General features: G+C 38.4%; 2 protein-coding genes and 1 pseudogene across 2 annotated transcripts; all 3 read right to left on the reverse strand.

The window, feature by feature from the left end:
• Positions 1–37,223: 37,223 nt before the first annotated feature.
• Positions 37,224–71,244, reverse strand: LOC109674300 (calcium-activated chloride channel regulator 4-like). Its single transcript, XM_020151294.2, has 14 exons — positions 71,086–71,244; positions 67,747–67,887; positions 67,465–67,612; positions 61,720–61,828; positions 60,005–60,182; positions 59,349–59,567; positions 57,053–57,280; positions 46,768–46,945; positions 44,628–44,734; positions 42,812–43,027; positions 42,003–42,270; positions 39,458–39,628; positions 38,248–38,478; positions 37,224–37,657 (listed from the first exon to the last, which is right to left on the reverse strand). Exons 1-14 carry the CDS (start codon positions 71,242–71,244, stop codon positions 37,224–37,226), a joined length of 2,787 nt encoding a protein of 928 aa, XP_020006883.2.
• A 17,786-nt stretch (positions 71,245–89,030) lies between these two features.
• LOC109674366 (calcium-activated chloride channel regulator 4-like) lies at positions 89,031–114,594 on the reverse strand. The gene is made up of 14 exons (XM_074079524.1): positions 114,421–114,594; positions 111,068–111,208; positions 110,786–110,933; positions 106,645–106,753; positions 104,946–105,123; positions 104,130–104,348; positions 101,812–102,039; positions 98,501–98,678; positions 96,359–96,465; positions 94,560–94,775; positions 93,749–94,016; positions 91,538–91,708; positions 90,380–90,610; positions 89,031–89,794 (listed from the first exon to the last, which is right to left on the reverse strand). Exons 1-14 carry the CDS (start codon positions 114,577–114,579, stop codon positions 89,361–89,363), a joined length of 2,787 nt encoding a protein of 928 aa, XP_073935625.1. The 5' UTR covers positions 114,580–114,594; the 3' UTR covers positions 89,031–89,360.
• A 3,973-nt stretch (positions 114,595–118,567) lies between these two features.
• Positions 118,568–118,716, reverse strand: LOC141425083 (U1 spliceosomal RNA; annotated as a pseudogene).
• Between the last annotated feature and the right edge of the window lie 3,180 nt (positions 118,717–121,896).

The following is a 121,896-nucleotide window of genomic DNA, read 5'->3' on the forward strand; positions in this document are numbered from 1 at the left end:
GTCTGGGATTCTCTCATCTGTCCATCACTCTGGATTTGTAGTCTGCGGTGGTGCTGTGTGACTACCCAAGCTCTGGCTGCCTGGTATACTCATCAGTGCTCATCAGAAGTGAATAGAGTAGGCATGAGTGGATGACAATCATCCCAGTTGGGCTGGTGGCTGTGCATGAGGTTGGTTAGGAGCTCTATCACAGCTTGTGGCTCCTCTGAGTATGCTGGGGTGTGCTGTCGCCAGTTCAGGAGGTCAATGGTGGTAAATGGCTGATACACATATTGTATGGGTCCAGCCATGTGTGACCCATCTGCCTGGGGTAGTGGGAGCCTGGGAGCCTGACAGAGGGCATAGGGCTGCTGTTGGGGCCCCTCCTTTCTTATTCATCAGCTTCCCAGAATTTGGTGACCTTCCCCAGTGGCTCTCTTCCTTTGGGGCCATTGGAGGCAAAGGGGGATATAATGAGGAAGCCGCTGGATGGCATGGTTGGGGGCCCAATGTTTCCTCTTTTCCATTGGGGTCCCCTGCATTAAACTCAGATCTTGGGGAGGCCAGAGCGGCTGAGTGCACTGGAAGGACATATGATAGTGGATATGATGACTCAGATTCTGAGGTGTAGTGGACCTCAAATTTCTTCTGTTTTACTTTGCCATTAACCAAAATGGCTGCATGCCTCTGGGGGGCATGACAATGGAGTCAGTCAGGTGGTCGGGCAGCCAGGATGTACCAGGCATCGATGTAAGGAAACTGGTCCAGATGGCCTGGGTCCCCTATGACTGTCTCTGATGCAGGCAATAATAGCCAAGTCTAGAGTGTCCTTTGCTGGCCATCCTGCATCATAGATGGGCCATTCCAATTCACAGAATCTCTGAAGCTTGGCTGGTTTCATTTTAACCCCATAGTCATCAGAAAAGCCTTCCCTAAAGTTAGCATGCCTAGTCTGGAGCACCATTGGGTGCTTTGACCCAGAGGAGACCATTTTATATGTGCCTGACAGTGGCTGATGTTGCAAGACAGACAAGGGAGGGGTGCCCCTCAGCAAGGGGCCACACAGATGCTTGCCTGGCCACAACTCCAGACAGTGGAGCCATGTGACTTAGCCAGAGTGGGTTCAGCCCAACAGGGTGACTTACAATTGGACACTAGTCCAATCCCACCATAGACCATATGCCAGTCACCATGAAATTGTAGGCAAGCCCATTAAGACTCCAAAGCCTTCAGGGGACCTCAAGGGTTCCCAGCCATGGAGCCATGGGTTTGAGCTTGAAATGCAAGCAAGTCAAGCCGCTCATTCACACACCATTCACTCAGAGTTTAAAACAATCAGTCCCTACTTATTTCCCCTAAAATCCTGGCTAGACTTAAGCCCAGTTGGGCAGAATCTTGTTGGCCTCTAAACCAGCTGGGCAGAATCACATTGGCCCCAGATGACCAGAATCACATCGGCCTCATAGGAAGAGGACGCATCACCCTGGAATCACATCAGGGCTCAGCTGGTCCCCTGGTGGGATCAGTCCTTGCCGGCTCATATACTGACTACCCTGGGGGTTCCTACCTGGTCCAGACCCCTGTTGCTGGTCTCTGTTTCACTCCACCAGTCTGAGGGGCTGGTCCTTTGCTCTGCAGCCTCCTTCAGTTGTATTAAAGGAGACCCCAGAATCACATCAGGGGTGTGCACTTCCTGGTTCCAGGAGCCTCCATAGGCTATAGGGCCAGGGAGTGGAGACCCACTGCCCAATGAGGCATGGTGGGCTAATCTCGCTGGGGCCTCCAAAATGTTGCAGAAAACGTTATAGAAAGTATGACTGACCAGCAAGAATAAGACTCAAACCCAGATGGTTGGAGGAAAGGAAGGTTTATTACACTCGCAGGCCAGCACCTGGATATCTTTAAAATGGCACAGGCCCCGAGCTCAGGGTGGTTGAGGTTTTTATACTGAGAAAAACAGCAGCAAGCAAGCAGGGAGTGGAGAAGCAGACTTGGCAATTAGCTGTTCAAGGTTACAATATATCATGTCAGCGCAGCTGTGGAGGCCATCTGCAGTTTCTAACGAGATAGCTGGATGCAGGGCCCCAGCTAAGGGGACAGGCTTTATTCATCTTTTGTTCTTTTCCCAGCTTTGATCTTTCTCTGGGTTTTCTTATCAGAATGAACTTGAATTTCCTTGTATAAATTTTGTTACATATATACATGAGTATTAAAATGATTTTATATTTTGATATGTTAATGATAATGTTGAATTACTGCAATGAGAATTATCAAAATACAACTCTATACAATAATACAGATGAATCTCACATATATATTTAATTGAAAGTAGCCAGTCACAAAAGACTGAGTACTAGATGATTCTGTTACCAGAGTTTAGGGTAAAATCCCCCAGCTCTGAGAATTCCAACAGACTGGGCTCCATCATCCACGCCATTATGCCAATTAAAGAGACCTAAATAGTGGTGAAGGGTAGAGAAAGGAGAGATATTCAGTGACCTTCATTGGGAAGAGCAGATATACAGGTTGATTGATCTCTTGTCTGTCTTCAAGGGGCTTACAGAAACTTTGAGGTTGTGTAGAAAAGCAGATAATCTTGGTCAAGTCTGATTAATCATTATCTCCATCTGGGTTTTGTAAGGAGTTCTAGAGAAGTTATTAATGTTGTTTGGGGGAGTTTCTGTCCCTTATCCCTTATCCTAAAGATGTTTATTGATTTCTGGAGTCCAAGGTGACTTGCAGGAGAGGGAGACTCAGGAAGAAAAAGCTAAGGAGGCAAAAGTAGTCAGAGAGAGACAGAATGGAGTTAATTAGGCCAGTCACTTGTGCTTTCCTTCATCATTCCATTTCTAGGGGGTGTGTAAGACCACAGGTTGTTTTCTTCAGTAATTACTTCCTGCTGAGAAGGAGCACTATAGGAATCTTGGAACAGAAGATTGACAGGGTCAGAAAAGTATTTCTTGTGTCTTTCTGGAGGATGAGATAGGTTAGGAATCACCATTTTTAGACACATTCCTTAAATGTAACATGCCTCTGTGCAGAGTCCAGCAGGAGTCTGACTCAAAGTTTTAAGACAAAGGGGACAAATGTAAAATGAAGGCAGGGATGCCAGGCTTTTATCCTGCTTGTAGTAGACTTGCTAGTCTAAGTGAGCAGTCAGTGCTTTTTAGCAAATGCAGTTTCTAAGTACCTGTTATAATTCCACTTAGATAAAGCCATAAACATAAAAACAATATAGGCTGTTAGGAAAGATGATGGCTGAAAGACAGTTAAGTTCAAGAAGCACTGACTAGAGTTTATTCAGCCATTTAGGAAGTCTCCTAAATGTTTCTGTTTTTTTTTTTCCCAGTACAAAGTCAGGAGTGAGATGATTGCCTTCTTCTTTTTCCCACAGGCTGTGAACTGCCTGCTGTATGGTCAGTGTGTGCCTGGGAGGGTGGGGGTGCAACTACAACATCAGCCTGAGAATGTTTTAAAAAGACTTAAAACTTCAGAAGTAGAAATGATAACATTTCTTCTGAGAAACTGAAACAATCCATTGACGTTAAACTTGCAAAATAATTTCAAGAGCCACCTTTTAACAAATTTTTAGTTCTCATTCTTTGTCCTCCTGTATTAAGGAATTTCTTCCAAGTTTTAGGAATTAATGTAGAATTTATTAAATCCCTTGTCAGGTATATAGCTGGCAAAGATTTTCTCCCTTTTTGTAGGCTGTCTCTTTAGTTTACTGACCATTGCCTTTTGCTATGCAGAAGATTTTTTAGTTTGATGTAGCCCTATTTGTCAATATCTCTCTTATTTTCTGAGTTATTGGAGTTCTAGTCAGGAAGTTATTGCCTATGCCTATCTATGTGTTTTAGTGTTTTCCCTATTCTTTCCTGTAGTAGTCTCAAAGTTGTAGGTCTTACATTAAGATCTTTGATTCACTTTGAATTGATACTAGTACAAAGTGAGAGGCAGGGATCTAGTTCAGTCTTCTATATGTGGAAGTCCAGTTTTCTCAGCACCATTTGTTGAAGAGGCAATTTTTCTCCAACATATATCTTGGGCTCCTTCATCAAAAATCAAATGATTCTAGCTGCATGTACTTATTACTGCCTTTCTATTCTGTTCCATTGGTCTTTATGTCTGTTTTTGTGCTGGTACCATGATGATTTTATAGCTGTAATATAGTTTGGAGGCAAGTATTGTGATACCTCCAGTGTCACTCTTTTTGTTCAGTATTGTTTGGTTATTCATAGTCTTTTGTAGTTTCATATGAACTTGAGGGTTGATTTTTCAATCTCTGTGAGGAATGTCAGTAGAATTTATATGAGGATTACATTGAACATATAGATTGCTTTTGGGTAGTATAGCCATTTTTCACTATATTAATACTGGCAATCCTTGAGCATGGGAGATATTTCCATCTTCTGATCTCTTCTTCAACTTTCTTTCTTCAGTAATTTTTATAGTTTTCATTGTAGAGGGCCTTCACTTTTTTTTTTCTTTTGGCCGTACTGGGGCTTAAACTCAAGGCCTCATGCGTGGTGGGCAGGCACTCTACCTCTGGAACCACTCTGCCAGCCCTTTTTACTTCCTTTGCTAAGTATATTCCTAGCTTGTTCTTTTTTTTAGCCTGTTGTAAATGGGATTGTTTTTGTAAATTCTTTCTGAGTATGTTCATTGTTAATATATAGAAAATATGTCAATTTTTGTTCATTGATTTTGGATCCTGCTTCTTTGCTGAAGTTTTTTGGTAGAGTTTTTAGGATCTTTTATTTGATGATTTGACTTTTTCCACTCCTATTCGAATTTCTTTTATTTCTCCTTCCTGTTTACTACTCTGGCTTGAAATCCACAAACTATATTGAACAAGAGTGGGTTGAATTGATACCCTTGTCTCATTCTTGACTTTAGAGGAAATGGTTTCAGTTTTTACCCATTTAGTATGATGTTGGCTATATGTTTGTCATATATAGCATTTATTATGTTGAAGTACATTCCCTCTCTATATATTATATAGAAAACCGCTTGATAGTAATATCAATAAATAGTGGGAGTTGGGGGATTAGCGTTTGTTAGGCTAGCTACAGAAATTTGGGGAATTGGTTAGGGTCTGCCTCTCCTTTCAATAGAGAGGCTGTTTTGGGTCCAAGTAGTGATGCCCCTCCCCTAGGGGGGCAGGTCTGAGTCTGTTTTGTAGAGGATTTCTCTCACTCTCTGCCCCTCCCTTGGGTAGCAACGCTGGGACAAATGGCAAATGGTGATACCCCTCCACCACCAGGTAGGTTCAAGGGCCTCTACTTAGACTGTTTAACCAAAGGCTCCTGTTCACTCCTTGCCCTTTCACTGTATACAGTCACACTGAGCTGAGCAGGGAGCAATCACACTTCTCCTCTGTTGGGAAAGTCCCAGAGCTTTAGCTTAGGCTGTTTGACCAAAGGCTCTTCTCTGGGCAGGGTTAGTCAGATTCTGCTCTCTATGAGACTTCTCAGAGGTGGTGAAATGAGTTTTTATTTCCCTCAGTCTGAGCTCAAGCTTGACTAGCCTGCTCCTAGCTGCTTTTTCATTGTTTAGAGGTGTGCCAGGCTGAGCCATAAACCATGTTACCCCTCACCTGCCAGGCAGGGCAGGAAATTTCACTTGTTTATTAATCTAAAAGCTCTCTGCTGGGGAACAGCAGTCAAATTTCCTCAAGCTGAGCTGGTCTGTTTGATAGCCCTCAGAACTTAAGGTTTCTAGCTTATCCGAATGGTTTGCAGGCTTGTCTCTCTGGTATCAGATCCCTAGGTTGGTGGTTCATGATTGTTCCCTTTCTGCTCAGTCCAAGACTCCCGGGCTCCTGAAATTATCTTAGTCCTGTTTGTTGATTTTTAGCACTTTGGGTGGTTCTGGTGGACTGGAGATTACTCTGGTCCAGATGTGGGAAGACAGAGGAAAAATAAAGCTGAACACCCACCAACAAAATTCATAGTTATGGTGTGGGATGGATTGGGTCCCTGGCAGTGCCCTCATGCCTGGGGCAGATTTGCACTTTGAAAGGTTTATGTAGAGGTTGGTCACTATAGATGTGGTCTGTGTATATATTGGCAACTTCTTATTCAGCAAACTAACCAGACCAACTACACTTGAAACCACTAACCTAAGATTATCTTTCAGGTTTGTGGGTGCTTAATGAAGTAGAAGTTGTCAGCAATCCTCCATCTTGACTACTCCCCCTTGTTTTTTAAGAGAGTCCCAAATGCTGCCTCATATTACTGAAGAAGTTAACAATTGATTTCAGTCACAGGATTACTCAGCAGGGCAGAATTCAGGACACTGAAGACTGAGTGGATTGACTGAGAGCTAGGAAAGTCACTTCAGAGAGCTCCAAAATTAGGTTGGAGGTCACTTAATTGGTGGCTTATTGCAAATGAAAGAATTCTCTGTTTTTTCCTGAGGATGTCTCCCTTTTCTCAAAATTTTGAGAACTTAATGTGTCAATAGGCTGTCACTGTCTTTCTGACATGATATTCTAGGTGTTATATAATAAATCATATTTCATGATTTGAACTGAGATGTGAATTTGAAAGGTAGAGTTGATATATATGGTTATATGGGTTATGTATTGTACAGATCCTGAAGATACCATTTACCTTCAAATCACCAAAGTGATATGTCTCAAGTCATGGAAGAATGTCACAGACCTTTTATCAGATGACTGGTTCTCTGCAGCATGCTTAAATGGCTAATAATGGTCCCCTCAGACTTTCCAAACAGAATTCTTATAATATTCCATCTTAAATGTCTTCTAAAAATTCCTAGTTGGATCAAAGAAGATTAACATACCAAAGTTACCGAAAGAGACATGAACAGAAGAAACAGAGAAATTTGAAATTAAGCATTTTGGATGGTAAATTGTGAGCCAATTCATAATAAATTTCAATATAATCAGTTAATATCTTAGGAATAAAGATAAAAAAATTGACTCACAAATTTTACACCAATGTATCTTTGACATTTAACTAGAGTCAGAATATAGACCCAATTTTTCTTGTTCTTCAAAATACATGTGCTTTACCATTCTAGGATCTCCTGATATTAGATACATTAGTCAGCTTTCTGTTACTAGAATACCCAAGACAATCAACCTGTAAAGAAAAGAGCTCTATTTTGGCTCACAGTTTTGGAAGTTTCAGTCTATGATCAGTTGACCCCCTTGCTTTTGGGCCTGTGCCAAGGCAACACATTTCTCATAGTGCTTGGCATGGAGCAAAACTGCTCATCTCATGATCAGGAAGACGGGGCCTGGGGTTCCACTATCCTTTTTAAGAGAATGCACACATTGGGCCCCCACTTCTCAATAGTACCACAAGCTGGGGACCAAGATATTAACACATGGGCCTTGGGAGGATGCTTATACAAAGTAAAAGCAAGCTCTAACTATATTGGACTGTTACCAACTCATTTAACCTCTCTAAGCCCAGATTTCTCAGGGACAGGAAAAATAATTTACACAATTGCAATAATAATCTCTATATTATATGCAACTTTATAGTTGGGCAAAACTTTAGAATATTAAGGTCCTTCATTTAAACTCAGAGTCCCGGACCCTTTCTCTTTCTCTGTTTGCATTTACCTACTGGACTCATGTCATCTGCACATTGATGACTCTCTAATTTTTATCTAAATGCAAATTTTCACCCTGACTTCAGATTCCTATCTCCTTTACTTCAATGTCTAAAAAGCACTTCAATTCAAAAATGCTCCAAAATAACTCTGTTTCCCAACTGCCAAATTTCTCCACTTAACAGTTTTACCTTCCCAACTGATGACAGTTCCATCCTTTCAAGCATTCAGGTAAAGTCTTGAAGTTTTCTTTGATGCTTAATATTTTCTTCCTAATTTTCCCTGCCCCTCCCACATCCAAACCATCAGAAAGTAATATCTTCGATACCCTCAAAATATGGTCAGGATCACACACTGTAATGATCTCTACCATGACCTCCCTGTCCTTGTCACCATCACTTCTCACTGGCCACAGCTTTCCACCTGGGTCTTTCTGCACCTTTAGGCTGCAGCAGCATTTATACAGGATGTGTGGCAAGTGCAAATCCTCCACCATTTCCTCCACACTGCAGTCAGAGAGCCCAGAACACACACAGGAGCAGTTCCTCCATTGCTCAGAACCCTTGCAGGGATTCTCAGTTTACTCAGAGTAAGAGCCAAAGTCCTTCCTTCCACTAGGCTGGATCCTGATAAATCTCTGGGTCCTTATAATTCTCCCAGCTTCCACTCACCCTACCCCTACTTTTACTCATTCTCTGGTGTTTCCTTGGTCACATCAAACTGCTCTCCCCACCATGCTGTTCCTGTATCTCAGGGTTTCAAAGAGCTTTTCCCTTACTCACATTGGTTCAGATGTTCCATCGTCAGTGAGATCTTCACTGACTATCCTACACAGAACAGTAACATTTCCATTTATTCCCATCACACTCCACACTCCATATCCCCCTTTCTTTCTGATTTATTGTACTCCACAGCAACCTTTTGATATGTGTTACATGTTTTTATTACTGTTAAATAAAATTTATAGAAAGTCATTGGTTAGGACTGAGCTCCCACACTTTGCTTAACAAGCCAAACAAAAATAGAATTACTGCTGCTGAAGCACCATGCCTCCAAGCTGAAACTAAATTGTTATCTCACCTTCTAAAAAATCGGGAGAATGAAAGAGATAAGAACCAACCCTCATACACATAAATTGTAGCTGGCATAATAAGGAAATCCCCTCCCCTCTACTTTCACTTTTTTAAGGAAAGTAATTTGGAAATGACCAACTGACTTTTTCTTGTTTCTGCTTTTCTCAGCCTCTTTTTGTTTATAAAGCTAACCTACTTGCTCAGCTCACTGCAACACTCACTTTATTTTATCACAAGTAAAAGCCAGGTGAGATTTTTAAAGTAAATTAGTTGTAATTTTGTCTTTTGGTGGTATCTTGTAACTGACAAAAGTTCCAGGACACGGTTAATAACTCCAGACACCTGGAGGAATACAGGCAAGTCCCCACTACTGACTCCTGGTTAGGCTCCCTTTCTTCCTTATTTCCTGACAGTTGTAAGTAAATTTATCTTGGGTTGGACTCCTCTCCTTTTTTTCCTTTGAGCCCTGCTTCCCCCACTCATCTTTTTGGCCTTCAAATCTATGGTTAGTTTTTGCTGTGCAAGAGTATATAACCTAGGGGTGCATCCCAAAGCTTAAGTTTGTGCTATGAAACAGAAAATGACCTTTTGGGGTTTACAATGACTGATGAGTTATGGCAAAAATGGAAATGAAGACAGAAACAGGATGGATTTTGTAGGGATGCCTCAGGTGTCTTAACTGGATTAGATGGAAACTGGCAGTAAATGGCATTACTATAAGGGACTGTAAACTCCAGCTTGAGGAAATTTACAGCGATTTGGCAAACTCTTTCTTGCTTATGTGTAGAAAGTCACTGGCTAAGTTGGTTAACAGAATACCAGAGTCAAAGCCACAATTTCACTGGTGGGTTCTGAGAGCTATTAGAATGCTCCCCAATAATAAATATGACTCCCATGAGAGGATAAACTGGTCATGGAAACAGGTTAGTTAAACTACTAGACTCAAGAACATGTCTGTGCAACAAGGTACACTATGAAGGCATTATGTGACAGAACTCTGTGGTGTTTTCCTCTTAGGCTTTTATTATAACAGTGTTCATAACAGTATTATTTTAGATTATCTCTACTTTGCAAATTACCCATTGTAAAGTTATACTTTGTTTTTCCCCTTTGCCCAGGTTTATAAGTTGTAAAGAAAACTGCCTTGAAATGAATGAGACAGTACCTGCTATAGTCAACTATTACATGAAAAGGAACTCGTTAAACAATGGCCCAAGCTTCTCTAATAATCTTTCTTTACCTTCTCACAGGCCAGAATATCTGATGGTCTTCAGATAACATCAAAGTGTAGGCCAATGATTTGTTAATCTTGTTCTTGAATTAAAGGTAGAATAATGTTTAACTTGTGGGGAAGTAATTACTACAGGAATTGGCCTAGGAGATGCAGGTTGGCTGTTATCTCAAGGATACTCTGGAGAAGAAGAAAGGAAACAAAGATTCAGGGTGAGGAAGACGTCACTCAACCTGTAGCCTTCCTGACCACTGTTCCCTGCACCTTCCATTGAAGCCCTTTCATGTACCTGAGTTTCCTAACATAGTCTTTGTTTAGGGGACAATAGCTCCCCTCAATCTTCTCAGGGTTCTGACCCCTTAAATAAGCTTAATGACTTTGGTAACATTATTTTGACTTCAAGAGGCCCAAAATTGGATACTTAATTTTTGAAGAACTGAATACTCCACCTTCCAGATATGTATAAATATTATACTCTAGAAGCTTCAAATACTTACAAAATGTGGCAAAATCTTACTAAAGATAATTTAGAATTATAAAGCCATTATGTAGACTGTTCCAGGTGTACAAAATTGCATTTTGAGAATTGTTTTTAAAGATGAGGGCTATCAAGTTATCACCCCTTTGAAAAGACTCTTTACAAAAGGCAAATAAAAACTTTAAGCAACTGACTGATAAGATTGAATCTACCAACCTTCATTACTATCACATTCCAAAGATAAAAAGAAAGCAAATGAAATGTTTTCAGTCCTCAGCTCAAGCAGGTTTTTTTCTTTAATTTCTATGCTGAGTCTAGATGTACAAATTGTCCTGTTCATGAATGAGCTTCATTTTGAATAGTAATCTAGCTAAGAAAAGACTGGTTACCAAACTAAATAGATCTCCAAAATACATCTTTCTAGCAGTTAGCTGGCTGTCTTGAAAGTCTTTTGTAAAATAAATTTATATCCGTAAAGGAGATCATCAGAAATTCTTACAATGGAAGAGAACATTGCTGCAAAGAAACCTCACCTTTCACTATTTTGTTTTAACTGGGCTTCCTACTTACTTTTTTCTTTGTCTAGATAAATAATGGTATTTGGACAAGACATCTAAGTTAAGTGACTTTATGTAAATTTTTTACTTTGTTTTATCTTGCATTACCTTTGGAAATGAAATTTTAATGTAGAACTTTTTATATGGATATTAAAAAGTGGAATGAATAGACAGTGATGGAATTAAAACAAAAGTAATTGTACTGAAGGTTGGATTAATCAGACTCCCTGAAGGTTCTTCAACATTATAGGGCCCCAAATCAGTCTACTTGCTGTACACTCCTGCTATCTCTTATTAGGTTTCCCAAATTCTTTGTGTCCCATATGGAAGCATCTAGGGAGGACATGTGGGTATAGAAAGGGAAGTAATGGAGTTTATTAAAGATTAAGGAAAGGAGTTACATAAGGCCATGATGGGGCCAGTTAGCAGGCAGAAGCAGAGTGCTGTCCTCTTTCCAGGTGCCTTTAAAACCTATGCTAACCTATGAGAAGGGAAGAACCTGGTGATTTCCAACCACCAATAATGATGAGTGGGGAGGGGCAGGTGGTCCCTGGGCAGAGCTGGAGGTGGTTTGAGTTGTCCCCCAGCCAGCATGTGAATAACTTACACATGTTTACAATTGAAAAGGAGGCTCAGAGAAAGAGAAGAATGTTCAACCTCAAATACAATATTAAGTCATGTATGTTCTAAGAGTCCAGAACTTTTCTTATCTTAGCCTGCCTCACATTCTATTTCATTTGGAGATGTTTAAAATGAGGAAAGGAAGAGATTACAATAATCTCATCTGTCAGTCAAGAAAAGGGTCCTTGACTTGTGTCCTGGAGTAGGTACAATGGTCAGGCACTGAGGAAGAGACATATATTTAGAATAAATGATTTTTAGGAATGATGAATGTGTTTTTAGATGAATAGATAACATTGTGTGACAAGATCTATCTGGTGTGCTGAAATCTCATTTCCTATGATCAAAGCTAATCTTTCTTGGTTGCTTAAAGTCCCTGGAGAGAGGATTGAGTTCTTTTCAAAAGATCTGTCTTTAGCCAGATGAGGATAATTCAGAAAGTATCACCCTTGGGCTGGTGGAAAGCTCAAGCGGTAAAGCTATAGTTTCAAAAATCTTTTCAGTAGAAAAATCTTAAAGTCATTTTATGTTAAAATGATATTCATGAAATGTCTGAATCATTTCTAAGTAAATAATAATTGCTGAGAATAGGTTAAAAGTGTACAATACCACACACACAATTATATTATATTATATTATTATATTGTATTATATTGTTTTATTATATTATTTGCTTATTATATTATAAGCATTTCCTTAGAAACTACTTTTGCAAAAATACCAACTCTCCACTTGGCCTTCAAATGTCCAAATGTTTAGTAAAAGTAGGATAAAAGCTCAGTATCTATGCCTCTATTTCACATCTGTCACCTTTGCCCTGAGCCATTCTCTTCTGAAGTGACCATGAATTCTGGGAAAATCAAGACCATTCATAAACATCTGTGACAAGAGTTGAACCTCATCCCAGGTTACAGTGATTTTCTTATTATGATGATGCTTTGCCTGACCAATCCTGATGAACCAGACCACACCTTCAGCTGGGGCTGCTTAATTATGCACACTCTCTCCCTCTGCCCCAGTTCTTCCTCTATTTAAACTGAAAGTGTTAACAGTACTGGTTCAGTCTATGATCAGAAGACTTCCAAGTTCTTTGTGTCCCATCAGGAAGAATTCATGGCAGGATATGTGGGTGTAAAGGGAGTTTATTCAAAGTTAGGGAAGAGAAATACAAAGGGGGAGCATGGTGAGGCCCAGGTGGAATCTTGAGGCCAAGAGAGCATGCTTCTTTTTTTTAGATACTTTTAAAACTTACACTGTTCTATGGGAAGGGAGGAACCAGGTGACTCACATCCAGTAATCAGTAAGTGGGGAGGGGCATGAGCAGTTCCCGTTCAGGTGAGGGTGGTCTAGGTCATCCCTGGGCAACCTACATATGAGTCCCCAACTTTCCCTACTTCTAGCCTGCCTCAAAAGCTCCTATCAGTACCCCTGAGATGGGCTGAATTGCTTACTTTCCCTCTTCCACAGTGCTGCCATACTAATAACTATTTCTCTGCTCTTTACCAATATTGGTTTCTTTAATTGGCATATTGGGGTGAGTGGTCAGACCTGAAATGTTGGAACCCCCAGAGTTGGACTCTGGCCTAGGATGTTTTTTACATACATATTTTGGATTTTTTTTTTTTTTTTGAGAAATAAAACTTTTTTAAGAGTTAGGGCCTCCATCTCATAATCCTCTTGCTTCAGCCTCACAAATGCTGGCATTACAGGTGTGTGTCACTATACCTGGCTGTTATCTTGTTTTTATATGGTATAGAGAATCTAACTATATTTAGGTCTGTTAAATAATCATGGAAAATTGTATTTAGGAAACATGTTTCTTAAAATTATGAAATGGTGCTCATCTACAATATGCTGATTATAAAAATAGTTCAAAATTTCTTACTTCCTATGTTTTTTTTCTAGAATTTAAGATTATTAAGAGTTACAAATTCCAAGTGACATGATAATTAAAACTAGAAATACTCTTGGGCACTGGTGTAATCCTAGCTACTCAGGAGACAGAGATTAGAAGGATAGAGGTTTGAAGCTAGTGGGGCAAATAGTTTGTGAGAAACTATCTTGAAAAATACCCAACCAAAAAGGAGCTGGTGGAGTTGCTCAAGTGGTAGAGTCCCTGCTTAGCAAGGACAAGGACCTGAGTTGAATACCCAATACTGCCAACTCTCCCTTCCTCCCAAAATCAGAAATACTAAGGTAAACAATTTTTTATACCTGAAAATTAAGATCTATTTTGGTAAGTGAAGCTTACAGGAAAGATGTATTTGCAAAATGAAAAAGAGAATAATTGTATCCTTAAGTAGAATAACTCGTCACATAAGGAGAATGAGGAAAAGTACAGGACGGTGAACTTAAGGGATACAATAATGTTACTGGATGGTGGGGATGATGGTCTTCAGTAGCTTGGTGTAGCAGGAGGATCAGAAGAAAACAGACTAGGCCAGAGTCCTAAGAAAGTATCGGGGAGGTCAGGATGGCATATCAGAAAGATAAAACCTGAGAAATATGAACATGAGGAAGGTCATGTAGCACTGGGGAAGGGAAAAAAGTCATGTAGCTAGGGAAAAGTAGCCTGTAAAATTAAATATAACCATATATGGATTAGACCTTGCTTTTTGGTTCTGTAACCTGCTTGCAATATATATAAGGTGAGACCCCTTTGTTCTCAGGGCTCAGCCTTTGGACACAAGTCTGCTAGCACGATAAAATGTTGCTTCCTACTAAACTGCCTCAGTGTCTCATATCTCAGCTAGCAACATTTCTTGAGGGATCATCCAGGATTGCAGAGACACAGTGAGTTATCAACTACCCTGTCACCAGGGTGCATCCCCCAGGACCACTGGGAGGAGATCTCACCAGGTGCCAATGGGCAGCTTGATTTGGAGGGGGATTTGTCCTCCTGGCAAGTTGGGGTGAGGGCCTCGGATGCACAATGGATCCTGGTGAGGCACAGGAACCAATGAGGGGAGGGGAACACCGTTCATCAGACTGGTAAGAACCTGGGTTTGAATTCAAGCCTGCCTCAGGAGGCAGAAGGGGAGACTGATCACCTCCCAGAGACCACTAGTAACCACTAGGAACCATGGTGAAACCATGTCTCTCAGGTTTAGGGAGCAGGGTGGAAGTACTGTGCTATGTGAGAGTGTATGAAAATGCAAGCCTGAGACTCAGCCCAGCTCCTAAGTGAATGAGGAATCCCAATCCGCAGTTCTGTGGTGAACTCATAAGGACAACGGTGAGCCCTAACAGGGCCTCCAGTCCAAGGTTTATACAGATTCACTAGGGCCAAAGAGATGCCTAAATCCCTGTGATGGGAGCAGCCAGGGATGGACAAAGCAAGTGCTTTTCCAAGACCCTTCCCCCTCTGTGTCTGTCTGGCAGTCTGGTAACAGGAGGAGATAGGTGGAAATCAGAGTAAGAACACTCTCTTGGACTATATGATTAATAACTTTAAAAAGGGATTTAATGGAGATTATGGAGTTAAGTTAACTCCTAACAAGCTAAAGGTCCTTTGTGAAGTAGATAGGCCTGCTTTTGGTGTAGGATGGCCCCTGGAAGGGTCACTAGATAAAACTGTGGTTAATGAAGTTTACAGAGTAATTGTAAAGAAAACCCCTAACACCCAGGAGAATGGGAAAAACCAAGAGGCTAAAATTGGTCTTCAAAACCCAGACTCTGTTGTTTATTTAAATTTAGGTAGCAATTTATTGGGTGGACTGAGGAGAAATCAAACTCTTTCAGTCTTGATGGGTAGCCTTGGTGCCCAGTTTGCACATCTCCACCCAAAAATGGGCATCCTGAAGGAGGACTGAGGCTCAGCACTAACTGAACTCTTACAAAAATTAACACATGAAGGATGGACTTGCACTGATATATAAAATCTGGTCTGACTAGAAAGAAAAGGAATGTTGCAGAACGGTTGTGAATGTAGAGAGGGAGAAGTGGAGGAATGGAAACAAAATTGGTATGAGGTCTTCATGGATGAAGTCTAGTAAATTGAAAGTATAAATGTCATGAAATGTTTAGAGACAGAAAAGGATGAAAGATTTAATACACTCCTTCAGTTGAGTTTTTATGTCTTAAAAATTATTATTAAAATATGCCAGAAATAATGTGGGTAAAGCACATTCATTTGGAAAATTAAACTTAACATTTAGATTAATCTAGATGAAACTGTTATTTTGTGTGTGTGTGTGTGTGTGTGTGTGTGTGTGTGTGTGTGTGGCAGTACTGGAGTTTGAACTGAGGGCTTTGCATTTGCTAGGCAGGTGCTGTACTACTTTAGTCACACCTGCAACCCTTTTGTTCTGGTCATTTTGGAGATAGGGTCTTGCTTTTTGCTCAGGCCTATCTGGACCACATGTTCCTGTTTTAAGCTTCCCAAGTAGCTGGGATGACAGATACATGACACCAAACCCTATGGCTATCCATTATCAAGTACATGGTTGGGATTTTAATTACCTGAAGTCTTTCCCTTGACTTAATTTCTATGCTCTATTAGGATTGGTTATTGCCTAATTTGTTGTATCATTTCAGTTCACTGACCTGGGGATATAATTTATCAGTAATAAATTAATAAATTCAATACCAAATCAGGTTTTATATATATATACATATATGTATAAAACCATTGGCAATATTATGTAGGAATGGAAGGGTATTGGAAAAGTAAAAGTTGTTTACATAGAAATTAAAACTTAGGTAGTAAAAACAGTAGGAGTGGGAGAGGAAGAAAGAAGATGAGGAGAGGGGAAGAAGAGGTATGACATGTGGAGGAGGCTGCAGGTTAATGAAACTGTAGTGTGTAGACAGGGAAAGTGATAAAAAAGAAGAACAAGAAAGAAAAGAGGAAAAGAAAAATAAAAGAGAGTTAATAATTGAAAAAGGAAAGGGAAAAAATTTGGGCCAGAAGAGGGACAGACAAAACTTTAACAAAAAGGAAAACAAAATTAAGGCCCAAATTTCTTCCTTGATGAGGAGAAAGATGCGTTTCTTCTGTGGTCAAGAAGTACACTAGATAATCCCCTCCAGTTTCTGGTCCTTAGGTTTTGTCAGCAGTTCACATTATCACTGGGTTGCTCAGGGATACCCTCCATGCCTTGCTTGTTTTGGGACAAACACTGAGGTCTAGGAGACTTTCTTGTTTACTGCCTGCCTCTACTTTCTTTCTTTCTTTTTTTTTTTTGTCATTTAAAATATTTTACTATCTGTCAGTTTTCATTTTGTAAGTGTGTGTTGTTTATAATTTTATTATTAATAATTTCATTTATTTAATTTCATTTTTTGCTACTGGAAACTTAAAATAAACATTGTTGGAAGTGAAAATGCTATTCTTTTTTTATTGTTTATTCATTTATTCTTATGTGTATACATAGTTTGAGCCATCTTTCCCTGCCAATGCCCCACACCTCTTGTTTCCAGGCAGAAGCTATTCTGCCCTCTTCTCCAATTTTGTTGAAGAGAAAGCATAAGAGATAATAAGAAAGACATAGCATATTTGCTAGCTTGAGATAAAGATAGCTATACAGAGAGATTCCTTTCATTGCTTCCATGCACATGTGTATTACAATCCAAATTGATTCATTTCTAGCAGACCTCTTCATTGCTTCCAGGTCCTCTTCCCATAGTGGCCTCTGTCAGTTTACGATTATTTTATTCACTCCTCTACAGTGTGCACATCAACCACATTCATGTTTTAGGTTTCCTCCCCTTTCCCTATTCCTCCAGTACATGTTCTCCCCTTAGCATGTGACCCATGTCCAATAATATTACTGCAATTATTTTAGGTCTATAATCCATATATGAGGGAGAACATACAATTTTTGGCCTTCTGAGCCTGGCTAACTTCACTTAAGATGATGTTCTCCTGTTCTACCCATTTACTTGCGAATGACAAAATTTCATTCTTCTTTGTGGTTGAGTAAAATTCCATTGTGTATAAATACCACATTTTCTTAATCCATTTGTTGGCAGTGGGGCATCTTGGCTGTTTCCATCACTTGGCTGTTGTGAATAGTGCTGCAATAAACATGGATGTACAAGTGCCTTTGGAATAACCCGAGTTGCATTCCTTTGGGTATATCCCTAGGAGTGGGATTGCTGGATCATATGGCAGATCTATGTTTAGGTTTTTTTTTTTTTTTTTTAAGAAGCCTCCATATTGTTTTCCAAAGTAGATCTACTGGCTTACATTCCTACCAGCAGTGTATGAGGATTCCTTTATCCCCGCATCCTGATCAGCATTTGTTAGTGGTGTTCTGATGATAGTTATTCTAACAGGAGTGAGGTGGAATCTTAGTGTGGTGTTGATTTGCATTTCCTTTATGGCCAGAGATAATTAGCATTTTTTCATGTGCTTTTGGCCATTTGGATTTCTTCCTTAGAAAAAGTTCTGTTGAGTTCAGTTGCCCACTTCTATATTGGTTCATTGACTTTGGGGGAGTTTAGTTTTTTGAGTTCCCTGTATATTCTGGTTATCAGTCCTTTGTCTGCTGAATAACCAGTGAATATTTTCTCCCACTCTGTGGGTGGTCTCTTAAGTTTAGAGACCATTTCTTTTGTCATGCAGAAGCTTTTTAACTTCATGTAATCCCATTTATCCATCCTTTCTTTTAGTTGCTGGGCAGCTGGAGTTCAACTGAGGAAGTCCTTGTCTATACCTATTGCTTCCAGAGTATTCCCTGCTCTTTCATGTAGTAAATTCAGAGTTTTGGGTCTGATATTAAGGTCCTTAATCCATTTTGGGTTGATACTAGTATAGGGTGATAGGCATGGATCTAGTTTCAGTATTCTGCAGGCAGATAACCACTTTTCCTTGCAACATTTGTTTAAGAAGCTGCCTATTTTCCATCGTATGTTTTTGGTGCCATTTAAAAAAATAAGGTGGGTATAGCTGTGTGGATTCATATCTGAGTGCTCTATTCTGTTCTACTGGTCTTCATATCTGTTTTTGTGACAGTACCATGCTGTTTTTATTGCTATGGCTCTATAATATAGTTTGAAGTCGGGTATTGTGATACCTCCAGCATTGCTCTTTTTGCTGAGTATTGTCTTGGCTATTCATGGTCTTTTGTGTTTCCAAATGAACTTTAGGGTAGATTTTTTTGATCTCTGTGATGAATGTCATTGGGATTTTGATGGGAATTGCATTAAACATATAGATTGCTTTTAGTACTGTAGCCATTTTTATTATGCTGATTCTACCAATCTGTGAGCATGGGAGATCTTTCCACCTTCTGTAGTCTTTCTCAATCTCTTTCTTCAGAGATTTGTAGCTCTCCTTGGAGAGGTTTCACATCCTTGGTTAAGCTTACTCAGAGGCATTTGATTTTTGTAGGTTAACTTTGTAACCTACTACATTGTTGAAGCTGTTCATGGTGTCTAGGAGTTTTGGGTAGAGTTTTTTGGGTCTTTGAGGTATAGGATCATGTTGTCTGCAAATAGGGATACTTTGAAAATTTCTTTATCTATTTGTATTCCTTTTATTGCTTGTTCTTGCCTTATTGTTCTGGCTAGGATTTCCAGGGCTATGTTGATTAGGGGTGGGGAGAGTGGCATCCTTGTCTCATTCCTGATTTTAGGGGAAATAGTTTCAGTTTTTCTCCATTAAGTATAATGTTGGCTATAGGTTTGTCATATACAGCCTTTATAATATTGAGGTACAATCCTAATATTCCTAGTTTTCTTAAAGCTTTTATCATGAAATGGTGTTGAATCTTATCAAAGGCTTTTTCTGCATCTATTGAGATAAGTGTTTTTTTCTTTTTTTCTATTAACGTGCTATATAATATTTATTGATTTGCATATGTTGAGCCACCCCTGCATTCTCTTTCTATTTCATGGAAAAGTTTAAGGAGAGTTGGTATTCATTCTTCTTTAAAGGTCTGGTAGGATTCAGGAGAGAATCAGTCAGGTCCTAGAATTTTCTATTTTGGGAGACTATTGCTGCTTCAATTTCATTTCATGTTATAGATCTTTTTAGGTCCTCTTGGTTCAGTTTTGGGTGGTCATAAGTGTCTAGATATTTGTCCATTTCTTCAAGTTTTTAAAATTTATTGTAATATAGGTTCTCAAAGTAGACTATGATGATTCCCTGATTTTCTTGGTGTTTGTTGTTCTCTCTCCTCTTACATTTCTGATTTTACTGATTTGAGTCTTTTCTCTCCTCATTTTAGTCAGATTTGCCAGGGGTCTGTCAATCTTGTTTTTTTTTTTTTTTTCAGAGAACAGCTTTTTGTTTTGTTGATTCTTCGTATGGTTGTTTTGGTCTCTATTTCATTAATTTTGGCCCTTATTTTTATTATTTCTCTCTTTCTGCTTGATTTGGGTTTTCCTTGTTGTTGTTTTTCTTGGAGTTTGAAATGTAGCATTAGGTCATTGATTTGAGATCTTTCTGACCTTTTAATATGGCTATAAACTTTCCTCTTAGGACTGCCTTTGCTGTGTTCCATAGGTTCTGGTAGGTCGTGTTTTCATTTTCATTAACTTCCAGGAACCTTATAATTTCCTCTTTTATTTCATCTATGATGCACTGATCATTGAGCAATATGTTTTCTAGCTTCCACTTATTTGCATATTTTCTGCTGTTGTGTTTGTTGTTTTGTTGTTGAGTTCTAGTTTTAATGCATTGTAATCAGATAGAATGCAGGGGATTATTTGTATGTTCTTATATTTGCTGAGACTTGCTTTGTGCCCTAAGATATGATCAATTTTGGAGAAAGTTCCATGGGCCACTGAGAAGAATGTATATTGTGCAGATTTTGTATGAAATATTCTTTAGACATCAATTAGGTCCATTTGATCTATAATGTGATTTAGTTCTATGATTTCTTTATTGATTTTTTGTTTGGATGACCTATCTATTGGTTTTGGGGTGTTATTAAAGTTTCCCACTACCACTGTGTTGGAGTCTATATGTGCTTTTAAATTGGGTGCACTGATATTGGGTGCATATAGTAACCTATATAATAAATAATTGTTATTTCCTTTTGGTGTATTTCCCCTTTTATTAGTATGAAGTGTCCTTCTTTATCTCATTTGATCAATGTAAGTTTGAAGTCTACTTTGCTTGAGATAAGCACTGCTACTCCTGCCTGTTTTGGGGGGCCATTGGCTTGGTAAATCTTCTAGCCTTTCACCCTAATCCATTGTTTGTTTCTGTTAGTGAGTTGGGTCTCCTATAAACAACAGATTGGTGAAACTTCCTTTTTAATCCAGTTTGCCAAATGGTGTGTTTTGATGGGAGAGTTAAGTCTGTTGACATTCATTGTTAATATTGATAGGTATATGGTGATTCGTGCCATTTAGTTGTTTTTGTTGTTTAAGGGTTTGATTGTGTGCAGCTGAATCATTGCTACTCTCTGAGTCCCTGTCTTTTTTCTTCTGTGGTTTGATACTTCCCATCCTTTCATGATTTTGTTTGCTTTCACTTTCTGTGTGCAGATTTCCAAGGAGAATCTCATGTAGTATGGCTGGGTGGTCATATATTGTTTTAGTTTCTGCTTATTGTGGAAGATTTTCATTGCTCCATCTGTTATGAATGATAGTTTTGCTGGGTAGAGAATCCCAGGGTTGAAATTATTTTCATTCAGTGCCTGAAATACCTCACTCCATGCCCTTCTTACTTTTAAGGTTTCCATTGAGAAATGTGCTTGGATTTTGATTGGTTTACCTTTGTATGTTATTTGTTCTTTCTCTGTTGCAGCCTTCAATATTCTTTCTCTATTCTCTGTGCTTATTGTTCTAATGATATTATGCCATGAGGAGGTTCTATTTTGGTCAAGTCTGTTTGAGTCCTGGAGGCTTCCTGTATCTGTATGGGCAAAACTTTCTTGAGATTTGGGACAATTTCTGTTACTATTTTATTGAATATATTATGAATCCCTTTTGCTTGGACCTCTTCTCCTTCTTTGATACCCATGATTCTCAGGTTTGGTCTTTTGATAGAGTTGGTGAATTCTTTTTTTTTTTCATTTTTCTTTTATTATTCATATGTGCATATAAGGATTGGTTCATTTCTCCCCACTGCCCCCACCCCCTCCCTTACCACCCACTCCGCCCCCTCCCTCTCCCCCCCCTCAATACCCAGCAGAAACTATTTTGCCCTTATTTCTAATTTTGTTGTAGAGAGAATATCAGCAATAATAGGAAGGAACAAGGGTTTTTGCTGGTTGAGATAAGGATTCTCAGGTTTGGTCTTTTGATAGAGTTGGTGAATTCTTGCATATTCCTTTCACAGCTCTTGAGTTGTTTGACTAACATTTCTTTAGTTTTTCCTTTAATTTCTATTTTATCTTTGAGTTCTATGATTCTGTCTTGCACTTGTTCGAGTCTGCTTGAGGGTTCTTCCACTGTGTTTTGTGTTTGTGTTTGATTCTTTTTTCTGAGGTTTTCCACATCTTTGTTCACCTTGTCTTTAATATTTTTTATTTTCTTCTTTAATTCATTTATATGTCTATTTATAGTGTTCTTTGTTTTACTTTGGTGTTTATTTAGGGTGCCTCTGAGTTCATTGTTTCTGTGTCTTCTCATATTCTTAATTTTTGGTGTCTTGAAATTTCTTGAGTGCATCTTGTACATTTTGGGTAACCATGTCTAGCATCTTGTCCATGAAATTCTCAGTGATTTCTTGCAAGATTTCTTCTTTGAGGGTTTTTTTGTGGGCATCACTGGGTTTTTAGTGTTGTTTATCATTGTTTTGTTGGGGTCAAGAACTGTGCATCCCTTCTCTTCATTTCCCTCTGAATACTGTACTTAATTATTTTTTTGTGGAGAGTGATTTCCATTCCTTCTTCTTCCCATTGTTCCACTTGGTGCTGTGCAACTATGTTCTTGGTAGGCTAGTTGGTGGTTTTAGTCACCTGTTTTCTTTCCCTTGATTTTATTTTTGTGTTGTGGCTGTCTTGGTTGTTAGCTAGATTGGTGTGCTATTTCTGTCCCTGGCCTGGATGAGTAATTTAGCAAAAACTAATTCACAGGTTCAATGCCCAACCAGTTGTTTATATATTATATAGGAGACCCCTTGGTGATATTATCTATAAACAGTGGGAGTTGGAGGGTTAACATTTGTTAGATTAGCTATAGAAATTTGGGAAATTGGTTAGGGTTGCTCTAAAAGGGGATGCAGGAAGTGGGGTGGGTGAGTGTGGGAAGCCCAACAACTTACCTGAATTTGGCCCTTATCCAACTGCCTGCCTCATCCCTTCAGGTGCACTGTCCCCATTTGGACAGTTGACTCTTGTTCAATTTCCTACCTCACCCTTTGAGATGCACTTTTGCTTTCCTAATAAATCACTTTTGCTATGTTTCTTCTTTTGCAGTACCTGGGCAACACGTTAATCTTAGACATTGTACCCAAGAACCAAGGATCATCTGGAATATCTCAAATCACCAGTGACAAGTGACACTTTTTTTCTCTTTTTTATTAGCATACATTAATTGTTCAAAGAGGTTTCATTGTGATATTTCCCACACATATACTGTACTTTGATCAAATTCATTCCCCATATTACTCTTATTGCCTTCTTCCCTTTAAGACAATTTTGATGGATTCAATATTCTATTTTTAAACATGGAACTTTGATCATATTCATTCTCCCCTTTGCTCTCTTCTTTCACTCTTTCCCATCCTGCTTGTTCCCCTCAAAATAGTCCCCCCCTTTTTACTAGTAACACTTTTCTGAATGCTTTTTGTAAGCAAACATAATCCTAAAGTGTATGTCTTCAAGGACATTCATGAAAAAGACTATGACGAATACAGGTTTGTGATAACCCTAAGGTCATATTATTGGGCTGAGTAAGAATTTCCAGAACTCCAGTGAAGAAACTGATGGGCTGTGAAACTGCTAACCAAGATCCAAAAATATGAGAATTAATTACATGTCTCTGAATGAATCAGTGAGGAATTAGTGTCTTAAAAAGCCTAATTAGGTTCTCAGAGTTAAAAAAATGGTTAAACCATCTATAGCTTACAGCTCTTTGGTAAGGTTTATTTTTGTAAATAAAATGGAAATATTTGCTTCTTCTTCCTACTCAAGCGCTCCAGAATTTGTAAATTATTATAAGTATTATTATTTGTATGGCAATATAGTTATTTGTGTTAATTCAACAAAAATTTCCTCTTTATAACAGGATACGATTAGAAATATTGATTATATAACCAAGGCTTTGACTGGGATGTCATACTTGGGAATATATACAAAGTGAATCTATAGGTATTGCAGGTGGTATCTGTAGCCTATGTGGGTTTGGCTTGCTAGTCTTAAAAAGTTTTTAAATGTCCAATTTGAGATACCTTATCAAAAATTCCAGCAAAGCAAACTTTAAAAGAGCTTATGTTGTCAACCATTATTCTTACTGCTGTTATGGTATAAATAACTGGTGCAGTTTGATGAGACTAAACTAATTTTGTAAATAAGTAGCCTCATTGTGATTATCTTTTGTAAAAGTAAGGGTGACTGTGGAGGAAAAAAACTTTGTTTCTTGAGAAATACTGTAGTACATCTGTTATTACATTGTTTTTTGTTCATTGTTTTTACCTTTTTATTATCTACCTTAGACTAGACTGGATTCTAAATTCTTCTAGTTTCCTCCAAAATCTAGCTTAGCCTCTTCAAGTCAGCTCATCAGAATATTCATTCTATTTTTATAGAATGGTGTTGTTTGGTTTTAGAATTATAAATTAAAGTCTTTAAGATAAATTTGCTATAATTTTGTATTTTGATATTATCAATATCATCTGAAAAGTATATATACTGCATGAAGGCAAAAACCTTAAAAAGTTCATTACTCTCTCCTCCAGTATGCCATAGCATTCAATAATTACTTATTTAACAAACTGCTAATTTATAAGCAAGGAAACTGAGGAGCAGGGAGGTCCAGTGCCATCTTTGGTCATGTGGTGGGATAGAATAGAACCCTCTCTAGAACCTCCATCTCCATTGACCTCCTCTAGCATTGTCCTTACTGTATCCCACTCCTTTTAAATTTTCTGGTGTATTCAGAATTTCCATAATAATTATTCACTATCAGCTTCCTATCCATAATTCGAGAAATCCCACATATCTTAGTTTTATTTATTCAATTATTTTTCATTTTGGTAGCATACCAGCATTGATAGCAATAACAATGTCTTCATAATCATTGTCATTCAGCCTAATGCAGGAGTGTTCAACCCCTATAGCAGGTATAGGGTAAGGCTAAGAGGAAAGCAAACCCTACCTAGGTGTTCTTCTCCTGAATGTTTGTTTGTCAAGAGGCTATTCTTTTTACCCTGTCTTTCCATATATGCATACATACATATATTGAAATATATATATATATACACACACATAAGTATTAGTAACAGCATGGGCTGATTATGGGATATTGACTATATGAAAGTCAGTGTTTTATATGTCAGAAAATACTTTATTTTACATTATTGTAAAACTGATCAAGAAGTATAATAGAAATCAGGTTTTTTTTTTATAAAATTCACTTTGGGGTATAGGTTTATTTTATATTTTTCTTTTTATAATCAGCATCAGTTTGTTAGATAAATCTAATAATGAAGTTTGTACTGTTATATCAAAAATACTATTTTGGAATGTAATGCTTTTAGAAATTCTATGTTTTATAGCAAATAACAGTATTTTAAAACAAGACTTAAATATAAAACGTATGAATAAGTTAGTAAATTCATAGCTGGAAGTTTAAACATACTTAACTAGTTGCACAGTGCTGCCAATGATAGCACACAGTCTTTCTGGTCTTTTTCTATGAGCATACCATCTTCTTTATGCTATATTGAAATAAAGTGATATACACCCAGGTTTGATCTTCTTTTCATGTTACAACTTTCTCGAGGGCTAGCACCATGGCTTTTTAAGGTGCTGGACACTGAATGTAGAGCCTTGCACATGCTCGGCAAGCTCTCTATCACTGAACTATATGGCCAGTCCTTGGTTTATTGAGACAAAGTCTCACTATATTGTCCAGGTTGGCCTCTATCTATGGAATGGTGGGATTACAAAGTGTGCCACTGACCTTGGGTACATTTTCTTAACCTTCATAAGCACCCTTTGAAGTAGGTATTTTCATTAACTTTCTCCAGATCATGAAGCAGATACCCAGAGATGCTGAGTATTGTTCAACTTCATAGAGCTGGAAGAGGGGAGAAATGGGATCTTCTATAGTCTTCAAGGTCTAGGTATTAGCATGTTGAGCATGTTGATCATATCGGTCATTTTCAGGTTAAGAGTAACTTAAATTTCTATGTAGAAGTTTTGTTACATGCATATATGGTCATGAATTGTATTTCAACATGTTAATGATAAAGTGTTATTTTACAAGCTTGTAACAGCCCAGAGGCAGGGGGTGGGGGTGGGGTAGGAGGTGGTGAGGGGAGTTGACTCAAATGATGTATACACATGTAAATGTAAAAAAAAATAAAATTTAAAAATTGTAGTAAGAACCAACAAAATAAAGCAACACATAACAATGTGGATGAGTCTCACATATGAATTTGAGTAAAAGACTGCAGTCGTGAAAATATATATCATTCTACCCATATGAAACACGGAAAAGCATAAAAATAAGCTGTGCTGTCAGGGTTGTGATAATGGTTACCTTGGGAGAGATAATGCCTGCAAGAGAACAACAGGTAGGTGTTTGAGATATTGATAATATTTTCTTCTTGGTATTGGTGCTAGTTATACAGATGTGTTTAAGAAAAACTCAAATGCTTAACTAATTCAGTATGGGACAGAGATGCTGGGGTTAGAGACTGCTGGGCCTTCCCCTTCCTCCAAGGATACTCTCCTCCCTCCTGCTCCCTCTCCTCTTGCCCATCTCTTCCTGTCCCTTCTACCCAGGTCATTGCTCCCTTTCAACTCCCATCTTCTAGCTGCAGGCACAGTGTTCTCTCACCTACTCTGCAGTAAGTGGAGTGAGCTCCAAGGAGGGGTGGCCCCACTCTAGCCATCAGTGAGGCTCTGTGGCTGCAGTGCCCCACCCTCCTTTCTTCAGCAGTGCCAGTTTCCTCTGTGATCCTAGCTGGGCAGCACCCTCAGGGATTTGGGGATTGAACAAGCTTCACTGCTAAAATGTTGTAAGAGTAGGGGGGTTGGCAGGCAAGATGGAGGAGTTGAAGCTTTCTCTATCCAACTTTGTGAATATGAAGAGTCAGTGTAACAAGGGAGAGACTGTATTTGGAAGAGAGAAAGGATCAGCATCCAGAATCATGAAAGAGGGACAGGACAGCTGAAAGATGACAGAATTAACTAGGAAACACTTTGCAGCACCAGCCCTAGTCCCCCAGGGGGAGGGAAAGCCAAAACCTCCACCACAAGGTAAGCTAGGAAACGGTAACAGACCTAGCAGACCTAACTATGAGTCAAGCCTCTTGTTGCACATGGACTGCCCCGGAGGCACAAACTGGAGCCTCTGCAACAAGTGGAAAATATATGGTTTATAGACTAAAAAGCTCCATGCAGTCAGAAGTAGCTTATGGTACACAAAGAAGGGATGATTCTAAGGTGAAAGTAACACAGAAGTGGACAACTGACCTTTCTTTTTTTAATTTTTATTTTTTTATTATTCATATGTGCATACAATGCTTGGGTCATTTCTCCCCCCTGCCCCCACCCCCTCCCTTACTACCCACTCTGCCCCCTCCCTGTCCTCCCAACCCCCTCGATACCTGGCAGAAACTATTTTGCCCTTATCTCTAATTTTGTTGAAGAGAGAGTATAAGCAATAATAGGAAGGAACAAGGGTTTTTGCTGGTTGAGATAAGGATAGCTATACAGGGAGTTGACTCACATTAATTTCCTGTGCATGTGTGTTACCTTCTAGGTTAATTTTTTTGATCTAACCTTTTCTCTAGTTCCTGGTCCCCTTCTCCTATTGGCCTCAGTTGCTTTTAAGGTATCTGCTTTAGTTTCTCTGCATTGAGGGTAACATATGCTAGCTAATTTTTTAGGTGTCTTACCTATCCTCATATCTCCCTTGTGTGCACTCGCTTTTATCTTGTGATCAAAGTTCAATCCCCTGGGACAACTGACCTTGATCAGTCCTGCCCTCAACCCACGGGTAACACCAACCTGTGTTCAAGGAACTACAAGAGACTCCAGCTAGTTTTCCTTTTTCTGAGTGGCACTAGGCCTTGTGCCTTGAGTGTGAGGATAAACGTTTGGCTACAGGGCTATCTGGCTGTCCAGTGGTGAGAAAATATACCACAACCCTGCCACTACACAGTACTGCCTGAGCACTGAGAACACTTCAATTGCAAGATTACAGGTGATTAAAACATCCAGCTAATGATTTTACATCAAATGTGCAAATTTCAATGCAAAAACAAAAGAAATATGAAAAAATCCCAATAAGGCAACAACATACCTTCAAAGGTCTACAACCCCATAGTAACAATCACTAATGATAGTGAAGAGGAGAAAAGCTCAAAGAACTCAAAAAGCATGATTATAGGAATGAGAGACTGTCTCTTTCACCCTGTACAAAAATCAATTCAAAATGGATCAAGACCATTTCCTTTGATTTGCATCTTTTTAACTTGATGCAATCCCATTTGGCAATTCTTACTCTTATTCCCTGAGAAAAGTGGAGTCCTATTCACCACTTGTAGTGTCCTACCTTCCAGACACTGTAGCTAAGTGTCCCACAACTTCCTCATCTGCAGTTATTTGTTGTTTTCTGGTCCCCAAGTTAGTTCAGTCTCAAACCATGATGACACAGGATCCCTGCAGTCAACCAGCAGCTCCTAGAATCTGCACATTCTACCCATGGCAGACTTGGTGTTCTGTTTCTGAAATGATCATTGGGCAATGAAAGTTGTTTTTGCTAGTTAGGTGGGATCATTGACCACTGTATCATTTGCATTCAGAGATCCAGGCGGCTTAAACTTTTTATCTTACCCTGGTCAAAACCTCTCTCTTTCCACAACCACACCTATGGCCATCTCTGCCCAAGACACTGGATGGGTGTCCCAAGACTCCTTGGGCTGTGATTGTTCCTTGTTTTCAAGACATCTGAATTGCTCAGTCTCAAACACTAGGCCCCCTCTCAAGATGGTACTGGATATTAACCAATCTCATTTTTTATTATTCTGTTTCCTTGATCCAACATTGCAAAAACCAAACATTCTCTTATGCTTGGTGGAATACTTATTTTATTTTATAATATGAGGTGTTGCCTGATTCTAGAATTAAAAAGCCAGTTAAAATCTTTTTTTAAAAAAGCCAATTAAATCTTTACATTTGCAGTAATTTTGTTATTTGACATCTTTCACCTCTATTTAGGTTAACTCAAATTTTAAGTGAATTTTCTTCTTCTTAATGTGTTTTCCATTCCCATTTTCTACATTTTGACCCTGTTTACCCTGTACCTTAGTCTTCAAACCAATTTCATTGCTATCAAGGCCAGAATCACTCAAAAGAAGGTAAAAATATATTTCATGCATAAGAAATGAAATCCCTAAGTACTGCTGCTTATTCTGTGTGCCTAAAGAATAGCACTATTCCATCCAGCTGCCTGAGTCAGTAAAACTCAATGCTCGAATGTCTATTGTTTATCTTCCCTTATTACAATAAAAGCACCTAAGAGAGCAATGTCCTGCTCTGCTCACTTTATCATCTGAAATTGGCCTGGCTCATAGTGAATTATGAATATACAGTGTTGAATGAACAATGAGACAAAAAAATGACCTGGCTATTTTATGGATGTTCACTTGAATGGTTGCATAGAACCAGACTTCCAAGCATTATTTAAATTATTTTATGTTAAATAAGATCTTGTTTATATTATCCTTCCTTACACTTTCTCTAAACACTGTTGCAATGGACACTTCATTTCTGTCAATTGCTGGATGAATTTTCTTAGTATAAATTATTTTTACAAAGAAATTTCACTGTGATATTTACATATATGTATGCAATGTCCTTTGAGCATATTCATCCTGTCTATATTAATCTTTCTTAACCCCTCACTCCCCCCTTAACAGTTTTTAGTGAATTTCATTATGATGTTTTCATGTATGTATAATGTACTCTGATCATATTCACCCATTATCCCTCTCCTTATCCCTTCCCACAAGATCCCCCACCCTAAAAACCTCTTTTATAGCCATATTATTATTTTTTAATCTCTAGATTCTGTATATGAATGAAAATTCACTTAAAATTTGAGTTAACCTAAATAGAGGTAAAAGATGTCAAATAACAAAATTACTGCAAATGTAAAGATTTAATTGGCTTTTTTAAAAAAAGATTTTAATTGGCTTCTTAATTCTAGAATCAGACAACACCTCATATTACAAAATAAAATAAGTATTCCATCAAGCATAAGAGAATGTTTGGCTTTTGCAATGTTGGATCAAGGAAACAGAACAATAAAAAATGAGATTAATTAATATCTAGTTACTACAGTTCATTTTTCTTGTAAGGGTTAAAGTGGAGAAGACCTTCCTGTAGATTGCATTCTTTCTGTTTAGTTTATTGTGAATCTTTGGTTTTAAGAAAAACTAGTCTGCTAAGGGACTTAGCATGAGTGACTCCATTTTGGTTTGATTTGGTCTGTTGGGGCCTCATGCAGAAAACTAGTGAAAACAATGGCCTCCCATAGCTTTGTTTAACAGAGGCTAATTAGAGATTAATGAAGAGGAGACATGAGATCTAAGTTTGTTATTGCAATAACAATGAGGATGGTTCAAGTTCTTGTCTTCAATTTAGATAGAGTGACTCAGAATTTCTGTCTTAAGGTTTAATATTTCCTCCCTGTAGCTCATGCTATGACTGTCAGGTTGTTACTGGTTCCTTTTTGTGATTCTTTAGTCGGATCTGGGGCTGATTAATTACAATTGCTATTTGGGAGAAGACAGAATATATGCTTTAAATGAACAAATATTTCCTGAGTATGGCAACAGGCTTTGGGGTGATAATGATGAATAAGAGATTTTCTACTGCCTGTAAGAATCTGAGCATCTGGAGGGAAATAAAGATAAGTAAATGGCAATTATGATACAGAATTATCATAATTCTTAGGCTAAGAAATCGATGCAGTTAAATGAATTTCACTCAGTGGGGGTGGGAGGTTGGAGGACATGCTTCACTGGAGAAGTGACACACATTCCAAGATCTTAGAAGGAGCACGACCTCACAGTGACTGTGGGATATGGAGATGGAGGGATATGTACATATGTTGAACCCCAGTTTGGTTTATCCCCTCCATTATTCTCCCTCTTTCCCTACTCCTTTTAAAATGACTAAGGCAGAGGTCAGTGTTCCATATTCATACATGTACAAAAAGTACCTTAACCATATTCACCCTCCTTCACCCTCTTCATTTACCCTCCCTCTCCTGCTAGTATTCTAGTATTCTCCTGTTAACATGACCTGTTTTACATTCCTGTCCTTCATTGTTTAAGTATTAAACATTAAGATCAGTGGAGTTTTACCTTGGTGTTTTACCTATAAATAAATAGTGGAGTTTTACCTTGGTATTTTACCTATAAATAAATATTGATTTTCTCCCCTTTTTTTGTTGTGATGTTCTTATGGTGATTTCAACAGGTTTAAAAATTCTGTATTCATTCTTGTATAGAAAGTACATCAACCATATTCATCTTCTTAGCTTCCTTCTTTTACCCTGCCTCTCCTGTTGGTGACCAACCCTTAGTATGACCTATTTTTCATAATATTGCTTGTATTCGTATTGGACCTATATTCCACATATGAGAGAAAACATGTAGCTTTGTTTTCTGATCTAGGCTAACTTCACTTAAGATGATGTTTTCTAGTTTCATCCATTTACCTGCAAACAACAGGTAAAAGCCCAACAATGATGAGTCTAGTGCTCATTTACTTGACAAATATTTGGGTGCTTACTATGGTTGGCATCTGACAAGTAGTGATCAACAAAAATACTGAGACATGTTGGGGCAGTGCTATTTTATCTAGAAGTTAACTTAGGAGCAATTGTGTAGTTTTCTTCAGATTATTTTGAAGCCAACGTGAGACATGGCTTAAGAGGATACCCTGAAGAGAGAAAGACCAGGTATGGACCATATTTTCCAGCAGGAGATGATGGAGACAGACTGAATCAGTGTCATTGAAAAGGAAGGGGAAAGTAATCCTTTTAACTTAAGGAGACATGACAGTCGGGGCTTGTTCCCTGACTGAATGTGAAGGGTGAGGAAATTGGATGGTTCTGGTTCCTGGTTTGAGTGACTGGGTAGTGAGATACTTTTCTTACACTAAGATGGAAGTTCAATGGTATGTAACAAGAGAATGAACTCAGTTTTTTAGAATTACACCATTTTGTCACCAAAATCAACAAACGTACAAGACCTCTACACCACTTTTCTAAATACATTTGTCTAGGTTTGGTCAAAGTCATGTGTGTGTGTGTGTGTGTGTGTGTGTGTGTGTGTGTGTGTATGATTTTCAAGGAGAATTTAGGAGTCGAACAGACACTAAATACTGGGCTTTCTTCAGATAGTGTTATTACCTCATAATAGATTCTCTGGAATCTGGTGGATCTTGTTTTGCTTCTGGGAAGGATGTTTGATCAAGAGTCTACATTTGAGAGGCTGTGCATGCACAGGTTTGGAAAAAATCACATTTTGATAGTTGTTCATTGTAAGTCCAGCCAGAGCTTCAAGTTATGGAGTAAGAGATGGCTCTACTTCCACGCCACCAAACCCCAACTTCTCAGTCTTTCTCGTAGACATACAAAGCCACTTCTTGTAAAGGACATTTCCTCATTTCCTGGACACTGGATCGTGGGATAGCAGGACTTACAGTGTGCTGCACATTGCTTACATCCATAATGGCATCTAAGGTACCAGGAACTAATAATGTGTTAATCATTACGTGGATTATTGAAGAAAATAGGGCATTGGGATCAAAGTTCAAACAATTAAGTTGCAACATATATTACTTGAATAGGTGTGTTCACTAAAATGCTACTGTAGGTATAATATGTATGACACCTAAATATTTTCTACAATCATATAAAGCAAAGTACATATGTGAGTTCTCCCAGGGTGGGATGGGAGGAGGGTGTCACCACATGAGGATGGTGCAGAGACTGTGAATTGTAAAACTCCAAGGATACCACTCATGTAAGGTATGATCTGAACCATTTGAAGTTATATGTTGTGGTGGTCCTAGACAAGAGTTAGGATCATGTAGAAAGAGAAGACACAAATGAAAGTAAATAGGCCCAATCCAAGGAGAGCAACCAGATCTGTTCACTTAAAAACTTCCATCTTTTATCTGAGCTGATGTTCTCCACGTTCTTTCCTGTAAGCCACACCAGACTTAAATCTCTCAGAGGCTTGAAATAGAGGACCAAGGAGAGAATGGCCTCCATCTAAATTAATTGTTTCTTCTTTTTTCTTTGTATATCTGTCTTGCATCTTGGGGAAGAGGGCAGAAAAGACTAATATCTTATGAGCCTGTCTAGCTGTGATGTGGTTTCAAACATTGCTCATAGTAGTAGCTGTCTCTAAACTGGAATTTGGAAGGCTCTTCTTTCTGCATGATTTCTTGTCATGGGATGCCCCAAGTTGATTAAGCCTAGCCACCTTCTATGGTTTTACCTCTATAATAACAAATTCTATGCTCCTTGGTGTATCAAGCATGTGAAATCCTTAGTATAGGAAGGTGATCCCACCTACAAACATGTCTTCTCCATCATCTCCCTCCTGTTCATTTCTTCAATCTCAGCAGCATCAAAAATTCTGCCTATCTAGTGGCAATGTTGATGTGAGAGGTTTACCATCTCCTGACTTATGGGCCTCCCGAGATTCACACTGTACTTGGGAGTTCTTTTCAAACACTGCACTGCCTGAAACTGTCAACCAATTTCTCTCTCCTAGTCTTCTTCTGTATCAAGAAGGGTAGTGGGAATGGTGGATAGCAGTGGTGAAGGTTTTGTTGACCCAGTGTTTCTCACTTAATAAGAAGAATTGACATTGGAAATTTTCTAAGCTTGGAATCTGACATATGCAATACCTTTGGTTCTCAGATTTGGGTTATCAAATTGGTTTCAGCAAAATGGGATTCAGATGATTACTAAATTACTTTCTGCTTCAATAGCAGAGGTCCTTTGTGAGTGAAAATCTGTGGGCTTTTGGATAATCTAAAAACGAATGGAAGGACATGGTGTGAGAAGGCTGTAATTTTAGTTGTGATGGACTTTGTGAATCTCATGGAGATGCAGTAACTGAATGAAACTCAAACCACTTCAAGAACTTCTAATTATTTATATCATGTGATTTGTGTAATATTTATCTCTCCTGCTAGGCTGTGGCCTAGCAGGAGAACTGAGAATGTCTTTTTCTTCACCATTCTTTCCATAGCACCTAGATACAGAGTGGTGACAAATTATGAAAAGATTAAGAAACTAATTGACCGATAGACAATGACCTCTGGATGATCCTTGAATTTCAAGAACAGAAGTACAAAACTTCTTAATAAGAAAGATGCCATGAATTGAGCACTGATCATATTCAGGAATGAGCCCAAGCACTTGCCATTGTCTAATGGGATCCATACATTTTTACAGCTGAGAAAACCAAGGCTAACCACTGTTTATATTTTCTATTTTATTTTATTTTTTCACTTTTGCAGTGCTTGGGAGTGAACCCAGGGCCTCATGCATGCTAGGCAAATACTCTATTATACCTCCAGCCGCAAAGTTCAAATGTATACCAAAGTCTGACTCAAAAATATGTTAATTTCTATTAATTTTACATAAGCATAGTTAAAAATATTAACTGTTTCTATAATAGGTTTAATAAACCATTTCTGTAATAGTTCTTTGTTCTACAAATTAAAGTTCTTTTAATCACGTCACTTCTAACTCCTAGGCATACTTCACTGTCAAGATTCTTCAAAAAGTTTATATGTACATATTTCTCTATTTACCCAACCTCCATTTTTTCTTTACCCAAGTATTTCTTATTTGCATCCTTAATATATTTGTGATGCTCTTTGGTGGTCATCTCTGTGCTTTTATATTTTGTCGTCAAGGTTGCCCCTTATTTCACAGGAGCTCATAACTTCCAGCTTGTTGCCTTTTTTTTTCGTTAGGCTAGGGGCACTTATGTGGTACTCACCACCACATAAGCAAATTCCTTGCTATGCCACAGTAAGTCACAGTTGCATATTTCTGTGATTGTAGAGGCTCTGCTAAGCCATCTTGGGTAACTTAGAACTACATCTCCCAGAAACCATAGGAGTTGGGGTTAAGAGTTGGTCAAAGATTAATTCTCTTGAAATTGAAAAGCAGAAGTAAAGGAGGAGGAATAAGTATGTGAAGATAAGTAACAGGAGGCAGTAAGAAACCGATGCAGATGGGCTGGCACCTTTGCTTTTCTCTACCCCCATGTCTGACTCTTTCTGAATGCTGACCTTGCTGACCTACAAGGCCCAGTACAAGACACTTGGCTACAAACCTGTAGAGGAGGTAGCTATGCAGAGGCAACGGTCTCCACAGACTTCTGCAGGAGCTGCCTTCATGTCCTACTGCTATTCTTTGACTGCCTAGATTCCAGTATCACACACTAACATTTGTAACTCAGGTAATCTTGCTAGTGATTTTTTTCTCCTCCAACTCCCTTCTTCATTTCTTTAGTTCCCTAATCTAATTCCTGTGATACATTTCCTGTTATGTTATCTTTATAGTTTTGTTTTCCTGATGGGGACTAATAGAGTTATTGGTTATTTTGCAAATCTAGTACCATGTACTGAGCCATCCCAAAACTTAGTGGCGTAAGACAACAATAATTTTTTTATCTTCATCATTCTGCTGTTTTACTGGGCTTAAATGGGAGTTTCATTTGCTGGTCATGCTTGGTGTTTGGCAACTGGAAATGGAAAAATCTAGAGGCTTGACTGGAAAGCAGGGATACTTTTGCAGGTAGTTTTGGAAACTCCAGTGTTCTCCATTTGCACAGCTGGATTTTGACAAGGCAGGTCTGCCACATTCTTTTAATTAAGGCATCTCATTCAGCCAGTCTACACCCGATGAGGGAAGGAAATACACAAGGCTATTAAGGATTTGTGCATCTTTGGAAACCATTTGATACTAGCCACTGATTTTTCTGTTTGACCACATTCGGCCTGTATCATTTTGTGTTATTTTGAGCTGTGCTCTTCATAGTCCTATTTTATGCTGGTGTGAATGTTCATTAGGCACTATGTTTTGGGACCCACCTTTTTCACAAGGTCTGGTGGGCACTCTGGACAAAGGCATCAGTAGAAGGATGGCAAGGTAGTTCCTTTAGTCCTGGCTGAGCAACTGAGACTGTGAATGTGTGCCTTTTTCTAAGTACTACAGCTTGCGCAGTCCTCTGGGAACAGTTGTTTAGTCTGTGACACTTTGCACTACCACTTCTAGGAGCTTCATCCTTTTGGATGACTGCTGGTAGAGGGTTTTTTTTGGTGTACTGGAGTTTTTGGACTCAGGCTTTGTGCTTACTAGTCAGGACTCCACCACTTGAGCTGCTCTTCTAGCCCTGGTAAAGGCCTTTTTTTAAGTCCAGGACTTCGTAGCCATTTGAGTCTGTGAGGTTGGTATAGGAACTGTGCTGTCCCACACAGGGCTGCCACACTTCCGTACTGAAATGTCTTAGATTTATTTTCTTTTTCTAGATTCACTGCCAGAGGCAATGGGCCTAAGCTTCCCTTTCCAAACCTGGTATTTTCACGATTACTAGAGCAGCTATTAGACAATGAATGGTACCATGTAGCTTTAATGAACAGTTCATGCCAATAATGCAATTGGTAGTTTTTGCTACAGTATGGTAGAGCTGGCTTTGCGGGCATGGGGTCTGTGCAGATGTTCAGAGCTCTGTGATTAGACAGGCTCTGAACTGGTTTAACTCTTTGCTGTTGCTGTCTTGAAATTCTGATTAATTTTTAAGCAGAGGCCTTTCATTTTCATTTTGTACCAGGCAGTATAAGTTGTATAGCTTGTCATCACTATAACTATGATTACCATTTAGTTTTCTTATTCTTCCTAGTTCATATCTTGCTACTTGATGCAGACTTGGGAACAGAACTAAATCCGGGCCTGACCTGGTAGGAAATAGCCTATCACTGGGACCCATCTGAGCACTGTAACATGAGGGAGGGAATAACCAGCTTGGTAGTCTTTGTCTTCAGAGGTATGGGGTAGATGGGTGGGAAGGGCACAGGGAAAGCATCTCTGTTGTCAGTGCAGAATTTCAGGCTTTCATTCTCCTCTTGGTAAAAGGCCAGGTGTCTAACACTTTAGCTATTATTGTGTACAACTGTAGATTTTAGGTAAATATAATACCATCAATTTATTCTAATAGCACCAAGACTCCATTCATTCCCTCCAAATATTCTTTATTTGCTTTTGTTTTGACTACTCAAAAGGATAATTTAAACTTCTTCATGATATTTGAAATATTTCAGAAAACATTTGCATTAGAAAAATAATATACAACTAGAGATCAATATGAAAAAACTTTATCCACTATGATATATAAAAAGAGCAAATAAAATTATTAAACTTTGATATTGGCAGTTTTTCACATATCCATGGATGTCTATATTTAATCAAAGTATCTTTTTAGACCTTTTAAGATTATATTTATGAATTCATGATAACAACTTGAATTAAAAAATTCAGAAATATCCTTTACTTCTGCTTTTTCTGTTTTTTTTTTAAAATGCTGTTCTAGGTCTCCTTGAAGAATTTCTTTTATTTAAGAAACAAATAGTGGCACTTACAATAATGGTAACAACTACCACAGCCCCTACCACTAACAACACCAAAGTTGTAATATTAACTCCAGAACTAGGATTGCTTCCAGGACTGGGGTAGTTTGGATCAGGACTCGGATCTCCTTGAGGGACAAACAGAGCCACTTGTGCAATGTTGGATGATTTTGATGTCAAATTGCTTTCGTCTACACTTTGAATGGCAATGAATATGTGGGTTGCATTTTCTTCTGAGATTTTTCCTGGTTTAAAAACAAAGGTTTCCTCAGAGTTGGCCTCCCTTGGTACCAGGTCAGAAGTGTTAACTTGAAGAGCATCATCAAAATTGTCCCTTAGGTCAATGATATTCCCACTTATTCTTATGATATACTCTTGAACTAAAAAAGAAAAGTTACACATGGTTTAGTAAGTAGCATTCGTGTTAAATTTCTTTCCATTTATTCTCAAAAATGTTATATAGTTATTCAAAGTATATGTTTATGTCAGAAGTCTAACTTTTCAATAAAAGCTGAATTTTACTACTATATTCTTTTCTTAAATTTATAATTGTTATTATTAATTTTTTTTTAAGAGATTCTTACTACGTATCTCAGACCAGTCTGGAACTCAAGGTCCTACTGCCTGAGCCTCCCAAGTGCTGGGATTATAGGGGTGTGCCATCATGCCACCTAAATTCTGACTTACAAGTTTTTTTTTTTACTGTTCTTAATGTGGTACTGGGGTTTGAATACAGAGCCTCATGCCTTCTTGAGCCACACTTCCAGCCCTGGATTCTGACTTTTAAACTTTGCGAATGCGCTGTTTTTGTATGAAAAATAGGGCCACATTAAAATTTATCATGTTTCATTATTCAAGAATATCAGATTACAAAACTCATACTTTGTAGAGCTGTTAATTAAAAACATACATCCTTGCTTTTGCACTGAACATTTTTCACTTAATTCAAGCTACGTGACACTGTTCTTACCTATTCCAACATCGAAATCATCTCCTGGTGCTGTCCATGTTAGATTGATGTTGTCCCCATCGAGTGTGGCATGAAGGTCTGTGATTTGACTTGGTGGGAACAGGTCAGGCAATGGACCACTGGGAACATCTGACATCACAAATGCATCTCCAGTTGCTGTTCTGCTGAAACTCTCCAGCACTGTCTGAGCATCATCAGTTTCAGGTCTTGGTGGGTTCCGCTTGATTTCCCCTGCATTAAAAATTCTCTACTTTAAAAGGGGAAAACTGTACTAGTATTTTTACAATTCAATGAATCACCTTCCCAATCCTTCATACCTGTAATTTTTTTGTTTTTTCATAAGCATAGCTATGTTTTACTAAGTCCTGTGGCACAATCATAAGTATTCAATTGGTGGGAGAATTTTCCTTTGGTATTATTGCCAGGAAGTTGTAGGAGAACATTGGATAACAAATTATTTTGGAATGAAAACTACACTAAATGAGAATAATGTCACATAATTCAACGTATGCATTGAAAACAAACATTTCTTTATTTTTGAAATTATCTCAAAGCTAAGGTTTACCTGGGGAAATCATTCCAAATTCCTTTCCAACCACTGGGCCAGGTCCTTCCCTCCCTCTTACAAGTGCACTTCTGATTGTATTCTAATTGCTAATGAAAAGCCCCGAAATGATGCAAGATAAGGGACCAGACAAAGAAAAGCTAGCATTAAAATGCATTCTTAATGATTATCATCATCTTAATCTATACTTTTTTTTTGACATAAGAACATTTCAAATAAATGTTTATTCTTACAGCACCTGTCATCTGAAGGATTAATCCTGCTACCGATTTACACTTAGGCTCACAATGTATTGAGTTATTATCTTTGTCCTGAGCTGAAAATTGGGCATATTACTGCTGATATCATTAATGTGTTCCATAGTTATGTGATACCAGCTGAAAAGCATTGAATTCTCATGAGGTATCTGGAGGCAATTATCTGAAACTTCATTTTTTTTTTTATGTGGAGCTGGGATTTGAACTCAGGGCTTCATGGTTGCTAGGCAGGTACTTTACCACTTGAGCTACTCTGCCAGCCCCAGAACATCATTCTAGAAATAGAAAAGGCTATACTTTGAGTTGTAAAATGTTTGGAGGCTTAGTCATATCAAATCACAAATGTTTTTCAAACTCTGAGTGGAGTTAGATACCATGAGCTACTCACCATTCACTATCCAGCCTGGTATGAAGGCGGCTCTATTTGCTGGATGCTGTAAGCTTTGCCTGGCAGAGTTTGTTCCTCCATGAGCCCTCACTTTTAAGCTATATCTGCCATTGTCTGAATAAGCTGTAAAATACCTGGAGTAGACTCCATCATTTTTGAAAGCGTCAGCACCTTGTTACAGAAATGAAGAAATAAGCTATGACTGTAAATGAAAAGACAAGTTCATGCATTTTCTAAGACAAGCACTGGCTTTCATAAGCATAACTCAGTATTTTGCACTTGGCCTTTGAAGAATATTTCTATTATGTCCTGCCAAAACAATACACTGTTGAGTTGATGCCTTGAGTAATTTTGATGTCTATATATATCCTCGTAACACATCTACACAGAAAGAAACTTGTCTATGTATAATGCATACTGAAATATCTCATCTTTCTGTAACTTATAAACAGATTACAGTACTTTTCTTACAATTTCTCTGCAAATGTGCTTGCTTTCAGCTAACTTTATCTAATCATATGATGTCATTTTTCAGTCAAAAGGGTCTCCACTAAGGAAAAGTATCCTTGTAAAGGATTTCATTCTCACTACAGTTAGCGAAAAATAGTTATTTGTCTTCAACAAGTCTTTTTTTTTTTTCATATTGCACTCTCCTGATCAATTAACTCTGGTCTGTCAGAGGAAACCCCCATCTACTATGGGAATAAACATTTGGAGGAGCTCAGAAAAACAGTATCATAAATGTACTTCTTGATTATGACCAGCATTGGAGTGAGTTGTTAAATTGCAAAACACATTTCCTAGGGAGTTTAATACTCTAAACAGAGGATGTTAAAGCCAGGTCCTTGCACCAGCAGTATCTGTACCACACTAAAAATCTGGAACTTTTAGACTTGTTGAGGGAAAGCCCTCAGCATTCTGTATGTTAACAATCCTCCAGAATATACTTTGCTTTGTAGAGTGGGAGAATGCCTGCTCTCAGCTCTTGGCCAGCACTAATACCTTCGTAGGTAAAGGCATCCCAAATTAGCTTGTTCTTCAATTAGCTAAACGCTCTCATGGCAGAATGTTAAGAAGTGAAATGAGATGCAGGTGAGCTTTATGCACTGTAGATGGGTTTGTGGAAAGGAAATGAAGAGAAGGGAATAGTGGTGCAAATATCGTTGTGCTTCAAGAAGACATTGAGTTGCACCAAAGAGCATTTTGCCAACTAGCTGAAGACAGAATTATAAAATGACTGAAGAAATTACATCACAAAAGATACTGATAGAAACTTGCAATAATTCAGAAGCGTATCAAATTGCACACCAATCTCAAACAGAGGATTCAGTTCCCAGAATAACCCAAACTCTGGATAAAGGCTTTTATGCACCACTCATCCATCCAGACCAGGGAGAAGAGACTGGCCAGCACTGTTTCCTGCTTTTGTCCAGTCAGACCTGGCATCTGATGTGCCAGTGATGAGTCCTCCTTCTGTGGGCCTCAGTTCTCAGAATTCTGTTTGTGCTTTCTTGCAGCTTTTGAGAAATACACTTGCTCCTCTTGCTTTCCCTGCTAGGGGCCTGGATTCTTTTTTTTTTTAATTTTTATTTTTTTATTATTCATATGTGCATACAATGCTTGGGTCATTTCTGCCCCCTGCCCCCACCCCCTCCTTTACCACCCACTCCACACCCCCCTCCCCGCCACCCCCTTGATACCCAGCAGAAACTATTTTGCCCTTATCTCTAATTTTGTTGAAGAGAGAGTATAAGCAATAATAGGAAGGAACAAGGGTTTTTGCTGGTTGAGATAAGGATAGCTATACAAGGATTTGACTCACATTGATTTCCTGTGCGTGGGTGTTACCTTCTAGGTTATTCTTTTTGATCTAACCTTTTAGGGGCCTGGATTCTACCACCTTATTCTACCTGGCTGATTTGCCTCACCCTCTAAGGACAGATTTCCATCCTTTGTTCCTTTGTTCCTTCATTCCTTCCCTCCTTCCTTCTGTCCCTCTCTCCCTCCCTCCTTTCTTTTTTCCTTCCTTCCTCCCTCCCTCCTTCCCTTCTTTCTTTCCTTCTTCCCTTCTTCCTTCCCTCATTCCCTCCCTTCCTCCTTGCTTCCTTCTTTACCTCCCTTTACCCCTTCTCTTTTTGTAGTACTGGGGTTTGAACTCAGGGCCTCATGCTTGCTAGGGCCTCATGGTGCTCTACCACTTGAATGGCTCCACCAGCTCCAGATGTTCTTGATGACACCTGCCCTAAAAAGAATTGCCCAGAATTCTTGATTCTGTCTCAACCTCCTGAATGAGACCTTGTTAACTGGGAATAGGTATTGACTGTCTAGATGGCAGACAAAAATGATGACAATAAATAATATTTATTGAAAACTTACCATGTGCAAGCCTGTTACTAAGCGCTTTGTAGGTTTTACCTGATAGTCCTGCTGTTCCTTCACCATCCTTCTCAACTCTTTTCATGCCTATCTTACTGTCCTACCTCAGGACCCATACCAATCCTGAGTTAAGAAAACATCCACTTATTCCTAAAAGCCTGTGAATTACCTGCTCCATTATCCAAAAGTTCCAAAACTTTTGATTTTCCACTGTTTGATTCAATGATAGCTGTCACACTGGCTCCAATGATAGGTATGTAGCCCTGTAGAACTTCTGCGTAAACAATCATTGGGTTGGGGAAGCTGTTGGAGTTTTTATTCATTTTAGCATTCACTGTGATCGGAGGCACAGAAGAACTTGCTGCCCGAGAAGTCACTGTCATAGTTAGTATTTCTGAGTCTGCTTTGGCCTGAAGATGGTAAGTCCAAATGCCCACCTGAAATTGTCGATGGAAATATACAGTAAGTATCCAGAGTCAAACTATCCTTGTTTCCATTAAGCAATTGTAAAATTGCAAAAGTGTGGTGAAAAAAACAGGCTTTGAGGGTTTTCAGGTTTTAAAAGTTGTAAACTGAGGCAATTAGGCAAATCACCAGAGAGTGCTATGCATAGCATCTATACTTTGTGATATCTTGGCTATAAAAATTGCCTGAGTTTTGGCCTTTTTGCTACCTTCACAGTCACAGATTCTATGACCCTGGTAGCATTAGGAAGGAAGGGCTCTGTAGCTGTCTCTACACCAACTTACACAAATCCTTCCTATACTTCATCCTTACGGTTCTTAGACTCCCTTGTCTTCCTTCTTTCATCCTTCCTCTTCTCTGCCATGTAATTTTTAGGATCACACAGGCCAGAAAAGTGCACAGTATTTTATCTTAATTTCCAAGATGACATAATCTTCGACATATTTATGACATGAAACAATTGATTTTCAACTAAAAATTTTTTCAGAGGCATTCAAACAACTGATTGCTTACCTGTGCAGTTCCTGGAATAGTAAGATAGGCCATTTTGGAAGCAGTGTCCACTATGAAATTTGTGACTGGTGTTCCACTGGGATTCCAGAGAGAAATTTTGGGAGGCTGTTTGCTCCATGTGACTTGAAAGAATGTGTCCTTTCCCACGGTGCTGTCAATGATTACAGTGTCATTCATCCAGGAATCACTGTTCAGTGTTGATCCCTTACTTTCCAGCTGTTTAAATATATTTAAAAATTAATGACTGCAGAAGAGAATAATCTTATTCTTTTTTCTTTTAAAGATAACTCTTAAATTTTGGTCTGAAACAAGCTTACATATGGCATAAAACCTTACACTGTAATATTTCTGAGAGTTTATTGGGCTGTGACTAGAGTATTTGAGTAGAGACAGAGTCAAGGCCTCAGAGCTAAAATAAAGACTAATAAGTAACTGAGACAAGCACTCATGGATATTTTCCTAATGTGGAATCCTGAAATAATTTTTCACACATGATAGAGGGAGAACCACCAGACAGAAAATACATTCAACAAGAGAACATACTGATATGTGAAGAATGAAATCTTGAGAAGAGAGAAAGTAAAAGATGAGACTTTTTGAGAGGAGCTTTAAAGAGGTTATTCAAGTCTTTGCTGATAGCTCTTAGTCTTGAAGAGTCAACTTTTTTTTTAGTCACAAAAATTGTATATATTTATATGTACAGCATGATGTTTTGAAATATACATACATTATGGGAGGGCTAAATCAAGCTAATTAGCATAATCTTACATACTTATCCTTTGTTTTTTGTGGTAAGATCAATTAAATCTACTACCTTGGCTATTTTTAAGACTACAATGCATGTTACTTAACTATAGTCAACAGGTTTGTGTAATAGATCTCTTGAACTTATTTCTCCTATGTGAAACTTTGTATCCTTTACCTAATATCTTTCCAAATTTTACACTCCACCAGCTACTTGTAATAATCATTTTCTTTTTTGCTTCTATTAGTTCAACTTTTTTGGATTCCCCCTGTGACATCATGCACACTTGTGTTTTTTTGCTTTGTTTATTTCACCTAACATGAAGTCCCAGGAGATCCAAATTTACCTCTCACCAGAAGATTCCTAGAGGGCACCACTTCAGGAACAATAGGAAATTCTATTTCTACTCCAACTCAGTGCTTAATCAAAAACTCAGTTATCAGAATCCACTGAATTCTGCTTTGAAACATCATTGTTATGACAAAAATCTTAGTCCCCTGTCAAGTACATGTCTTTGAGTGGACATGAGTTAAATTTGAATGTAAATGCCATTTTGACTCCTTATCAGGAAAGGCTAAGAAAATAAGATGGTTTTGGTAGTATTAGAGGAAAATAAATGTGGGATACAGGACAGTCACAATGAAACCTCCTGTACCTCTGTTATAAACCAATAAAAATGTTAAAAAATGGACAAAGTTATTTTTGGTGGAAAATTTGGTATTATTTAGTTTTCAGTTATCCCTTGACTACACTCTATGGAAATAAGAAAAAAAAAACTGATATTTTACCAGTTATTTTATTCTTATTTAACCACAAATTTGGTTGTAGCTAATGAATAATTTATATTTTAGATTAAATTTTAATTTTAATTAAAACTTCACTTTGAAGAAAATAGAGAACTCAAACTTAAAACTATCAATTTTTTGTGGGGAGGGGCTGGTACTGGGGTTTGAACTCAAGGTCTCCTGCCTGTGCTCTACCACTTGAAGCACTCCCTCAGCAAAAACTACCAAATCCTTTTTCTTACTTATGGTCAATGCAAGCAAAGCTCCTAGGTGTGGGAACTCTGACCTGAAGTGCTTTCTGGGTGGGATTGGCATTTTCTGATGTAAGGGACCCAAAAGCATCAATGAGGCCATTGTTTTCAGCTGTATCTGTAGCATACAAATGTTTTCCTCCTAAAATTAAGCACATTAGTTAGGTTGCTTTTTAATAAGTACTTATCACATGTTAATCATTAAAAAGTTAACAGTTTAAGCAAAATAAAAGTTTTAGCTTGTATTATCCAGCTAGACCAGTATTAGAGTGCTGTAAATATCAACTATATAATGCTAATTTAAAATATCATAAGTATAAGATATAAGCTACATTTATTACAGATACCTCACCTAGGTGAAATACATCAAATATTCACAGACCATAAAAGAAGACATTGCTGAACAGGAAATTACTTCAAAGCAGATTATGGGATACAAGAAATTACCAGTTAAGCCATAAAATGAGTCCAGGGCCAAGATAAAAGGACCCATGTGGAGATAGCCACCCATTTCCACCTTTCCTTTGTTTTCTTCTGCAAACAGATTTCTTGCTATGGATCCTCTAGTGCCCATTCCCACCTTTCTTTGTCTCCTTCTGTAAGCAGACTTTCAGAAACAGGCCCCTCTGCTGCTCCTACCTAAACAATCCCAGGTCCCTAACCCCAGTGTGAGACCACCTATTAGTAACCAGCATGTTCCCTCTAACCTGATCCCCTGCACTGCCCTTTAAGAATCCTGTGATTTCACTGCTGGGGGCCCAGAATTTTGAGTATGTGTTCATCTGGGACTACAGGCTTCAAAGAAAATAAAAATATGAGTTCTCCTGCTTCTCTGAGTGTCTCTTGGACACAATACCTGGATACAATTCCAGGTATTTAGACTCACAGATGTTACAGACCCTTTCCATTTTTATTTAACAAATAGTTCTAACAAAGTTGGCTTTCAGGTTTTTTCAGACAAAGTGGATCAGAAACACAAAATGAGAAAGACAAAAGGGGTGCTGTATCCCCAGGTGTCCTGACAGTAGCTGGCACTGAGAGGATAGAAGAATAGTAAAACAGGGGGACTAGCCCCAAAAGGTACATCTTAGGCAGAAATAAGTTTTATAATGGCCATGAAAGCACTTTGAAATGATAGGAGTTGAAGGGCGGACTGCAGGAGTTCCCAAAAGGTGATAATTAGTAAGGAAGACACTTCTTCTTCCCCAGAAACATCTGTTTGCACCAGAGAGACATCTCCACCTCAGGCAATTAAAAAAAAGGCTATAAAACCCATTTTCCAATCTGACCCATGGGATCACTGGTTTCCAGGCATCACTGCATGCCCCATGCAGCCTTTCTCTTCTCTTCTCTGCAAATAAAATCTTTCTGACTTCTGCTGCTTGAATACGCCTTTGCTTTCTATTTCAGAGTGGACCAAGAACCCCAACACCTGAAAATTCCTGCATATCAGAGTTTATACAACCAAGCATTAAAAAACAAGTATATATGTGGTACCATAAAAGCCAGTTGGATAAAATTCTTAATACCCATGATGTAAATTGTGTATTCTTTACTATGTGTAAGAAGGCATTAGAAATATGGAACCCATTTTCATCACTTCTGTGTGCCTCAAATAACAGCCACTATGGTTAGTGATGATCTAAACTTCACTGTTTCTTTTTAACCTGAGCTCATGTTCTCCCACCTCACAGCCCATGTGTGGTAGATAGCGCTGATCTCAGGGGACACCATTCCCTCATGTGTTTGTATTGTCACTGCCACATGCTTTTTCATTTATCATTTTTTTGATTATGTCTTGGTCATCTTTCCTCATCTTTTCTTCCTAGAAAACTCAGCACCCTTTTTTGAGAGACTAAGGCATTTAGTCTCTCACGCTTTCTTTCCCTTATGCTATACAACCCTGTGGGAATTGGTGGCTCCCTCTGCTCACATAGAACTTTATTTTTTATTATTCCAGTAATGCAGGAATGTCATCTGGTTCTATTTTATTTATTCCTCCAGACCACTGCACTTTGAACACCATGAGAAAAGAGATTGGGGCAGGTTTGACTCTGGTCTCCAAATCCTGGCAGAGTACCTGCAGAGCAGGAGCTCAAGAGAAGTTGTTGAGTTGTGAAGGTCTACATTTACATATTGTAATTAAAGGTGTAGAATATATAGGTCTTGCTTTACCTGTTATATCGCTCATCTGTATTACTGCTATAGCAGCATCTGGTCCCAAAGCAAGAAGATGAAGGATGACCCCACTTTGCTTCACAGTCTCAACACAACTACCTGCAGTGCTGTCCTCCCCATCAGTCAGCAGCACTATTTCAGACCCATCTAATTGGGAATTTTTCTTTTCAATTACCTGCAAACATAATTCAGAGCCCAATTACCATACTACTTAGAAATAATTATAGAGGAAATAGACAGAAGTATGTATGATAGAAGAGATAGTCTCTGTTTTAAAATCACAGAATGTGGCCCATACGGCTTGGGAAGACGCGGACCAGGTGAGCTTCGCGGTACCGCGGTTCCCCCACAGATAAGCCTGGGCCAGAGCAGCACAGCCCCCTGGACAGACTGACCTCCACCCAGGAAAAAAAGAGAAACTGAGTACTAAGCAATAAGAACAGTTAAGACACGCTGGAAAGAGGGTGGGGCGCTCTGCGCGCTGAAGATTGGGGGAAGGGAATCCTTCCCGGGACTGTAAATAAGCCAGGCCGGCCAGAGAGCCTCTGGCAGGAGCGGGGCGTGCACCCAGCAACCAGGAGCGGGGAAGGTTGTGAGAGGAGGGAAGACCCACTTCCCACGTGAACTGTAAACAACCAAGGCGGCTGTCAGGAGCAGCAGCACCGCCCAGTAAGCAGGAGCAGGAAAGCTTCTGAAAGTGGCAGTGGGAGGAAAACTGCAGAGAAGAGGGGGGAAGACCCACCTCCCACATGAACTGTAAATAAACACGCAGGACTGACAATGCAGGGCAGTGTCACCTTTCCCAGTGCTTGGAAAGGGAAAAGCCTGTAGCAGAGGCTCCCGCACAGGAGAACTCTGAGCAAACAAAGCCTGTGGGACCAGGTGAGTGCTAGCTCACCCCAGAGATCTGCATAAATAACGCCGCCAGCTACAGGCTGAGAGCAGCAGGCAGGCAAGCCACAGTTGCAGATACCACTCTCAGAACTGCCTCCAGACGCTTTTTTTTCTTTTTCTCCCTACCTTTGATAAGAGAACAACCGAATTACACCTGCAAGCTGAAAAACTTACTGAAACTGTATTGCATTTGAACTGGGGACACTTGGTGGGGCTTTTTTTTTTTTGTGTGTGTGTGTGTGTGTGAGTGTGTGTGTGAGTGTGTGTGTGAGTGTAGTTTTGTTCTACTTTATGCATACCCTTTGATGAGACAACTACATTACAATATCTGAGGCACCAACTCCAGGACTGGAGATTGAGACGGACACCCAAATTATTAAGACTGAAACTGCATTGCATATAAACTTGGAAGTTTTTTGGTTTTTTTTTTTTTAATTTTCTATTTTCCATTTTATTTCAATTCATTTTTATATATAGATATTACTTTCATTTACTTATTTTTTATTTTTTCTTTTATCTTTGATTTTCAATCCTCTCTCTCTCTAATGTCTGTTCAGCTTACTGTCAATTAGTACACTAACACTCCCTGTTTATACCTTTGAAACTCTCTTCTCTGACACCTTGTTCTGCTTTCTCCCTCTTGTCTGTATATTTGTTTTCCCCTTTTCTTTAACTTCTTGCTTTCCATCTCAGCTCACTCTTCCATTCTAAATATTACCATTGTTATTATTACAAGCTAGAAAATACTTAATTGCACACAGTACAGGGACAGTAACAACACCAAGGACAATGATGGGAAGACAGAAAAAACAGGGAAACCAGTTTCCCCACAGCAAAAAATTAGTACAGGAACCAGAGGGGAATGAAGAGAACAGAAACTCAGATCCAGACTCCAACAAAATGAAGATAAACTATGCCAAAGGACCCAATGAAGCCCACAAGAATAATTTAAAAGAAGACATACTACAAGTACTCAATGAGAATTTTATAGAGATGATACTGGATAGGGTCAACCAAAATGTACAGGAGACACTCAAGAAATTCCAAGACAATAAAAATAGAGAATTTGAAAAAGCAAAAGAAGAAATAAAGGAAATCATAGAAGCACTGTATAAACAGCAAAGTGAAAGAGAGAACACAATGAATAAACAGATAAATGAACTCAGGACAAAAATAGTCAACAATAAAGAAGAAAACTGCCAGGATATGGAAAACCTCAGAAAAAAGAATGAAACAGAACTGCAAAACAAAATGGAAGGCCAATCCAGCAGAATAGAACAAACAGAAGACAGAATCTCAGAACTTGAAGATGAAATGGTAATTAAAGGAAAAACCAAAGAACTATTAATTAAACAACTCAAGACCTGTGAAAAGAAAATGCAAGAACTCGCTGACTCCATCAAAAGACCAAACTTGAGAATCATGGGCATCGAAGAAGGAGAAGAGGTGCAAGCGAAGGGAATGCGTAATATATTCAACAAAATAATAACGGAAAATTTCCCAAATCTAGAGAAAGATATTCCCATACAGATGCAAGAGGCCTCCAGGACACCAAACAGACCAGATCAAAATAGAACTACTCCACGACATATCATCATTAAAACAACAAGTTCAGAAAGTAAGGAAAGAATATTGAAGGCTGTAAGAGAGAAAAAACAAGTAACATACAAAGGTAAACCCATCAAAATCACAGCAGACTTCTCAACAGAAACATTAAAAGCAAGAAGAGCGTGGGGTGAGATCTTCCAGGCACTGAATGAAAATAACTTCAACCCCAGGATACTCTACCCAGCAAAGCTATCATTCAAAATAGATGGAGCAATAAAAGTCTTCCATGATAAGCAGAAACTAAAACAATATGTGACCACAAAGCCACCATTACAAAAGATTCTGCAAGGGATCCTGCACACAGAAAGTGACACCCAACTTAACCATGAAAAGGCAGGCAGCACCAAACCACAGGATAAGAAAAAGCAAGACAGTAGAGAGTAACATCAAGTTAGGTACAAACAATCAAACGTTCAAACAACTAAGATAACTAAATGGCAGGAATCACCACATACCTATCAGTACTAATGCTTAATGTTAATGGACTTAATTCACCCATCAAAAGACACCGTTTGACAAAATGGATTAAAAAAGAAGATCCAACAATTTGTTGCTTACAGGAGACTCATCTCACCGACAGAAATAAGCATATGCTTAGGATGAAAGGCTGGAAGAAGATTTACCAAGCCAATGGCCCCCGAAAACAAGCAGGAGTAGCAATACTTATCTCTGACAAAGTAGACTTCAAACCTACATTGATCAAATGAGATAAAGAAGGACATTCCATACTAATAAAAGGGGAAATAGACCAAAAGGAAATAATAATCATCAATCTGTACGCACCCAATGTCAACGCACCCAATTTCATCAAACATACCCTGAAAGACCTAAAAGCATATATAAACGCCAACACAGTGGTTGTGGGAGACTTTAACACTCCATTATCATCAATAGATAGGTCATCCAAACAAAAACTCAATAAAGAAATCCAAGATCTAAAATATACAATAGATCAAGTGGACCTAGTTGATGTCTACAGAACATTTCATCCAACCTCTACACAATATACATTCTTCTCAGCAGCCCATGGAACCTTCTCCAAAATAGATCATATCCTAGGGCACAAAGCAAGCCTCAGCAAATATAAGAAAATAGAAATAATACCGTGCATACTATCTGACCACAATGCAGTAAAAGTAGAACTCAACAACAAAAGTAAAGACAAAAAACATGCAAACAGCTGGAAACTAAATAACTCATTACTTAATGAAGAATGGATCATCGATGCAATAAAAGAGGAAATTAAAAAGTTCCTGGAAGTCAATGAAAATGAAAACACAACCTACTGGAACCTATGGGACACAGCTAAGGCAGTCTTGAGAGGAAAGTTTATAGCTATGAGTGCATATATTAAAAAGATTGAAAGATCCCAAATCAATGACCTAATGATACATCTCATACTCCTAGAAAAACAAGAACAAGCAAATCCCAAAACAAATAGAAGGAGAGAAATAATAAAAATAAGAGCTGAAATCAACAAAATAGAAACCAAAAAAACCATACAAAGAATTAATGAAACAAAAAGTTGGTTCTTTGAAAAAATAAACAAGATCGATAGACCCCTGGCAAACCTGACTAAAATGAGGAGAGAAAAAAACCCAAATTAGTAGAATTAGGAATGCAAAAGGGGAGATAACAACAAACACCATGGAAGTCCAGGAAATCATCAGAGACTACTTTGAGAACCTATATTCAAATAAATTTGAAAATCTAAAAGAAATGGACAGATTTCCAGATACATATGATCATCCAAAACTGAACCAAGAGGAAATTAATCACCTGAAGAGAACTATAACACAAAATGAAATTGAAGCAGCAATCAAGAGTCTCCCCAAAAGAAAAGTCCAGGACCAGATGGATTCTCTGCTGAATTCTACCAGACCTTTAAAGAAGAACTGATACCAACCCTCCTTAAACTGTTCCAGGAAATAGAAAGGGAAGGAAAACTGCAAAACACATTTTATGAAGCCAGTATTACACTTATCCCAAAACCAGGCAAAGACACCTCCAAAAAGGAGAACTATAGGCCAATCTCCTTAATGAACATTGATGCAAAAATCCTCAACAAAATAATGGCAAACCGAATTCAGCAACACATCAAAAAGATTATTCACCATGACCAAGTAGGCTTCATCCCAGGGATGCAGGGGTGGTTCAACATACGAAAATCAATAAACGTAATAAACCACATTAACAGAAGCAAAGACAAAAACCACTTGATCATCTCAATAGATGCAGAAAAAGCCTTTGATAAGATCCAACACCATTTCATGATAAAAGCTCTAAGAAAACTAGGAATAGAAGGAAAGTTCCTCAACATTATAAAAGCTATATATGACAAACCTACAGCCAGCATTATACTTAACGGAGAAAAATTAAAACCATTCCCTCTAAAATCAGGAATCAGACAAGGATGCCCACTATCTCCACTCCTATTCAACATAGTACTGGACTTCCTAGCCAGAGCAATTAGGCAAGAAGAAGGAATAAAAGGAATACAAATAGGTAAACTGTCAAAATATCCCTATTTGCAGACGACATGATCCTATATCTTAAAGACCGAAAAAACTCTACTCAGAAGCTTCTAGACATCATCAATAACTATAGCAAGGTAGCAGAATATAAAATCAACATAGAAAAATCATTAGCATTTCTATACACTAAAAATGAGCAAATGGAAAAAGAATGTATGAAAACAATTCCATTTACAATAGCCTCAAAAAAAATCAAATACCTAGGTGTAAACCTAACAAAAGATGTAAAAGACCTCTACAAGGAAAACTATATACTTCTGAAGAAAGAGACTAAGGAAGACTATAGAAAGTGGAGAGATCTCCCATGCTCATGGATTGGTAGAATCAACATAGTAAAAATGTCGATACTCCCAAAAGTAATCTACATGTTTAATGCAATTCCCATCAAAATTCCAATGACATTCATTAAAGAGATTGAAAAATCTACTGTGAAATTTATATGGAAACACAAGAGGCCACGAATAGCCAAGGCAATACTCAGTCAAAAGAACAATGCAGGAGGTATCACAATACCTGACTTCAAACTATATTACAAAGCAATAACAATAAAAACAGCATGGTACTGGCACAAAAACAGACATGAAAACCAGTGGAACAGAATAGAGGATCCAGATATGAAGCCACACAACTACAAGCAACTTGTCTTTGACAAAGGAGCTAAAAATATACGATGGAGAAATAGCAGCCTCTTCAACAAAAACTGCTGGGAAAACTGGTTAGCAGTCTGCAAAACACTGAAACTAGATCCATGTATATCACCCTATACCAAGATTAACTCAAAATGGATCAAGGATCTTAATATCAGACCCCAAACTCTTAAGTTGATACAAGAAAGAGTAGGAAATACTCTGGAGTTAGTAGGTATAGGTAAGAACTTTCTCAATGAAACCCCAGCAGCACAGCAACTAAGAGATAGCATAGATAAATGGGGCCTCATAAAACTAAAAACTTCTGTTCATCAAAAGAAATGGTCTCTAAACTGAAGAGAACACCCACAGAGTGGGAGAAAATATTTGCCAACTATACATTAGACAAAGGACTGATAAACAGAATATACAGGGAACTTAAAAAACTGAATTCTCCCAAAACTAATGAACCAATAAAGAAATGGGCACGTGAACTAAACAGAACTTTCTCAAAAGAAGAAATTCAAATGGCCAGAAAACACATGAAACAATGCTCACCATCTCTAGCAATAAAGGAAATGCAAATTAAAACCACGCTAAGATTCCACCTCACCCCTGTTAGAATAGCCACCATCAGCAACACCACCAACAACAGGTGTTGGCGAGGATGCAGGGAAAAAGGAACCCTCTTACACTGTTGGTGGGAATGTAGACTAGTACAACCACTCTGGAAAAAAATTTGGAGGCTACTTAAAAAGCTGGACATCGATCTACCATTTGATCCAGCAATACCACTCTTGGGGATATACCCAAAAGACTGTTACTCCAGAGGCACCTGCACACCCATGTTTATTGCGGCACTATTCACAATAGCCAAGTTATGGAAACAGCCAAGATGCCCCACCACAGATGAATGGATTAAGAAAATGTGGTATCTATACAGAATGGAATTTTATGCAGCCATGAAGAACGAAATGTTATCACTCGCTGGTAAATGGATGGAATTGGAGAACATCATTCTGAGTGAGGTTAGCCTGGCTCAAAAAACCAAAAATCATATGTTCTCCCTCATATGTGGATATTAGATCAAGGGCAAACACAACAAGGGGATTGGACTATGAGCACATGATAAAACCAAGAGCACACAAGGGAGGGGTGAGGATAGGTAAGACACCTCAAAAACTAGCTAGCATTTGTTGCCCTTAACGCAGAGAAACTAAAGCAGATACCTTAAAAGCAACTGAGGCCAATAGGAAAAGGGGAACAGGTACTAGAGAAAAGGTTAGATCAAAAAGAATTAACCTAGAAGGTAACACCCACGCACAGGAAATCAATGTGAGTCAATGCCCTGTATAGCTATCCTTATCTCAACTAGCAAAAACCCTTGTTCCTTCCTATTATTGCTTATACTCTCTCTATAACAAAATTAGAGATAAGGGCAAAATAGTTTCTGCTGGGTATTGAGGCGGGGGAGAGGGAGGGGGCGGAGTGGGTGGTAAGGGAGGGGGTGGAGGCAGGGGGGAGAAATGAACCAAGCCTTGTATGCACATATGAATAATAAAAGAAAAATAAAAAAAAAATAAAATCACAGAATGTGAAATTAATAATCCCTGGGAATTTAATGTAATTGTTTCTGCTTCTTGGTTAAAGAGAATATTTATTCAAATGAAATTAGATGGGGACAGGGCTTTGGAAAACTCTAAATTTAAATGACAATGACATCTTAGTCTGGAATACTAAGGTCAGTCATATACTGAAAATGAAATTAAATTCTTTTTCTAGGACTATGCTCTAACCAGCCTGCAGTCCATAGAGTCTGTTGAACATACAGTCAGATGCATTAAGAATCCACCTTAACATAAAAAGTAACTGATTCCAAATTAGAAAAAACCCAGTATGCTTATAAATGAAAGGTAGTTTATATTCTAAGCATGTTTATGTCAGAGATTCCATTATAATATTTTAAATTTACTTTTAACAGAATGAGCACAGAACCAAGCACATTAGTGATGCTCAAAGACTACATGAATAATATTTATTGAGTACTATTTGTAATTTGAATCATTTTCCTATGAAACCCAACATTTGAAACTTAGAGTTCTGAATCTAAGTACTTGCAATAGCAGATAAAGACAAATTGGCCCCATATAACAACTATATTTCATTTTCTATAACAGTTTTAATTGTAGTGGGTTCTTTGAATACTACTTTGGGAAACTGAGTCCAGGCCAAAAGGAAAAGAAAGGCCATACTATCAGTGGCTTTGGGCATGAGAGTGAAGGTTTGTGAAGATGTACAAATAGTTGGATGCAAATAGCTACCTATTATTTATAAACATAAATATGGAGTAATATATGTTCTGACATGCATTGAAAGCAAATAAAAATAGTGAAAGTCTCCTATACATTTATGGCATTTATACAACATCCCATCATGCTCCTTCTACACAATTGAGTCCAAAACAAAGATCCTAAGATGGCATAGAGTGCTCTTTCCCTTACTTCTCCAAGTTGTTTATTCACTGACACCTTAACAATGTATCAGTGACTGAGCTGTGGATTCAGTAGGAGCTACATGGTTCCTGCATTCATGGGAAGAATTGAATTCAATTGAACAATATTTACTGAGCAGGACTGAGATGTAGAGATGAGCAACAAAGACACAACTAACATGTAGGTAGAAAAGTATAAAGTTGAAAAGAAATAATGTTATAGGTCAACCATTTACTGAATGTTTATTATAAATTATATATCATGTATATAAGGTTATATATGAATTGTGTGAATGTTTTATATATGATGTAATTTAACCCAAATATAAGCCCCCAAATTATAACCCTATTACCACTCTTGATCACTACAGGAGCAATCAGCATCAGTTTCCTAAAACATAAGTTGATTATCAGACTGATTCTTAAAGCCCTTCAATAGTTTTCTGTTGTCCTTAAAGCAAAATTACAAACCTCTTGTATTTGTTTGAAGCTTTGAAAGATTCAGCCACTGATTATTTCTCCAAGGACATTTAACATTCTGATTGTCAATCTCCAGTGCCACCAGCTCCTACCATTTCTTAGAGTCATTCAATTCTTTTTCACCTCTAAGTCAAAGAACTTTGTGTTCCCTGTTCTATAGGAACCACTGGTTCTTTCTTATCCTTCAGATCTTAGTTGTTGTCTTTTAGAGAAGGCCTCATGGCTCTCTACCTAAAGCAGTTCTCCATCTTTCTTATTCTCCTTATCAGATCACCCTGCTGCATTACTTCACAACACAGTGTCTGTAATATGTAGGTACTATTTTTTATTCACGTATGCAGTATCTGTTCTTCACTGATTATAGCATGCACCACAGAGGGAAGAAGTTTTGTTTGGCACATAACAAGCAGAAAGTAAATAAATGTTGAATAAATGAAAACAGGAACAACCTTATGTGCTAGTCTTCATTATTATTCCATTACCCAAGAGGTAATGAAGGACAAGAGAGGTCAAGAATCATGCTTAGGGTCACAAAACAAATAAGCGACAATTCTGATTTTAACACAGACCTACATGTTACAAACCTACACTACAATGCCATGTAGTTCATAAAAGAGAGAGATTCAATAGAGTTGGGGGGGAGATAGAGAAAGTTACACAAAGAGGAAAGGAATTTGAAGAATTGGTTAAATTTTAGCATGTAAAGATTGGAAGTAAAATATTTTAAGCAGAAGAATTACAGGTGTAAATGTACAGAGTCAGCCAGGGGGCTTGGAGAACAATGCGGGCAATAAATTGCTTGGACCATAGAGTGTCAGGAAGGAAAAACTGAGGAAAAGTCTAGAAATATGGAAAAGACACAACTTATGGCTTAGGAAAATTTTGAGTAACATTAGACTGGGAAAATCAGACAATTTTATAGACTGTGAATGGAAAAGAGGATTTCTAAGCAAGAAAGTGACATAATTGATATTGTTATGCATCAAGATGAACATTTGGGTAAAATTCACTGTTTAATATAGAAATAAATGTTCTAAGTATGTGACTTTAACACTTCACTTAATCCTTATGATAATCCTGTGGTATTCTTTCCAATTTCCTGCACTTTATAAAGTGTAGAGAATCCTAAGGGACTGAAAAGTTCAGTAAGTTTGCAGAGCTAGAAAGTAGCAGAGCTGCTACTGTGATGTCAAAGTTCAATTCGCGCTCACGAGGCTTGCTCTACTTATGACCGCCTGTGCTCCATTGACGTTAATACCTACAGGTCAGTTTGCATTGTCTGAATGTCACCTAAACTGAAAGGAGAACTGGCCCAAAGGGGATCACACTGTGTAACTTGCTTCACTGCCGCAACAGTTGATGGTTTTTGTATCCAACTACGCTTATTATAGCACCAGCCATTGTACAGTTACAAAAGAGTAAGGTCCCTGACTTCATTGTCCTTATAATCTAGTGCATTTTGTGCTTATTTATTCCCTCACAATTTCCTCACTGTTAAACTGATCCACTCAAAATCAAGTGAATTTTTTCTATGCGCTGTGTCCCGTGTCCCTTAGTTTTAATTATGTTAAATCATGTAGCAAGTATGCACAGCAGCACTTCACATTAAAATGTCCTAAAATAAAAAAAAATTACAGCATGATTTTCACCTGAAATGCAGCATCAATTCCTTTACAGATGGAAGTTCCTCCACTAGCTCCTGAAGGTAAGCTTTCCAATAGCGTGTTTCGTTCAGTGTTGCTTTTTATTTGGATTAGTTCACTTTTAATACTGGCAGTACTATCAAAGTGAACCATCCCTACCCAGGATCCATTTTCAACAGTCTGCAGCAAGAAATATTTTGCTGCTTGATTCATTCGGTTGAGGCGGTCACTAAGCTGAATAAAAAAGGATGAGAAAACAAACAAGTGATATTCAGCTGGAAGATAACAGCAGAGCACACAAATGAGCACATAAAATGTATTGGTAGGAATTTTCTATGGATGTTAACTGTGTTATTGAAGAAAATGATTATCATTTTTTCAATTGATAATACTGAAAAAATATGGTTATGTTACAATTTAGTAAGCAACTCATGCTTTTTACCTAGAGCTCATTCCTGGCGCCAGTTAGAGGTGGAAGTTAGGGTAGAGATTAAGTTGGAATTAGGGGTGATGATTCACATCTTAGAGAATCTCTAATTACTCCTGAGATCCTTTGTGCCTGTTGTCCTAAGATGAAATCACACCTCAGAGCTCACAAATCAACCAAACTATCTTGAACGTCAACCAGATCCGAAATTGCCCAATTTACTGGGGAATAGTCAGGTGACTAGTGAAACTTACATGAATGTAGCTAAATTCTGAGAAATCCAGTCCCAGTCCCTATTGACCCATTTCCTTTTCTTCTCCTAACCTTTCCCCACCCCTTCTCCACCAGGGAGTTAACTGGAACTGACTCTTAGGCAACCCATCAGGACTCATATCCGTCTTCCTAGATGATTGCCCAGGATGTATGTGTACCTCTTCTTGTATTTGCCTTCTCCAGTCCCTCATCAGCACACTCATGAGTGGTACCTACTCAGAACCCCAAATTTCCTTCTGAATTCCTAAACCCTCTCATAGTGAAACACTTGTATGTCCCCATATCCGAGAGCTCTTCACTATTTTGCCTTGCCTTTATACTGGATCTACCAGCACCCTGTGGAGGGCAGGCTGCCCATCTCTCAATCGGGAACATTTCCTCAACCATTGTGTAGGTTGTGATCCAGCACTTTGTTGTCCTTGTGAAGTCCTGTGTTCTTGTGGTGCATTTCATTGATCTGCATCATTCTCTGCCCTTCTAAATAACCACCTTCCCCTCATCTGCTGAATGTTTTATTCCTGGTGTTCAGCATGGTCTGCTCCACCTCAAATGTGCCATCCTTCCAGGTTCTTTCTCACATTGCATGTGTTTGTAGTTTGTTTATTTCAACAATTACTTATTGGTCATCCCTATGTGATGAATCTGTTCTAAGCAACATGAAGATGCATCCGACAATGTTCCAGTTCCTGTGGCAGTCCCAGTATAGTGGGGACAGTTGTGCAGTTTCAAAGAAATATATAGTAATAGTGTATCCACAGGGCAGTGCTGGGAATCATCAGAATTGCCTACAGCACCCTAAATGACCAGCCCATTTCTCCTGGAGGAAGTGTCTCTCCTAAATTTTGGAGACAAGTATCCATTAACCAGACAGAGGGGAGGGAGAGAACACATTCTCTACTGAACTCTGAACTTCTGTTTTTGTTTCTTCCTTCCTATTTTGAGACAGGGTCTTGGTAGCCCAAGCTGGCATGAAGCATGCAGTCCTCCTGCTGGGATAACAGGTGTACAGCATGCCTGACTATGACCTTCTCAAGGACATGAATCTGTTCTCTGAGTCTGTTACGATGCCTGCCATTCACAGAATGACAAGAGAAGGACTGAATGGCTGCATCTACTCGTATATTCTTTATGGTGATGCTTTTTTTTTGTTTGTGTCATTGAGCATAAAGGGGACACCTGTACAGTTGATATAAAGTAAAAGAAAGCAATGTTAGGAATTGTGCTAATCTAGTAATCCAGTCTATCCTCCTGTCTCGTAAGCATTTTCAGTAAAAGGGCTAAAAGCAGTTTCATATTTCAATCTCTAGCTTTGATCTTGCCACTAAACAACCTCAGAGGTCTCCTTGGTCAACCATCCATGTTTCAGAAAAAGTAAAACCACATTCTTAAGTTAGATCTTCTTAACTCTACTGACATATTTCTTTCGTTCTTTCTCCACAATATTTTATTGCAGAATATTGAGGTCACAATCACAGGAAGTGATGGTACTTTAAACCACCATGCTAGCGGGAACAACCCAGGTTCAGGTAGAGTTTAGTGTGTTCCTAGCATCTGATTACTCCCCGTTGCTATGTCCAGGAAAAAATGGTCCCTTGTACTTACAGACATGCTTCCAGATTTATCAAGAACCAAGCACACAATTCTTTCTCTGGGCCTCAGCAATGAGAAGACAGGTGGAGGAGGCGATGTTTCCATAGGTGTGGAATTTTTAAAATCCTCAGAATTGCTGATTACCTCCCATGTACTTCTGTAACCACACTTTATATTTTGTAAACTTGGAGATTCCTGGTTATGGTTTTTTTCATTACAGAATTCAACTACCTAAAAGGTTAACAAAATGAAAATATAATATTACTGTACTATGGAATAAAATCCTTCCTACAAACCTGAAAAAACTAAAATGCTCTGAAAATGTACTTTTACTGTAATAGTACCAATAATAATAGATAATACTAGTTGAGTGTTTACCATTTGTCAGCCAATGTTCAAAGAAAACTCTATTAATATATTGAATCTGCATGTCACAAGGACAGGTATTTTAGATCAGTTATGTCAGGGCTGGGGATGTATTCTAGTGAATAGATTACTTGCCTACCATATGAAGGCCCTGGATTCAGTCCCTAGCAATGTAATAATAATAACAATAATAATAATAATAATAGAAGTAGTAATAAACAATCATAATAAAATTTAAAAATGAATAAAATCAGCTATAACCTTTGGTCATAAATTCTGGTAGCAATGGTTGGCATACTTACCGAATCAATACTTTGCATAAACATTACGGAAGCCTTTTCTGTTTGAACTTCATCAGGGAAGAACTGACAGTCTTTTTCATACAGTTTCGTGGTAGAATTAGTTCTGCATGTTCTAAATACACAGCTGCCTCCTTGACATGTGTAAACTCTGTTTAGACCAGAGATACCTGTGGAACACCTGAACATAGGTGACAGTCTTTGAGTCAACAACCTCGTTATTAACACTTTTAAAACATCTTAACCGGTTCTTTTCATGGTGATCTTTGTGTCAAGATGCCTTTCTATGTGTACCTTGTACTTTCTATGCTGACAGCAAATGTTGAGAGTTCTAATTCAAGTATTACCTTTTTTTCCCCAAGAAATTAGGGTGGGAAAATTTAAATGTGACCCTAAGACATACATAATGGCTGAATTCTCTGCTGGGATTGAAGCTGCTGGTTTCTTGCTTGGCCTTCTCTCCTGCTGGTTTTGTAGTGGAAACTGCAGTGCAGGCACGCCTGGATGAAGGAACTTGTGAAATCATTTACTTTAAGTAGCTCGAGGTTCTGTGCAGATTTGTTTTCGAGGGGGAGATATACACCCAAAGAGTGGGTCATGCCAGCTACATGTGTTTTGAAAATTTAAGGACCATTTTTATCAAAAGGAAAAGGCCATTGGGAACCAAGAATGAGGTGCTGTCAAAAAGGAAATTAGAATAAGGAGTGATAGTGGCATTTTAGCATTGGTTATGGGTGGCAGTGATTATACAGCACAGGGTGAATGTAAATATATCTCATCTTTTCCAGAGGCTTCCAGTTCAAATTCAGGAAGCAATGACTGGATTTCACTGAGTAATGTAGGAAGTCTTTTAAATATATCTGTGCTCCTGTTGGCTGCAAACCTGGCGAACATAAGGATGCTATCTTTATGAACAATCTCGATGAATATTCTGCAGAAGAAGTGCCATTTATGACATAAACCATTGTAATCCATGTAGCATTTTAAACATGCATCCCTGAAAACTGTGCAGTGGGCAGAGGAAGGGCCTTCATGGAAATCATGTACTCTCAGTTTACCTTTCAATTTGTGACAACGTCTGTAGCCCCAGAAGGACCTGTAACATTGATGAGGCTGCCTCCACCCAATTTTAGGCAAGTGTTCTATCACCTGAGCCACAAGTGACAATGCCTTAATAATGGCACCCAATTTTGAATGTATTCCCCCCACCGACAATTTCGCTCTCTTGACCTCAGAATCAAGAGGATCCTCTATTAACAGCTGTGATGCTAGGCTGATTTTTTAAATGACATTTTAAAATCTCTGAGAAGTTCCTAGTTGAGTTGTTGAAGTTGCTTGATATACTACTTAGCTCACGTTAGCAGGACATAACCAGTTTTGTTCATTTTATGGAATATGGATGATTTTATGGACCTCCACCGATAGTAAGTTCATCTACATAGTGTACAATTTTGGTCCAAATGAGTTCTGGCACCCTTGGCAGAGAGGTATAATATATCAAATTGCCCACCAAAAGTTAAATGTTAAATTTATGTGTATTTTAAATAGGCAACCAGCTTATTTATGATCAATTTTCTAAAAACTTAAAACAGTATGTGATATAACATCTATTATTTTCACTGAGAAAATTGCACAATTATCATTTGAAAGAAGTCAAAGCAAGGAAAATAAGACCAGCTAAAAGCCTGAGGTAACCTAGGAGAGACAGATAGTCATGCCTTGTTGCTTCAATTTTCTTTGACTTAGCGCTGTAGAAAGGCTGGTCTTCATTGTACTCATCAAACACTCCCCAGCGGAGATGGGCCCACTCGTGCACAAGCAGTCTACCTGTGGGAAAGCATTTTTAAATATGGTCATAATTCAACTGACAAAATTAGTGTCTTAAAAATTTGAATGGCACACACCTGTAATCCCAGGACCTGGGAAGAAGAGGCAGGAAAGTCACAAGTTCCAGGCCAGCCTGGGCCTACATATCTCAAAAAGAATTTGTTTTTTTAAAAAGAAGATGTCTGTTCAATTATTAAAGAACATTCAGGTTTTCCATAACTCTCAACATTTATAGTTTTATTTATGAGAAGAGGCTACTGTGTTGAATGCCAATATATAGTGTAATCTCTTTTTATCCCACGTTATAAAAACATTTATGGAGTATATACAATGGTCAAAGTAGACTAGGATTTGGGTTTTGATTCTGGGGAGGAGGGGCAAAAAGTCTGACATATTTTGATGGTTTATGGCTTTCCAAATATGAACCCTATCAACAGTAATTGTGTTGCGTTAAAATACAAAGGGTGTGCAGTTATGGGGAAAAAAGCATGTCCATAAATGCTCTTGAGGGGGTGATAATGAAATAAGGATTGGGAAGCACTATTACAGATCAGATAAAATTTTGTGGATGTCTAAAGGAAGTGATTCACTTCTGATACATGAAGGATTAATTCTATGAAGCAGAAAAAAATTTTTTGGCAGTACTGAAGCCTGGACTCAGGGCCTTGCATTTACTAGGTAGGTGCTTTTACCACTTGAACCACACCCCCAACCCTTTTTCCTTTAGATATTTTTAGCCTAAGGTCTCTCATTTCTGCCTAGACCACACCCTTCTATCTAGGCTTCAGGCATAGCTGGAATGACAGGCATGTGCCACCATGCCCCATTTTACTGGTTGAGACAGGGTCTCCCTAACTCTTTTCCAGGGCTGGCCTTAAACTGCAATCCTCCCCATCTCTACCTCCTGAGTAGCTAGAATTACAGGTATGTACTATGTCCCCAACTGAAATAATAAATTTTGATAATATATTAACTATAGTACCAGATATTAAGAAATATAAAGATTTGTAAGATATAGTCTTTATTTTGGAGAAGTTTTGAGAAAGGTAGTTAGAATAAACCATTATTTTAAGTATTTCAGGATGAGTTGCAGAGTACAGATGAATCCACAGCTTAAGATGTAGAAAAAGAAATAAACTTTTAGTGATAAAATTGGGGAAAACTTCAGAGGAAACAAATGGAGAGGAGACTAGAAATAAAATCTTTTCTGCTACAACGAATGCTTCAGTGTGCAAATGACCTCATGTGAGATCTGACACATGGGGAAACAGCAGTGTTAGGCAGAAGTCCTGCCTCTCAAAGCATGGTCCTGGACCAGCAACATCCACATCACCTGGAGCTCATTGCAAATGCACAGTTTCAGGCCCAACCTAAACCTTCTAGATCAGAATTTGAATTTTCAAAGATCCCAAGTTATCCCTTTATATATTAAACTTTAAAATTATTGGCTTAAAGTTTGCTAGATAAATGAAACCAGGTGACTAGGAATAGAATTATAATTTTCAGTGTGGAAGGTAACAGTCCAATATCAGCTACAGGAACAGGAGTTTGGTGAAATGTTTAAAAAATGAAAACTGCCTGCACCTGTGGCTGTCTTTATAGACAGGTCCACAATAATACTTGCTCCCTCCTCAGGTTGCCCCAGCTCCCACCCACCTTAAAAGCAGTCCCTGTGACTCAGAATTCCATTCCATCTTCATTCTCATCTCAGTTGGGCTGTCTGTTGTTATTTGTAATAGAATTTCTATCCTGTGTGTGCATTTGTGTGCATGTGTGTACACACACTTTATTGTCTACTAATGGCAGCCTCCAGGCAGAACCTGGAGTTTCTGCCTGGGTGGCCCAAATTAACTTTCCAAGTATCGATTTTCCTTTGTTATTGTCACCACTGTTACCACAAATTTGCATAGATTTTGAGGGCTCTCTTGTTCGTCTTATTTTTCTAAAACCTGTGTTAGGGCATGGTTTGCAGAATGTGAGTTTTTCACACACACACACACACACACACACACACACACACACACACACAAATACACCATACCATTATGGAATAAAGACCTGTCTGGAGAAGGGTGGGACCTGTCTTACTGTCTCAGTATCGAATAAGGCTGAATCAGATTAAAAAGCTTCTTTACAACAAAGGAAACAATTATCCAAGTAAAGATATAGCCGACAAATGGGAGAAAATCTTTGCCAGCTATTCATCTGATGAGGGATTAATATCCAGAATAGATAAAGAGCTCAAAAAAACACCAAAAGAACAAATAATCCAATTAATAAGTAAACAAATGAATTGAACAGACAGTTCTCAGAAGAAGTACAAATGGCCAATAAACAAATGAAGAAATGTTCAAATTCTTTAACCATAAAGGAAACACTAAGATGCTATCTCACCCTGTCAAAATGGCTATCAGCAAGAAAGCAAACAACAGAAAGTTATAGCAGAAATGCAGGGAAAGGGAACTTAAACACTGCTGGTGGGAATAAAAATTGGAGGTAGCCACTATGGAAATCATTATAGAATATCCTCAAAAAACTGAAAATAGAACTGCCATATGATCCTGCTATACCACCTTCAGGCATATATCCAAAGTAACGTAAGTCAGCATGCAGTAGAGATATCTGCACACCTGTGTTTATAGCAGCACTGTTCACAATAGCCAAGCTATCAAATCAGCCTAGGTGCTCATCAACTGATGAACACACACACGCATACGCACGCGCACGCGCGTGCACACATGCACACACACACACACACACACACACACACACACACACACACAATGGAGCATTGTTCAGCCACAAAGAAGATTGAAATTGTGTCACTTGCAGGAAAATGGATGGAACTGGAGATCATCATGTTAAGTGAAATAAACCAGAATCAGAAAGACAAAAAAAAAAAAGAATAAGGTTGAGGCTAAGGGGAGGTGTGGGATATGGAAAGATCAAGAGCTCAGATGGAGACATTGGCCTGAAGAGAAATCTTCCTGTTCTATGACAGTTGGTGATAGTTTTCCTTGGTAAAAATGATAGAGATAAATGTAAGTATAGATGAGGGTGGGGACTTCTATTTGCTCATTGAAGACACTTGTCATCTGATGGGAGTGAGAGTAAAAAGAGTGGCTAGAGATCTTGAGAAAATGGTAGAAATTTTAGAAAGCTTCTATGGGAAATGAGAAAGGGTGCTGAGATAAGCCCAGTAAAAATATTGTTAAAAGCATTGAAGGCTCCACTGAGCTTGGAAACTGTATTTGTAGTGATGTGAATTAATATTATAATTTATAATAACATATAACAGGAGCCAAAGAGACTGACTGGGTCATTCAGCCCTAAAGATTTAGTAAGTTACATGAAAACTATGGATAAGTGTGGTAGGGAATTGAGTTATTTCTACCTGTGGTTGAAGTGACTGACTTCACTGGTTATGCCTGCTAGAAATAAGGTACAGTGAGGAGGGTGCATTGGATCAAGCAGACAAGGAGAACATATGAGGGACATCTGGTTAGGATAATATATGAGGAACAGGTAACACTGGGATGTGGGGGGTGATGGAGCTTTTAAGATTGGAGTAGGGAAAGCAGTCCAGATAATGACTAGGACTGGCTGAGTGCTGGCAGACAAGAGAATTAGTGAATGCTCAATGGACAGGCAATGGAGAGGATTGTGCGAGGATTCATGAGACTTTTCTGTGAATAGTGACATGAATTGGGCCAATCTTTAACAATGACTTTCATTTTTTAAAGTAATGTGGGTAAAGCACATTCATTTGGAAAACTGATCTTAACATTTAGATTAATCTAGATGAAATTGCCAGTGTATGTATTGTGGGTTGAGATTATGAAAAGCCCATGAGAGCTTGACATAAGCACAGTTTTGCTCAATGATCTACAGGCTGAGTTTGGCAAGGCCCCAGCCACAGAAGGGGGTGAAGGAAAATGCAGCTCAGCTGCTTTTCCTAAGTTGTTTACATTTAGAGAAAGAAATAGGAAAGCAGGTTTCTCTTGTTACAGTGTCACTCCCTTCCCTGACAACTGTTGCTCCATCTCCTTCTTTACCACTGCATATAAAAGACTCACTGAAGGAGGTATTGATGGATGGATTGGTGGAATTTTGATTGGCTGGCTATGGGCTGCTTGTGAGGCTGCTGCTGCTGCTACTGTCTGTTGTGTTCTCCCCCAGAGCAGCTTTCTGCACCGAGAACTTTGTACATAGGCATTAAAAAAGCTAAGCTAAAGAAGAGCTAAAGAGAACATGGGACAGTGCAAGTCTAATGACTGAGATTTTGAATTATGGGAATGCAGTTTTTAGATGTGGCTGCTGTTGTTTATCTGTAAGTCTGAGCACCGTGACTTTAAAAGGGAACATGGGACAGGGCAAGTCTAAGGAAAGAGACTTCAAAGAATAGAAAAGAAGCGAGGTTTTAAAGAATAGTAAAGAAGTAAGGCCATAAAGAATAGAGAAGAAAAGAAGCAAAGTAAAAGAAGAGAATAATAGAGAAAACAAGCAATGCAGCTGTTGTGCGTCTACATCCAAGAGCCCATCACACCCGACCCCAACTTTCTGCATGTTTTTCTTTATCTTTTGTCCTTTCTGCATCTCCAGTTGCCCCCAGTTAGGTCGGTAGAACAAGAGCTCATGAGGAAGCTGGTGCATGTCTGAGAGAGAGAAAGAGAGAGAGAGAGAGAGGCGGTACTGGAGTTTGAACTGAGGGCTTTGCGTTTGCTAGGCAGTTGCTCTATCACTTTAGTCACACCTGCAGCCCTTTTGCTCTGGTTATTTTGGAGATAGGGACTTGCTTTGCTCATGTCTATCGGACCGCAGTCCTCCTGTTTTAAGCTTCCTACAGTAGCTGAGATGACAGGTAAGTGACACCAAACACAGCCTTTTCCCATTGAGATAACATCTTGCAACCTTTTTGCCCAGGCTGGATCTGGAACCAGGATCCTCCCAATCTCAGCTTCTCATGTGTTTAGGATGACAGGAGTGCACCACCATGCCGAGTTATTGGCTGAGATGGGATCTTGAGAACTCCCTGCCTGCCCTGACCTCAAACCATGATCCTCCTGATTGCAGACTCCCAAGTAGCTAGGATTACAGGTGTGAGCCAAGGGAAACTGACTGAAGTTGTCATTTTTAATAAGTACAGATGATGAATTTCAGATAATTTCACTGGTATAACCAGATAGGTTGAATAATAATGTCAGCAAGTAACAGCCCATGAATGTTTTCTTATGACCAGCAACTGACATCCTGGCTCTTTCCAGCTTGCTACACATCTGGTTTCCATGGAGTTGTCTGTGACTGATTAATATTTAGGTGTGGAGAACTGGAACATTTAAAGCCTTAACTGTGCCTTCAGAAAACATTTATTATTTCTGGTTCTTTTCAAATTTCTGAAAACACTGTACATACTGAATTAACTAGGTTAATGTTCACAAAAATTCTATGAGGTATAAACTTATTTATTCACCATTTTTCCTGGAATAAGACAGGGAGAATAGATCACTTGTTTCAGCTCACACTTCTAATAAACAGAAGATCTGAGATTAAACCTAGAGACTTCTCAAAGCCTGCTCTCTTACCCTAGGATCAGACCTGCTTGCTGCAAAATTAGATGTTTTAACCCAATCTCTTACCTGCTGGTCCATACTCATTTAGCTTTTTTCCCAATACAAAGTCAGGGGTGAAATAAATGTATTCTGCTTTTTCTTCACATTCTGTGAACTGCCTGGTATATGGTTCATCTCTGCCTGGAACGGTGGGTGGTGCAATTCTAACATCAGCCTGCGGATATTTAAAATGACTGTTAATAATTCAATAATGGAAATGAAAACTTTTAGTGACTCAGAAACAATCTGTGGCAAGACCAGAGATCATCAGAAAATATTCTTTTTGACAGAGAAGATATTGACACTTACATGTGTGTAGCTCTCATATGTGGGCCTCCTGTATTGAAGGCTGTCCTCCCAACTCTCAGGAATTAATATAGACACATTTTTGAAAAAAAATCTTTTTTGTGTGGCTTCAAACAGATAAGTAGATGCAGTAGTCACTATTTCCTGTATCAAAAGAAAAAATTCTGTGAGAATGGCCAAGTAGGGGCTCATACCAGTCATTTCCCACTTTTCATTGTTAATACAAAAGCAACTGACTAATAAGTAGGATCTCTGCCTGTAATTCCATCTCTGTCACCTGTCTATCCCAAACTCTTGCTTCATCCTGCACACAGAAGGGCTTCTCAGTCTTCTATCCTCTTACCTCAAAGGGCAACTGCGTTATCTTGGTGACTAAAGGAATTGAGTAATATGAATATCTACCTGGACTTTGGAGTCATTTGTTTGATTCCATTACTGATGTTAGCACTTTCTGGGTGACAGATCTTGGTTGATTTATTTAATGCTCTGAAGCTCAGTTTCCTATCCTCTTTTAATGGACATTGCTACCCTAGCTATCTTTATGGCTGGCATGAGGATGGAATGAACTAGAACGGATGCTGCACATAAGCAATCCTAAAACTGTTTGATGCCATTACTGATTGGAAGAAATGTGAGTCACAAACAGCATGGGCTGATGCAAGCTGAGGAAGACAGTTGTAGAAATTGGTATAGATGGCAGTTTCCTTTCCTCACACCACCCCAAGGAGAGGCAGTAGGGCTGGGTGCTTGATGTGTGGGGTTAAGGAACAATCCATAATAGAGGTAAAATGTTGATCACAGAACAGTTACTTTGTCACCAAGCTGAAAATAATATCACCTTTTATTATCATGAACTGAAATTTACAAAGATTAGTTAGTAAGAGAAATTGTCCCTCCATAAATTCTATCATCTAGTGGGGAACTGATGGGTGAAAGGCCCTTAAGAACATCTACTGTACACGATCAAGTCCACTACATGAGGAATCCTGGATGGTGGATGATGATGTTAATTTCTTCATCATGGTGCAAGCATCCCAGTCTACCGTGTTGTGTCAAGATAGGCTCCTGTTTGATGCTTCCTGGTTTAACAGAAGCCCACACTAGAACTGTTCTTCAGAAATCCAGGTTCTCTTCCTGGTACTCTTTAAGACAGTCTAATGTGCTGACTCACGTGCACTGTATGAACCAAATTGATTGCATTCAGGACCGTGGGTTTAGTCAGAAGGTCAGAGATCAGATAACTGAAAGCCCAGAGGACTGGCTGGGAGGGAGGAAGAGGACTTTGGAGAACTCTAAGGTAGGTTGTAAATTACTTCAGCATTGACCTAAGACAGGTGAAAGAACTCTCTCCCTTTCCTGAAGAATGCCTTCCTCTTCTAAATTAAGTGATATTTAAGTATCAAGGGGTTGTTATGTTCTGTTTGAAGAGATGACTTTATGTATAAGAGATAAAAGTGTATTTGGTGATCAAATTGAGTTATAGATTGAACAAATAGGGTTGCTATGCATGATTGTGTGAGTTGTACATTGTTTCACTCAAGGGACTGTATTTATTTTGGAGTCTCAGTGGCCCTAGATGGCTGTCTTGGGATAGTGGTGTGTTCATTGGTTATGGAGAGATTTTAGAGACCTATTAGATGTCTGAAATCCCCTGAAATATAATGGTTTTCAAACATTTTCTAGGCAGAATTCCTATTAACTCCTATTAAATGTCTTCTCAGAATTCTTATAACATCCTAGTTGGATCAAAGAAGATGAAGATATGAGTGTTTGCAAAAGTAATTAATTAGTTTCTGTAAATGAGCACCTCTGTGCTCCATCAGAATTTATAGACTTTAACTTAAAAATGACATACTGAATCACCTGAGCACACTCAGTTCATGCCCACCAAAGGCTTGAACAATAAGTGTCAGGACCCAGGAGAGAAGGAGTTGAAAATGAGGCCTTAGTAGATGTGGATATGAGGGAAATGGAAAATAATCCATACAGCTGTACTGTCAATCATTACACTGCATGGAATATTGTAGCCTGAAGAAACTTCAGAAAATCAGAGGCATAGGCTTTGTCCTGTAGCCTTTCTCTTCCTCTGTTTGCCCTCAGCCAGAGGATTCATATCATCTGCACAGTGATGACTCAAATATATATCTACATAAATATTATCATCTGAAATTCAGATTGCTTTTTCCTCTAATTACATGCCTAAAAAGTGTATCAATTTCAAAATATCCCAAATAATTCAAGATCCCGAAAGTGCCATTTTTTCTTAGTTTTTTCCCATCCTTTCAAGTGTTCAGGTTAAAGACTTGAAGTCTTCCTTGACTCAGTATTTCCTTCCTTCTTCCCCTACACTCCCATCCAGACCATCAGGAAGTATTGTCTCTGATACTCTCCAAATATGTTCAGGATCACACACTGTAATGATCTCTACTATGTCTTCCCTGTCCTTGTCACCATCACTTCTTACTGGCTAATACTTCCCACCTGAGTCTTTCTGCACCTCTGTTCTGCAACAGTGTTTATACAGGATGTGTGGCAAGTGCAAGCCCTCCACCATTTCCTCCACATGCAGTCAGAGAGTCCAGAACATACACAGGAGCAGTTCCTCCATTGCTCAGAACCCTTGAAGGATTCTCTTCTCACTCAGAGTAAGAGCCAATGTCTTTTCAGAGTGCACTGCTACCTCTTCCACTAACCCGCATCCATTGGCTCATTCTCTGGTGTTTCCTTGGTCATATCAAGTTGTTCTCCCCTCCATGCTGATCCTGTATCTAAGGGTTTTAACAAACTCTTCCCTCATTCACATTGTTCCTGTTCAGATGTCACATCATCAGCAAGGTCTTCCCTGACTGTCCTACACCAAACAGTAACTCATGTCTCCCTTTATCCCAGTCACTCTCCACACTCTGTACCTCTTTCCTGGTTCTGTGTGCTCCAGCAACCTACCACCTGTCCTGCAGGTTTACTTTTATTAATTATGTCTCAGGAACGAATGTACACTCCACGAGGCCAGAGGTTTATTTTTTTAGTTTATTACTCTCTGCTCCAGTATACCATAAGCATTCAATGAATAATTTTTTAAAGAATATTTGAGCCTGAACACTAATTTACAAACCAAGAAATTGAAGACCAGAGAGGCCCAGTGCCTTGTCTTTGGTCTTGTGGTGAGATTGGATGGAACCCCATCTAGAGCTTCCATCTCCCTTGACCCTCTCCAGCATTGTCCTCACTACAAAACCCCTGCTTTTAAACTTCCTGGAGCACTTAGAAATTTGCATAAGAATTATTCACAATTAAGGTATTTTCTTTTCCATAATTCAACTAGAAGAAATCCATTTTCCTTACCTTTAGTTGTTCAATTATGTTTTCATCTTCTGGTACACCAGGATCAATAGCAATGATAACATCTTCATAACCATTATCATTCAGCTTAACAAAGGAACTGTTTGACCCCTGTAGCAGGTAGAGGAGCAAGAGGAAAACTAAACCTCTGAATAACCCCATTGTTCTTCTCTAGTTCCTCAGAAGGCTTTCCTTTCACCTTGTCTCTTTCCAGGTATATATACTCCCCCAAATTGTCATCGTTGACTGATTATGGGATGTTGCCTGTATAAAGGTCAATGTTACACGTAGGGAATGTACATGACTTCAGGTTATATAATAGTTTTATTGTATGTTATTGTCCAGTAGAATTATGAAAGGCACAGAACATTTTCCTCTTATGCAACATTTTTTCTGGTGGTATTGGGGTTTGAACTTGCGGCCTTGTGCTTGCTAGGCAAGTACTCTACCACCTGGACATGTCCCTACCCCTCTCTTAAGATACTTTTTGATACTTCCTATATTTGGGCAGTTTCTTAAATATATTCACCTAGTTTAGATATTTTCAATAAAGTGGGATGTGAAAATTAATAAATGAGCAGACCCAATAATGCTAACGTTGTTCCTCATTTTTCAGAGCAATATAATTACTCACTAGATTATTTGTCCCTTAAAGAATAATTGTATGGGCCGGCATATGGCTGTAATCCTACCTAGTCAGGAGGCAGAGATCAGGAGGATCTCAGTTTGAAGCCAGCCCAGGCAAATATTTCGTGAGACCCTGTCTTGAAAAACCCTTAACAAAAACAGGGCAGGTGAAGGTCCTGTGCAAGTCCCATTACTGGGGAAAAAAAAGACTAATTATATAAATAATGGGAGACAATATAAGACTATCAAATGAGGCCAGTTCAGTTTGAATCCAAATTTAAAGGTCTTAAGACTGATACATTTAAGAAGATTTGGTGAAGTTAAATTACTAGAGTAAACTAAAAAAGAAATTCTGGCCAGTAAGAATGAATGGGATTTGTTTTCATAGAAGCATATAAGAAACTCCTGGTACTTTTGTGGTTACTATTGAGGCAGAGTGAGTAATGTTAATAGTCAATACTTACTCAGTGCTTACCAGGGTACAGATTCTCTTACTTAATCCCCAGTGCAGCTCTCTAAGGTAAGTATGTATATTATTTTATGTGATAAGAAATTGATTTAAAACTTGCCACAACCTCACAGCTCATGAATTTCAGAATCAGGATCTAAACCCGCATTCTTATTTCAGAGTCCAGGGATTTAATCACTCCACAATAATGCAATTTTCTTTTTAAGGAGAAAAAGAGGTCATTTACGAATTGTGATGATAAATCAAGTATATTTTATCCTAAAGTAAAAGCAGCCAGGACACAAAAGGAACCGAAAATAGAGTAGTAGAAATTGCCTTCAAGAGTTCAGATAAGAGGATAGAAACAATGCTGGATTCTTGGCCACATTCCAAGACAGAGGCTTCATCATGTGTGCCTGGATTCTGTCTTCTGAGGTAGCATCCAACACACTTCTTTCATTCCCTCAGGAATACCATGGGATAATTAATTGTACATTAAATGAATTACTACCTTGTACAATGAAAGAACTGTTACACTGACAATCCCAGGATATCTGTGATATTTTGGAGTTCCTAGAGTAAGAGTATTAACAAATACATCCTATGCAGTCCTGGTTTCTTCATTGACTTCCCTTCCTATTGCTGCCCACCTCTCACTTAACTCCAGCATTGTGGCTTCAGGCAAACCAACCATGCTCGCATCCTAAATACTTGGTACTGAGGAAATTGGTTTTGACAGGTGGACTGACCAAATTAGTGAATGATAATTATTTTAACTAAAAACAACAAGACAGAAACTTCTCCCATGTCTTCAAAACCTGAAGACATCTGGAGAATTTGTATCTTCTTCTCTATCGTTTGAGGGGATTATCTAGTTTTTGAGGAGATGCAATTACTTCCTCAATAAATTCAGAAATTTCTTGGTTGTAATATTGGAAGGAGAGACTTCCTCTTTACAAAAGAAGTGAGGAAAAGCTCTTCCCAGGCACTTGTTCCTGGAATCATGGGAACCCTGGAATTGGGGACAGATGTGTGTTGACTTGTTTACCATCCTTTTTCCTGGCTGAATTTTTACTTTCTTTGTAAAGATGGAAGTGGAGCTGCTCTGTTGCCCTCAAAACCATCCCTGTCTGTAACTAGTCTACTTCTGACATGTGCTAGGTTAGTTGTTCCAGCTGTTAAGTCATTGTCTACATCAGACTCGAGATCTCAGGAAGATATTCTAACAGAGGTTGGCTTGACATGAGTTAGAAAGGACCATGTTAAGTGGGTCCACACCAGATCTAACTCAGACAAGCAGACAGACTCATGTGTGTCACCTAGAAGGTTGAGTTTCTTTATCCTTGACTAGGTCGAGGGATAGCTTTTAAAAAATAAGTTGTTATTTATTTATTCAATAGAGTGTGCACAATAAAAGTGTATCCAACATATAAAACTTGAGTTTTCACAAATGTTAGAATCATATCAAGTTTGTTTTTTCTTCCTCCCTTTTCCTCCCTCCCTTCTTCACTTCCTTCTTTCTTTCCCTGCTTTCTCTTTCTTTCCTGTCCTAGGGATTGAACTGAGGGCCACACTGCTTTTAACTTGTTGTTGTTTTGGTTTTTTCACTTTAAAGTGAGTTGATTTAAATAAACATACTAGGAAAATAGTAGAATGGTTATGTAAGCATGGCAACAGTCCAAGTTTGGCCCGTGTATCATCAACTGTTGCAGGACACAAACTCAGACACTGTAATCCAGTCTGGTATCAAGATAATTTTAACTATGTTACATTCTGTATTTCAGTTTTGAAGTATTTCAATTATCACTCTGGTTAGCTACATAGTTTTTCGCTGTGGTTTGTGATCTTATTTTGTGTGTCATATATATATATATATATATATATACAGCCCCTTGGCTATTCCGGGGTTTGAACTCAGGGACTGCTCTACAACTTGAGCCACTCCACCAGTCCATGATCTTATTTCAATTAAGTGTATTAACCTTTGATATATTCAACAAACTTACCAAAATCATACAGTAAATTCTTTTGATACTGAATTAACTTTGGAACATTCCATAAAGGCTTAGAACATCTCAGAATCTATAAAACAGTGATGTTAAGATAATTAGGCTTATTTGATATGTTAATTATGTGGGAAATATTGTCAAATAAATGATGTTTAGAGCAAATTGGTTGCTTAAGCCTGTTTCCTCAGCACTTGGGAGGGTGAGTGAGGAGGATCAAGTGGATTTCATAATGAGACCTGTCTCAAAAAAAATTAACCTTCTTTGAATTATATTTATACACTTTACCAATATGTATTGTGAAAGTTGTATGAAATTCCTGGAAATCTGATTCTATCAGTGTTGATTTTGATTATGTTAAAATGTTTTATGCATCAGAAATATCCAGATTTCTTATCAACTTTATTGTTGTTATAATGAATTCTCATCAAATTGTAAGGGACAAGTGTGAGGGGAAATAAAATGGCAAAAATGTCCCTAGGAACAAATAGCAACCCTGGGAATGTAAAGAGACAGAAGGCAGAAGTAACTTTGCTTTAGGTAAAGGAGATAGGAAGGCATACTTAAATTAGCTTAGCACACAGGTGCAGAGGCACAGTATTTCCTTTCCCTAGACAAGGAGAACAAGGTAAAACATCCCTAAGGGCAGACATCTAAAGGGATGAGATATAGAGCCCTAAAAGGAGAGTAGCATAGCAAACTTTCCCAAGATAAACAAAGAAATGAGTTTCACCAGAATAATGAGTGTAGTCATAAAATGTACATGACAGATTTCAAGGACAAGATGGACTAATGATAGGATTCCAAGATGGCAGCTAGAGGGAGGAAGCAGAAAGCAGCCCTCCTATAGTGAAGTCTTGGAGAGATGCTGGAGACACACTTTGCAGGCAAAATCACTGAGAAGAGGCAAAATTTTGACCCCTCCACACCTCCAGCTGGTGCAGAGAATCTCCACTTCATGTTAAATGGAGAAACAAGGAGGGCCCCCGGGCCGCCAGTCGCCCGCACCCAGACGGCTTGGGAACACGCAGACAAGGTGAGCTTCGTGGTACCGTGGTACTCCCACAGACAAGTCTGGGCCAAAGCAGCATAGCCCCCTGGACAGACTGACCTCAACCTGAGGAAAAAAAGAGAAACTGACTAATAAGCAGTAAGAACAATAAAGACACATGGGAAAGAGGGTGGGGTGCACTGAGCGCCAAAGATTGGGGGAAAGGAATCCTTCCTGGGACTGTAAATAAACAAGCCGGGTGGGCAGGAGAGGCTCCAGCAGGAGCGGGAGTGCGTGCCCAGCAACCAGGAGTGGGAAAACTTGTGAGAGTGGTGGTGGGAGGAAAACTTCAGAGGAGAGGGGCTCCCGCATGAACTGTAAATAAACACGCAGGCCTGACAACGCGGGGCAGTGTCACCTTTCCCAGTGCTTGGAAAGGGGAAAGCCTGTAGCAGAGGCTCCCGCACAGGAGAACTCTGAGCAAACAAAGCCTGTGGGACCAGGTGAGTGCTAGCTCACCCCAGAGGTCTGCATAAATAACGCCGCCAGTTTGGTCTTTTGATCAAGTCGGTGAGTTCTTGCATTTTCTTTTCACAGGTCTTGAGATTCTGTCTTTTGTTTGTTCACTTCTGCTGGACTGGCCTCCCGTTTTGTTTTGCAATTCTGAGGTTTTCCATATCTTGGGTGGTTTCCTCTTTAATGTTGTTTATTTTTGTCCTTAGTTCATTTACCTGTTTATTAATCATGTTCTCTGTTTCACTTTGGTGTTTATACAGTGCTTCTATGGTTTCCTTTTTTTCTTCTTTTGCTTTTTCAAATTCTCTGTTTTTGTTGTCTTGGAATTTCTTGAGTGTCTCCTGTACATTTTGGTTGACCGTATCCAGTATCATCTCTATAAAATTCTCATTGAGTACCTGTAATATGTCTTCTTTTAAATTATTGTGGGTTTCATTGGGTTCTTTGGCATAGTTTATCTTCATTTTGTTGGAGTCTGAATCTGAGTTTCTGTTTTCTTCATTTCCTTCTGGTTCCTGTACTAATTTTTTGCTGTGGGGAAACTGGTTTTCCTGCTTTTTCTGTCTTCCCATCATTGCTCTTGGTGTTGTTATTGTCCCTGTACTGTGTGAAATTAAGTATTTTCTGGCTTATAATAATAGCACTAGTGATATTTAGAATGGAATGGTGAGAGGGGATGCAAAGCAAAGATGTTAAAGAAAAAGAGAAAAACAAATAATCAAGTAGAAAGAAAAAAACACAAAACAAGTAACAAACAAAAGAAGTTTCAAAGATATAAACAGGGAGAGGCAGTGTACTAATCAACTGTAAGCTGAAAAGGCATTAGAGAGACAGAGAGAGGATTGAAAATAAAAAAATTAAAAGAATAAAGATAAGATTAAAAACAAAAAATAAGTAAATGAAAGAAATATATATATATATATAAATAAAATAAAATAAAACAAAATGAAAAATAGAAAAAAAAAAACCTCCAAGTTCAAATGCAATGAAGTTTCAGTCTTAATAATTTTGGTGTCCGTCTCAACCTCCATCCTGGAGATGGTGCCTCAGACGTTGTTCTGTAGTTGTTTCATCAAAGGGGACACATAAAGTAGAACAAAACTGCACACAAAAAATACAAAAACAAACAAACAACCCACAAAGTGTCCCAAGTTCAAACGCAATACAGTTTCAGTAAGTTTTTCAGCATGCAGGTGTAGTTTGGTTGTTTTCTCCTCAAAGGTAGGGAGAGAGAAAAAAAAGAGTCTGGAGTCAGGTCTGTGAATGGCTATCTGCAGCTGTTGCTTTCCTGCCCGCTGCTGTCAGCCTGCTGGAGGCGTTATTTATGCAGATCTCTGGGGTGAGCTTAACACTTACCTGGCCCTGCAGGCTTTTCTTACTCAGAGTTCTCCTGTGCACAAGCCGCTGCTACAAGCTTTCCACTTTCCAAGCATACTGGGTGAGGTGACACTGCACCTGCTTTCTCTCACCTGTGTGTTTGTTTACACTTCACATGGGAGGTGGGTCTTCCCCACTCTCCTGTGGAGTTTTCCTCCCTCCACCACTCTCACAAGCTTTCCCGCTCCTGGTTATTGGGTGTGCGCCACCCGGCTTATTTACAGTCCCGGGAAGGATTCCCTTGCCCCCCTCTTTGGCACTCAGTACGCCCCACCCTCTTTCCCGCGTGTCTTTATTGTTCTTATTACTTATTACTCAGTTTCTCTTTTTTCCCTGGTTGGAGGTCGGTCTGTCCAGGGGGCTATGCTGATCTGACCCAGGGTTGTCTGTGGGAGTACCACGTACTGCTTAGCTCACCTTGTCCACGTCTTCCCAAGCCATCTGAGTGCGGGTGTCTGGCGGCACGGGAGCCTCCTGGTTTCTCCGTTTAATGTGAAGTGAAGATTCTCTGCACTGGCTGGAGGTGTGGAGGGGTCAAAGTTTTGCCTCTTCTTGGTGTTTTTGCCTGCAAGGTGTGTCTCCAGCATCTCTCCAAGGTTTCACTATAGGAGGCATGCTTTCTGCTTCCTCCCTCTAGCTGCCATCTTGGAATTCATTATCCTTTGTAAGGTATTAATCACACAAAGGATTAATAGCCAAAATATATGAGTTAAAAATAAACAAAATGGGACATGGTTTACATGGATACCCTGAAGACAGAAAGACGAGCTATGGTCCATATTTTCTTGCAGGAGATGATGGAGACAGACTGAGGCCTTGTCATGGAAAGGGCAAGGGCAAGTCATCCTCTTAACTTATGGAGATACGACAGTCAGGCTTGTTCACTGAATGGATGTGAAGTGTGAGGAAATTGGATTCAAGGGATGGACTCCTTGTTCCTGGTTTGAGTGACTGAGTAGTGAGATGATTTTCTTACACTAAATGGAAATTCAAAGGTGTGGGACAAGAGAATGGACTCAGTATTTTAGAATTACACCATTTTCTCACCAAAATCAAGCTTACAAGATTTCTAAACCATATTTCTAAATAAATACACATAGATTTTGTTGAAAGCATGTGTGTGTGTGTGTGTGTGAGAGAGAGAGAGAGAGAGAGAGAGAGAGAGAGAGAGAGAGAGAGAGTGAGAGAGAGAGGAAGAGACAGTATATGATTTTTTTGTGGAGAATTTTGGGGTGGAGCAGACACTAAATACTGGGCTTTTAGTATAGTACTGAATAGTACTACTAAATAGTAGGTAGCATTAGTCCCTCACAATAGATTCTCTGGAATCTGGTGGACCTCGTGTTGCTTCAGGGAAGGATGTTTGATCAAGAGTCTGCATTTGGGATGCTGTGCATGGACACATTTTTGGAGAAAACCTCATTTTGGTAGTTGCTAGTTATAAGTCCAGGCAGAAATTTCAAGTTACAGACTAAATGATGCCACCAAACTCCTACTTCTCAGTGTTTCCCATAGGCCTATAAAACCACTTCTCATAAGAGGCACCCCTCATTTCCTGGAGACTGGTTTACTGTGAGTAGTGTGTAGCACATTGCTCATATTTCTAATAGCATCAAAGTTACCAGGAACTAATAATGTGTTAATCATTACACAGATGATTGAAGAAAATAGGGCATTGGGATCAAGGTTCCAACAATTTAGTTGCAACGTATATTACGTGAATAGGTGTTTTTACTCAAATGCCACTATAGGTACAGTATTTAGGACACCTACGTATTTCTACAATCATTTAAAGCAAGAGAACATAGTGAGTTCTCCCAGGGTGGGGTGGGAGGAGGGTGTCACCACATGAGGATGGAGCAGAGACTGTGAATTGTAAAACTCCAAAGGTGCCATTCACCTATGATCTGAACCCTTTAAACTTGTATGATGTGGTGGTCCTAGACAAGATGAGGATCATGTAGAAAGAGAAGACAGAAATGAAAGTAAATAGGCCCGATCTAAGGGACACAACCAAATCTGTTCACTTAAAAACTTCCATCTTTTATCTGAGCTGATGTTCTGCACTTTCTTTCCTATAAACCAGGCCAGACTTAAATCTCTCAGAGGCTTGAAATAGAGGACCAAGGAGAGTATGGCCTCCATCTAAATTAATTGTTTCTTTTTTTTTATCTTTGGATATCTGTCTTGGATCTTGGAGAGGAGGACAGGGGAGTCCTATCTTATGCACCTGTCTAACTGTGATGTGATTTCAAACATTGATCATTGTTTAGCTGCCCCCAAACAAATATGGAAGGCCCTTCTTTCTGCACAGCTTCTTGTCATGGGAGACCTCATGTTGAGTAAGCTCAGCCACCGTCTCCAGTGTCAACCCTTTAATAAGAATTTCTACACTCCTTGGTGTATCAAACATGTGAAATCCTTAGTATAGGAAGGTGATCCCACCTACAAACATGTCTTCCCCATCATCTCCCTCCTGCTCATTTCTTCAATTTCAACAGCATCAAAAAGTCTGCCTATCTAGTGGCCCAGCAGTGTTGGTGTGTGAGGTTTACCATCTCCTGACTTATAGACCTCCCAAGATTTACACTGTACTTGGGAGTTCTTTTCAAACACTGCACTGCCTGAATCCATCAACCAATTTCTCTGTCCTAATCTTCTTCTGTATTGACAGGTGCTTAGTGTAGTGGGAATGGTGGATAGTGGTTGTGAAGGTTTTGTTGACCCAGTGTTTCTCACTTAATAAGAAGAATTGACATTGAACATTTTCTAATCTTGGAATCTGAGGTGTGGAATACATTTTTTCCTCAGACTTGGGCCATCCTAATTGGTTTTGGCAAAATGGGATTCAGATGATTACTAAATTACATTCTGCTTCAATAGGAAGGGTCCTTTGTTGAGGGAAAATCTGTGGGCACCTTGATAATCTAAAAATGAATGGTGTAAGAAGGATGTGATTTTATTTGTGATGGACTTCGTGAATCTTGTGTAGATACAGTAACTGAATGAAAATCAAATCACTTCAAAAACTTCTAATTATTTATTTCATGTGTTTTTTTAATGTTTATCTTTCCTGCTAGACTGTGGCCTCCATGAGAACTACCGTGTCTTTTTCATTCATCAATCTTTCCATAGCACCTAAATCAGAGTGATGAAAAATTAAGAAAAGATTAAGAAATTAAATAACTGATAGACAATGACCCTCTGGATATCCCTGAATTTCAAGGACAGAAGTACAAAACTTCTTAATAAGAAGGATGTCATGAATTGAACACTGATCTTATTCAGCAATGGGACCAAGCACGTGCCATTGTCTAATGGGATCCATACAGTTGGTAAGGGGTATTACCCCTGTTTTTACTGCTGAGAAAACTAAAGCTAACCACTGTTCATATATTCTATTTTATTTTTCACTTTTGCAGTGCTTGGAAGTGAACCCAGGGCCTCATGCACGCTAGGCAAGTGCTCCATTACACCTCCAGACACACAGTTTAAATGTATACCAAATTCTGACTAAAAAATATGTTAATTTCTACTAATTTTACATAAACATAGTTAAAAATATTAACTGTTTCTATAATAGGTTTAATATACCATTTCTGTAATACTTCCTTGTTCCACAAATTAAAGTTCTTTTAATCACGTCACTTCTAACTCCTAGGCATACTTCACTGTCAAGATTCTTCAAAAAGTTTATATGTACATATTTCTCTATTTACCCAACCTCCATTTTTTCTTTACCCAAGTATTTCTTATTTACATCATTAATATATTTGTGATGCTCTTTGGTGGTCATCTCTGTGCTTTTATGTTTTGTAGTCAAAGGCTGCCCAGCATTGATCCAACATCATTTCATGATAAAAGCTCTAGGAAAACTAGGAATAGAAGGAAAGTTCCTCAACATTATAAAAGCTATATATGACAAACCTACAGCCAGCATTATACTTAATGGAGAAAAACTGAAACCATTCCATCTAAAATCAGGAACCAGACAAGGATGCCCACTATCTCCACTCCTTTTCACTATAGTACTGGAATTCCTAGCCAGAGCAATTAGTCAAGAAGAAGGAATAAAAGGAATACAAATAGGTAAAGAAACTGTCAAAATATCCCTATTTGCAGATGACATGATCCTATACCTTAAAGACCCAAAAAACTCAGACATCATCAATAGCTATAGCAAGGTAGCAGGATATAAAATCAACATAGAAAAATCATTAGCATTTCTATACACTAACAATGAGCAAACTGAAAAAGAATGTATGAAAACAATTCCATTTACAATAGCCTCAAAAAAAATCAAATACCTAGGTGTAAACCTAACAAAAGATGTGAAAGACCTCTACAAGGAAAACTATAAACTTCTGAAGAAAGAGACTGAGGAAGACTATAGAAAGTGGAGAGATCTCCCATGCTCATGGATTGGTAGAATCAACACAGTAAAAATGTAGATACTCCCCAAAGTAATCTACATGTTTAATGCAATTCCTATCAAAATTCCAATGACATTCATTAAAGAGATTGAAAAATCTACTGTGAAATTTATATAGAAACACAAGAGGCCACGAATAGCCAAGGCAATACTCAGTCAAAAGAACAATGCAGGAGGTATCACAATACCTGACTTCAAACTATATTACAAAGCAATAACAATAAAAACAGCATGGTACTGGCACAAAAACAGACATGAAAACCAGTGGAACAGAATAGAGGACCCAGATATGAAGCCACACAACTACAAGCAACTTATCTTTGACAAAGGAGCTAAAAATATACGATGGAGAAATAGCAGCCTCTTCAACAAAAACTGCTGGGAAAACTGGTTAGCAGTCTGCAAAACACTGAAACTAGATCCATGTATATCACCCTATACCAAGATTAACTCAAAATGGATCAAGGATCTTAATATCAGACCCCAAACTCTTAAGTTGATACAAGAAAGAGTAGGAAATACTCTGGAGTTAGTAGGTATAGGTAAGAACTTTCTCAATGAAACCCCAGCAGCACAGCAACTAAGAGATAGCATAGATAAATGGGACCTCATAAAACTAAAAAGCTTCTGTTCATCAAAAGAAGTGGTCTCTAAACTGAAGAGAACACCCACAGAGTGGGAGAAAATATTTGCCAACTATACATCAGACAAAGGACTGATAACCAGAATATACAGGGAACTTAAAAAACTAAATTCTCCTAAAACTAATGAACCAATAAAGAAATGGGCACGTGAACTAAACAGAACTTTCTCAAAAGAAGAAATTCAAATGGCCAGAAAACACATGAAAAAATGCTCACCATCTCTAGCAATAAAGGAAATGCAAATTAAAACCACACTAAGATTCCACCTCACCCCTGTTAGAATAGCCATCATCAGCAACACCACCAACAACAGGTGTTGGCGAGGATGCAGGGAAAAAGGAACCCTCTTACACTGTTGGTGGGAATGTAGACTAGTACAACCACTCTGGAAAAAAATTTGAAGGCTACTTAAAAACCTGGACATCGATCTAACATTTGATCCAGCAATACCACTCTTGGGGATATACCCAAAAGACTGTTACTCCAGAGGCACCTGCACATCCATGTTTATTGCAGCACTATTCACAATAGCCAAGTTATGGAAACAGCCAAAATGCCCCACCACTGACGAATGGATTAAGAAAATGTGGTATCTATACACAATGGAATTTTATGCAGCCATGAAGAAGAACGAAATGTTATCATTCGCTGGTAAATGGATGGAATTGGAGAACATCATTCTGAATGAGGTTAGCCTGGCCCAAAAGACCAAAAATTGTATGTTCTCCCTCATATGTGGATATTAGATCAAGGGCAAACACAACAAGGGGATTGGACTATGAGCACATGATAAAAGCGAGAGCACACAAGGAAGGGGTGAGGATAGGTAAGACACCTCAAAAACTAGCTAGCGTTTGTTGGTCTTAACACAGAGAAACTAAAGCAGATACCTTAAAAGCAACTGAGGCCAATAGGAAAAGGGGAACAGGTACTAGAGAAAAGGTTAGATCAAAAAGAATTAACCTAGAAGGTAACACCCATGCACAGGAAATCAATGTGGGTCAATGCCCTGTATAGCTATCCTTATCTCAACCAGCAAAAACCCTCGTTCCTTCCTATTATTGCTTATACTCTCTCTACAACAAAATTAGAGATAAGGGCAAAATAGTTTCTGCTGGGTATTGAGGGAGGGGAGAGGGAGGGGGCGGAGTGGGTGGTAAAGGAGGGGGTGGGGGCAGGGGGGAGAAATGAACCAAGCCTTGTATGCACATATGAATAATAAAAGAAAAATGAAAAAAAAAACATGGAAAGAACTCAAGTCCATTCAAAAAAAAAAAAAGATTCTTCAAAAAGTTTATATGTACATATTTCTCTATTTACCCAACCTCCATTTTTTCTTTACCCAAGTATTTCTTATTTACATCATTAATATATTTGTGATGCTCTTTGGTGGTCATCTCTGTGCTTTTATGTTTTGTAGTCAAGACTGCCCAGCATTTCACAGGAGCTTATATTTTCTAGCTGGTTTCCTTTTTTTTCATTAGCTAGGGGCACTTATGTGGTACTCACCACCACATAAGCAAATTCCTTGCTGTGCCACAGTAAGTCACAGTTGCATATTTCTGTGATTGTAGAGGCTTTGCTAAGACGTCTTGGGTAACTTAGAACTGCATCTCCCAGAAACTATAGGAGTTGGTCAAAAGATTAATTCTCTTGAAATGAGAAATCAGAAATAAAGCAGCAGTAGTAACTGTGTGAAGTTGTGAGACATTCACAGTCTCAGTTGCTCAGCCAAGACGGAAGGAACTACTGTCCATCCTTCTACTGGTGCTTTGTCCAGAGTGCCCACCAGGGCTTGTGTAAAGGGAGGGTCCCAAAACATGGTGCCTAACGAACAGCATAAAAATAGGCAGTAAGAAACTGATGCAGATAGGCTGCCATCTTTGCTATTCTCTACTTCCATGTCTGACTCTTCCTGAGTGCTGACCTTGCTGACCTACAAGGCCCCATACAAGACTCTTGGCTACAAACCTGTAGAGGAGTTAGCTATGCAGAGGCAACGGTCTCCACAGACTTCTGCATCCCTGCCTTCATGTCCCACTGCAATTCCTTGACTGCCTAGATTCCAGTATCAAACACTAACTTTCTTAACTCATGTAATCTTGCTAGTAATTTTTTCTCCTCCTTCAACTCCTTTCTTCAGTTCTTTAGTTCCCTAATCTAATTCCTGTGATACATTTCCTGCTCTGTTACATTCATCATTTCATTTTCCTGATAGGGACTAATAAAGTTATTGCTTATTTTACAAATCTACCACTGTGTACTGAGCCATCCCTTAATTTAGGGGCTTAAGACAATAATTTTATTTTCTCCATGATTTTGTTGTTTACTGGCTTAAATGGGAGTTTCATTTCCTGGTCATTCTTGGAGTCTGGTGACTGCAAATGGAAAAATCTAGAGGCTTTACTGGAAAGCAGGGATAGTTAGTCCTCTACTTCTGCAGGTAGTCTTAGAACCTCCAGTGTTCTCTCCATTTGCATAGCTGGATTTTGACAAGGCAGGTCAGCTACATTCTGTTAAGACAAATCATTCAGCCTGTCCAAACCCAACGAGGAAAGGATGTACATAGGGTGGTGAAGGACTCGTGCATCTTGAGAAACCATTTTGCATAGTAGCCACTGACTTTTCTGTTACTTAGTCTTCTTCTATATTGAGAAGTGGTTAGTGTAGTGGGAATGGTGGATAATGGTGGTGAAGGTTTTGTTGACACAGTGTTTCACACTTAATAGGAAGAATTGACATTGAAAATTTTCTTAGCTTGGAATCTGATATGTGTAATATATTTTTTTTCTCAGATTTGGGCCATCATAATTGGTTTTGGCAAAATGGGGTTCAGATGATTACTAAATTACATTCTACTTCACTAGCCAGGGGTTCTTTGAGGGAAAAATCCGTGGATACCTCGATAATCAAAAAATGAATGGAATGATAGGGCCATGATTTTGTGATGGACTTGGTGAACTTTGTGGAGATGCAGTGACTGAATGAAAATCAAACTATTTTGAAAAGTTCTAATTATTTATATCATGTGATTTTTCTTATGTGACTTGTTTATTATTGATCTTTCCTGTTAGGCTGTGGTCTTCATGAGAGCTGAGAATGTTTTTTTCATTCACCATTCTTTCCACAGCACCTCAATTCAGACTGGTGACAAATAAAGAAAAGATTAAGAAACTAATTGACTGATAGACAAGTGACCCTCTTTATAATCCTTAATTCAAGGATAAGAGTACAAAGCTTCTTAATATGATCAGTCTCATGAATTGAGCACTGATCATATTCAGGAATGGCCCAAGCACTTGCCCTTGTCTAATGGGATCCATACATTTGGAGACGGGTATTATCCCCATTTTTACTGCTGAGAAAACTAAGGCTAACCACAGTTCATATTTTCTATTTTATTTTATTTTTTCACTTTTGCAGTGCTTAGGAGTGAACCCAGGGCCTCATGCACACTAGGCAAGTAACTTATTACACCTCCAGGCACATAGTTCAAATGTATACCAAAGTCTGGCTCAAAACCTTTTAATTTCTATAAATTTTGCAAAAAGATAGTATAAAACATTGCTTCTATAATATGTATAATAAAACATTTCTTTTGTACTTCCTTGTTCTACAAATTAAAGTTCTTTTAATCTAATTGCTATACATACTTCACTGTCAAGATCCTTGAAACAGTTTGTATGTACACATTTTCTCTATTTACCCAACCTCCGTTTTTTCTTTACCCAAGTCTCTCTTATTTACATCATTAATATATTTGTGATGCTCTTTGGTGGTCATCTCTGTGCTTTTATGCTTTGTAGTCAAGGCTGCCCACCAGATGACAGGAGTTCATAGCTTCCAGTTTGTTTTCTTTTAGCATTAGGCTAGGGACACCTATGTGATTCTCACTACCACATAAGCAAATTCCTTGCTATGCCACAGTAAGTCACAGTTATGTACTTTCATGATTGTAGAGGCTTTGCTGAGGCAACTCGGGTAAGTTAGAAATAAATCTCCCAGAAACCATATGAGTTGGAGTTAAGAGTTGGTCAAAAGATCAATTCTCTTGAAATTGGAAGACAGAAATAAAGCAGCAGGAGTAACTGTGTGAAGGTGTGTAACAGGAGGCAGTAAGAAACAGATGCAGATGAGCTGCATCTTTGCTCTTCTCTACTTCCATGTCTGACTCTTCCTGAATGCTGATCTTGCTGACCTACAAGGCCCAGTACAAGACACTTGACTGCAAACCTATAGAGGAGGCAGCTATGTAGAGGCAACGGTCTCCCATAGATTTCTCCAGGAGCTGCCTTCGTGGTCCCACTGCTGTTCCTTGACTGCCTAGATTCCAGTATCACACACTAACGTTCGTAACTCAGGTAATCTTGCTGGTAATTTTTTTCCTCCTCCTTCAGCTCCTTCCTTCAATTCTTTGCTTCCCTAATCTAATTCCTGTGATACACTTCCTGCTCTGTTATTTTCATAGTTTTGTTTTCCTGATGTGGACTAATAGAGTTATTGGTTGTTTTGCAAACCTAGTACTTTATACTGAGCCATCCCCAACCTTAGTGGCATAAGACAACAATAACTTTATTTTCTCCATGATTCAGTTGTTTTACTGGGCTTAAATGAGAATTTCATTTGCTGGTCATGCTTGGAGTTTGGTGACCGCAAATGGAAAAATCTAGAAGCTTGACTGGAAAGCAGGGATACTTCTGCAGGTAGTCTTTGAATTTCCAGTGTTCTCCTCAATTTGCATAGCTGTTTTTGAACAAGGCAGGACTGCTACATTTTGTTAATGAAGAGGAATCATTCAGACAGTCCAACCCAATAAAGGAAGGAAATGCACAGGCTGTGAAGGACTTGTCCATTTTGGGACACCATCTGATACTAGCCACCGTCATTTCTGTTTGACCACATCTGGCCTGTATCACTTTGTGTTATTTTGCACTGTGCTCTTCATAGTCCTACTTTTATGCTGGCATGAATGTTCATTAGGCACCCTGTTTTGGGTGCCACCCTTTTCACAGGTACTAGTGGACACTCTGGACAGTGAGTGTCACCAGTAGAAGGATGGGAATGTAGTTTATTCACTCCTGGCTGAGCAACTGACACTGTATATGTATATATCTTCTCAGTACAGCTTGGACAGACCTCTGGGGGCAATTGTTTAGTCTGTGACACTGAACACTACCACTACAGGGCCTTGCTTTTCTTTCTTTCTCTCTTTCTTTTGGGCAGTACTAGAGTTTTTGGACTCAGGGCTTTGTGCTTGCTAGACAGGAACTCTACCACTTGAACTACCCTCCCAGCCTTGGTAAAGGCCTTTTTTTAAGTCCAGGACTTCGTAGCCATTTGAGTCTGTGAGGTTGGTATAGGAACTGTGCTGTCCCACACAGGGCTGCCACACTTCCGTACTGAAATGTCTTAGATTTATTTTCTTTTCTAGATTCACTGCCAGAGGCAATGGGCCTAAGCTTCCCTTCCCAAACCTGGTATTTTTATGATTAACTAGACCAGCTATTAAACCATGAATGGTACCATGTGGCTTTAATGGGGAATTCATGCCAGTAATCTATACTTCAGGTGCTTTGGTCATTTTTGCTACAGTATGGCAGAGCTGGCTTTGTGGGCACTGGGTCTGTGTAGATGTTAGGGGCTCTGTGCTTAGAAAGGCTCTGAACTAGTTTAACTCTTTGCTGTTGCTGTCTTGAAATTCTGATTAATTTTAAGCAGAGGCCTCTCATTTTCATTTTGTACCAGGCAATATAAGTTGTATAGATTGTCCTGACTACAACTGTAATGATCATTTAGTTTTCTTATTCTTCCTGGTTCATACATGACTACTTGATGCAGATTTGGGAATCTAATTAATCAGGGCTTGACCTGGTAAGAAATAGTCTACCACTTGTACCCATCTGAGCACTGTAACATCAGGGAGAGAAATGACCAGGTTGGTAGGTTTTGCTTTCAGAGTTATGGGATGGATGGGTAAGAAGGGCACAGGGAAAGTATCTCTGTTGCCAATACAGAATTTCAAGCTTTAATTCTCCTTTGGTAAAAGGCCAGGTGTCTAACACTTTATCTTTTCCTCAATTTTCTCCATGTGTACCTGCACATCTCTAACCATTAGAACTGGATGAACAGGTGCTATCCTGCTAGAAGAGCTAGCAGTGTCAATAGACCTTCTCCTCAATGTCACAGTCCTCAGATGCCCTAGTGGACAGCACATTTTACTATGATTGCTTTGAGAGCAAGTCAAACCTTCCTGGTAATTTGGAGTCTACCATTTACTCCCTCCTTCTTTGATCTTATATCACCTCCAAGTTAAACCACAGGCCCTTTAGTGAACCCTGGTAATCAGACCACATTAATTATGCCAGGTCAAAGGGTCTAGTCCATGGTGAAAGATTGTTATTTGGACTCAGCTTATTGACTTTCATGTTTACTTCTAAATCAGCAAGTAATTTCTGCTAAGGGTACATGAGACACAGATGTAAATGTGTGTATGTGGTTCTTTATTTCTTCTCCAGTTTCTTTGCTTGCAGAAATATGATAGTAAACCTCTGTACAAAGTGGGAATACCACCAGTTTGAAGAACAATCCAAATTGGAAACTTGGACTCAAGAGAGGCTATAAATATGATCTACTATGTGAACTTGCTCTTTTCAACCTATATTTTGTCCTTAATGGTCTCTTTAAATCAATATAGTTGTGACCCATAAGGCTATGATTCTGAATGATGGATTAAAACACGTTTTTAACATATTTTGCACTCTTTCTGTAAAAACAAACTCAATAGAATAGGAGCTTCACATATTCTTTTTTGATGAAAGAAACAGCTTAGCTATTATTGTGAAAAATTGCAGATTTTAGCTAAATATATTATCATCAATTTATCTTAACGGCACCAAGACTCCATTCATTTACTCCAAATACTGTTTATTTGCTTTTGTTTTGACTATTCAAATAGATAACTTTAACTTCTTCATGAGATTTGAAGTATTTCAGAAAACATTTGCATAAGAAAAATATATAGCTAGTGATCAATAAGAAAAAACTATCACTATGATATTTAAAAAGAGTAAGTAAAATTATTAAACTTTAATATTCACAGCTTTTCACATATCCATGGATATTTATATCTAACCAAAGTATCCTTTTAGACCTTTTAAGATTTTTTTTGTGAGTTCATGATCACACTGCTTAAATTAAAAATTCAGAAATAACTTTTACTTCTGTTCTTCCTGTTCTTTTAAAATGCTGTTCTAGGTCTCCTTGAAGAATTACTTTTATTTAAGAAACAAATAGTGGCACTTACAATAATGGTAACAACTACCACAGCCCCTACCACTGACAACACCAAAGTTGTAATATTAACTCCAGCACTAGGATTGCTTCCGGGACCGGGGTAGTTTGGATCAGGACTCGGATCTTCTTGAGGGACAAACAGAGCCACTTGCGCAATGTTGGATGATTTTGATGTCAAATTGCTTTTGTCTACACTTCGAATGGCAATGAATATGTGGGTTGCATTTTCTTCTGAGATTTTTCCTGGTTTAAACGCAAAGGTTTCCTCAGAGTTGGCCTTCTTTGGTGCCAGGTCAGAAGTGTTAACTTGAAGAGCATCATCAAAATTGTCCCTTAGGTCAGTGATATTCCCACTTATTCTTATGATATACTCTCGAACTAAGAAAGAAAAGTTACACATGGTTTAGTAAGTAGCATTCATGTTAAATTTCTTTCCATTTATTCTCAAAAATGTTATATAGTTATTCAAAGTATATGTTTATGTCAGAAGTCTGACTTTTCAATAGAAGCTGAATTTTGACTACTATTTTCTTTTCTTAAATTTATAATTGTTATTATTAACTTTTTTTTAAGAGACAGATTCTTACTACATATCCCAGACCTGTCTGGAACTCAAGGTCCTACTGCCTCAGCCTCACAAGTGGTGGGATTATAGGGGTGTGCCATCATGTCACCTAAATTTTGACTTACAAGTTTTTTTTTTTTACTGTTCTTAATGTGGTACTGAGGTTTGAATACAGAGCCTCATGCCTTCTTCCAGCCCTGGATTCTGACTTTTCAACTTTGCAAATGCGCTATTTTTGTATGAAAAATAGGACCAGATTAAAATTTATCATGTTTCATTATTCAAGAATATCAGATTAGAAAACTCATACTTTGTAGAGCTGTTAATTAAAAGCATACATCCTTGCTTTTGCACTGAACATTTTTCACTTAATTCAAGCTACATGACACCGTTCTTACCTGTTCCAACATCGAAATCATCTCCTGGTGCTGTCCATGTTAGATTGATGTTGTCTCCATCAAGTGTGGCATGAAGGTCTGTGATTTGACTTGGTGGGAACAGGTCAGGCAAGGGACCACTGGGAACACCTGACATCACAAATGCGTCTCCAGTTGCTGTTCTGCTGAAAGTCTCCAGCACTGTCTGAGCATCATCAGTTTCAGTTCTTGGTGGGTTCTGCTTGATTTCCCCTGCATTAAAAATTCCCTAGTTTAAAGGGGGCAAAATGTACTAGTATTTTTAGAACTCAATGAATCACCTTCCCAATCCTTCATACCTTTCATTTTTTTTTTTTGTTTTTCATATGGATAGTCAATTTTTACTAAGTCCTAGACACAATTGTAAGTATTCAGTTGGTGGGAGAAGTCTTCCTTTGGCATTCTTACCAAGAAGTTGTAGAATAACATTGGATAACAGATTATTTTGGAAAGAAGACTGCACTAAATGAGACTAATGTCACACAATTCAATATATGCTTTTAAAACAAGCATTTCTTTATTTTTGAAATTATCTCAAAGTTAGGAATATATTTGGGGAAATCATTCCAAGTTCCTTTCTAACCACTGGGTCGGGTCCTTCCCTCCTCCTGTAAGTCTTAAGGAGTAATACTCCTGACTTATTCCAGTTGCTAATGGAAAACCCCAAAAACTTGCAAGATAAAGGACCATAGGAAGCTAGAAAAAAAAAAGCATTTTAGACCTTATCATCACCTTAGGCTTATAGCATAATTAGATTGTTTTCTTTGTCCTGAGCTGAAAACTGACGAATTACGGTTGATATCATTAAGGTGTTACAAGGTAACATTACACCACCTGACAGGCTTTGAGTTCTTATGAGGTCCCAGTTGTTTTTCAAAGTTTCATTAATTTAGAGGCAATTATCTGAGAACTTCATTCTAGTTTTGTGTGTGTGTGTGTGTGGAGCTGGGGTTTGAACTCAGGGCTTCATGGTTGCTAGGCAGGTACTTTACCACTTGAGCTACTCTGCCAGCCCCAGAACATCATTCTAGAAATAGAAAAGGCTATACTTTGAGTTGTAAAATGTTTGAAGGCTTAGTCATATCAAATCACAAATGTTTTTCAAACTCTGAGTGGAGTTAGATACCATGAGCTACTCACCATTCACTACCCAGCCTGGTATGAAGGCGGCTCTATTTGCTGGATGCTGAAAGCTTTGCCTGGCAGAGTTTGTTCCTCCATGAGCCCGCACTTTTAAGCCATATCTGCCATTGTCTGAATAAGCTGTAAAATACCTGGAGTAGACTCCATCATTTTTGAAAGCGTCAGCACCTTGTTACAGAAATGAAGAAATAAGCTATGACTGTAAATGAAAAGACAAGTTCACGCATTTTCTAAGACAAGCACTGGCTTCTATAAGCATAACTTGGTATTCTGCCTTTGACCTTTGAAGAATATTTCTATCATGTCCTGCCAAAACAATACACTGTTGAGTTGATGACTTGAGTAATTTTGATACCTATATATCCTCATAACACATCTACACAGAAGGAAACTTGTGTATGTATAATGCATTCTGAAATACCTCATCTTTCTGTAACTTATAAACAGATTACAGTACTTTTCTTACAATTTCTCTGCAAATGTGCTTGCATTCAGCTAACTTTATCTAATCATATGATGTCATTTTTCAGTCAAAAGAGTCTCTGCTAAGGAAGAGTATCCTTGTGAAGGATTTCATTCTCACTACAGTTAACGAAAAATAGTTATTTGTCTTCAACAAGTCTTTTTTTTTTTCATATTGCACTCTCCTGATCAATTAACTCTGGTCTGTCAGAGGAAACCCCCATCTACTATGGGAATAAACATTTGGAGGAGCTCAGAAAAACAGTATCATAAGTGAACTTCTTGATTATGACCAGCATTGGAGTGAGTTGTTAAATTGCAAAACACATTTCCTAGGGGGTTTAATACTCTAAGCAGAGGACGTTAAAGCAAGGTCCTTGCACCAGCTGTATCTGTACCACACTAAAAATCTGGAACTTTTAGACTTTTTGAGGGAAAGCCCTCAGCATTCTGTATGTTAACAATCCTCCAGAATATACTTTGCTTTGTAGAGTGGGAGAATGCCTGCTCTCAGCTCTTGGCCATCACTAATACCTTCGTAGGTAAAGGCATCCCAAATTAGCTTGTTCTTCAATTAGCTAAATGCTCTCATGGCAGAATGTTAAGAAGTGAAATGAGATGCAGGTGAGCTTTATGCACTGTAGATGGGTTTGTGGAAAGGAAATGAAGAGAAGGGAATAGTGGTGCAAATATTGTGGTGCTTCAAGAAGGCATTGAGTTGCACCAAAGAGCATTTTGCCAACTAGCTGAAGACAGAATTATAAAATGACTGAAGAAATTACATCACAAAAGGTACTGACAGAAACTTGCAATAATTCAGAAGCGTATCAAATTGCACACCAATCTCAAACAGAGGATTCAGTTCCCAGAATAAACCAAACTCTGGATAAAGGCTTTTATGCACCACTCATCCATCCAGACCAGGGAGAAGAGACTGGCCAGCACTGTTTCCTGCTTTTGTCCAGTCAGACCTGGCATCTGATGTGCCAGTGATGAGTCCTCCTTCTGTGGGCCTCAGTTCTCAGAATTCTGTTTGTGCTTTGTTCCAGCTTTTGAGAAATACACTTGTTCCTCTTGCTTTCCCTGCCAGGGACCTGGATTCTACCACCTTATTCTACGTGGCTGATTTGTCTCACCCTCTCTGGCCAGATTTCCATCCTTTGTTCCTTTGTTCCTTCGTTCCTTCCCTCCTTCCTTCCGTCCCTCTCTCCCTCCCTCCTTTCTTCTTTCCTTCCTTCCTCCCTCCCTCCTTCCCTTCTTCCTTCCCATCTTCCCTTCTTCCTTCCCTCGTTCCCTCCCTTCCTCCTTGCTTCCTTCTTTACCTCCCTTCTACCCCTTCTCTTTTTGTAGTACTGGGGTTTGAACTCAGGGCCTCATGCTTGCTAGACTGGTGCTCTACCACTTGAATGGCTCCACCAGCTCCAGATGTTCTTGATGATACCTGCCCTAAAAAGAATTGCCCAGAATTCTTGATTCTGTCTCAGCCTTTTAAATGAGACCTTGCTAACTGGGGATAGGTATTGACTGTCTAGATGGCAGATGAAAATGATGACAATAAATATTTATTGGAAACTTACCATGTGCAAGCCTCTTACTAAGCACTTTGTAGGTTTTACTTGATGGTCCTGCTGTTCCTTCACCATCCTTCTCAACTCTTTTTGTGCCTGTCTTACTGTCCTACCTCAGGACCCATACCAATCCTGAGTTAAGAAAACATCCACTTATTCCTAAAAGCCTGTGAATTACCTGCTCCATTATCCAAAAGTTCCAAAACTTGTGTGATTCCACTGTTTGATTCAATGATAGCTGTCACACTGGCTCCAATGATAGGTATATAGCCCTGTAGAACTTCTGCATAGACAATCATTGGGTTGGGGAAGCTGTTGGCGTTTTTATTCATTTTAGCATTCACTGTGATTGGAGGCACAGAAGAATTTGCTGCCCGAGAAGTCACTGTCATAGTTAGTGTTTCTGAGTTTGCTTTGGCCTGAAGATGGTAAGTCCAACTGCCCACCTGAAATTGTCGATGGAAATATATAGTAAGTATCCAGAGTCAAACTATCCTTGTTTCCATTATGCAATTGTAAAATTGCAAAAGAGTGGTGAAAAAAACAGGCTTTGAGGGTTTTCAGGTTTTAAAAGTTGTAAACTGAGGCAGTTCAGGCAAGTCACCCAAGAGTGCTATGCATGGTATCTATACTTTGTGACATCTTGGCTATAAAAATTGCCTCAATCTTGGCCTTTTCGCTAGCTTCAGAGTCACGGATTCTATGATCCTGGTAGCATTAGGAAGGAAGGGCTCTGTAGCTGTCTCTACACCAAGTTACACATATTCTTCCTACACTTCATCCTTACGGTTCTTAGACTCCCTTGTCTTCCTTCTTTCATCCTTCCTCTTCTCTGCCATTGTAATTATTAGGATCACACAGGCCAGAAAAGTGCACAGTATTTTATCTTAATTTCCAAGATGACATAATCTTCGACATATTTATGACATGAAACAATTGATTTTCAACTAAAAATTTTTTCAGAGGCATTCAAACAACTGATTGCTTACCTGTGCAGTTCCTGGAATAGTAAGATAGGCCATTTTGGAAGCAGTGTCCACTATGAAATTTGTGACTGGTGTTCCACTGGGATTCCAGAGAGAAATTTTGGGAGGCTGTTTGCTCCATGTGACTTGAAAGAATGTGTCCTTTCCCACGGTGCTGTCAATGATTACAGTGTCATTCATCCAGGAATCACTGTTCAGTGTTGATCCCTTACTTTCCAGCTGTTTAAATATATTTAAAAATTAATGACTGCAGAAGAGAATAATCTTATTCTTTTTTCTTTTAAAGATAACTCTTAAATTTTGGTCTGAAATAAGCTTACATATGGCATACCACCTTATACTGTAATATTTCTGAAAGTTTATTGGGCTGTGACTAGAGTATTTAAGTAGAGACAGAGTCAAGGCCTCAGAGCTAAAATAAAGACTAATAAGTAACTGAGACAAGCACTCATGGATATTTTCCTAATGTGGAATCCTGAAATAATTTTTCACACATGATAGAGGGAGAACCACCAGACAGAAAATACATTCAACAAGAGAACATACTGATATGTGAAGAATGAAATCTTGAGAAGAGAGAAAGTAAAAGATGAGACTTTCTAAGAGGAGCTTTAAAGAAGTTATTCAAGTCTTTGCTGATAGCTCTTAGTCTTGAAGAGTCAACTTTTTTTTTTAGTTACAAAAATTGTATATATTTATATGTAGAGCATGATGTTTTGAAATATGCATACATTATGGGAGGGCTAAATCAAGCTAATTAGCATAATCTTACACACTTATCCTTTGTTTTTTGTGGTAAGATCAATTAAATCTACTACCTTGGCTATTTTTAAGACTACAATGCATGTTACTTAACTATAGTCAACAGGTTTGTGTAATAGTTCTCTTGAACTTATTTCTCCTATGTGAAACTTTGTATCCTTTACCTAATATCTTTCCAAATTTTACACTCCACCAGCTACTTGTAATAATCATTTTCTTTTTTGCTTCTATTAGTTCAACTTTTTTGGATTCCCCATGTGACATCATGCACACTTGTGTTTCTTTGCTTTGTTTATTTCACCTAACATGAAGTCCCAGGAGATCCAAATTTACCTCTCACCAGAAGATTCCTAGAGGGCACCACTTCAGGAACAATAGGAAATTCTATTTCTACTCCAACTCAGTGCTTAATCAAAAACTCAGTTATCAGAATCCACTGAATTCTGCTTTGAAACATCATTGTTATGACAAAAATCTTAGTCCCCTGTCAAGTACATGTCTTTGAGTGGACATGAGTTAAATCTGAATGTAAATGCCATTTTGACTCCTTATCAGGAAAGGCTAAGAAAATAAGATGGTTTTGGTAGTATTAGAGGAAAATAAATGTGGGATACAGAACAGTCACAATGAAACCTCCTGTACCTCTGTTATAAACCAATAAAAATGTTAAAAAATGGACAAAGTTATTTTTGGTGGAAAATTTGATATTATTTAGTTTTCAGTTATCCCTTGACTACACTCTATGGAAATAAGAAAAAAAACCTGATATTTTACCACTTATTTTATTCTTATTTAACCACATAATTTGGTTGTATCAAACGAATAATTTATATTTTAGTTTAAATTTTAATTTTAATTAAAAATTCACTTTGAAGAAAATAGAGAACTCAATTTTATGTTGGGGGGTGGTACTGGGGTTTGAACTCAAGGTCTCCTGCCTATGCTCTACCACTTGAAGCACTCCCTCAGCAAAAACTACCAAATTCTTTTTCTTACTTATGGTCAATGCAAGCAAAGCTCCTAGGTGTGGGAACTCTGACCTGAAGTGCCTTCTGGGTGGGATTGGCATTTTCTGATGTAAGGGACCCAAAAGCATCAATGAGGCCATTGTTTTCAGCTGTATCTGTAGCATACAAATGTTTTCCTCCTAAAATTAAGCACATTAGTTAGGTTGCTTTTTAATAAGTACTCATCACATGTTAATCATTAAAAAGTTAACAGTTTAAGCAAAATAAAAGTTTTAGTTTGTATTATCCAGCTAGACCAGTATTAGAGTGCTGTAAATATCAACTATATAATGCTAATTTAAAGTATCGTAAGTATAAGATATAAGCTACATTTATTACAGATACCTCACCTAGGTGAAATACATCAAATATTCACAGACCATAAAAGAAGACATTGCTGAACAGGAAATTACTTCAAAGCAGATTATGGTATACAAGAAATTACCAGTTAAGCCATAAAATGAGTCCAGGGCCAAGATAAAAGGACCCATGTGGAGATAGCCGCCCATTTCCACCTTTCCTTTGTCTCCTGCAAACAGATTTCCTGCTATGGATCCTCTGGTGCCCATTCCCACCTTTCTTTGTCTCCCTCTGTAAGCAGATTTTCATAAACAGTCCCCCCTGCTGCTCCTACCTAAACAATCCCAGGTCCCTAACCTCAGTGTGAGCCCACCTATTAGTAACCAGCATGTTCCCTCTAACCTGATCCCCTGCACTGCCCTTTAAGAATCCTGTGATTTCACTGCTGGGGGCCCAGAATTTTGAGTATGTGCTCATGTGGGACCATAGGCTTCAAAGAAAATAAAAACATGAGTTCTCCTACTTCTCTGAGTGTCTCTTGGACACAATACCTGGATACAATTCCAGGTATTTAGACTCACAGATGTTACAGACCCTTTCCATTTTTATTTAACAAATAGTTCTAACAAAGTTGGCTTTCAGGTTTTTCCAGACAAAGTGGATCAGAAACACAAAATGAAAAAGACAAAAGGGGTGCTGTATCCCCAGGTGTCCTGACAGTAGCTGGCACTGAGAGGATAGAAGAATTGTAAAATAGGGGGGACTAGCCCCAAAAGGTACATCTTAGGCAGAAATAAGTTTTATAATGGCCATGAAAGCACTTTGAAATGATAGGCGTTGAAGGGCGGACTGCAGGAGTTCCCAAAAGGTGATAATTAGTAAGGAAGACACTTCTTCTTCCCCAGAAACATCTGTTTGCACCAGAGAGACATCTCCACCTCAGGCAATTAAAAAAAAGGCTATAAAACCCATTTTCCAATCTGACCCATGGGATCACTGGTTTCCAGGCATCACTGCATGCCCCATGCAGCCTTTCTCTTCTCTTCTCTGCAAATAAAATCTTTCTGACCTCTGCTGCTTGAATATGCCTTTGCTTTCTATTTCAGAGTGGACCAAGAACCCCAACACCTGAAAATTCCTGCATATCAGAGTTTATACAACCAAGCATTAAAAAACAAGTATATATGTGGTACCATAAAAGCCAGTTGGATAAAATTCTTAATACCCATGATGTAAATTGTGTATCCTTTACTATGTGTAAGAAGGCATTAGAAATATGGAACCCATTTTCATCACTTCTGTGTGCCTCAAATAACAGCCACTATGGTTAGTGATGATCTAAAACTTCACTGTTTCTTTTCAACCTGAGCTCACGTTCTCCCACCTCACAGCCCATGTGTGGTAGATAGTGCTGATCTCAGGGGACACCATTCCCTCATGTGTTTGTATTGTCACTGCCACATGCTTTTTCATTTATCATTTTTTTGATTATGCCTTGGTCATCTTTCCTCATCTCCTTTTTTTCCTAGAAAACTCAGCACCCTTTTTTGAGAGACTAAGGCATTTAGTCTCTCACGCTTTCTTTCCCTTATGCTATACAACCCTGTGGGAATTGGTGGCTCCCTCTGCTCACATAGAACTTTATTTTTTATTATTCCAGTAATGCAGGAATGTCATCTGGTTCTATTTTATTTATTCCTCCAGACCACTGCACTTTGAACACCATGAGAAAAGAGATTGGGGCAGGTTTGACTCTGGTCTCCAAATCCTGGCAGAGTACCTGCAGAGCAGGAGCTCAAGAGAAGTTGTTGAGTTGTGAAGGTCTACATTTACATATTGTAATTAAAGGTGTAGAATATATAGGTCATGCTTTACCTGTTATATCGCTCATCTGTATTACTGCTATAGCAGCATCTGGTCCCAAAGCAAGAAGATGAAGGATGACCCCACTTTGCTTCACAGTCTCAACACAACTACCTGCAGTGCTGTCCTCCCCATCAGTCAGCAGCACTATTTCAGACCCGTCTAATTGGGAATTTTTCTTTTTAATTACCTGCAAACATAATTCAGAGAACAATTACCATACTAGTTCAAATGTAATCGTAGGAAATTAGAAATAATTATAGAGGAAATAGACAGAAGTATGTATGATAGAAGAGATAGTCTCTGTTTTAAAATCACAGAATGTGAAATTAATAATCCCTGGGAATTTAATGTAATTGTTTCTGCTTCTTGGTTAAAGAGAATATTTATTCAAATGAAATTAGATGGGGACAGGGCTTTGGAAAACCCTAAAACTAAATGACAATGACATCTTAGTCTGGAATACTAAGGTCAGTCATATACTTAAAATGAAATTAAATTCTTTTTCTAGGACTATGCTCTAACCAGCCTGCAGTGCATAGAGTCTGTTGAACATACAGTCAGATGCATTAAGAATCCACCTCAACATAAAAAGTAACTGATTCCAAATTAGAAAAAACCCAGTATGCTTATAAATGAAAGGTAGTTTATATTCTAAGCATGTTTATGTCAGAGATTTCATTATAATATTTTAAATTTACTTTTAACAGAATGAGCACAGAACCAAGCACATTAGTGATGCTCAAAGACTACATGAATAATATTTATTGAGTACTATTTGTAATTTGAATCATTTTCCTATGAAACCCAACATTTGAAACTTAGAGTTCTGAATCTAACTACCTGCAATAGCAGATAAAGACAAATTGGCCCCATATAACGACTATGTTTCATTTTCTACAACAGTTTTAATTGTAGTGGGTTCTTTGAATACTATTTTGGGAAACTGAGTCCAGGCCAGAAGGAAAAGAAAGGCCATACTATCAGTGGCTTTGGGCATGGGAGTGAAGATTTGTGTAGATGTACAAATAGTTGGATGCAAATAGCTACCTATTATTTATAAACATAAATATGGAGTAATATATGTTCTGACATGCATTGAAAGCAAATAAAAATAGTGAAAGTCTCCTATACATTTATGGCATTTATACAACATCCCATATGCTCCTTCTACACAATTGAGTCCAAAACAAAGATCCTAAGATGGCATAGAGTGCTCTTTCCCTTACCTCTCCAAGTTAAGTTTATTCACTGACACCTTAACAATGGGTCAGTGACTGAGCTGTGGATTCAGTAGGAGCTACGTGGTTCCTGTATTCATGGGAAGAATTGAATTCAATTGAACAATATTTACTGAGCAGGACTGAGATGTAGAGATGAGCAGCAAAGACACAACTAACATGTAGGTAGAAAAGTATAAAGATGAAAAGAAATAATGTTATAGGTCAACCATTTACTGAATGTTTGTTATATATTATATATCATGTATATAAGGTTATATATGAATTGTGTGAATGTTTTATATATGATGTAATTTAACCCAAATATAAGCCCCCAAATTATAACCCTATCTTGCTCACTACAGGAGCAACCAGCATCAGTTTCCTAAAACATAAGTTGATTATCAGACTGATTCTTAAAGCCCTTCACTAGTTTTCTGTTGTACTTAAAGCAAAATTACAAACCTCTTGTATTTGTTTTGAAGCTTTGAATGATTCAACCACTGTCTATTTCTCCAAGGACATTTTACATTCTGATTGTCAATCTCCAGAGCCACCAGCTCCTACCATTTCTTAGAGTCATTCAGTTCTTTTTCACCTCTGTCCTAAGAACTTTGTGTTCCCCGTTCTATAGGAACCACTGGTTCTTTCTCATCCTTCAGATCTTAGTTGTTGTCTTTTAGAGAAGGCCTCATGGCTCTCTACCTAAAGCAGTTCTCCATCTTTCTCATTCTCCTTATCAGATCACCCTGCTGCATTACTTCACAACACAGTGTCTGTAATATGTAGGTACTATTTTTTATTCATGTATGTAGTATGTTCTTCACTGATGGTAGCATGCACCACAGAGTGAAGAAGTTTTGTTTGGCACATAACAAGCAGAAAGTAAATAAATGTTGAATAAATGAAAACATGAACAACCTTATGTGCTAGTCTTCATTATTATCCCATTACCCATGAGGTAATGAAGGACAAGAGAGGTCAAGAATCATGCTTAGGGTCACAAAACAAATAAGCGACAATTGTGATTTTAACACAGACCTACATGTTACAAACTGGTTACAATCCGTGCAATTCATAAAAGAGAGAGATTCATTAGAGTTGGGGGGAGGTAGAGAAAGCTAAACAAAGGGGAGAGGAATTTGAAGAAATGGTTAAATTTTAGCATGTAAGGATGGGAAGTAAAATATGTTACACAGAAGAATTACAGGTGTAAAAGTACAGGGTCACCCAGCAGGCTTAGAGAACAATGTGGGCAGTAAATTGCTTGGAGCATAGAGCATCAGGAAGGAAAAACTGAGAAAAAGTCTAGAAATACAGATAAGATACAACTTAAGGCTTAGGAAACTTTTGAGTAACATTAGACTGGGAAAATCAGACAATATTATAGACTGTGAATGGAAAAGAGGATTTCTAAGCAAGAAAGTGACATAATTGATATTATTATGCATCAAGATGAATGTTTGGACAAAATTCACTGTTTAATACAGAAATTATTGTTCTAAGTATGTGACTCTAACACTTCACTTAATCCTTATGATAATCCTGTGGTATTCTTTCCAATTTCCTGCACTTTATAAAGTGTAGAGAATCCTAAGGGACTGAAAAGTTCAGTAAGTTCGCAGAGCTAGAAAGTAGCAGAGCTGCTACTGTGATGTCAAAGTTCACATTCTCGCTCACGAGGCTTGCACCTGTGCTCCATTGAAGTTCATACCTACAGGTCAGTTTGCCTTGTCTGAATGTCACCTAAGCTGAAAGGAGAACTGGCCCAAAGGGGATCACACTGTGTAACTTGCTTCACTGCCTCAACAGTTGATGGCTTTTGTATCCAACCATGCTTATTATAGCACCAGCCATTGTACAGTTACAAAAGATTAAGGTCCCTGACTTCCTTATAATCTTGTAGCATTTTTATGCTTATTTATTCCCTCACAGTTTCCTCATTGTTACACTGATCTACTCAAAATCAAGTGAACTTTTTCTATGTGCTGTGTCCTGTGTCCCTTAGTTTTAATTATTTTAAATTATGTAGCAAGAATGCACAACAGCACTTCACATTAAAATGTCCTGAAAACAAAAAAAAATTTGCAGCGTGATTTTCACCTGAAATGCAGCTTGAATTCCTTTACAGATGGAAGTTCCTCCACTAGCTACTGAAGGTAATCTTTCCAGCAGCGTGTTTCGTTCAGTGTTGCCTTTTATTTGGATTAGTTCACTTTTAATACTGGCAGTACTATCAAAGTGAACCATCCCTACCCAGGATCCATTTTCAACAGTCTGCAACAGGAAATATTTTGCTGCTTGATTCATTCGGTTGAGGCGGTCACTAAGCTGAATAAAAAAGGATGAGAAAATAACCAGGTGATTTTCAACTGGAAGATAACAGCAGAGCACACAAATGAGCACATAAAATGTATTGGTAGGAATTTTCTATGAATGTTAACTGTGTTATTGAAGAAAGTGACTATCATTTTTTTCAATTGAGGCAACTGAAAAATACGGTTATGTTTATTATGGGGTACATACAATTTAGTAAGCAACTCATGCTTTTTACCTAGAGCTCATTCCTGGCGCCAGTTAGAGGTGGAAGTTAGAGTAGAGGTTGAGTTGAGTTAGGGGTGATGATTCACATCTTAGAGAATCTCTAATTACTCCTGAGATCCTTTGTGCCTGTTGTCCTAAGATGAAATCACACCTCAGAGCTCACAAATCAACCAAACTATCTTGAACTTCAACCAGATCTGAAATTGCCCAATTTACTGGGGAATAGACAGGTGACTAGTGAAACTTACATGAATGAAGCTAAATTCTGAGAAATCCAGCTCCACTCCCTATTGACCCATTTCCTCTTCTTCTCCTAACCTTTCCCCATCCCTTCTCCACCAGTGAGTTAACTGGAACTGACTCTTAGGCAACCTATCAGGACTCATATCCGTCTTCCTAGATGATTGCCCAGGACATATGTGTACCTCTTCATGTCTTTGCCTTCTCCAGTCCCTCATCAGCACACTCATGAGTGGTACCTACCCAGAACCCCAAATTTCTTCTGAATTCCTAAACCCTCTCATAATGAAACACTTGTATGTCCCCATATCCGAGAACTCTTCACTATTTTGCCTTGCCTTTATACTGGATCTACCAGCACCCTGTGGAGGGCAGGCTGCCCATCTCTCAATCGGGAACATTTCCTCAACCTTTGTGTGGGTTGTGGTCCAGCACTTTGTTGTCCTCTGTGAAGTCCTGTGTTCTTGTGGTGCATTTCATTGATCTGCATCATTCTCTGCCCTTCTCAATAACCACCTTCCCCTCATCTGCTGAATGTTTTATTCCTGGTGTTCAGCATGGTCTGTTCCACCTCAAATGTGCCATCCTTCCAGGCTCTTTCTCACATTGCACGTGTTTGTTTGTAGTTTGTTTATTTCAACAGGTATTTATTGGTCATCCCTATGTGATGAATCTGTTCTAAGCCATAGCAATATAAAGATGCATCCGACAATGTTCCAGTTCCTGTGGCAGTCCCAGTATAGTGGGGACAGTTGTGCAGTTTCAACAAAATATATAGTAATAGTGTATCCACAGGGCAGTGCTGGGAATCATCAGAATTGCCTACAGCACCCTAAATGACCAGCCCATTTCTCCTGGAGGAAGTGTCTCTCCTAAATTTTGGAGACAAATATCCATTAACCAGACAGAGGGGAGGGAGAGAACACATTCTCTACTGAACTCTGAACTTCTGTTTTTGTTTCTTTCTTTCTTTTTTGAGACAGGGTCTTGGTAGCCCAAGCTGGCATGGAGCATGCAGTCCTCCTGCTGGGATAACAAGTGTACACCATGCCTGACTATGACCTTCTCAAGGACATGAATCTGTTCTCTGAGTCTAATACGATGCCTGCCATTCACAGAATGACAAGAGAAGGACTGAATGGCTGCATCTACTCATATATTCTTTATGGTGATGCTTTTTTTGTTTGTGTCATTGAGCATAAAAGGGGACACCTGTACAGTTGATATAAGTAAAAGAAAGCAATGTTAGGAATTGTGCTAATCTAGTAATCCACTCTATCCTCCTGTCTCATAAGCATTTTCAGTAAAAGGGTTAAAAGCAGTTTCATATTCTAATCTCTAGTTTTGATCTTCCCACTAAACAACCTCAGAGGTCTCCTTGGTCAACCATCCATGTTTTGGAAAAAGTAAAAAGACATTCTTAAGTTAGATCTTCTTAACTCTACTGACATATTTCTTTCGTTCTTTCTCCACAATATTTTTTTGCAGAATATTGATGTCACAATCACAGGAAGTGATGGTACTTTATGCCACCATGCTAGCAGGAACAAGCCAGGTACAGGTAGAGGTTAGTGTGTGTTCTAGCATCTGATTACCCCCGTTGCTAGGTCCAGGAAAAAATGGTCCCATGTACTTACAGACATGCTTCCAGATTTATCAAGAACCAAGCACACAATTCTTTCTCTGGGCCTCAGCAATGAGAAGACAGGTGGAGGAGGCGATGTTTCCATAGGTGGGGAATTTTTAAAATCCTCAGAATTGCTGATTACCTCCCATGTACTTCTGTGACCACACTTTATGTTTTGTAGACTTGGAGCTTCTGGGATATGGTTTTTTTTGTTACAGAATTCAATGACCTGAAAGGTAAACAAAATGAAAAATAATATTACTGTACTATGCATTAAAAATCCTAACTTCAAGGGATAAGGGCAAAATAGTTTCTGCTGGGTATCGAGGGGATGGGGGGAAGAGGGAGGGGGTTGGGGGGTTAAGGGGGGGGAGGGGGAAGAAATTACCCAAACCTTGTATGCACATATGAATAATAAAAAAAAATCCTAACATCAAACCTGATAAAATTAAAATGTTCTGAAAATATGCTTTTATTGAATAAAATGTAACGACAATCAATATTTTAAGTTAAGTCGATTTGCTGTAAGAGTACCGATAATAGTAGATAACACTAGTTGAGTGTTTACATGTGTGAAACATTGTTCATAGGACAATCTATTAATATATTGAATCTGCATGTCACTTAGGTATTTTAGATCAGCTATGTCAGGGCTGGGGATGTATTCTAGCGAATAGATTGCTTGCCTACCATATGCAAAGCTCTGGATTCAGTCCCTAGCGCTGTAATAATAATAATAGAAATAGTAATAATAAAATTTAAAAATGAATAAAATCAGCTATAACCTTTGATCATAAATTCTGGTAGCAATGATTGGCATACTTACCGAATCAATACTTTGCATAAACATTACGGAAGCCTTTTCTGTTTGAACTTCATCAGGGAAGAATTGACAGTCTTTTTCATACAGTTTAGTGGTAGAATTAATTCTGCATTTTCTAAATACACAGCTGCCTCCTTGGCATGTGTAAACTCTATTTAGACCAGAGATACCTGAGGAACACCTGAAAATAGGTGACAGTCTTTGAGTCAACAACTTAGTTATTACCACTTTTAAAACATCTTAACTGGTTCTTTTCATGATGATCTTTGTGTCAAGATGCCCTTGTGTGTACCATGTACTTTCTATGCTGACAGCAAAGGTTGAGAGTTCTAATCCAAGTATTACCTTTTTTTTCCCCATGAAATTATAGTGGGAAAATTTAAATGTGACCCTAAGATATACATAATGGCTGAATTCTCTGCTGGGATTGAAGCTGCTGGTTTCTTGCTTGGCCTTCTCTCCTGCTGGTTTTGTGGTGGAAACTGCAGTGCAGGCACACCTGGATGAGGGAACTTGTGAAATCTTTTACTTTAAGTAGCTTGAGGTTCTGTGCAGATTTGTTTTCGAGGGGGAGATATACCCCAAAGAGTGGGTCATGGCAGCTACATGTGTTTTGAAAATTTGAGGACCATTTTTATCGAAAGGAAAATGCCACTGGGAACCAAGAATGAGGAGCTGTTGAGAAGGACAGTAGAATAAGGAGTGATGGTGGCATTTTAGCTTTGGTCATGGGTGGCAGTGATTATAGAGCACAGGCTGAATGTGAATATATCTCATCTTTTCCAGTTCAAATTCAGGAAGCAATAACTGGATTTCATTGAGTAATGTAGGAAGTCTTTTAAATATATTTGTGCTCCTGTTGGCTGCAAACCTGGCAAACATAAGGATGCTATCTTTATGAACTATCTCAATGAATATTCTGCAGAAGAAATGCCATTTATGACCTAAACTATTGTAATCCATGTAGCATTTTAAACATGCATCCCTGAAAACTGTGCAGTGGGCAGAGGAAGGGCCTTCATAGAAATCATGTACTTTTCAGTTTACCTTTCAATTTGTGACAACGTCTGTAGCCTCAGTAGGTCCTGTAACATTGATGAGGTTGCCTCCACCCAATTTTAGGCAAGTGTTCTATCACTTGAGCTACACCCCAACTTTAATAATGGCACCCAATTTTAAATGAATTCCCCCCAACAATTTTGCTCTCTTTACCTCAGAATCAAGAGGATCCTCTATTAACAGCTGTGATGCTAGGTTGATTTTTTAAATAACATTTAAAATCTCTGAGAAGTTCCTAGTTGACTTGTTAAAGCTGCTTGATATCCTATTTAGCTCATGTTAGCAGTATATAACCATTTTTGTTCATTTTCATGGAATATGGAAGATTTTATGGTCTTCCACCTATAGTAAATCCATCTACATAGTGTACAATTTTAGTCCAAATGAGTTCTGGCACCCATGGCAGAGAGGTATAATATATCAAATTGCCCACCAAATGTTAAATATTAAATTTATGTGTAGTTTAAATAGGCAACCAGCTGCTTTAAGATCAATTTTCTAAAAACTTAAAAGCAGTTTTGTGATATAGCATCTGTTGTTTTCACTGGCACAAATTGCACAATTATCATTTGAAAGAAGTCAAAGCAAGGAAAATAAGACCAGTTAAAACCCAAGGTAACCTAGGAGAGACAGATAGTCATGCCTTGTTGCTTCAATTTTCTTTGACTTAGTGCTGTAGAAAGGCTGGTCTTCATTGTACTCATCAAACACTCCCCAGCGGAGATGGGCCCACTCGTGCACAAGCAGTCTACCTGTGGGAAAACATTTTCAAAGATGGTCATAATTCAACTGACAAATTTCATATCTTAAAAATTTGAATGGCACACACCTGTAATCCCAGGATTTGGGAAGAAGAGGCTGGAGAGTCACAAGTTCCAGGCCAGCCTGGGCCTACATATCTCAAAAAGAAAATTTTTTAAATAAAGATATCTCTTCAATTATAAGGAATATTTAGATTTTCCATAACTCTCAACATTTATAGTTTTATTTCTGAAAAATAAAACTATAATATACAGTGTATTACCTTTTTATCCCACGTTATAAAAACATTTATGGAGTATATACAATGGTGAAAGTAGACTAGGATTTGGGTTTTGGTTCTGGGGGGAGGGGCAAAAAGTCTTACATATTGTGATGGTTTATGGCTTTTCAAACATGAACCCTATCAACAGTAATTCTGTTGTGTTAAAATACAAAGGTATGCAGTTAGGAATAATAAAACACATGTCCATAAATGCTCTTGAGGGGGTGATAATGAAATAAAGATTGGGAAGCACTATTACAGACCATATAAAATTGTGTGGATGTGTAAAGGAAGTGATTCACTTCTGATACATGAAGGATTAATTATATGAAACAGGAAAAAAAATTGTGGCAGTGCTGAAGCTTGAGCTCAGGGCTTTGCATTTACCAGGTAGGTGCTTTTACCACTTGAGCCAACCCCCAACACATTTTGCTTTAGATATTTTCAGCGTAAGATCTCTCATTTATGCCTAGACCACACCCTTCTATTTAGAATTCAGGCATAGCTGGGATGACAGGCATGTGCCCCCATTCCCCATTTTACTGGTTGAGACAGGGTCTCCCTTACTTTTTTCCAGGGCTGGCCTTGAACTGCAATCCTCCCCATCTCTACCTCCTGACCAGCTAGGATTATAGATACATTCTATGTGCCCAACTGAAACAATAAATTTTAATTATATATTAACTACAATACCAGATATTAAGAAATATAAAGATGTGTAAGATATAGTCATTATTTTGGAGAAGTTTTGAGAGAGGGAATTAGATTACAATATTACTTTAAGTATTTCAGGGTGTGTATCAGAATACGGATGAATCCACACCTTTAGATGCAGAAAGAAGGAACAGCAGAACTTTTAGTGACAAAATTGGGGAAAACTTCAGAAGAGACAGAAGTGGAGAGGATACTAGATATAAATTGTTTTTTTGCTGCAGTGAATGTTTCAGTGAACAAATGACCTCATGTGAGATCTGACACACAGGGAAACAGCAGTGTTAGGCAGAAGTTCTGCCTCTCAAAGCATGGTCCTGGACCAGCAACATCCACATCACCTGGAGCTCATTGCAAATGCAAAGTCTCAGGCCCAACCTAAACCTTCTAGATCAGAATTTGAATTTTCAAAGATCCCAATATAAAACTTTAAAATTACTAAATTACTGGATTAAGGTTTTCTGGTTAAATGAAGTCAGTTTAGCAGGAATAGAATTATAATTTTCAGCATGGAAGGGGACAGCCCTGATATCAGCTACTGGAACAGGACTTTGGTGAAATGTTTAAAAAATGAAAACTTTTCTGCACCTGTGGCTGTCTTCATAAACAGGTCCACTGTCGTACTTGCTCCCTCCTCAGATGCCCCAGCTCCCACCCACCTTAAAAGCAGTCCCTGTGACTCAGAATTCCACTTCATCTCCATTGTCATCTCAGCTGGGCTCTCTGTTGTTATTTGTAATAGAATTTCTATTCTATGTGTGCATTTGTGTACACGTGTGTGCACACACTTTAATGTCTGCTATGGCAGCCTCCAGGCAGAACCTGGAGTTCCTGCCTGGGTGGCCCAAATGAACTTTCCAAGTATAGATTTTCCTTTGTTATTGTAATCATTGTTACCACAAATTTGCATAGATCTTGAGGGCTCTCTTGTTCATCTTGTTTTTCTAAAACCTGTGTTAGGGCATGGTTTGTAGAATGTGTGTTATACACACCCACCCCACCCACATACCATTATGGAATAAAGATCTGTCTGGAGTAAGGGTGGAACCTGTTTCACTGTCTCAGTAATGAGTAAGGCTGAGACTGAGGTGAGGTGTGGGATATGGAAAGATCAAGAGCTCAGATGGAGACATTGGCCTGAAGAGAAATCTTCCTGTTCTATGATGGCCAGTTTAAGGTTTTCTGGGTTAAAAAGGATAGAGGTACATGTAAGTTTAGATGAAGGTGGAGACTTCTATTTTCTCATTCAAGACACTTGTCAATTGATGGGAGTGGAAGTAAAAAGAGTGGCTAGAGATCTTGAGAAAAATGGTAGAAATTTTAGAACATTTCTATGGGAAATGAGAAAGGGTGCTGAGATAAGCCCAGTAAAAATATTATTGGAAAGCACTGAAGGTTCCACTGAGAACTTATCTGTAGTGATGTGAATTAATTTTATAATTTTCTGTTTTTTCCTACTTGCTAGACATTTAAAACTTTTTATTGTAAAATAACTTGACTTACAAAAAAAGACGTTTCATAATTTTCTTGAACAATATGGGAAACATAACAGGAACCAAAGAGACTGGCTGGGTTAATCAGCACTAGAGTTTCAGTAAGTTGACTGAAAGCTATGGATAAGAGAGGTGGGGAATCGAGCCATTTGTACTTGTTGTTGAAGCGATTGACTTCGCTGGTTATTTCTGCTAGAAAGGAATTACAGTGAGGAAGGTGTAATGGATCCTGTGTACAAGGAGACCATATAAGGGGCATATGGTTAGGATATCATATGAGGAACAGATAAGAATGGGATGTGGGGGGTGATGGAGCTTTCAAGATTGGAGTAGGAAAGCAATCCAGGTAATGACAAGGATTGGCTGAGAGATGGCAGACAAGAGATTTAGTGAATGCGCATTGAACAGGCAGTGGAGAGAGAGGATTGTGCAAGGATTCAGATTTGTGGGACTTTTCTTTGAAAAGTGACATGAATTGAGCCACCCTTTAACAGTGATTTTCATTTTTTAAAAATAATGTGGGTAAAGCACATTCATTTGGAAAACTGATCTTAACATTTAGATTAATCTAGACAAAATTATTAGTGTGTGTGTGTGTGTGTGTGTGGCAGTAATGGGGCTTGACCTGAGGCTTTGAGCTTCCTGGCAGGTGCTCTGACACTTTAGTCATACCCTAGCCCTTTTTGCTCTGGTTATTTTGGAGATAGGGTCTCTCTTTTTGCTCAGGCCTGCCTGGACTGCAGTCATTCAATTTTAAGTTTCCTACAGTAGCAGGGACAACAGGTGTGTGACACCAAACCTAGACTTTTTCTGTTGAGATATGGTCTTGCAAACTTTTTGCCTGGGCTGGATCTGGAACCAGGATCCTCCTGATCTCAGCCTCTCATGTGGTTTAGGATGACGGGAGTGCACCACGATGCCCAGCTATTGGCTGATATGGGATCTTGAGAACTCCCTGCCTGGGCTGACCTCAAACCATGATCCTCTTAATCTCAAATTCCCAAGTAGCTAGGATTGCAGGTGTGAGCCACTGGCATCTGGATGAAGTTGCCATTATTAATAGGTCCAAATGATTAATTTTAGACAATTTCATCTGGTACAGCCAAATAGGTCGAATAATAATGTCAGCAGCTAACAGCCTGAGTGTTTTCTCCTGTCCAGCAACTGGCATCATGCCTCTTTCCAGCTTGCTATGCATCTGGTTTCCATGGAGCTGGATGTGATTGATTAATATGCACCTGTGGAGGGCTGGAACATTAAGACTTAAAAGTATGCCTTTAGAAAACATTTATTATTTCTGCTTTCTTTTTAAATTTCTGAAGACACTGTACTTACTCGATTAACTAGTTTAATGTTCACAAAAACTCTACAAGGTATAGACTTGTGTATTCACCATTTTGCCAGGAATAGACACAGGGAGGGTAGGTTGCTTGTTTCAGGTCACATTTCTAATAAACAGAAAATCCAGGATTTGAACCTAGAGGCTTCTCTAAAATCTGTTTTCTGGGAACAGACCTGATTGTTGCAAAATTAGATGTTTTAACCAAATTTCTTACCTGCTGGTCCATATTCATTTAGCTTTTTTCCCAATACAAAGTCAGGAGTGAAATGAATGTATTCTGCTTTTTCTCCACATTCTGTGAACTGCCTGGTGTACGGTTCGTCTCTGCCTAGAATAGTGGGTGGTGCAACTCTAACATCAGCCTGTGAATGTTTAAAACGATAGTTAAAAATTCAATAACATAAATAAAAACTTTTAGTGACTCTGAAAAAATTTGTGGCAAGACCAGAGAGCATCAGAAAATATTCTTTTTGTCAGAGAAGATGTTGATACTTACATGTGTGTAGCTCTCATGTGTGGGCCTCTTGTATTGAAGACTGTCCTCCCAACTCTCAGGAATTAAAATAGATATATTTTTGAAAAAAAATCTTTTTTGTGTGGCTTCGAACAGATAAGTAGATGCAGTAGTCACTATTTCCTGTATCAAAGGAAAAAAATCTGTGAGAATGGCCAAGTAGGGGCTCATGCCAGTCATGTTCCACTTTTCATTGTTAATACAAAAGCAACTGACTAATAAGCAGGGTCTCTCCTGTAATTCCATCTCTGCCACTGTCTATCCCAAACTCTCCCTTCATCCTGCACATGAAAAGACTTCTCAGTCTTCTATCCTCTTACTTCAAAGGGCAACTGTGTATACTTGGTGACTAAAGGAATTGAGTAATATGAATATGTACCTGGACTTTGGAGTCATTTGCTTGATTCCAACACTGATGTTAGAACTTTCTGGGTGATGGATCTTGGTTGACTTATTTAATTCTCTGAAACTTAGTTTCCTATCCTCTTTTACTGGAAATTACTGCTGTACCTATCTTTATGGCTGGCATAAAGATCCAATGAATTAGAAAGGACTCTGCACATAAGCAATCCTAAAACTGTTTAGTACCATTACTGATTAGAAGAAATCTGAGTCAGGAACAGCTTGAGGTGATTCAAGCTGAGGAAGACAGTCTGTAGGAATTGGTGTTAGATGGTTTTTTTTTTTCCTCATACCACCCTCAGGAGAGTTAGCTAGGCTGGGCACTTGATGAGTAGGGTTATGAAAAAAATCCATATTGGCAGTAAAATGTTGATCACAGAACTGTTATTTTGCCAGGAAGCTGAAAGTAATATCACCTTTTATTATCATGAGGTGAAAATTACAGTGATTAATAAGAGAAATTGTTCCTCCATAGAGCTTAGTAACTAGTGGGGAAATAGATGGGTGAAAAGTCCTTAAGAACATCTATTGTACACGATCAAGTCCACTACATGAGGAATCCTGGATGGTGGATGATGATGTTAATTTCTTCATCATGGTGCAAGCATCCCAGTCTACCGTGTTGTGTCAAGATAGGCTCCTGTTTGATGCTTCCTGGTTTAACAGAAGCCCATACTAGAACTGTTCTTCAGAAATCCAGGTTCTCTTCTTGGTACTCTTTAAGACAGTCTAATGTGCTGATTCACATGCACTGTATGAACCAAATTGATTGCATTCAGAACCGTGGGATTAGTCAGAAGGTCAGAGTTCAGATAACTGAAAGCCCAGAGGACTGGCTAGGAGGGAGGAAAAGGGCTTTGGAGAACTCTAAGGTAGGTTGTAAGTTACTTCAGCATCGACCTAAGACAGGCTCTCTCACTTCCTTAAAGAATGCCTCCTTCTTTTAAAAAAGTGTTATTTAGGTATCAATAGGTTGTCATGTTCTGTTTGAAGTGATGATTCTCTGTGTATATGAGATAAAAGTGTATTTGGTGATCAAATTAAGTTATAGATTGAACAAATAGGATTGCTGTACATGATTGTGTGGGGTGTACATTGTTTAATTCCAAGGGACTCTATTTATTTTGGAGTCCCAGTGGCCCAAAGTGACTGTCTTGGATAGTGGTGTGTTCATGGGTCATGGAGATAGTTCAGAGACCTATTAGATGAGGGAAATCCCCTGGAGTATAATGGTTTTCAAAGATTTTCTAGGCAGAATTTCTATAATATTCATTCTCAGCATTCCTGTAACTTCCTGGTTGGATTAAAGAAGATGAAGATATCAGTGTTTGCAAAAGTAATTAAAGTAATTACTCTGTGTTAGTGAGCACCTCTGTGCTGCATCAGAGTTTATAAAGAATCAGTGACAAATCACATACTGAATCACCAGAGTACAACTCAGTTCATGCCCACCATAGGCTTGAACAATGAGCATCAGGACCCAGGAGCAGAGGAATTGAAAATGAGGCCTTAGTAGATGTGGATGTGAGGGACATGGAAAATAATCCATACAGCTGTACTGTCAATCATTACACTGCATGGAATATGGTAGCCTGAAGAAACTTCAGAAAATCAGAGTCACAAGCTTAGTCCTGGAGCCCTTCTTTCTCTTCTTCTGTTTGCCCTCAGCCAGTGTATTCATATCATCTGCACAGTGAAGACTCAAATTTTTATCTACATAAATATTTCTCCCCAAATTCACATTCCTGTTTCTTCTACTTGGATGCCTAAAAAGTGTATCAATTTCAAAATATCCCAAACTAACTCCAGATACCAAAAGTGCCATTTTTTCTTAGTTTTTAAGTTTTTCCTTCTCAATTGATGATAATTCCATCCTTTCAAGTGTTCAGGTAAAAGATTTGAAGTCTTCCTTGACTCAGTATTTCCTTCCTTTTTACCCTACACTCTCATCCAGACCATCAGAAAGTATCGTCTGACAATCTCAAAATATGTTCAGAATCACACATGACCTCCCTGTCCTTGTCACCATCACTGTCACTGGCTAAAACTTCCCACCTGATTCTTTCTACACCTCTATTCTGCAACAGCATTTATACAGGATGTGTGGCAAGTGCAAGCCCTCCACCATTTCCTCCACACTGCAGTCAGAGAGACCAGAACACACACAGGAGCACATTCCTCTCTGCTCTGAACACTGCAGGGATTCTCAGCACACTCACAGTGAGAGCCAAAGTCTTTCCAGTGGTCTGCGCTCTGTTACCTCTTCCAGCTTCCTCTAGCCCGCATCCATTTGCCCATTCACTGGTGTTTCCTTGGTCAAATCAAGCTGTTCTCCCCTCTAGGCTGTTCCTGTGTCTCAGGGTTTCAATGAGCTTTTCCCTCACTCACATTCATCTCTGTTCGGATGTCACACCATCAGCAAGGTCTTCCCCGACTGTCCTACATCAAACAGTAACCCACACATCCCTTTATCCCAGTCACTGTCCACACTCTGTACCTCTTTCCTGGTTCTGTGTGCTCCAGCAACCTACCACCTGTCCTGCAGGTTTGTTTTTACTAATTACATCTCTGAAAAGAATGCACACTCCATGAGGCCAGAGGCTTTTTTTTTTTCATTTACTACTCTCTGCTCCAGTATGCCATATGTATTCAATGAATAATTATTTAAAGAGCATTTGAGTCCAAATGCCAACTTACAGACAAGGAAATTGAGGACCAGAGAGGCCCAGTGCCTTGTCTTTGGTCTTGTGGTGAGATTGGATGGAACCCCATGTAGAGCTTCCATCTCCCTTGACCCTCTCCAGCATTGTCCTCACTACAACCTCCCTGCTTTTAAACTTCCTGGAGCACTTCAAAATTTGCATAAGAATTATTCACAATTAACGTTTTTTTCTTTTCTGTAATTCAACCAGAAAAAATTTCATTTTCTTTACCTTAAGTTGTTCAATTATGTTTTCATCTTCTGGTACACCAGGATCAATAGCAATGATAACATCTTCATAACCATTATCATTCAGCTTAACAAAGGAACTGTTTGACCCCTGTAGCAGGTAGAGGAGTAAGAAGAAAACTAAACCTTGAAATAACCCCATTGTTCTCTAGTTGCTCAGAAGGCTTTCCTTTCACCTTGTCTCTCTCCAGGTATATATACTCCCCAAAATTGTCTTAATTGACTGATTATGGGATGTGGACTGTATAAAGGTCAATGTTACATGCAGGGAAAATATTTGACTTTCAGGTTATACAATAGTTTTATTGTATGTTACTATAAAATGATCAAGAAACATTTTGAAATGCACTGAACATTTTCCTCTTATGAAACATTTTTTCTGGTGGTATAGGGGTTTGAACTTAGGGCCTTGTGCTTGCTAGGCAAGTACTCTACCACTTGATCCATGCCCCTACCCCTCTCTTATGACACATTTTTACACTTCCTAATTTTGGTTAGTTTCTTAAATATATACACATACTTTAAATATTTTCTATAGGATGGAATGTGAGAATTAATAAAATCATAATAAAATAAGCAGACCCCAAAATGTTCTTTCTCATTTTACATAGCAATTTAATTAGTTTCTAGGTTATTTGTCCCCTAAAGAATAATCATATAAATAATGGAAGTGAATATAAGATTATCAAAAGAGGCAAGTTGAGTTTGAAACCCAAATTAAAGATTTAAAGAGTGATAAATTTAAGAAGATTTGGTGAAGTCAAATAACTCGAGTGAACTAAAAAAAAAAATCCTGTCCAGTAAGAATGAATGGAATTTGTTTTTATACAAGTGTATAAAAAAAGTGCACATGGTACTTTGCTGGTTACTACTGTGGCAAAGTGAATAATATTAATATTTACTCAGTGTTTACCAAGACACAGATTTACTCACAGTGCTATTCTCTAAGGTAAGTATGTGTATTATTTTATGTAGTAAGATATTGATTTAAGACTTGCCACAACCTCACAGCTCATGAATGTCAGAATCAGGCTCTAAACCCACATTCTTATTTCAGAGTCCAGGGATTTAATTACTCCATAACAAGACAATTTTTTCAAGGAGAAAAGAGATCACACTAGCAATTGTGATGATAAATCTAAGAATGTTTTATCCTAAAGTAAAAGCAGCATGGACACATCAGAGGACACAAAAGAGAACTGAAAATAGAGTATCAGAAATTACCTTCAAGAGTTCAGATAAGAGGATAGAAATAATGCTGGATTCTTGGCCACAGTCTAAGACAGAGACTTCATCATGTGTGTCCAGACTCTCCCTTCTGAAGAAGCATCCAACACACTTCTTTCATTCCCTCAGGAATACTGTGGGATAATTAATTGTATATTCACAGAATTACCATGTTGTACAAGGATGGAACTTTTATACTAGCAATCCTAGGATATCTGGAGTAGATAGAGGAAGGGTATTGACAAGTACATCCTATGCAGTCCTGGTTTTCTCATTGACTCCCCTTCCTATTGCTGCCCACTTTTCACTTAACTCAAGCTTGGTGGCTTCAGGCAAACCAAGCATGCTCCAATCTATACACTTGGTACTCAGGAAATTGGTTTTGACAAGTGGTCTGACCAAATTAGTGAAAGACAATCATTTTGACCAAAACTAACAACAAAACAGAAACTTTCCAATGTCTTTAAAATTCTGGAGACACCTGGGGAACTTGTGTCCTGTGTATGGTGTGGGGTATTATCTAATTTATTTTGAGAAGGTACAATTACTTCCTTAATAAATTCAGGAAATTTTTGGTTATGAGATTAGAAGGAGAGACTTCCTCTACCAAAGAAGTGAGGAAATGCTCCCTCTAGGTGCATGTTCCTGGCATCATAGGAACATTGGAATTGGGGACAGTTGTGTGTTTAGTTATTTACCATCCATCTTCCTGGCTGAGGTTCTACTCTCTTTGTAAAGATGGAAGTGGAGCTGCTCTGTTGCCCTCAAAACATCCCTGTTGGTAACTAGGGCACTTTTGACATGTGCTAGGTTTGTTGGTCCAGCCATAAGTGCAGTGTCTCCATCAGACTTGAGATCTCAGGAAGCTATTCTGGCAGAGGCTGGCTTGATATGAGTCAGAAAGGACCATGCTAAGTGGGTCCACACCAAATGTAACTCAGACAGGCAGGCTTACGTGTGTCATTTGAGATGGTTGAGTTTCTTTGTCCTTGACTGGGTCAAGGGATAGCTTTGAAAAAACTCAGTTGTTATTTATTCAAATTAGTGTGCAATAGAAAAGTATCCAACATACAAAACTTGAATTTTCACAGATGTTAGAATCGTATCAAGTTTGTTTTTTCTTCCTCCCTTGCTTCCTCACTTCCTTTCAATTTCTTTCTAGAACTGAGGATTGAACTGAGGGTCTCACTCTTTTCTTGTTTTGTTTCTTTCACTTTTTTAAAAAGTGAGTTGACTTAAAGAAACATATTAAAAAATAGTAGAATGATTACGTGAACATGGCCACAGTTCCAAAGTTGGCAGGTGCATGGATGAGGTTGGCAAACCTAGTCTTTGGTGGTACATGTACAGTTATCTCCTTTTTAAACATTAAAAATAGTCTTATAACATAGGCTAAACATAATTCCCTTACTGGTAAACATTTCTATGCATTTGGGTTTCCAGTTTGGGGGGCTATAAATTGTAAGGGAAAGCTTTCCGCAGTGCCTTCTCTTGTCCTAGAAATTATTCATTTCAAAATATTTTTGCTACTTTCAGTTATTATTGATGGTGCCTGTATTGCATTAATTTTTTTTGAGACATGGTTGTGTTATATAGCCTAGGCTGGCCTTGAACTCAAAATCCTCCTGTCACAGTTTCCTGAGTGCTGAGATTCTAAGCATGAACTACCACGCCCAGTAGGATTAATTTTTTCTTTCATCATTGCTTTTGTTATTTGGGGGTTTACAATTTAATTCTTTTTGTAGCTTCTCATATTGATTGTTCAGCTAATTTATTTTTTGTTTATTTTATTGTTATTTAGGGATAAGTACTAAAACAAATACTTCATATCCTGTAAATACTACTTGACCCACCCCTCCAGTTCATTTTGCTCTTGTTATGTTGGAGATGGAGTCTTGCAAACTATTTGCCCAGGATGACCTCGAACGGTGATCCTACTGATCTCAGCCTCCCAGGTAGCTAAGATTGTAAGTGAATATCCTCCAAGTTTTAATATACAGTGCTCCAGTCTAGACAGTTCCTTTTGTTTAGTGACATTCTGCTGTCATTTTTTAAACCTAGTTTGTAAATTTAATTTCAATTTAGTTTCCTCTCTAATTCTTCACCAGATTAGGGGATTTGGTACATTTAATAAGAAGGCTGTTTTGCTAAACTCTGGCCACTGTCCTTGAATATCATCCATAATTCGAGATTTGTTATATTAAGTTTTCTTTTGTTTTTCTTTTGCTGAATAACCGAGGCTAGCCTTGAACTCATAATCTTCCCTCCTCAGCCTCTGGAATTCCAGGATTACAGGTGTGTACCACAATATCTGACCCAAGTTGTACCAATTTTTACTTTACTTTTTAAATAGGCTCTCTAGGTGGATGTGTGTTATATTACAAAATTTGTAGATGTTTTATTTTTGGAAATATAATTACTATGCATTGTTTTCGTATAAAACTTTCTTTACTATGCATATTTATTCAACTAAAATACTCATCAGATCATGTCTCAGAAAGGAAAACAGTGTATAAAGTTAAATTGCTAATTGATTTCAATATGATCGATGCAGGCTGTATGCACTATGGAATCATCACAGTGAATCCCATAAATAGGTACAATTAATATGTGTTAACAAAAAAGAAAAAATGACTTCAATATCTGTTATATAGTATTGTCTGGCTGGGTGAGAATTTAAGATCTTAGGAGAATTTACTGTGTTAATAATTGTCAGGCACGTGCTCTATTGCATGAGCCACTGTCAGCCCTTTTTTGTGCTAGGTATTTTTCAAGATAGTGTCTTGTGAACAGCCTGGGCTGGCCTTGAACTGTGATCCTCCTGAACTCTTGCCTCTTGAGTAGCTGGGATTACAGATGTGAACCACCAGCTCCTGGTTCTAATATGCTTTTCTTTTTTTTCAAGGGAGAGCGCAAATACCGTCTCCCATTACCACAGATTTCCCAGATTTGGGGAAATTGCAGGGGTTAGGACATCCAGAGTGTTATTGATAAACCATGCCCTGGGAAAACCACTTTGATGATCATGGTATCTCCCCTGCCAGGTAAGTATTTGATTACTTAGGAAAACTAAATCCTTTCTAGTAAAGAGTTAAGGTTTTATCTACAACTATGTTGCATCTGTATTTAAGTTTTGATGTATTTAAATTATCACTCTGGTTGATTAAATAATTACTATTCCACTGTAGTTTGTTATCTTATTTTGTGTTCTATATACATATATTTATATTTATTATTTTTTTTTCTGGCAATTCTGGGGTTTGAACACAGGGCCTGTCCTACCACTTAAGCCACTCCACCAGCCCATGATCTTATTCTGATTAAGTGTTTTAATGTTTGCTATATTCAACAAACTTTCCAAAATCATATTTCAAATTCTTTTCAATCTTGAATTAACTTTGGAACATTCCAGAGAGTCTTAGACCATCTCCAAATCTATAAATGAGTGATATTAAGATCATTAGGCTTATTTGATATGTTAATTATGTGGAAACATTGTCAAAGAAGAAATAATGTTTAAGTCAGAGTGGTTGCTTAAGCCTGTTTCCTCAGCACTTGGGAGGGTGAGTCAAGAAGATCCAGGAGACTTGGTAATGGGACCCTGTCTCAAAATGAAATTAACCTTCTTTGAGTTAAATTTATATATTTTATATTTTATCAATATGTGTTCTGAAAAGTGTATGAAATTCCTAGAACTCTGATCTTATCAGCATTGGTTTTGATTGTTAAAATGTTTTCTTATCAATTTTATCATTGTTCTAATGAAGTCTCATTAAATCTTTAGCCATGACCATTTTTAAGCTAAAATGGTTAATTGCATTATTGTGATGTTTTTGTTAGCACAGGCAAATAGGTAGGCCGGAGCAGGAAGGAACAAATGCCCTGGGCTACAAGACTGTGCTCTGAATTTCCCAGATAGTTCACGTCATGGTTCAGTCTTATAGCCTAAGGAGCCTTCTCCCTATATCAAGGTTAGACATGGAAGGGCAAGAAAATCAAATGGAAAGGGCATAGAAGAGGATCAAGTGGTAAGGGCAAATAAATTGTATAGGCATATGCCTTCCCACACCTAGGCAGCCTCTGCTCAGGAACCATGGCATTTGGGGAGGACCACAAGGGAGGGCCCTGAGTTTCACACCATTCAGTAACCCCAACCTGTTGGTTAAAGCCCCAACAGCTTCCCTGTATTTGGCCCTTACCCAACCAGTTACCTGACTCACCCCTTGAGGTGTACCGTTGGTTTCTTAATAAATCACTTTTTACTATGTTTCTACTATTCATGGTTCTTTTGCAGCATCTTAATCTTAGACATTGAACCCAAAAACCAAGGAACATCTGGAATACCTCAAACCACCAAAAACATTTTTTCTCTTTTTTGTTAGCATATATTAATTATTCAACAGGGTTTCCTTGTGATAGATATTTCCTTACATGCATATACTGTACTTTGATCAAGTTCATGCCCTGTATTACTCTTTTTATCCTCTTCCCTTAAAACAATTTTAATGGTTTCATTATTCTGTTTTCATACATGGATATGAAGTACTTTGATTATATTCACTCCTCCCCATTCACTCTTTCCTTTCACCCTTCTCCCATCCTGCTGATTCCTCACAAAATACTCCCCCACCTTTTTTTCCGCCTCTGGTAACACTACTCTGAAAGCTTTTTGTAAGCAAACATAATCCTAAAGTATATGTCTTCAAGGAAATTCATGAAAAGGACTGTGACCAATATAGGTTTCTGATAAGTCTAAGGTCATAATATTGGGCTGAGTAATAATTTCCAGAACTCTAATGAAGAAACTGATGGGCTTGTGAAACTGCTAATGGAGATCAAATAGTATAAAAATTCATTAAATGAAACTGAATGATTGGATAAGAAAATAGGGTTTGAAAAACCTTAGTTTCCCAGATTTGAGAAAATGTTTAAGCTCTCTATAGCTTACCCCTGTAATGTAAAGTATATTTTTGTAAATAAAATGGAAACATTTGCTTTTTCTTCCTACTCAATCCCCACAGAATTTGGAAATTATTCATGAATGCTATTATTTGTGTGGTAATGTAGTTATTTCTGTCCATTCAATAAAAATGTCCTCTTTATAACAGGATACAATTAGAAATATTGATTATATAACTAAGGCTTTGACTGGGCTGTCATACTTGGGAATACATACAGAGTGAATCTATAGGTATTGCAAGTGGTATCTGAAGCCTATGTTGGTTTGGCTTGCTAGTCTTGAAAAGGTTTTAAATGTTCAGTCTGAGATTCCTTATCCAAAGTTCCACAAAGCCAACTTTAAAAGAGCTTATGTGGTCAACCAATATTCTTGCTGCTGTTATGTAAATAATTGGGCCCAGTTTAAAGAGACTAAACTTATTTTGTAAACAAATAGCGTCATTGTGATTATCTTTGGTAAAAATAAGGGTGACTGTGGAGGAAAAACTGTGTTTCTTGAGAAATACTATAGTACTTTTGGTATTAGATTGTGGTTCTGTTCATTGTTTTTATATTTTTATTATCTACCCTTGACCTGACAGGATCCTAAATTCTTCTAGTTTCCATCAATATCTAACTTAATTTTCTCAGGTCAGCTCATGACTCATTCTATTTCTATAGAATGGTGTTGCTTCATTTTAGAATTACAGATTAAATCAAGTTAAAGTCTTTAAGATAAATTTGTTATAATTTTTATATTTTGATATTATCAATATCATCTGAAAAGAGTATATACTGCATGAAGGCAAGAGCCTTAAAAATTCATTACTCTCTTCTCCAGCATGCCATAAGCATTCAAAAATTACTTATTTAATTTTTAATTTTAAAAACCTTTCAAATGACTAATTGTGACCCTTTGTGTAGCTATTTGACTGACTATCCTTGCTCATCCTGTGGATCTCCTGGTAGCTAACAATGTCTATAGACTCAGATTATTGTGACCTTCTGAAAGGTGGGTTCCTTGGAAAACAGACTGAGACATGGAGAATACATACAAACTAGTGAGAGTGTGTTTTGGTAATTCTCACCATAAAAAAAGGGAAGAAAAGGAATAGCAGGATTGAGCAGAGGAAGAGGTCAGATTGCAGTGGTTTCTCAACAAAAGCCTCCCTCCATCAACTGTACATGAGTCTCCACTCTACTTTCTGTCCAATAAATCTCTCTTACAATTTTAGGATTCTTTAAAAAAAGTTTTTATTTATTTTTTCTTCTTTTTTAGAAAAGTTTTTATTAG

The sequence above is a fragment of the Castor canadensis genome, chromosome 7, assembly GCF_047511655.1.
Source record: "Castor canadensis chromosome 7, mCasCan1.hap1v2, whole genome shotgun sequence".
Taxonomy (NCBI): Eukaryota; Metazoa; Chordata; class Mammalia; order Rodentia; family Castoridae; genus Castor; species Castor canadensis.

Coding starts and splice junctions, on each gene's coding strand:
- LOC109674300 (XM_020151294.2), bottom strand. CDS start 71,244: ATGGGGTTATTCAGAGGTTTAGTTTTCCTCTTGCTCCTCTACCTGCTA. Junction 46,946..57,052: donor GAATTGATGCTGCATTTCAG/GTGAAAATCATG, acceptor TTATGTTTGCAG/GTAATTGAAAAGAAAAATTC. Junction 38,479..39,457: donor ACCAGGCTGGATAGTGAATG/GTGAGTAGCTCA, acceptor TTTTTAATGCAG/GGGAAATCAAGCGGAACCCA.
- LOC109674366 (XM_074079524.1), bottom strand. CDS start 114,579: ATGGGGTTATTTCAAGGTTTAGTTTTCTTCTTACTCCTCTACCTGCTA. Junction 111,209..114,420: donor ACATAATTGAACAACTTAAG/GTAAAGAAAATG, acceptor CCTTTGATACAG/GAAATAGTGACTACTGCATC. Junction 94,776..96,358: donor CCACCCAGAAGGCACTTCAG/GTCAGAGTTCCC, acceptor ATATTTAAACAG/CTGGAAAGTAAGGGATCAAC.